Source organism: Cupressus sempervirens, chromosome 3 (genome assembly GCF_028749045.1).
Source record: "Cupressus sempervirens isolate cs-2001-9-10 chromosome 3, ASM2874904v1, whole genome shotgun sequence".
In the NCBI taxonomy this organism is placed as follows: domain Eukaryota; kingdom Viridiplantae; phylum Streptophyta; class Pinopsida; order Cupressales; family Cupressaceae; genus Cupressus; species Cupressus sempervirens.
The window spans coordinates 690,577,620-690,721,798 of record NC_143120.1 but is presented as its reverse complement, the minus strand read 5'-3'; the positions used below and the strand labels follow the sequence as shown (position 1 = coordinate 690,721,798).

At 34.5% G+C, this 144,179-nt stretch overlaps 2 protein-coding genes and 1 pseudogene across 2 annotated transcripts; all 3 read left to right on the top strand.

Annotated features, from left to right (window-relative positions):
- Positions 1–37,929: 37,929 nt before the first annotated feature.
- LOC149568617 (uncharacterized) lies at positions 37,930–43,001 on the top strand. The gene is made up of 7 exons (XM_089821481.1): positions 37,930–38,390; positions 38,539–38,846; positions 38,949–39,124; positions 39,860–40,881; positions 41,011–41,337; positions 41,456–42,226; positions 42,330–43,001. Exons 1-7 carry the CDS (start codon positions 38,127–38,129, stop codon positions 42,915–42,917), a joined length of 3,456 nt encoding a protein of 1,151 aa, XP_089677607.1. The 5' UTR covers positions 37,930–38,126; the 3' UTR covers positions 42,918–43,001.
- Positions 43,002–47,724: 4,723 nt separating this feature from the next.
- LOC149568615 (disease resistance protein RUN1-like) lies at positions 47,725–99,113 on the top strand (annotated as a pseudogene).
- LOC149568616 (amine oxidase [copper-containing] gamma 1-like) lies at positions 58,230–84,822 on the top strand. Its single transcript, XM_089823415.1, has 5 exons — positions 58,230–58,294; positions 58,800–58,929; positions 83,283–83,630; positions 84,281–84,378; positions 84,624–84,822. Exons 1-5 carry the CDS (start codon positions 58,230–58,232, stop codon positions 84,820–84,822), a joined length of 840 nt encoding a protein of 279 aa, XP_089679541.1.
- Positions 99,114–144,179: the final 45,066 nt, after the last annotated feature.

Genomic DNA, 144,179 nt, shown 5'->3' with positions numbered 1-144,179 from the left:
CTAGGGCACTTGCCTATGTGTCTATCTTGCCATCCCTAATGGATCTATAAAGTGTGGGAACAGATGTCTAATCAAAAATGCCTGATATGTAGGCATCATCCCTACATCTACTACTTCTAGCAAGTAGTCCCACTAAACTGTAGCTAGGCTGCAAATATCTATCATGGACTACCTTGGATCCATCTGTGTTGCCCATTCTCACTCAACAACCTTTTTCAACCTGGCATAGGCGTAGTACTCATGAGAAATGTCTTGTGGTTGACCATGCTCCTGCCACACTCATGAAATCAAAAATTTGGCCCACTAGAGGTCGAGAGCTACACATCCATACTATCTCTCTGGGGGCATCATCCCAGTCCTCTGTCTCTTGCCAGGGTGCCATAAAATAGAGACCAAGTCATCAAAATGTGTCCTCCAATGCTCGGTCTTACCCAGGCGGACCTGGGTAATGTGCCCTCGATATCTGCATATATAGGGCTCCATGGGCTCTTGAGCATCCTCATAAATCGGCCTGCATACAGGAATATGCTTCCAGGCTCAGATCTATAATACATACACTCCAGCTTCCATAGTCTTCTTCTCATGGAATATTATCTCGTGCATCTCATGAAAAAGGTGGGCCAACATGCACTGACTCCACCCAAAGATCTCGGATGCCTCCAACATCCTACGGAGCATGACTCCCAACCCACACTCCAAACCAAGTTGTCCTTTGTCAGGACATAAGAAATAGCTCAAAAATATAGCTAGCATAGATGCCAGCCTGTGCGTCAGTCCATAGGTGTGCATCAGCTCATCCCAGCTGATAGCCCTACCTCTCGATAGCTCTCTCCCAAATACAATGGATAGTGCCTCTATCCTTGCTCAGGGCACTATATCGTAAATGACCCAGGCACCGTGAAATGGGATCCTCAGTATCCTCCATATATCCTCAGGGGTGATCATCATCTCACCCACCAGCAAATGAAAAGTGTTCGTCTCTAAATAGAAACGCTCCACCAAAGCAGTAAGAAGGTTGTGATTCACCATCACGGCTAGAATCTGGCACAAAGAAGATAAATCCAACTGCTCAATATGTGCTAGGTCAGCAGCATCAAGACTCCCAAGTAACATGCTATAAGGTGGGTAGTGTGATCTAAATGCGACATCACCAAAGACCTCCTGCACACACAACAAAAATGACAAATAAAACAATCAGTATCAAGTCAAAATGATGCACCAAAATAAATTAAAATGCAATTTCTGAGCACGAAAGTGAAACTTTTAAACATAACTGTCACAGGATTTTGCATGAAGTTCATGAAATCTCGTGCAAAGTTCTCAAAGTATCGCGCGAAGATCTTAGATCTCGCGCGAAGAATCACGTCATGGTGTGAGAAAAGATATTCACATGCAAGAAATGAACTACCTATGCATGAAGAATCTCATTCTTCACGCAAGAGATAGTGCCTCCCATGTGAAGATCCTCCCTATCGCGCGTGAAGAAACATCACACCTTGTTTCTTTGTGTGAAGAAAGAAGATCTTCATGCGAAAAATGATAAGTCTTGCGCGAAGACTAATTGGACCTCCTAAAAACATGCTAATAAATGCAATAAATGACCTAGAAATGTGTGAAAACAAAAGTACAAAGGTAGGGAATCGACGACTCACTGGTGGTCTATAGTCTACTAGCCGGCTGTGATGTCTGGAGTGCTCGAATTGATGATATCTCACATTAACTGCCATGTCTCTCTCAGAGCTCAAAATCACTAGAAGACAAAAGCACAAATGAATTGAAAATGACACCTTCGACCCTTATATAGGGGTTGACCTATTTTTTGAAACTGCTCAGATTTGCGCAAAAATCACCCCTTGGCTAATTGGACTATTCTGGATCCATTTTCAATATCGAATTTGAAATTTGACACACCTAAATGCCTCAAAAATGTGTTTTAAAATTTTGGGAACCGATGTAATCAAACGCTTGTGCAGTTTGAATTTATCTAATATCTTGAGATTCTTGAAATCCTTTCAATTTTAAATTCTTCATATTTTCAATATTCATTTTGAAAATCTTCAACTCAAGTCAACTTGGCTTAATTCTAGTCAACTAATGGTCAAACTTGGTCTTCTAGACCTTAGAAGCATGCTAAACTGACTTTGAATCATCTTCTAATCATTCCAATCTCTTCCACATTCTACTAAATCTTGTATTTCTCCAATATCTCTTTATTCTTTCTACGTAATATTTTTGGTGTGTCATCTTTCGATTTCGCTCCCGAGGGGGCAGGATGATTACATCATTGTACTGAATTTCAACTTAATTTGAATCTCATTGCTTGGGGCATCTCATCACTTGGGGCATCTTGTCCCCCTCTTTCTCACATCATTGTAATTTGTTTCATCTTTTGATCATTTGATCACATCTTATAACATTTTTGGTTTGAGTTCAGTGGACAGGTATCGGGACAGTTTAAACCCTGACTCTTAAGAATCAAGCCTCATTTTGGGGATGATTTTGTGACTAATAATTGGATCTTATCAATCTCAAGTATCTAGGTGTTCTATCTGGATCCTTGAAGGTTAAGCTCCATTCTGGAGATAATCTTCTAAATGCTTTCAATCTCAGGTATCTAGGTGTTCTATCTGGATCCTTGAAGGTTAAGCTCTGTTCTGGAGTTAATCTTCTAAATGCTTTCAATCTCAGGTATCTAGGTGTTCTATCTAGATCCTTGAAGGTTAAGCTCCATTCTGGAGATAATCTTCTAAATGCTTTCAATTCAGGTATCTAGGTGTTTTATCTGGATCCTTGAAGGTTACACTTTGTTCTGAAGATAATCTTCTAAATGCTATTGCTCTTGGGTATCTAGACGTTTTGTTTGGATGCTTAAAGGTTAAACTTTTTTCTGAAGGAAACCTTTAAAATGCTTATCAATTTAGGTATCTAGGTGTTCTTCTTGGATTCCTTAGGATCAAGCTCCATTCTGGAGATGGTTCTTAAAAGCTTATCAATTGGTCTTCGTATTATCAACTTCGGAACCAATCTCATCTTCACATCATGATTTCTAATTCTTCTTTTAATTGAATGTGCTACTTGCACATTCATTCAAAGAGGGGCAAAATGTAATACCCCAAAATTGTCTCATTGCCATAATCACCAATTCTAGTCTATTTTTTATCAACCCTAAGACCTATTCTAATAGGCAATTCTCATTCTGCTTCTCGCTACTTGACTTAATTGTCAAATGCTTGAAACCCTAATCTGTATTAATCAAACTCATTATTTAATCCCTATAGTACGCACTCATATTAGTCACATTAAACCTATTTGATTTCAATTTAATTTAATCTAAAGTGTTTATACTTTAATTAAATTAGATTATCTCCTAAGGCTAATGTACTATAGATTTAAATTTATTTTATTTAATACATAATCCTATTTTAATTAACTAAACAAAATTATTTAATTAAATGGAGAAGCTACTTCTAATTAATTAAGCAAACTTGTTTAATTGAATGGGAAGCCATTCCTAAATTAATTAAATGAAGTTATTTAATTAAATAAGAAAAGTGTCTCTAATTAATTAAATAGAATTATTTAATTAAATGGAAAAGGTAATTATGAGAGCATATCTCATTTTATTAAATTAAATATCTCTCCTAATTCTCTCCTTAGTTCAAGAATGGAAATTCTCGGTTCACTACTGATCAAATTAGAAATGACTCAGATCACTCACTCTGACACTAAAGTTTATCTGAGTTGACTGACTCTTACATTCAGATCTAAGCCAGTTAACTCCCTTTGATTTGGGAATCTTCCTTTATGACTAAACTTCATCTTCAATCCTGACCGTTGATTGAAATCGATCTCAACCGTTGATGGATTCCAGGAAAGTCTATTTAAGAGACCCTCATCTCTTCATTTTTAGAGGATGAATTAGAATTTGCATCGAATTTCTGTCAAATTGCATACTCATTTAAGCTTATTACATTCTCATAGATTTTCATTGTTAGCTTAATTCTCATCTAGATCTAATATGCATACATCTTTAGCATAGTTTCTTTTATATGTTCTTAGACTAGTTTGCATATCTCATTTTTAGATTAATTTGCATATTCACATAGATTAGTTGCATCTCATTTTCAAATCCTTTGTACTTAGAGGGTCTAGTTTCATATAGCTCGGATCTGAGGATATCTAATAAGCAAAATCCCTTTAGATAGAAGGCAATAGGTTGGCTTGTTGGATGATTTTTGGATGGACAATCCAATGTTCATTCTAGGATGAATTCTCATATAAAGACCATGTTGAAATGTGTGTGTGAAGCGTAAGGCCACATTCCGCATATACACTGACTGCCTTAAATAATTCAAAAATCTACAAAATTTATTTATTATTATTATTTCTTTATAGTATAAGAATCATAGAATGTGATGCATTTTTTGGATTTCAAAAATGTTGTACCATTTGAAATCTATAGTTATTTTCCAAGCAGTGTGTCAATCAGCTCTTTATACAAAACTCCATGAGAAAATAAGTAATAATTACTTACTAAACTTGTAATTTGACAAATCTCACATTTATGGAAAGCTAAGAACATTCTTGAGAAACCCTTGTCATTTCATAAAATTTTGGTGAAAAAATTTGTTAGCTACATGTTTGAAGTAAAAAAACACACAAGATCAAGCCAAAAACACATTTTTAGGATTTTTTTTAAGTTGACCATATAGGGTTGGTATCAAAAAATATAGTAGGCCTTATAAAGTTATTAATTATTTTCATTTAGTATCAGGATGGGTGGGGAAAAAGTTGGAATAGATTTTGAAATGCTTTATGAAATTTTACAACTGCATATTTATCAGATCGCAACTTTTTTGCACACCGTTATCCTGCATAGATAAAAATTAAGGATCAAAAGAGATAGAGATGTTTATTAGGGAGCAAAGAGAGGGGGGGGGGGGAACATAAGGTAGGTACATATGGTAATTAACACTGAGAGGGGGAATGATAGAGATGTGATAGATAGAGAAACATAATAAACAATGGTTTGAAAAAAAAAAGATCTCAATGATTGAGGGTGGGGGGATGGGGGAAATGTGAGAAAGAGAAGTTGAAGAGAATGACTGACATGAGGTTTACATAGATGATAAACATGAGATTAAATAGTGAATGGAGTGTAGGAGACAACAAAATATAATAATTAGGGAGAGCTAAAAAGAGAGGGATGGAAAGAGAGATAGTAACTATAGCTTGAAGTGATGGTCACAGGGAAATAAGTAAAAAGGATTAGCTCATGAGAGAGAGTGAATAGATGGTTGGATTTGGGAGGGGAGAAAATGAAGTTTTATTTATGGGAGAGAGATATGAGAAAGTGATAGACAAGGATATGAGTAAAATAGAACAAAGAGAGAAAAGATATAGTACTTGACAAAGAGGATGATTAGGGATTAGAAAAGAAAGATATGGAAATAGAGTTTTAGTTCCAAGGGAGACGTGTTAGAAAGTTAAAAAGGGGGGGATGGTGGGAAACTTGAGTTATAGATATAGGACTAAAAATAAATCCAAATAGTGAGAAAGGTTAATTATAAGGGGTGGGGGAGAGAGAGAGAGAGAGAGAGAGAGAGAGAGAGAGAGAGAGAGAGAGAGAGAGAGAGAGAGAGAGAGAGAGAGAGAGAGAGAGAGAGAGGGGGGGGGGGGAGAGAGAGAGAGAGAGGAGGGGAGGGAATATGAGAAAGATTATTGATGATTATAAGGGAGAAATGGGAAAAGAAAAGTGGAAGAGGATGAGAGACTTGAGGTTAAAATAAAGCATAAACATGAGATGATATGGTGAGTAAAGTGTAGGAGATAGAGAAAGAGAGTAATTAGGGAGAGCTAAAAATATATGGATAGAAAGAGGGCTAGTAATTATAGGGAAGGGATGACTCAATGGAAATAAGTAAAGAGATGAGGTTGAGATGTAAAGAGAAAGGGGATAAGAAAAGATTATAGTTAAAGAAAATAATTAGGGCATGCAATAGCAAGAGAGAGAATATTTATGAGAGGAACATGTGTGTGTATCCACATTAAATGTTACTATTATGAAATTGGCTTAATATCATATCCCTAAGGTAAACATAAGTCTATTCTTATTCATAATTGATTATTATTATCAGCAAAAACCTTAGCCTAACTATAAATTCAAATATAACATAAAACTATCATAGTAACATATTAAGCCATAATTGAATGAATATATTATTATAACATGAATATTAAATTGAATTGAATTCTAACCTTTAGCCAAATTCATTATACAACCAAATCGAACTATAGATCTAACATGCAACCAAAATAAACCCTTATTCATTTTAAATCATGATTAAATCAATACAACTAAAATAATGACATTAATAGCCAAAATATTTGTAACTATAGTACTAAACTAGATCAATTACTATTGAGCACTTACATAGAATTGAATCATTATAATAATAAAAAAGATCAAACCCTATTAATGGGTAACCATGAAGAAACCAATGAGATCCTATTGACGATAATCATATAATTACCTTATGACTAATTAATTAACTAAAAGAAAACTAAATTTTGTTCAAAGCTAAATGCTAATGATAAACGATATTTACCCTTGCATCTAACTAACTCGTGATAACCTTAAATTAAACATAATACTAAACAAGAATGAACCCTAACTCTAGCACTAAACAAATGGAATTCTAGCCTTAACACTAAGCTAATTTTAACCCTAACTATAAAGCTAAATTAACTCAAACTTAACCTAAATGAAATTAAATTATAATCATAAAGTAAATTTATTACGACCTTGAAATAAACTGAAATCATATTTGTACACCTAATTGAAAAATAAGTTGTCCACTAAACCAAATAGAATGATAATAGAAAACCAAATTGAAAGATAACCCTAACCCCAATTGAATAATAATCCATACTGAGCCATAACCCATACATTCAATTATGTTTAAGATTTTAATCTAAAACCTAAGTTTATTTCTATATCTAATCCTATAGAAATCTAATTCTATATATAGTCCTAACCCTAATTGAAAAGAAAAATGAACCATAACTGAAAATTAAATTGAACTATAATCCTAAAGTTAAATTCAACTATAATCCTAAAGTTAAATAAAAAATCTTGAATCATACTCAAAACTATTGACCATTTTTCATATTGAACTAAACAACACCAACCATAACCCTAGAGTAATTAGACCTATTTTACAAGTTAAAAAAGTAGTCCCACATAAAATTAAATATATAATAAAAATATAATTTTATATTATAATATTAATGTAGTAACATGATATTATATAACAAATATTAGAATTTTATTCTTACAATGTCGTCTCCCAATGCTACTAGCTATATATATTATATTTATATAATATTTATTAAAAAATTCAATAGATATCGACGCTTTAATTTACTTTGCAAAATATCACCACATCGAAAAATTAAAGCCTTGATATCTCCTAGCTTTTTCTATAAATATTATATAAATATGTAATATATAGCTAATTAATATTACCATGTTGTGGAAGAAGCACGAAATAGATGGTGATGAAAATGGTGTAGAGTAGTGAAATGTAAGATAGTTGAAAAATCAATATTTTATTTATTTATTATTCAATTCAATTTAGAAATGGGCTCATGTTTTACTTTATTCCTAGGCTTTTTTATTTTTTAAAATCCATTTTAGAGATGATTACTTTTTTTAGTCATTGCTACACTTCATCATAATTTTTTGAATTTTCTTGTAGAGAAAACTTGTTAGGTACTCCATGAATTTTTTTTATTTTGGACCATGTTTCATGTTTAATGGATTCAAACAACATTTTACTCTAATAATATTTTTTTGATAAGATAAATAGGATTTGAAGGGACCCTGAAACCCTTTACAATTCAAGAATTTTCAATGAAGCCCAAACCAAACAAAACTACAATCCTAAGGAAGAACAGGTCACCAAACAGAACATAGTGACTAGAGTGGCATCACAAATAACATAGTGCTCATCAACCCTACAAATAGGTTTTGAAGGGTGCCTAAAACCCTATATGAGTTAACAATGGTGAAACATGTCACCAAAAAAAAGGTGCAACACATAAAACAAGACAACAATAGCCACAAAAAAAGGTTTTTACTAGGCTTCAAAAACCCCATAATGAAATACACTACCAAGAACAAAAGGCCAAGAGAGCCAGGGGACAACTGGCCAAAAGCTAGGAGAGTCAAACTTTCCCTTTTGAACCCTTCTTGTAAGACCTCAGTGCCATATCAAAAGAGGGAGTGGATGGCTTTCCCTTTTTTCCTTTTACTATAGTCCATCCATCCCCCACCGAACCAACAGCCTTCTACCACTAAAAATCAGCACCATCATAGCTAGAACCTAAAACCCCAGAAGCCAAGGAAAAGGTTGTAGAAGAGGATGTGACAGCAGAGACCTAAGATGGAACATTGGCACCCAGCAAAGGTACCATACGAGGAATTGCCTTGGAAACACCAAAAGACAAACTAGATACCACAACAAAAGGAGCCAATAGTGGATCCATCAACAAGAAGTCAGGAGTGGGCAGAATAATAGAGACAAGAGTAGAGTCCAAACCAGAAACCAGGTCCAGAGATGGACCTGTTGTCACCACTGAAGGAGCTAGAGGAGGGGATAGAATAAAAAAGACAATAGCAAAATTCACACTAGAAACAAAGATAGTAGCAGGAAAACCAAGAATAGCTACAAAATCCAAAGATAGAACTGCAATCACCACAAAAGGGGTCGATGGAAGATCCTTCTTCAAGATGCCTGGAGAAGATAGATTCTAAGAAGAGACATTCTTAGTAGCCTTCTCATATGTATAGTGGTCATCTAAGACCCCCTTCCACCAAGAAGGGGACATTTTCAGTTTAGATTTATTGAAAGAGCACCTGGCTACCAGGTGATCTATCAAGTGGAAATTCCTATAGTGGAAGGGGATACCCTCATAGTCTAGAAGAATATTCCAAGAACCAAGAGGAGAATCTACTGAAATCATATTATGGAGTCCCTTAGAAATGTCAATCTCAAAAATCATGCAAGCAAATGTTGTCCAATACAAGCTAGAAGTAGTTGAATCAGCTTTCATGAAGTCTCCAAGAACATTCCCCACCTCCTCTAGGAAAGGTTCCAACCAAAGATGAAGGGGAAGATTCAATAGCCTTACCCACAAAGGGATCTTATTAAAAGTTTCTGTCAATGGGTTGAAATCCTTGTGCCAAATTTTTGCCATCAAGGGAAACTTCCCATTCCATGAAAAATTATTGCTAAGAATGACATTTCTTTCATCTGTAGTATCAAATTTCACAACAATAAAACCCCTTGCCAAAGGGTAAATCTAGGCACTCATCGATATGAATGGCTCCCAAACACGAGAAATCCATGCATGCAAATTTGAAAGAGAAAGCTAGAAACCCTTAAAGTGAAAGATAGTAGTAGAGTCCAAGAGATCATCCATATTAATAGAAATCTCATCAACTATAGAAGAATTTAAATGAAGCCTTTTCAGGTTACATACCACTATCAGCATAGTGTCATGGAACCTCGAATGCACAGTATCATGAAGCCCTAGCTGCATAGTCTGACCACCAATACCTGCCTCAAACACAACCACATCTACATAGGAAATGGCCAAACCACCCACCACACTTGGCAAAACCCTAGCGCAATCAACAAAAGCTAAAGCGACCACCATAAAGCCAAACACAAGAGAAGAAACCGATATGGCCATCGAGAAAAGGGACAAAGCCAAATCTAGATGCATACAAGACATAGGCCCAAAGCTGAAGCTAGGCATAGAATCTGAGACTAAAGATGAAGTCAGGAATAGGGAGTCGAGTGAGAAGTCATGCAAGAATCTGAGTCTAGACATAGGAGACAGAATTGGGCTTAGGTCCAAGCCAAAGCTAGGTGCAAAAGCTGAGTCCAAAGCTAAAGCTAAAGCCAGGTACAGGGAGCTAGGTGGGAAGTCGAAGCCAAGTGCAGGAGCTGGGTGGGAAGAAGTTTAAAAAAAAATTGATACCTACTCTAATAATATGTTAAAGTGCAAAATACCTCCCAATTTTTTTAGCTTAGCTGATCTCCCTCATTGGAAATAAACATAATTTTCCACAGTTGGTAAGGAGAAGTGTTGTAGTCCCACAACACATGCCCCATTCCCTAATAGGAGTGGGGCCTCCTACTTTTTTCAAGTCCCCAAATTCATCATTCGAGATTCGAGAAATTTTAAAGGTCAAAAAGTTGAAAATCAAAAAATATTGAAAATTTGAAAAGTCAAAAAATTAGAAAATGAAAAAAGATATTAAAAAATATAAAATTCAAAAAAAAGACGCACATTCTTCGCATTATTTTTGTCAATAATCAATTAAAGAGTAATTGAATGCTTTTATGTTTTTTAGGTTTTCATTTTTTTCAACTAATAAATGCCTTTTATTGTGTTATGTAGATATAATGACATCCACATTTAGAGAGAAAATGACACCAAAGCCCATTGTGTCCAAATTCCAAGGTGTGCTATCGAAGTCGAGGTTTCAAGATGACTATGTAGAAATTAGAGATACCGACTTGGGACACACAGACATGGGAGAGTTCCTTAGAATTTGCAAGAAACCTGCTGAAAGGTCAGCTCTGGTATCCACCTTGATCTGTTCTAAGTTGGTAAGCATAGCTTCACATCTAGTATCACTGCAATTAGCAGAATTGATTATAACGTTGGGTCAACATTTTGTTTTTGAAGAGAGAGTGGTTAAGACTGTAACTGGAGAAGTGGTCCTTGAAGTCTAACCTAACAACATTGAGAGGGTCTTCCACCTCCCAAGGGTAGATCAATTCATCAGATTCTTCTATGAAGAAAAAGAGAGATGGTATGGGGAGCACCCAAAAGAAGCATCTGGAATCATCCAATCCTCATATCTCATTGAGAAAACTCCTTTGGGCAAGGTCACAGGAAAGGTGGAAATGAATAGGGGATACATGAAAGAGAATATTGGCTATTTCATCATTCTTTTGAGTAGAGTCATGGGTCTACCTACAGCTGGCCACCTAAGCACTTTCATGGTCAACTTTATTGAGATAATGAGGACAGCGAGGATGCCACTGGACTGGGCCACCACACTAAGTGAAAACTTGTGTGAGAAATTAGGGGGAAGTTAAAGATAAGAAGAAATTATATATGACTTCTTAAATGGTATATCTACTTGCAGCAAGGGCAACAAACTACCACAATTTGTACAAGAGAGGTAGTATGTAGGATCCTAATGTGAGATAATGAGGACAACAAGAATGCCACTGGACTGCGTCACCACACTAAGTGAAAACTTGTGTGAGCAATTAGGGGGAAGTTAAAGATAAAAAGAAGTTCTATATGACTTCTTACATGGTATATCTACTTGCAAAAATGGCAATAAACTATCACAATTTGTACAAGAGAGGCAGTATGTAGGATCCTAATGCTTGGCCCTACATTGTCTACCCTCAACTGGTGAGGAAGAAGCTCTTAGCATAGAGTAAGGAGTACAAAATTGTGAATGACTCATTCATTTTTGTGGTCATCTAATTTATAGAAGGAGATCATATAAAGAGGATATCCGATGAAGAAAAAGCACAGATAATAGTTCTTGGGGCCTACTTCATCCAATTTAAGACACTCACATATCTATGGTTAGTTGGTGCATCTATCAACCCTAAGAAGCTCCCTAGATATCCTAGTGATAAATTGGTGTTATTGGAGATTTCCTGGCAAATTGAATCTATGTATGAGAGGGTGAAGAGACAAAGGAGACCTTGTTGGGCATGGCCCTTGGTATTGGACCATACCACGTCAAATGGAAGCAAGATATTTTTTCCTTTGAGTGGGAATGGGAGAATTATCCCCTCAAAGAATACAATTCCCCTAGGCCCTACTTTGATAATATCAAGATAGTGGAGAATTTGGCCAGTAAGGAGTTTCATCATGAAGAGATTTTTGAAGATCATTCAATGAACGCAACAAATGACTACAATCTCCACATAAGGGACTATTGTAGGATGAATTTGTATCTAGTAGAGAAGGTTCTCAAGATAAATATTCTAGAGGATATAATGCAACGAGATTCAAAGGAGCTACTAGACCCCCTATTCAACTTGAACAAAATAGGAAAGAGACCCATCATGAATGTTGAGGTTGATGGGAAGGAGGCCAATGATATTAATCATCGGGTGATGCATGTCATCAGAATGATGAAGGATTGAATCAACAAACCTTTTCAACTTGATCCAATACCTAACATCGCGATCTTACATGCACATGCCCACCCAGAAAGAGGTAGAGGGAAGTGAAAATTCCTACCTTTGTAGCCCAGTCTCCTATCAGGCCAAAGACAGTATACCAACTTGATTGCCCAATTGGATACTGTCATGCTCAAAAGAGGAAAGAAAAGAATAAAAGGAAAAGGAGCTCTCCTCAAAGAGTTGAGATAGGAAAATCTGAAATATAGGTGCCTCCCCAGTAGTAGGAGGAGAATGTACAAGGGTCTGAGGATACTAGAGCTACTCAAGTCCAGGATGACCCCAAATTGCCTCCCTTTGTGCCTAGCTAGCCAGAAGAAGGAGAGGGTCAAGAAGTTTCCATTCCTCCTTTGCATGAAGAGCCAGCTTCCCCTTCTGCCTCTAAGAAACAAAAGAGGATTAAGATCTAGATGAAAAAGAGGAAAAGGATCATGAAAAGAATGGTGCCTTTCCCATCTATTCCTGAAACCATTTTGGAGGGAGACAAGGAGGAAGAAGAAGAAATAGAGGAAGAGGAATAGGTGCCCCTAAAGAGAAGAACTTGGCTAGTTAGAGCCATAGAGCAAGAAAGGAGAAAGAGTGCCATAGATACCTCACCATCCACCCAAGAAAAACCCTTAGAATTCTCTTCTTTGGAAGATTAAGTACAACAGTGGATGGATGAGTAGAGTGAAGAGGGCAATGACATTTTCAAAATGTCTAATTATGATTTTATGCCCATGGGAACAGAGCTAGTTGGGGATAAGATCAAGGATACCCCTATAGGTGAACTTCAACAAGAAGACTAGATGCAGATGTTGCCAGATTCATAAGGTCCTGATCTTACTCCCCCATCTCCAACAAGGGTCACCATGATAGATAAGGGCTCGATTACTCCTCCACCTCAGAGTTCAAAAGAAGAATAGGTTTAGAAGGAACCATCACAAGGGGAGGAACTAGAACAAATGGTGACTGATGAAGTGTCAAAGGAGGGACAAATGGTAGAATATTCTCAACCACCTTCCCAAGACACTAAGGTGCAAGTTGTAGGGTCTAAAGAGACTAAGACTGCAGAAGGAAAACCTACATAATAGGAAACAACTCTAAAGAGGAGCAATAAGGGGAAGGAGGTAGTAGAACAAACCCCTTTGTCCTCAACAGGTAGGTCTTTAGTTGAGCACATCCCAAGATGGCTCTGGAAAGAAATAATGAGGAGTAATAGACCTCAATTCCATGCTTTAGAGGAAGACAATTTTGATATTGCAAAGATTTTGAATAAACTAGAGTCCTTGTCACACGAGGCAGGACCATTGGAATTTGTCACCAGTACATAGGGCTAGGAATTGTTTGCATAACTGGTTGTCCCTCCTGAAGACATAGATGTGGAAAGCCTTGGTCCCCAAGATTATCAATTAAAAGAGGTTATGTTGGGAAGACCCACATGGGATACAACCCGATTGATGGTGACCATGGGAGTCAAAGAAGTCTTCAAGAGCATGGAGCAGGATGAGGTCAAACTCCTAACACTTTGAAAGTAGATCGAGATCCTAAAGGGATATTTAGCCAAAATAGTTGGTCCTTTGGATCCTGAGCACCTCGAGGAGACATTGAATACTATACTCAGAGAAAGGGGAAGTGTACAACTAGACCCATTTTTGAAAGCCTATCAGCAGTGGCAGGAAAGTTTTGAGGAGAAAGGTATTCTGATTATCACATGAAATTTGAAGTTACTACATGCTATGTAGGAGAACATGAGTAAAATCATGGTGATTTTGAAGTAGGACTTCAGAATTGGATGAAGTAAGGGCTTGGGTAAGGATTTACAAACTCTGCAAGCCATAAAGGGGCAAAGGTACTAGATTTTGATTGATGTATATACAAGAGAAGTGTTAGATATAATTGATGATTGAATAAAGAAAATAGTAGATAACAATAAAGTAATGGAAACATTACATGAGGAGATTCATCAGCTCAAGGACCAAGCCCAAGAGCAAATTTTGGAAGTAGAGAGACACTATAAAGATGCATGCTTGGATGTTTTTGAAGATGAGGAATGAGAAAAGTTGTTGCCTTTTGAGGTAGTAGTGGAAAATTTTAAGAAGATTTTTGAGGAAGCTTCTAGTGACGAAGATATCCATTAAGCCTTCAGGATAGAAGAAGCCTTATTGGAATTGGATACCAAACATAGGGATTTTGCTAACACTTGAATTGAGGTAGACAATTATAGACAGAAGGTCAAGGACAAATATGAGGCTTTAAATTTACCAGATGTGGCTAAAATTACTGATATTATAGAGAAATTCAAGGGAAAACATCCAAACATAGCTTTGGGATGAAGAAGAACAAAACCTAGATGCTAGAATTTCAATTTTGACACTCAGTAAAATTTTGAGATTTTGGACCCTGTCAATGTGCGGATGTGCATAGGTCTGCAGGTCTGCATGTCCACTTTTCCAGAGGTGTGTTGATAATTAACTGCTAGTTCCAAAAATAGAGCTTTGCATGCATTGAAAACACATTCTAACTGCAGTTCAACTCCAAAAAATGCCCAGTAAAGAACCAACTTCTAATTTTGGTAGTTTTAGACACTTCTACTTCAATTAAAGGCTTTCTTCTTCTTTCTTCTCTCATAATTTTTTTATTTTTGACATGCAAAGGCTCCTACATCCAATTAATGAATAAAATATGGATGGAGTCCTACTCAACACCAATTTAATTGTTAGTTTGTATATAATTAGTTTGTTTTATTGATTAAAATCATTTTATTGCATGAGAATATCTCTCACTCTCAACACAAATTGAGGAGATGATTTCTTTTAAATACTCCATTGTAATATGTAATTGGGGCTGCCATTATTATGCAATAAAATTATGCTTTTGGTGCTGCATTTGGAGTGTAGTGATTCTTGCCTGAATGTGTCACTATTTTGTGAATTTTGTTCATGAGATTGTGATTGAGCCAAAGGTTTACTACATTGTTTTTGGTTGTGCGATCTTATAATTCTGGTGTTTGCTACTATTTTATGAATTCCATTGATGTATCTAGCTTGAGAAGAAAATATCGAATTGTGCCTGCATAACTTTTTGTCTCGCATGAGCACACTTTCTATGGCCTTGTGATTTGATGACAGTTGAAATATCATACAATCATTGAAGTTTCTCACTGACAATTGCATCAGTGGAATTTAGGAAGCATTGCTCCTATTTTCATTGGTTACCTAGTGATTTCTTTGAAAGCTTAACTCACAGATGTGTTGTTTTCTATAGCTTAAGTCCATTAGGATTTCAATTTTATGTTTACTTTAAAGTTTCATTATTTTCTTTATTAACCCCTTTGTTAGAATAAGAATTCATACTAGTTGCATTGTTAGTGTATCACCTAATTTAGTAGTATAACATGAATACTAACTTATTAAATGGAAGCATTGACCATACTAAACAAGCAAACACTTAAGATAGGACCAATGGTTATCACCACAAAAGGAGGCAAACCAAGAATGGTAGGCTCCTAATGGTATAACACATGATGAAATGGATTTTTCCTTAATGTATAGATATGTATGCTCACAAGTATGCTCAAGCTTTAAATGGATGGATGGTGTAAATGAAATGTGGTTTCAGCAATGAGGATGTAAGAGGTGTGGTTGAGTTTGTTGACTTTGGCTTGGGTTAGCAAGTCTTAACCCTTTCTTAGAGTTGTGCGCATGATTAGAAGCGTGATTAGGATTAGCTTAGAAGGGAGGTTAGGGTAAGTGATTTAGTTTTGATGGGATGGGTTAGTTACGTGACTAAGTGAGGTTAGTATGGGTCAATGGGTTCGATTAGGGGTTAGGATAGGGTTTAGGAATGCTTTTAAGATTTTAGATATTTTATTAAATGATTTATTCAATAAAATGAGAGTATGGAATTAAATTGAATAGATTTGAGAATTTATTCAATTTAATAGAGGAATAGGAATTTAATTGATACTTTGATTTTGGGTGATCATTTGATTTTATCAACTAGACTACAGTTAATTAAATTAATTAATTAACTAGGGGATGATGATTAATTAATTAAATAGTAAATATTTAACCAATAATGTCCTAGGAGAAAACTAAATATGATTGCCTATTTTATGTAATCAGATTTAGGCATCTACAGTTAGATTTCATTCACTTAAAAACAAAACAAAAATACAAAAACATAGTTCTTTTGTGTGTTATTTTGAAGTAGTGTGCAGATTCTTCATTTCATTTGAGATCAAAATGAACTAGCAAAGGCCTCCTCATGAACAATCATATTTATCTTCAATTGAGCAGATTTTAGTGCATCACAAGACAACCCAAAACCTTGGAGGTAATTCACAAGATTAGCTTTTCAAGAGAGGAATTCACAAGAATTCCTGTCGTTTAGCATCGTGCATAATGACAACTCAATAGAAGTGGTGCTAGAAGGAGGGCCCACCTTTTGATTCCTAGAAAAGAAGAAAAAAATTGCCAAAGTTTGAAAATTGTGCACTTTTGCAATAATTTGCACTACTCACAAGTTCAATTTTTTTTTTGAGTTTTTTCAAAAATTTAGATGCACAGGTGTGTAGATCTGCAAGTCCACAAGTACGCAGGTCCAAAAATCCATAGCTATGTAGGTACACAAGTATGCAAAACTCTATAGTGTACCTAATTTGTGAGAAGGTGTACTTCTACAGAGGTGCACTTTTTCTAGAATTGATGCAAACTAGAAGATTTTGATCCAGAATCCCCATTTTAGTGAGCATTGAGATCTTCACCAAGTGCACATGAGTTTCTTGAGCTTACCCACTTTCGTAAGCCATGTAGTGACAGAGGAATACCTTGAATCCAACCACTTCCATTCAACATTTCATCATCTTCTTCTACTCCACCACCACTTCAACCACCGAGTGGACCCCCACATATTCCACCACCATTCCAACCACCTTAGATCAACTAAATCCTCCAATGGCCTTTTTTGCAAACATTTTGGACTCACCCATAAACTTGAGAGGTGCACTTCATGGCCTCCCTAAGAATGTTGAAAAGTTTTTCCCAAGGTTCATTTATGGAGAAACACAAATTGCCAAAGATCATGTCAAAGTATTCAAAGGAATTTGCAACCGAAAGTAGATTGCAAATGAGGATGTAGTTCTTCGTTTATTCTCCTATTCTTTGGGGGAAATTGCCTTTAATTGGTACATTAATTTTCCAATAGATGTATTAGATATTGGGATACTTTCAAAAAATTGTTCTTGGAACAATTAAAAACCTTCATCAACCCAACTGTGATACATCAACAATTGATATCAATTAAAAGGGACCGAGCTAAGACAGTTTCATGCTTCAACCACTGCTTTCACATGGCATATTGCAAGTTGGAAATGCCATACACTATACCAATTGGAGCTACTATTTAGATTTATCTGAATGCCATGGATGCTCTTACTGCAATCTTTCTACGAAGACTTCCTCTAGGCAATATTGATTCATTAGAAAAAGACTTTGCAAAAGTGATCACATTCATGAAACAAGCCAATCCTAATGGAAGAGGAATGATATTTCTAGTGCAAGCTATCACTACAATACCAACATACCCTATTGGAGCACCCCACGGTATCTAGCTAGTTCATACCTGTGAATCCAGTTCCATTACAACAAGCATTCACTCTACAAAGCCCCTTGATAACATATCCAGGGTATGAGCCTCCAAAAATAGCTTTCTTTGAATAGAAGGCAATAGTTCTTGTGGAAACAAACAATAACCTTATTTCTAAATTTGGTCAAATGAAGAAGACTATGTCACAAATGAACAATGAGTTGATGCATCTTAGATAGTCACAAGGACAGAATAACAATTTCCAAAGAAACAATGTTGGTTCCTACAATAATAATTTTGGCCAAATTTATAATAGGAACTTCAATGGGGACAATAACAACAACAATGTAGGAAACCATAGCGGAGGGAACAACTTCAACCCTCTTAACTATAATAATGGCTTCCAAAGGCAAAACTAACAATGAAACACCCATCCGAATAATGGAAGCATTCCTGTCAATCACAACAACAACAACGTTTAGTATACAGATATCAATCAATATGCTAATAGTCAAAATGTACCTAACAAAAATGGTTCATACTATAATGGAAATCAAGAGGTCAATCAAAGCTCATAGGTAAATGACAACACTCCTCCTGTACAATTCAATGCCATGCTATTGGAATCCTATGATTTTGCACAAAATGTACAAGTGAAACAACCAATGAGTGAGGAGTTTTCATTCCCATTTAGCCAAGAGCCAGACCTTTAGCATGATGAGATGTTTGCCTGTTGCAATGATAATCAAAATACATACAATCTTAGAAGTACAAAGGAACCCTTGATGGATGGAATTCCTCCAGCTTTACAACAAATTCCACCTGATCTAAGAGCAAGTGACAATCCACCACCGATAAGACTACCACATGGAGTAAAACAGAATCAAAATCAAGTGAATATACCAACAATACTAAAAAATCCTACTTGGTCTACTAAAAAGTACAATGCAGTAGAGGACTTGAAAAGGACTAAGGACAATAAGTCCATGTTTGACATGTTAAAAAACTATCCACAACAACGATAAGATCTTATGAAAACTCTAGAGCATACAAAGGTTTCCCATAATATGAATATTGTTCCTCAAAAGATAGTATCTCAACAAGTGAATGTTGCAGAAGCGATGCCCACCATGTTCAAAGACAAAGTTGAGGTACCCCCATTTTTGCTTAGCATCAGGCTATATGGTAAGAATTTTCACAATTGCCTTATTGATTTAGGAGCTTCATGTAATGTAATGCCATTATCAATAGCTCAAAGGCTAGGAGTTACTCCTCAACCCTCTAATCAAGTAGTGAATGGTTGGATAAAGTAGAGATAGAAGTCATTGGTCTGTTGAAAGATGTACAGATACAATTAATAGTTGACCCTTAGATTTAGGATGTTGATATACATGTGTTTGATATCCCAGAAATATATGAGTTACTTCTGAGTAGAGAATGGATGAAATGTCTAAGAGGATGGTTTTCTACAAATTTCACTTAGTTGTGGCTGCCATGGAAAGGATTGAACAATCAGATCAAGATAGATGTTCAACCCAAACTAAAAAAAATGATCACAAAATATAATGCCTCAAATGAGATAACATTCTTACAATTGGATTTGGGTTCATACAAAGTGATGGTATTAGAGATGGTTCCAACCAATATATCTCAAGATCAAGATAAAAAACCTAAAGTGCCAATACCCAAAAGTGAAAATGTGACACAGTTCATAGACAACATGGTGACTAATTTACAATGTTTAGGAGAGGAAGCTAATCCCAATATCCTCCTCCTCCTAGGATTTTTCCTATTGCATAACGTTAGTCACTCAAAATTTGAATTCTCATCATGTCAAGAAGCAATAGTGAAGGTATTGGCACACATAATGAGAAACAAGGATAAAAAGATCCTAGCAAATGAACTCATAGAAAGCCAAAGTTCTGTAAACTCATCCAACTTGGTTAAAAAGATTGAAGAGGAAAGAAAATTTCTAAATGTGTCATATAGTGATACCTCTTCAAATGGTGGAGGTTTTTTTTCTCCTCCCCCAAGGATGATTAAAGTTCAAAGAAGAAGATGGTATGTCAAAGATCAAGGATGAACTTCGGTAGTCATTCATCCTAAACCTAAGGTTGAGGAAATCAAAGAATTGATAGGGGAAATTCAAAATAAACAAGAAAAATATATACTTCCCCTCTCTATAAGCTACAAAGAGGAATCGTCAAGTCCCACACAAGGAAAGTTGCAATGGATTCCTAAGAAACAGTCATTCAATGCTCAAGTGAAAGAAAAGTTAAGGACGAATAAGCACAAAGTCAGAAAACCCAAGGGAAATTCAATTTGGACACTCCACTTTGATGGCTCCAGGTGCAGGTTGGGCACTAGTGCAGGTATTGAATTGGTCAACCCAAAAGGTAAGTCATTCTATGCTGCATATCTATTACAGTTTAGATGTACTAACAATGTTGTAGAATACGAAGCATTAATTTGAGGACTTCTCTTTGCACTAGAGAAAGGATTCATGCCTCTTATAACCAAAGGGAATTCTCAAATTCGTCATATGACAAGTAAAATCAATATACTATTGCAACGGTAAAATGTTACTTTCTTATAGAAAAAGGGTATGGGATATATTGGATGACTTTAAAGCTTTGAACATCAAATCCATTCCAAGAAGAAGAAATATGGTAGCAGATGCTCTAGCCATTTCAACAAGTGCTTTACAACTAGTCAAAAGAATCAAGTTGAAAAGATTTTTAGTGGAATTGGTTATTGTTCCGTCCATTCCTAATAATATCACAAACTTTTAAGTCTTTCAAGATGATCCACATATACTTGAGTTTATCATGTGCAGTCGCCATTTTGAGGGACAAGAGATTGATGATACACCAAATGACAAACCTAAAGATGATGAGCTTGAAGATGAAGATGGGATTCTTACTCTTAAAATAAATACTATTCCAAAAGGAATGGTTGAATTAGAACGAATCTTTGATCATGATGAATCAACACTCAATAGGAGGGTGATTCAAGAAAAGGGAATCAAAGAATGTGACTCATACAACTTGGGTATTGATGAAGAACCAAAAATGTTACAAATGGGAAAAGTGTGCAATCTATAGGAAAGAGAAGACATGCTCAAATTACTCACTAAATATAAGCATGTTATTGCTTGGAGCTATGAAGAACTAAAAACATATGATCCTAAGATTATCATGCATAACATCACATTGAAACCAAATGTTAAACCATTTTGGCAAAGACAAAGACCTGCAAATCCTATCATTGAACCACTAATCACGAAAGAAGTAAAGAATTTATTGGATGCCAAGATCATTTTTCCCATCCACCATTCCACATGGGTGGAAAATTTGGTTCTCGTACGGAAGAACACTGGAGAGATTTGCCTTTGTTTTGATTTTCATAACTTAAATTTAGCATCTCAGAAAGAGAACTATCCTTTACCCTCACTAGATGAGCTATTGTAGACTGTAAATGGTTCAAAGATGATGTCATTCTTGGATGGATACTCAAGATACAATCAAATAATGGTCAATGAAGAGGATTGACTAAAGACAGATTTCCAAACAAAGTGGGGAACTTTTTCCTATAGAAGAATTCCTTTTGGACTGATTAATGCAGGAACTACTTTTCAATGGGCAATGGATGAAGCCTTCAAAGGATTGATTAACAAATGTATAGTCATCTACATGGATGACTTGACTGTCTTATCAAAAGATTGAAGTACCCACATTTCTGATCTAAGACAAGTATTCAATAGATGTCATAAATATGACATATCTCTCAATCCGAAGAAATGTTCATTTGGCATTACAAAAGGAAAGCTCCTGGGGCATGTCATTTTTGAAGTTAGAATCTCCATTGATCCTGATAGATTTGAAGCTATTATAAAATTATCACCTCCTCACAATTGGAAAGAACTAAAATCTTTTTTTGAAAAGATAAATTTTGTGCGCAAATTCATAAGTGGATTTGTAGAGATAGTTCGTCCCCTTAATGATTTACTCAAAAAGGGGGCTAAGAGGGAATGGATTCCAGAGATAAAGAAATCATTTGAAGATACCAAGGTGGCCATTTCTATGGCCCTAGTTTTGGTGTGTCTTGATTATGAACTACCTTTTAAGATATATTCCTTTGCTTCAAAACACTCTTGTGTAGGAATCCTGACACAGAAGAAGGAAAAGGAAGATGAAAAACCAATTTTTTTAATGAGTTGAATCCTGAAGAGCACATAGTTGAATTATTCAAACCTTGATAAATAATCCTTTGCATTAATCAAGGTGGTAAAGAAGTTCTGACACTATATACTGAGAAGTAAGGTGTATGCAATTGTACCTAATCCAATAGTGAAGATGCTTTTGATGCACAATGAACTCAGTGAAAGAAGGGGAAAGTGGATGGTCATACTTCAAGAATTCAATCTCAAAATTCAATCTATGAGATTAGTCAGAGATCAAGGGTTATCAAAGATGATAGAATACAACTAGGATGAAAATGAAAAGGAATTCAAGTTTGACAATGAAACAAATGAAGATGATCAAAATTAAATGGTTGTATCTCAAGTTGATATTGGTCAAGGTGTGGTAATAGACATTTGGTATTAGGACATTGTTTATTATCTTCTACAAGACAAATGTCCCAGTTGGATGAATAGTTCACAACATAGGGGACTCAAAATGGAGTGCAAGTCCTACGTGTTATGTAACAAAAATTTATATAAAAGGAACTATGAAGGGATTTATCTGAAATGCTTAGGACATGAAGAAGCAAAGGAATTTTTAGAACATTTTCATGACAAGCATGGTATAGGACATGGTTTAGCAGAAGCAACAACCCACATGATTTTAAGATTGGGTTATTTTTTTCCCTCAATATTTAAAAACACTTTTGAACATGTGTGTTCTTGTCATATCTGTCAAACTAGTGCTAATAAAGAGAGGCACCTGACAATGCAATTACAACCAATATATGAGGTCCGCCCCTTCACAAAGTGGGGGCTGGATTTTATTGGTCTCATCAATCCACCATCATTAACTGGACATGCATTTATTCTCATAGCTATGGATTATTGTACATGATGGACATAAGAATAAACATTCAAAAATTACACTACTAACGTGCTAACCGACTTCTTGGAAGAACACATTGTTACTAGATTTGGGCTGCCATTCACCCTTGTATGTGATAATGGGTTTGCTTTTGCATTTGCATTCTTGACCCAATGGGCATTTGAAAATTAGGTCATTATCAAGTTCTCTTCAAATTATTACCCACAAAGAAATGGGGTAGCAGAATCTACAAAAAGAACTTGATCATTGTAATAAGATAATTGTTGAGGGAGAACCATAAAGATTGGCATACACAACTCAAATATGCCATATGGACAGATTGAGTAAGAGTCAAAAATGCTTTGGGGACTTCTCCATATTTGCTTGTCTATGGACAAGAACTAGCATTCCCACTTAACCTTAGGATTCTTGTTTTGAAATTCATGAGTGGATATGCTGAAGATGCTAACAAAGTACAAATCAGGTTGATGAATCTTTTAGAGACAGATGAGAAATGGATAGCTGCGTTGGAGCATATGGCTAAACATCAAGTTGTTGTGAAAAGATGGTTTGACAAGAGAACCACAATAAAGTCATTCAGGATTTCTGACCTTGTTCTACTCTAGGATAAGGCGAATGAAAAGATGGGAAGCCATACCAAGTTTCAACGCTTGTGGATGAGCCCTTATTAGATTGCAAAAATTCTAAAGGAAAACACTTTTAGGCTCATTTCCCTATAGGGGGAATTTCTTCCCTTGCTTGTAAATGGGAAATTTCTAAAACATTATTTTGAAGCCTAAAAGAAACAAAAAATTAGTTCGATTTTATTTCTACATTTAGTTTAGATTTTTATTTTTGCAAGTGTGTTTATTTTCTTCAAGTGTGTTTTTCTTTCATGTTGTGTGTTTACTTTCAATTGTGTGTTACTTTTCAAAGTTGTGTCAGTCCCAGGGGGTAAAGTGTACTCGAGATTTTATCTTGAGATATTTCATTAACCACTCTTTGGTTCTAATCTCAAGAAGGGGTATTTCTCTGTCAAATATTTGGACAATTGTGTGTCTTATACTAACTAAGCAACAAAAATTGCTTGCGGAAATAGGGGATCTTTACTCTAAAAATTAGGATTCTAGACCAACAAGTTCTCAACACTTTTCAAATTTTAAAATTTGATTGTTTTAGGTGTTGGCAAATTAAAGTCAAAGATGGAAAGGGATGATCCAAACTTCAATTGGTTCAAATAGGAGGGGTGTTCTCAAAAGTTTGTTAAGATCATTGTTTGGCATGAGAGTTTCTAAGAAAAGTTCTAAAAGAGGAATGCAAGGGATGTTCACAAAAGATTGAATCTAAGAAATGACACTAATCTCTTGGCTACATAGTTTAAGCATAGTCAGGATACAGAAGATATAAAAAAATAAAAATAAAAAATAAAAGTACAGTGTTAAGACTAAAGGATTCTAAAGATCTGAAATGGAAAAAGATATGTTTTCAAAATAAAGTATCCTGTATCCAAAACATTGCTTCATCAAAGAGTAACATTATGAACTACATGGAGCGATTATTCAAATTTTCCAAAAATTTCAAAGAATGTGGCAACCTGCCAAGAGCCCTTGAACTAATTCTCTCATCTAGTGAAGCAAATGATCGACAAATAACCTTTGTGAATATTTTTAATGAATGAGATAGGAGAAGTGGAAGATTATTTCTAAGTTGTCATAAAACTTTGATAGACTGCATCCTGAGATGTCAAAGGGAATGAACACATGAATCACACACTAAGCTTGAAGGTTTTGAATTCTAGAATTTTGATTGCATATTTGAAATACGTTCAAAGTGTTCAAAGTTCAATTGGTGTTTGACACACGTTGAAAGGGTGTTTGCTGATGAAGAAATGCCTTGGTCATTTCTTCCTTTCTTTGGGGCTATTTGTTGTGGTCCCACAACACATGCCCCATTCCCTACTAGGAATGAGGGCCCTCTACTTTTTTCAAGTCCTTGAATTCATCTTTCGAGATTTGAGAAATTTGAAAGGTCAAAAAGTTGCAAACCCAAAAAATTAATTTTTTTTTAAAAACTCAAAAAAATTGGAAAATTGAAAAATATATAAAAATATATAAAATTCAAAAAAAAAGATGCACATTCTTCACATTTTTTTCATCAATAATCAATTAAAGAGTAATTGAACGCTTTTACGCTTTTTTAGGTTTTCATTTTTTTCAACTAATAAATGCCTTTTCTTGTGTTATGTAGATATAATGGCATTCACATCTAGAGAGAAAATGGCACCAAAGCTCATTGTATTCAAATTCCAAGGTGTGATGTTGAAGTCGAGGTTTCAAGACAACAATGTAGAATCAGATACCAATACAGACTTGAGAGAGTTCCTCAAAATTTGCAACAAACCCACTAAAAGGTTAGCTCTAGTATCCACCTTGATCAGTTCTAGGTTGGTAAGCATAGCTTCACATCCAGTATCAGTGCAATTAGCAGAATTGATTATGACGCTAGCTCAACATTTTGTTTCTAAAGAGAGAGTGGTTAAGAGTGTAACTAGAGAAGTGGTCCTTGACCTTTGACATGACAACATTGAGAGAGCCTTCCACCTTCTAAGTGTAGATCAATTCATTAGAGTCACCTACAAAGCAGTAGAGAGATGATATAGGGAGCACCTAAAAGAAGCATCTGAAATTATCCAATCCTCATATCTCATTAAGAAAACTCCTTTGGGTAGGGTAATAGGAAAGGTGGACATGACTAGGGGATACATGAAGGAGGATATTGGCTATTCCATCATTCTTTTGAATAGAGTCATGAGTCTACCTGCAGCTAGCCACCTTAATGCTTTCATGGTCAACTTTATTGAGACAATCAGGACAACAAGGATGCCACTAGATTGGGCTACCACACTAAGTGAAAACTTGTGTGAGCAATTGGGAGTAGTTAAAGATAAGAAGAAGTTCTATATGACTTTTTACATCGTATATCTACTTGTAGCAAGGGCAACAAACTACCACAATTTGTACAAGAGAGGCAGTATGCAAGATCCTAATTCTTGGCCCTACATTGCTTACCCTCAACTGGTGAGGAAGAAGCTCTTAGCATAGAGCAAGGAGTACATAATCATAAATGATGCATTCATTTTTTTGGTCATTCGATTCATAGAGGGAGATTATGCAGAGAGGTTATTCGATGAAGCAAAAGCACAGATAATTGTTCTTAGGGCATACTTCATCCAATTTAAGACATTCACATATCTATGGGTAGCTAGTGCATCTATCAACCCTAAGAAGCTCCCCAGATATCCTAGTGATAAACTGGTGTTATTGGAGATTGCCTGGTAGATTGAATCTGTGTATGAGAGGGTGAAGAGAGAAAGGAGACCTTGTTGGGCATGGCCCTTGGTCATTGGACCATACCAGGTCAAACAAATGGAAGATATTCCATCCTTTGAGTGGGAATGGGAGAATTATCCCCTTGAAGAATACAATTCCCCTAGGCCCTACTTTGATAATGTCGAGAGAGTGGAGAGTCTGGCCAGTAAGGAGCTCCATCATGAAGATGCTATTGAAGATCATTGGATGAACACAAAAAATAACTATGATGTCTGCATAAGGGACTATTGTAGGATGCCTTTGTATCTAGCAAAGAAGGCTCTCAAGCTGAATATTCCAGAGGAGATAAGACAACGAGATTCAAAGGAGCTACTAGACCCCCTATTCAACTTGAACAAAATAGGAGATAGATCCATCATGAATGCCAAGGTTGATAGGGAGGAGGCCAATGATATTAATCATCGAGCGAGGCATGTCGTCAAAAAGATGAAGGATTGGATCAAGAAGCCATTTCAACTTGATCCAATACCTCACATTGTGATCTTTCATACACATGCCCACCTAGAAAGAGGTAGAGGGAAGAAAGTAACAATTCCTACCTTTGTAGCCCAATCTCCTATTAGGCCAGAGATAGTATACCAAGTTGATCACCCAATTGGATACTATCACCCTCTAGAGAGGAAAGAAAAGAATAAAAGGAAATGGAGCTTTCCTCAAAGAGTCGAGATAGGAAAAGCTAAAGTACAGGTGCCTCCCTAGCAGCAGGAGGAGAGTGTACAAAGGTCTAAGGATACTAGAGCTACTCAAGTCTAGGATGACCCTCAATTTCCTCCCTTTGTGCCCAGCCAGTCGGAAGAGGGAGAGGGTCAAGAAGTTTCCACTCCTCCTTCGCATGAAGAGCTAGCTTCCCCTTCTGCCTCTAAGAAAAAAAAGAGGATTAGGATCTAGATGAAAAAGAGGCAAAGGATTGCGAACAGAATGGTTCCTTTCCCATCTATTCCTGAAACCATTCTAGAGGGAGACAAGGAGGAAGAAGAAGAAGAAGAAGAAGAAGAGGAACAGGAACAGGTGCCCCTACATAGAAGAACTCAGCTAGCTAGACAGAGCAAGAAAGGAGAAAGAGTGCTATGAATACCTTGCCATCCACCCAAGTAGAATGCTTAGAAGTCTCTTCTTCAGAAGATGAAGTACAATAGTGGGTGGATGAGCAGGGTGAAGAGGGCAATGATATTTTCAAAATATCAGATTTTGATTTTGTGCCCATGGGAACATAGCTAGTTGGGGATAAGATTAGGGATACCCCTATAGGTGAACTTCAACAAGAAGACTAGACGCAGATACCGCCAGATTCATAGGGTCCTGATCTTACTCCACCATCTCCACCACAACTCACAGTGGTAGATAAGGGCTCAATTACTCCTCCACCTTAGAGTTTAGAAGAAGGATAGGTTTAGAAGGAACCATCACAAGGGGAGGAACCAGAAAAAATGGATACCAATGAAATGTCAAAGGAGGGACAAATGGTGGAATATTCTCAGCCACCTTCCCAAGGCACTGAGGTGCAAGCTGTAGGGTCCACTAAGACTGAGACCATAGAAGGAGAATCCTCACAATAGGAAATAACTCTAAGGAGGAGCAATAAGGGGAAGGAGGTAGTAGAACACACCCCTTCATCCTTGAGAGGTAGGTCTTCAGCTAAGCACATCCAAAGATGGCTCTGAAAAGAAATAATGAGGAATACTAGACCTCAATTCCCTACTTTGGAGGAAGACATTTTTGATATTGTGGAGATTTTGAATAAACCTAAGTCCTCGTCACATGAGGCAAGACCATTGGTGTTTGTCACCAGTGTACGGGGCCAGGAATTATTTACACAAGTGGTTGTTCCTCCTGAAGACACAGATGTGGAAAGCCTTGGTCCCTAAGATTATCAATTGAAAGAGGTTATGTTGGGAAGACCCGCATGGGATATAGCCCAATTGATGGTGACCATGGGAGTCAAAGAAGTCTTTAAGAGCATGGAGTAGGATGAGGTTGAACTCCAAACAATTTGAAGGAAAATTTAGATCCTAAAGGGATATTTAGCTAAATTAGTTGGTCCTCTCGATCATGAGCACCCTAAGGAGACTTTGAATACTATACCTAGAGAAGGGGGAAGTGTACAACTAGACCCATTTTTGAAAGCCTGTCAATAGTGGTGAGAAAGTTTTGAGGAGAAAGGTATTCTGATTATCATGGGAAATTTGAAGTTACTGCATGCTACATAGGAGAATGTGAATAAAATCATAGTGATTTTGAATTAGGACTTCAACATTGGATAAGGGCCTAGAGTAAGGATTTGCAAACTCTGCAAGCCATAAAGGGGCAAAGGTACTAGATTTTGATTGATGTATATATAGGAGAAGTGTTAGATATGATTGATGATTGGATAGAGAAAATAGCGAATAGCAATAAAGTAATGGAAATATTACATAAGGAGATTCATCGGCTCAAGGACCAAGCCCAAGAGTGAATTTTGGAAGCAGAGAGACACTATAGAGATGCATGCTTGGATATTTTTGAAGATGAGGAATGAGAAAAGTTGTTGCCTGTTAAGGTAGTAGTGGAGAATTTTAAGAAGATTTTTAAGGAAGCTTCTAGTGATGAAGATATCCGTCAAGCCTTCAGGACATAAGAAGCCTTATTAGAATTGGATACCAAACTTGGGGATTTTGCTAACACTCGAATTGAGGTAGACAATTATAGACAGAAGGTCAAGGACAAATATGAGGCTTTAAATTTACTGAATGTGACTAAAATTATTAAGATTATAGAGAAATTAAAGGGCAAACATCCAAACATAGCTTTGGGATAAAGAAGGACAAAACCTAGATGCCAGAATTACAATTTTGACACTCAGTAAAATTTTGAGATTTTAGACACCGGTGAGCTACAGAGGTCCAAAGGTCCACATGTCTAATTTTTTAGAGGTGCGCCGATAGTTAACTACTAGTTCCAAAAATAGAGCTTTCCATGCATTGGAAATGCATTCTGACAACAGTTTAACTGTGACAAACGCCCAATAAAGGACCAGCTTCTAATTTTGGCACTTCCAGACACTTCTACTTCAACTGAAGGTTTTCTTCTTCTTTGTTCTCTCATAATTTCTTTTTTTTTGACATGTAAAGGCTCATGCATCCAATTAATGAATAAAATATGGATGGAGTCCTACTTAGCACCAATTTAATTGTTAGTTTGTATATAATTAGTTTGTTTTATTGATTAAAAGTTTTTTATTGCATGAAGAATATCTCTCATTCTCAATACAAATTGAGGAGACAATTTCTATTAAACACTCCATTGTAATATGCAATTGGGGTTGTCATTATTATGCAATAAAATTATGCTTTTGGTGCTCACATTTGGAGTGTAGTGATTCTTGCTTGAATGTGTCATTGTTTTGTGAATTTTGTTCATGAGATTGTGATTAAGCCAAAGGTTTATTGCGTTGTTTCTAGTTGTGTGATCTTTTAATTTTGGTGTTTGCTACAATTTTATGAATTTCATTGATGTGTCTAGCTTGAGAAGAAATCATCGAATTGTGCCTGCATAATTTTTGTCTCGCATGAGCGAACTTTCCATGGCCTTGAAATTTGGTGAAAGGTGAAATATCATACAATCATTGAAGTTTCTCACCAATGATTGCATTAGTAGAATTTAGGAAGTGTTGCTCCTATTTTCATTGATTACCTACCAAATCCTTTGAAAGCTTAACTCGCAGACATGTTGTTTTATATAGCTTATGTCTATTAGGATTTCAATTTCATGTTATTTTCTTTAAAGTTTCATTATTTTCTTTATTAAACCCCTTGTTAGAATAGGAATTCATACTAGTTGCATTGTTAGATTGCATTCATTTAAAATTAAAAAACATACAAAAACATAGTTCTCTTGTGTGCTATTTTGAAGCAGTGTGCAGATTTTTCATTTCATCTAAAGATCAAAATGAACCAGCAAAGGTCTCCTTGTGAACAATCACATTTATCTTTAGCTAAGAAAATTTTAGTGCATCCCAAGACAACCTGAAACCTTGGAGTTAATTCACAAGATTAGCTTTTCTAGAGAGGAATTCGTCTGCTGAATTCCTCTCTAGAAAAGGTAATCTTGTGAATTAACTCCAAGGTTTCAGGTTGTCTTGGGATGCACTTAAATCCGCTTAGCTAAAGATAAATGTGATTGTTCACAAGGAGACCTTTTTTGGTTCATTTTGATCTTAGATGAAATGAAAAATCTGCACACTGCTTCAAAATGAAGAATTCTTGCCATTTAGCATCGTGCATTACGACAACTCAATAAGAAGTATATGTTGCAAATAATAATAGGTCCTTGAATAATATTCTAACATCAATGAAAATGCCATCATTGTAAGAGTTGAAGAGTCGTCGATCATATATAATGCTCATCCATTGCAATTTAACTTGTGCATAGGGTAAACTCTAAGCAACCCCCCTCCAGAAAAAGATATAAAAATATTTGTGAATCTTACATTATTTTAAAAAATAAAATAATTTTTGTTATTTAATTGGTGAATCTTATATTATTTAAATATTTTTTGAACTAAATTTTATAAAAATGTGGCAATTTTAAATATTTTTAAGAACAAAATTATTAGCCAAAGTTTTATAAAATTAGCCAATTAGTGAATATTGGCCTCTAAAAACTACCCTTCTCCATAGAAATTTTGTAAAGAAACAACCAAATCTCAAGGGAACATACTATATGTTGTATGGGAACATATGGAGAACAAAAGTATAATTTAGGAAATTGGTTCAAGAATGTTATTTCCAAAGACTGGATGGATTGAATGGTGGGTTGCCACTCTTAATTTAGTGGAATTATGAAATAAGACTTGAGAATTTACAATATTGGATATCAATTACTCATTCAATGGTCAAAATTCTAGTTTTTGGAGGAGGTTGAATGAGAATTTTAGGGCACAATTATATTCTTGTGCAACCAAATGTCAAACCGAAGTATATCAATGTTGATAATATGGAACAGTTAGTTCACCAAGCTATGAATGGTATGTAGGAGAATTGGAACAGTTGCTATGTTGTCATTGATGTCAAACCTATTAGACTGAAGGATATCACTAGCTCAATATGTTGGATACTAATTTATGTAAGTTGTCAAATCCTTTGAAGGATGCAGTGTTGAGAAAAGACATGATTGAGTAAAGATAGAAGCTGAAATTAATGAATCAACCTTTGATAAGGTAATAGTGGTTTAATTACTTTACATGATTTGATAAAGTATTACAGTGATGCACAAACATGTTACATTGGTCAGTAATTAAGGAAGAAAGTTGTGAAGTGAAAAGAGGACTTAGTGTGTTCTACTGAGCTAGAAATGTTGGTCAATAAGAAAATACATTATTTGATGAAAATGTATTGAGCATAAGTTTGAAAAAAAAGTTTGTAAGTGTTACCAAGAAAGATAGTATTAAATAAGTGAACAATGTTAACTGAGTGGATGAGGTTATTTGGTAAAGGAAGAACACACACTACTACATTTTCACCCAGATTACAATGTTAGGTCCATTACAGTTATGGTGTTGCAACTTGTCACTATTGCAATTGTGACAGCTTGCTATCACAATTACGATAGTGACAAGTTGCAACCCCATAACTGTAATGGACCTGTCATCACAAATTGGGTGCAAATATAGTAGTGACAAGTTGGTAAAGGAGAATAGTTTTGATAAAATTAATTGTGAGACAACACAGAGTAAGAATATAGAATAGTCTAGAAGATTCTAAGGAAGAAAAGTAGTTTTTTAGTGAAATCTATTGATAACAATGGTTAGGTAAGATCATATGGAGGATATTTAAGGAAAAGTTCATTATCCAAGAAAAGTTCAAGTACCAAGGTAAGTTATAGTAGGCATGATGCATAAAACAATTTTCCTAGTAAAAGATTTAATAAATGGAATATGAGATGTGATTGAATAGATGAGAGTGATTTAAGGAAACCCCCATGAATGTGATTAAGTGGTAAAACATTGTATATATAGAGGATGAACAAGAAAGCTAATAGTTTTTGATGTATTTCCCCTTAATTACTATTATTGTAGAATTCGCTATTAAATTTCTATCACTCTTTTGTGGACATGTTATCCCTTAACTAATATTTGAAATACAATACTTTGATATATAGGGTAATTGATTATACTAGATAGTAATGGTTACTTACAATGATGATACTTTCATGTGTCTATTCAATGAATATGATTACCTTCATAAATTACTCTTAGTTAGTAAATGCAATTGCTTCCATAATGATGTCATATGATATGCCTTCAAATGATAATGATGATTTTTTTATATTAGAGTATAATGCTACTTATACTCATGATTTATTAATTATTCTTAACCAATACTTGCATGTGTATGTTATGTGTGTTTATTTTATATTTTTGATGTGTGTGATGTGGTTAAGGGAGGGACTTAGAGTCACTAGTTAGTTAGGATCTACAAGATGTACCACTCCTCACCATTCTTTATTTAGCTTAGATATATATGCACATGTACATGCTCATCTTTTATACAAGTTTGCAGGTATCAGATATTGAATTTCCTTAATTTTCAAGTTCAACGTTCCCTATCACAATAACTCAATGGTAAGAATGAAGAGATAATGTTTAGGTCCAATCCCAACCATATCCTAATTACTTGTCCTAAGAAGGAGGAAATGCATTTGACTACCTACCCTTTTTAATCCTGTGATCTTATCTTTGCATTTCTTGTTTAATTTTGGTTTTTTTCAATCGTGCATACATTGTCTTTATGTGAATTTGGCTATGTAATTTAGTTGGTAAATAATTTAATTATGACTTCTGGATTACTCTTATTATTTTTGAATTATTAAAAATTATTTGATTAAAAATGAAATATTAAAATGTAATTTGAAATTAATTAAATATGTGCTCTAATTTTAAAGATTTAATTTAAAAGTGTAGTTTAAGAAATTAAATAAAATAAATTAAAATATTAAAGATTTCATTAATTTCTAATAATATTAAATATTAAATATATAAAGCACTAAAAATAACTTACCTTTCCTTTTTATTTTAGTCACATGTTGGAATCTCAACGAAAGAAGGTTGACTTGCATTTACAGGTGAAACCTACTTATTCTCCATAGCTTCCAAGTGTTTTGATTAAGTAAAAACAAGTTTGAAAGGACCTAAAACCTTTAGAAAAGCAGAGTTCTAGATAGAAGCAGGAGAAAAGAACAATATAGAAAAGAAACCAAGAACAAACATGAAACAAACCTTAGCCAACAAAAAGAGGTTACAGAGGACAGTGCTGGAAAAGACAACAAAAGTCCAGTAGAAGTACAACAATCCACTAGCTAAGGAGTATGAATCAGATTCACAGCTTGGTCCACCAGAGAATGCATGGTTTTAGTAGTAGCTTTCACCTCATCATTCCTACTAGTTTCCTTGATCTTCTTCAAATGGACCCAAGTTCACGTACTAGGTCCCTAAGAATTAGCGCTTAGGGGAGAATCTTGGCCTTTATCTGCCTCATTCTTCTTCAGGAAAATAGTGACATTATCCACCATTTGCTTAAGTTGCTTATCCATGTTGCCCAGCCTAGTTTCAAGTTTAGACACCTTCCCCTAGGCACTACTAATGTCCTTTTCCATAACCCTCTGCTTAGCCTCCATCACAGGAATCTTATGCATAAGATTTTTCACTTCTTTAGCATTTCCTATGACCTCTGAGAGCTTGTCAATATGTTGTCCAAGGGTTCTTTCCCCTTTGGTCATTTTGGATAATTGCTCCATTTTTTTGTTCAGCAAGATCATTTTATGCTTTAAGATGCCAATGTCTTTTTGAATAGAACTAGGGTTGTCAAACAAGCCTTTAGAAGACCTTGGCCCACTACTTGCATAATCATCCCCATCAGATTTAGACCCTTGCTCATCATCATCAGCATAGCCAATCCTCTTTAACCTTTTTAACATTTTTATTATCCTGTCACCGCACAGACTTCCTTTTCCTCTCCAAGCATTGAGCCAGAGGCTCATCATCAAAATGAGGAGAAGCCCTCTCATGATGACAACCCTTGCCCTTACCTTTGCTGCCTCCCCTATTTTTAATGTGCTCTATGACAATTTCTTCAACAAAATCACTTTCCCTCTCTCGGTCAGAACATAGCTTCCAAGTGTTGAATCTCATTGAAATTATGTAATTCTCCATCTTAATTTTTTGGAAATTACAAGTTTCCCAACTAAATTTTAATTATACAATGGATAATTTCAACACCCATTTCAATCCCCATAATCTTTAGATATTGATACTAGGATTTTGGCCATAAGAATTTCACATCTAAATATGGTAACAAATTTTTGGACTTCTCCATTTTAGCAACCCTCCCTAAAGATTTGGTAGTCTTGGGAATAAGATTCCAAAGACAAGATGAGACATTCTTGATTGTAACACATCTAGGATTTGACATAGATAATACTTATTTTTCATTAGAATCTAGTAAGAAAGGAAAGGCCCTACAAGTAGAAGAACTAATATTCAAAAAATGTCTCCTTACCATCTCTTTTTGGCTAAAAGGGATTTTGGAAAAAACAAGAAATAAGCCTCTCTAAATCATTCTACAATAGGTATAATAAAAGATAGATTACTAAACCATACATTCAATATTATTCATGAACGTACGAGATGGCAACCTAGATATGTCTTAAGTCACTTGAAATATTAAAACACTTCTTAACCAATCTTTCTCATTTACAATAGTTTTAGACACTTCTAAATTAGGATTGACAACCAACAAAATGTACAAGGGGCTCTAAACTCTTCTACTTACATGGTTTCCTACAAGTGAAACTTGTAAGAAGCTCCAATCTCAAATCATATACCTTCAAGGAATCCTAAAATGAATTCATTAAAGGTTTTATTTTCCAATTATCCACTAGTACTAGGAATAGAAATTACATCAATATAGAAACCCTTATTATAATTACCCATAAAAGAGGATCTAGAAGGATATGCCACCCATTGTATCATTGAGAGACCTCTTTCACTTGAGAGGCCATATTTTCTCAAGATTTATACCTACTCTTTTACCAAATTTAATTGTAGCTTGTTAATCATCAACACTTTCAAATTCTTGTCTCCCAACATTTTGTGTACTTGTTTATTTGCATCCCTATGTGGTTCCTATAATTATTATCTTATGTCATGTAGTTTCCATATTTTCATCATCATTATCATCATTCTACTAGATTAAATAATTAAGGTGTTTTGACCTTTTTTACTTGTACACTCTTATAGCTATCTCATGGATTTGAGGTACATTTAAATCATGTTTGAAGCGCTTTACTTTCTCATCTAATCTTACAACACATCCTTTCTTGTACCTTTGTCCTCCATACTATAGTTTTTTATTTCATGGAACTACCCTTCACATTTTATATACTTTATTTTTCAAATTTAAAAGAATTTTATAATTATTCACTTTAGGGCCATGTACCTTCTGTATCTAACGAAGTTGTCATAATTCACATAGAAACTTTCTTATTCCTTTTATGCATCATTTCCCTAAGTTCCTCTGTCCTCTCATGCACGAGCTTTAGCTTTTGCTTGAGGCCTTCGGAAAAAAAGCATCCTAATTTTCTAGTTTATAAATGACCATGCTTAACTGATTAGCGTTCCTTTGTATTAGACAAGATGAATTATTATCATAAATATCCATCACCAATTATATATCTTCATTAGAATCCAACAAAAGTGCACAAGTTTAGCCCATCATCATGCATATCACTAACACCAAGCATGAGATAAAATGAATAATTACATGGAGCCCACGTAAAAGTAGAGTGAGAGGATATTATAGAGTATGATGCAGTATTTGCAAACATATCAAGTAAAGGTTACCCATATAATAAAAAAATTAAACATATCAAATAACTAAGATTCGGGTGAATAAGTTATTTGACACAAATAATTAAATTTTTTCTTTGTCGATTAAAGCTAAACTAATAATAATGTAAACTTAATTAAGGATATGTATGAATTACACAAGATTGTTGAAAAAAAAGAACACCATATTTGATGTGGGAAAACCAACTAGAAAAATAATAGAGAATATAATTCTCATACAATATCAAAGCATCAATTAGGGTGATTAAAAATGTGATTTGTACAAAGGCTCACTGCCAAATACACTCATTGTTCAAAAGGGTTTTGCTACCAATATAAGAAGGCTCATTACCAATACACAAATCTCATTGCTAATAAGCAAAAGGCCCACTATCGATACACATATCTCACTTCCAACAGAAGGGGGCTCATTATCGATACACAAAGGCCTAATTTCAAAAGTTATGAATAGACATAAAGTACAACTCTAAGATCTACAAACTTTCATGCACTAGTATGGATCTCCTTTGCATAGATTCAAAGTCACTTCATATAATCCACATAAGCCGCACAAAGAATTACGCGCACACACACACACACACATGTTATGTTTCATGTATCATATATATCTTATTGCGTGACTACATCTTAATATATACAACAAACTTAAATCCATCTAGTTGGCAAACATTTTGAGATAGGTTACACCATGCTATTCTCGTGGTGTAAAAAAATGAATGAAGACCACCTCGACAAATTAAACAGCATGTCATGCTTCAAACCAATGCTAACATCATCTCCATAGCATTCTCAGTTCTAACATATGTGTGAAGTGCGCAACATCACACAATTAGTAACAAAATTCATCCAGATAGGATCAAGGCAAAAACTACCATAAGCAAGCAATATGAACCATTAGTAAAAGCATCAACCAATACAAAAACTAATAGTATGCAATAACTGATAAGTAAGTCTTCCAATTCCACATCAACTGATACATCAAAAGATTTAAATAAAGATCAATGAATAACATCATTGAATATTATCAACCTTGTACTTTAATAAGAATAATATATCTATAGAATATAACTCTCTCTATAAAAAGAAAGACATTAAAATATTCAAATTAAAAAAATCACATCACATCAAACAAAATAAATAAATTAAAATAAAAATATATTTTTTATATATAGATATACAAACACGTATATTATTGTTTATCTATTTTAGATAAAAATATCTTTACATGCTATTTATTGTAAAACAGATAAATGAAAATGTACCTTTCAAGATGTCAACTTTATATTAAAAAAAGAATTAAAATTTTAAAATAAAATAAAAATCTCCCTTTGTAAGATTTAGATTCTGATGGTCAGATAACCAATAGCGAAATAGAGGGGTTAGGATGAAAGAAAGAAAAAGTTCGATCAAAGAAGAGAGGAAAAGAAGAATCGATAAAAGAAAAGAGGAAAAGAAAAGCAGGTTCGCAGCTTTACCGAATGGTGTAATGTTTTGTTCTCTTGAAAGAATAAAAAGAACAACTAAAGATGCCCATCAACATCTAACGCGGTTTAATTATTCTTGGTGTCTTCACATGTCCGTGGCTTTTTAAAAGGGTATTCCATGCCCGGGCCATCCACAAATGCTTTTTATCTTCTTTAACGTCAGCTCTACATCACAGAGTCCCCTCCTTTACAACTTGGACAAGGAAACTGAAAAATTGATTCCCATCTTTTCCTTTACTTTTTGACTCAGTTTTTGACGGTGCCAATTCTCATTATGTATTTCCATCTTCTTCTTCTTCTTGAATCTACCCAGTTTCCAAATCTTTCCCAAGGGGATTGTTAATCTCAAGAAACGAACTCATCTGTAGCCATTCTGAGCAATCTGTTCAGTCTTACCTTGTTCTGTTTCCAGTGTTATCCTTTTCTGTTTTCAATCTTTCATTAAGCTCAGCAAGATAAAAATGGGCAACACTTGCTGCTGCTCTTCATGCTTTGCTAATTCTCAACAAGACTATGCAGATGTCATTGCTAAACTGGCGAGAGTGGAAGAGATGAGCCATATTGATGAGCTCATTTCTTACATTGACCAGATCTTAAATGCAATTAACGAAAGAAGGATTAATTCAACTGGTCAGCTCACCGAGACGAATCGTGTGGCTGCTTCTATCAATTCCAGTGCTGGTCTACTGCAGACTGTATTGCAGCGATCTCGGCATTGCTGCAAGGTATTCAGCTAAACTTTTAATTGCTGCAAATTCATTATCATTAAACCTTTTGATCCATGCTGTTGAGTTATTGGTAGGAAGAAAGTTATATTGAGATTACAACTATTAGATTATATAGAAATGGTGTTTTTTATTGGCGGGTCTGCAGAGGGACATCATACCAAGGCTTGACCGCGAAACGCGGAAGTTGGTGATTGATGTAACAAAGCAAGGAACTCATATTCAATGGCTGGGAATAGCTCTTTCAGTTTTAGCTTTTGTGTTAGAGCGGATTGACCAGATCTCTTCCAACGGAGAGGATTCTATACAGCTTCTCAGTTCCATGTGTAACCTTGCGAAAAATATCAAGCAGTTGGAAGATCATTTGGCTCAAGAAAAGCTGAAAAATGTTCTCCAATTTATTGTACAGGGCTCCCTCTTCTGTATATCACAAATGGAATCTCACGCATTATCCAAGTAAATCAATCTCGTTTACTCTTGATGTTTCAGTTTCATGTGATTTTCCTACTTCCAACTCTTTTTATGATACTAAATATTTACTTTTTCATGAGTGCGTAGATTTTTTGCTGCTCCTGTTGCCGGCCGTGAACTGCAAAAATTAAAAGCAGAACTCACCCACAAGTACTTAGAACTCTCATTGGAGGCGATGATTGCTGTTCTGAATAGGAGTTCAGAAGTTTTGGATAGGCTTCCACTTGTCTTACCTCCCTCCCAAGGAAGATCTCCTCAAGCAGGTACTGCTAAGATGTATTAGGTTTGTTCTATTTATCAGTTTATTGGATTTGTCCTTTTAGGAAAGACAAACAGGTATATAGTAGGCTGCATATAAGATATTTTACATAATTTTTTGGAGTTCAATTAACAGATGTGATCTAGATTGATTATTTAAGTAAAATAATTAATCATAAAAGCATAAAATAATATTTATTTTGTTCAACTACATATATGTATATGTCTGTACACACGTACATCAATTGTATACAATCTATCATAACATTATGTTTTATTTCTAAATTAAAATTATACATATTTCTCTTGTATTAACATTTTAGATCACACTAAATGATCAATTATCTTTTTATTTCTGAACTCCCCAACATCTTAATGATGAATCCTAAATAATATAAAAATATCCCAAAATAACATATATATATTCTAATACCTTAATCTATTAATATGAATATAATTAATGTAGCTTTTCAATTTTTTATTTAAATTTAAATTGAATAATAAAGAAGTCATATTACTGAGAATATTTCACAAAAGTAAAGGATATTACTTGAACATAAATTATCACTCAAATTCAGAGATCGTAAAATTCCAAGATAGTACTTTTGGAGATTTTGAAAAAATAATTTCAATTGCATTTACCTTATATACTTGGGGCAAATTATTAATGCTTAAAACGAACTGTTTGAAGTATTTTGAATTTATAGATTATTGTTTGAGAAATTTATATTGTTTTGCAGTTGGCATCGAGAAAGCCATAGACAACGTAACAAAACTCTTAGATGTAAGAAGTTCATCAGTTAAAGTGGTGGTTATCTACGGACAAGGTGGGATTGGAAAGACAACTCTAGCCACTGCCGTTTTCAGCAAACTGGACCTCAAGAATTATAAATATTGTAGAGTTGACATTCAACAAAATTGTTCAGAGGATGCTCTTAAATCATTGCAACAACAAATATTAAAAGACCTTTATGACTGCAATATTCAGTTAAGGAGCTTGAATGAGGGTCAGGAAGAGTTGGCCAAGTATTTTAAAGAACACTCCTCTCAACCAGTCTTTGTTTTTATTGACAATGCACTGAAGCAAAGTGACCTAGAAAAGCTTCTGCCTGTACCTGACCTGGCGTCCCTTCCACCGCAGAGCAGGATTCTATTAACAACTAGAAACCTGAATGAGACTCAAATAATTGTCCAGGCAAGAATTGAACGCCCTTTATATAAGGTAAGATGTCTTCCGGAAGAAGAGGCGCAGAAACTCTTGTGTATGTCTGCTTTAGGCAGCGAGCAAGCAAGCTTTAGTGATCCCACCATTGATATTGATGGTCTCCTCAGAATATGCCAAGGAATTCCACTTGTTCTGAAATTGGCTGGAGGGAGGCTGTGCGAGCATACTCAGCCTGATCTGGATGTGAGAGCTTGTAGAGAAGCAGTTGAAAGTCTAAAGTCAGAGCTGCTCCGAGGTGAAGAGGATGATTTGAGCGAGCGTATGGTGGATTTTGTATATAACCGTTTGAAAGCCTCGTGTAAAGAGGCATTTATTGACATAGTCTTCCATTTTCGTAATTGGCGGCGAGATCTAGTGGCCTATAGTGTTGGCGAGACAGAGTTTGAAGAGCTTCAAAGGGCGGCACTTGTAAACGTGACTAATGAAGGCCAGGTGAATGTTCACGATATAGTGCAAGCACGTGGTAGAATGTTGTCGCCAGATGGGGAGAGAATCACCAACCTACAATCTCTCACTGATGTTCTTCAAGATGAAGGGGTATAATTTCTACAATTTTATACAATTTTTTATAAATATCTTCATGTAATTCATTTTTGGTGAAAAAAATTCAAAACTCATATAGTGATCCATATTTGAATGTACATTTGATCTGCAAACATTCTGCAGAGGATAAAGAAAACAAAGTGGATATCTCTTTCTGGACCATGTGAACTTGAAGGAAGTCATCTCAGCTTAATGAAGAGATATTTAAGGGTTCTGGACTTGCGGAGAGGATATGAACTAGTACCAGTACCAGTAGATGGAGCAGGATTTACAGTAGACCGTATTGAAAAACACATACAGCTAAATGGAGAATGCAAAGCAGCCTTTGAAAATCTAAGGTTTCTCCGCCTGTTGAACATCAATAATTACACATTGGTGCAGGATGTCAGTAAACATTTCAGATTAGCGGTATTAATCTTGGAGTTAGAGACACTAGACGAAGTTTGTAAGGCAAAATCCAGAAACCCTGTCTAAATGTTTATTTTGTTCTCTTAAAAAAATATTCCTTAATTTGTTTATATTGTTCCCATGACATTGCTAATTCGAAACAATGAAATTGGTTTTGCAGTTCGAGGGTATCATCCCATCTTCAGTGAAATACATGGATATAAAAAATATTACATTTGATAATCTTACCAACACCACTTCCCAACTCCGGTCTTTGCGCTCTTTAACATTGGAAGATTGTAGTGGGTTTGATAGCCTGCCTGAAACCATTGGGAACCTACCCGCTCTGGAAGAGTTGAGTTTAGTGTGTTGCCGTAGTTTGGTGAGGCTTTCAGATAGTTTTGGAAAATTATCTTCTTTAAAAACGTTGATTTTACATGGTTGTGAAAACCTGGTCAGTCTTCCAGACAGTTTTGGTCATTTATCTTCTTTAAATATGTTGAGTTTAAGGGAATCTGAAAACTTGCTGAGCCTTCCGGACAATTTTGTCAATTTATGTTGTTTGACAAAATTATTTTTAGACTATTGCACACGGTTGTCTGTGTTGCCAGAAAGTTTTGGAAACCTCGCCTCTCTGCAGGTGTTGACATTACGAGATTGTGAGAAGATCTCGAATCTGCCTCATAGTTTTTGTCAGCTGAAGTCTTTAGAATATTTGAGCATACATGGATGCAGGGGATTGCAGAGTGTCCCTAGTAATTTTGAATGTTTGAGTTCACTAATTTCGATTGATGCTTCAGAATGTCCTCAACTGGAGGAAAATGCAATGGAAAAATTAGCTATGTTGAAGGGATTGATGGTTGTGAATATAATTAAAAGCCCTAGGCTGATAAAGCGGTGGCAACAAGTGAAGGAGCAACATTCTTTAGCAGTAGTGGAGATCGATATATCGGTAATCGTTGTAACGCACTTTCTTGTGCTTTGCTAAGAATTTTAAAAATTTCAGTACTTATGCTTATCCATGTTCTTATGCGCGGGTCTTCGTTGCACTGTAGGGAATGCCTGATGACGACTACCCATATGCGGATGTGATGGGTAGAGCATTCTTTCACAGTCCGGCAGGTGCAGTAAAGGTGTGGATCGTGTTGAGGGAGTCGACCAGTGTGACATCATCATCATCATGGGAAGCGATAAAGAAGAAGTGGGAGGAGGTGGTGGCTTTGGAAGGGGGCCAAATGATATACGTTGATGTCGGAGGAGCATGTGAATGGGAGGAGAGAGTGACACGTGTCAGGCAAGCTCTCCCACATTTGCCCAGTGGCGCTCGTGCGTGGATTGCTCCCGACGAGAGGGCGAGGATATTGTTTGCCAATTCAGTGCAGTATTATTACTACAGGCATGGAGATGTGCAGTCCGAGTCATATAAGGGGGTTCAGAACTGCATAGTGAGCATATCAACGAGTGTGGATGAAGAGGGAAGGAGAATGCTTGATGAACTCGAATTCATACTCCCCGACCTTCCAACTACAGTTGAGTGCCAAGACATTTCCGAGCAATTTCTCTCCCCCATCAAGGAAGGAATTCTTTTTCTTGTGTGGGAACGACGTATCGATAATGTACATTATTACTACCGGGCTCACTGATTATTATTCAAGAGAAGCTCTCTTTTTCATTTTGTAATTATTCAAGAGAGACTACCTATGTATGATGAAGAAGGTTTACAACAACTTATTTCCTCCTAGAGCAAGCAAACAGATTAATGTTGGAATGGGTTTGAGCATATTTTGATTTGATTTTTTCTTAACAACTATTTGTCAATAAATGATTAAATATTTTTCATGATATTTGTAATTATTTTAACAACTATTTTAAATTTATGATTTTGGTTAGAATATTAATTTATTTGTAATTATTTTAACTCATGGTATCATTAAATTCTAATTTTTTAATTTGATTGAGCTAACTACCCAATCGGAATAAAGTATTAAATCTTACTACAACAAAAATATATAGTTTATAATTAATTATTATTTTTTACAATTAAACAATAAGATTTTTCTTATTTTTATAAGATAAAGTGTAGAAAATAGATTTGATATATTAGCAAATACTAGACAATGAAATGAAATGAACACTTATAATGACATTGAATAGAGAAGCATATTTTATTCACTAATCTGACTACTTACAAATGTATGCAATGGCCTCTATATATAAAGGGTCTATAATATGAGTGCATTACTAAAAGATGTTTCTAGAGGAAGACATGAATGGAAGAATAAAGGGTATGACTACATTCTTTAAATTGATGATTGGCCATCGTTAGAGATGATTTAGGGAATATGTGCAATCCAATTGCAATGGGGTGGAGACATGGAGGATTGACTAATTCTAACACTCTCCCTTAATTTCTACTACTAAAGATTTTTTCAGTGGGAGAAATTACAATAAGAAATTTAAATAGGATAGGTCTCCAGATTAAGCCTTTTGAGGTACCCATTTACAACATAATTTTTTTTGTTTCCCCTATCACTCTCACTATGGAAAATTTATTCCTCTTGTTATCACGCTTTTGGGTTTGTAACTAGTTCACCCTTAACCTTTTGGGATTTCCCCCAACTAGTGCAATTGATCTCTGCTTTAGGGTTTTTCACCCAAAAAAGTGGTTTTGGCTTACCACAAACCCTTTAACAAACTTTTAGGTTTTTCACCTAAGCAAGTGGTTTTGGCTTACGACAAACTCCTCAAGAAATTTTTAGATTTTTCACCTAAACAAATGGTTTTGAATTACCATAAAACCTTCAATAAAATTTTAGGTTTTTCACCTAAACAAATGGTTTTGGATTACCACAAACCCTTCAAGGACTTAACAGACAATATCATTTTAATTATGGCAAAAAAAACTATCTTTAAGCTTTTCTATTTTATGAAGTCTCACTCATGGATGTCTTGGTATATGATGATTCTAATTTTCATGAACCATTTGCAATCCTTCTTGAGAGTTCACACTTTGATAGGTTTTGATTATTCCTCACACTCGAACATTTGTATCTAAACAAACTTTTAATCATACCTATGATAATTTTCCAACTTGATCCATAACTACATCCACTGTCCATTTTGAAGCATTTCTCCATAGAATTCTTCTTACACTCTCTGTTCCAACATGTCCATTAACAATGACTCTCTAATCCACAAAGATTGCATGGATGTAGATCCCAACACTTGTCTTTCCTATGTCCTTTCCTGTTACAATTTCAACATTGCATATATTGTTTACATTGAACAAATTTGATTGAATCCATATAATCATTTCTTTCATTTGCCATATATCCTATTCCTTCATACTTTGGTCTCATTATTAGCTCAAGAGGCTCTATGATTCCTTGTTCATGTTTTCCCAATCGTTTACCTTTGTAACCAATTTTCTTCATTACATTCCATCCAACATTCTTATTATCAAAATTGATAGTATTTGATGCCACACTTTCATATTCTTTATGAAAAACAAGCTCAATAGAATCACACTTTTCTAGTGGTGAATTCAAATCATCTCTACTACATGAAACATCGCATACTAATTTTTTTTTCACACATGCATTTCTTTCAATGACAGACTGATTTTGTTCATCCTTTAACATGTCATTTTATTTTTACTTTCTTTATTTTCTCCTCTAATTCATCCTTTAACAAGTAATTCTCTTCTTTTACTTTATTCATTTTCTCCTTTAATTCATCATTTCTTTTCTTAACATTATCCAACAACTTTAATTTTTTTTTCTAACTCTCCATTTGCATCTATATAGTCATTAATTTGATTTAGAAAGTTGCATCTTTCTATATTCATTTCATTTCTTAACTATGTAAGTTCTTCTTGCAAACAATTCTTCTCACAAATTAAGTCTCCATTTTCTTTCTTCACATCTATTTATTCTTCTTCTAAAATTTCTATCCCAAAAATAAAATTTGCATTTTCCTTTAACACTCTTTTACCTTGCTTCCCCATTGCAATTAATCCACAAATAATACTTTCTTTGAATAACGTAGTATTTTTACCACAGTTCACAATCACAATGATAATTTCATATTTTCTCATCTCTTCCTTTAAGAATTCAAATGTAAGATTATTGGACATGATCACCATCCCAACAACATCACATCAAACTCTATGACCTTTTCTCTACATTGATGAAATACATAATTTTAACTCAAACAATCTCATTCTTCTCTTAACATAGCAATAGACAACATGCTAATAGCCAACTTCCCTTCTCTTGAGTAATCTTCAAAAAATAGAACAATCTATTCCACAACCCATCTTGGCTTTCCAAACACCTAGAGGTTTCTTTGATGCTCCTCAATCAGATTATAACTTACAATGAAAAAAAAAATCACACAAAAAAAATCTGCCACAGCCCAAGAGTCAATAATGCTCTAATACCATGCAGAAAATAGATCTGATATATTAGTAGTAAGACAAATACCAGATAATGAAATAGATATCATAAATAAACACTTTTAATTACACTGAACAAAGAAGCATATTTTATTCACTGATCTGACTTCTTACAAACATATGCAATGGCCTCTATATATAGAGGGCCTATAATATGAGTGCATTACTGAAAGATGTTTCTAGAGGAAGATGTGGATGGAAGAATAAAGGGTATGACTAAATTCTTTATTGAGAAATGGCCAAGTTTTATGCGGTTGGAGATGATTTAGGGAATGTGTGCAATTTAGTTGTAATGAGGTGGAGATGTGGAGGTTTGACTACTTCTAACATAAAGCAATTAGAAAAATCATTTTTTGTTAGATTTTTTTAAAAAAAATTCCTAATATTATAACAAAAAAAAATTCTTAACATTTTTGTAGAAGGTTCAAAAATACATGTTCATTCTATATAATCTGAGAAGCTCCAAGCAACTTATAGATAGTCTTACACTTGTCCATCTATCAGTTTATCCAGGAGATGAGAAAAAGGAGGCAACAACTCTACTTAAACAGTTTGTAGCTATTCCAAGATTTATTGGTGACCAGTGGCACCAGAGGCCCTTGTCATCATCATTATAATTTATTCATTCTGTGGCTTCTCTAGTTATTCTTTTCCCTCAACAGATCAGTTAACATGAAGCACATTTCATAGAGATAGAGCTCTCTATTGGGTAGCATAGGAATAAACCACAAAAACTAATGTATATATTGATCTTCTATAGTTAATTTAAAGTTTGATAATACATATATGACTCAAAACCCACAATTGTGAACTCTCAACCTATGGTGGAGATTATATTCTATGCAGAGAGGCACAATTGCTCTAAGTTGATTTAATAATTCAAACTCCAAACTAGATTAGGATTTTCTTATTGCTCAATGCGCCATGTAAAAGCCTATAAAACAATCTAGGCTTGAAAGAAAACCTGAGTATAAATAGTATGTTACCCCTTCAAATGGAAAAGAAAATTGTGCAAAAATACCATCAATTACACTCTAAGAACATGAACATTCTAACCATTGTCACATTTTTTCAAGACAATTTGTGGCACCAATTTTTTTGGATTGACTTCTTGGCAACACTAAGTTGGAGCACAAATGCAACCTCCTAGCAATTCCATTGCATTCATATATTTATTTAGTAAATCGTCTAATCTTGAGCCACTCACCATGTAAACATGTACATACATGATGTATATATATTGACTGAAGTGCTTAAAATATGTGAACATACAATGATGTAGGGCATTGCAGACTTTCTCTCATGATTTTGAATGTTTGGCTTCACTAATTTCTCTTAACCCCACCCTTGGATGAAGAGGTAAGGCTAGAGCTTGATGAATTTGATTTCATACCCTCCGACCTTCTCAATACAATTATACCACAATTGCTCTCCCCTGTTAAGTAATGAGCTTTCTGATGAAGGTTTTATTTTAATCTTGTCTGAAAACATTTTGTGTAATAGTTGTAGGTTTATTACCAACACATCTAGTTTTGAGACTAGTTATCTTTAGTAGTTGTTGTGCCATGTTTTTTAAGTCTTAGTAGTGGAAGAGTTATGTAGAAGTCAATTCACGATATGATTTCCTATTCATCTCCAATTTACATTGCAATTACTATAGGAGTAAATTTAGGAATTAATTATTTATGTTTTAGGCAGTTGTTTTATGTAGTATTTGTTTGGATTATTTTAGAGACTTAGGATTGGATCAAGAATTTAATTTAGGAGTTCCTTAATAATAAAGAGGGGAGCTAAAATTGTAGAGTTCAACAATCAGAAGATGTAATTTACCATTTTATATAGATGAATTATAGAATAGAGGTTGATAAAATAGAAGTTGTTCTATTTTAGTATTTAAATATTCTATTTCTTGTTTCTATATGATATTATTTAGGTTTTCTTATTATTGAATTTATAGATTTTTGTCGAGAAATTTATATTGTTTTGCAGTTGGCATGGAGAAAACCATAGACATCATAACAAAACTCATAGATGTAAGAAGTTCATTAATTAAAGTGTTGCTTATCTATAGACAAGGTGGGATTGGAAAGACAACTCTAGCCAATGCAATTTTCAGCAAACTGGACCTCAAGAATTATAAATATTGTAGAGTTGACATTCAACAAAATTGTTGAGAGGATGCTCTTAAATCATTGCAACAACAAATATTAAGAGACCTTTATGACTGCAATATTCAGTAAATGAGCTTGAATGAGGGTCAAGAAGAGTTGGTCAAGTATTTTAAAGAACAGTCCTCTCAACCAGTCTTTGTTTTTATTGACAATGCACTAAAGCAAAGTGACCTAGAAAAGCTTCTGCCTGTAGCTGACCTAGCATCCCTTCCACCATAGAGCAGGATTCTTTTAACAACTAGGAACCTGAATGAGATTCAAACAATTGTCCAGGAAAGAATTGAACACCCTTATTATAAGGTGAAATGTCTTCCAGAAAAAGAGTCGCAGAAACTCTTGTGTATGACTACTTTAGGTAGCGAGCAAGCAAGCTTTAGTGATCCCACCATAGATATTGATGGTCTCCTTAGAATATGCCAAGGTATTCCACTTGTTCTAAAATTGGCTTGAGTGAGGCTGTGCGAGTATACTGAGCCTGATCTGGATGTGAGAGCTTGTAGAGAAGTAGTTGAAACTCTCAAGTCAAAGCTGCTATGAGGAGAAGAGGATGATTTGAATGAGCATATGGTGGACTTTGTATATAATCGTTTGAAAGCCTAGTTTGGTGGACATAGTCTCCTTTTTTGTAATTGGGGGCGAGATAGTCTAGTGGCCTATAGTGTTGAAGAGATAGAGTTTGAAGAGCTTCAAAGCGCGACACTTGTAAATGTGACTAGTGAAGGCAAGGTGAATGTTCACGATATAGTGCAAGCACGTGGGCATGGCTTAAACATCACACACTAAGCTTTGACTGCTTAGGTGTGATGTGAGCCCATTCCTTCCTCTCCATTCTATTTCAGTTTGGAAAATTTAGCTTCCGCTAATATTGCCGTGACTATTGTGAGTCCCTCTCCATCTGTCTTCTTCACTGTTACCATTAGTTTCTGTCAGCATAATCCCACTCAAAGTTTTAATTTTCAAAATGTTTTTCCTACTAATAAGTTCTCCAACGGTCAACCGAAATAAATAGGTTTTTGAGTGGAAATAATTTCCATTTTACGCAGCCTTTGCCAAAGTGGGAGCATTCGAAACATCCACCACAACTGTTTGAAACACTGTGAAGCAATTGACAAGGTACGTTAAAGTGTTTAATAGGTTGCTTCAAAGAAACAGGTTGCTCTGGAACAAGGTTTAGATAAATGAGAGGTATAATCAATTAAAATGGTTCTGTATACGCATTAAATGATTTATATATGATATTTTATTGTATATATTTAAGATTTAAAATATATTTCTTTGAAAATATATATATAGTAAATCTTTAAAAAGTGACTATATTTTTTATTTTTAAAAATATTTTTCTTCATTCCAATCAAATAACTATAACAATAGATTAAGTTATGTATAATTATTAGAAATAATAAAGATGACTTTTTTATTCAATTTGAAAGTACTTAAAAATAAAAATTGAACAAGAATTATGAAGTAGAATATATTAAAAAAGAGAAAACCACTGCATTATCATGACTTGGCAAAGACTACTATTAAGATTAAAAATTTATAACTTGTTCTTCGATTATTACAAATATTATAATAGTATTTGAAGTGGACAAAATTACTGTATAATAAATAATACTTAAAATTATTTTGGATTAACAAATTAAAATGTATTTTTAGGCAAGAGCCTATAACACAATGGTAACTTGTGAGCTCTCATGTGGGATGTCTTGAGTTCAAATTCACTTAACACATAAAAATAATTAATCTAGGCTTTGGCCGTTTACTTACCAAAAAAAAACAAATTAAAATGTATTTTTATAAATTTTTAATAAGATAATTAAATTAATATTTTTTATTCATAATTAATATGAATAAATAATATTAGAATTCAAATTCAAATTTTAGATTAGACAATAAATGTTAGTAAAAATTACAAATATAACTCCATTTATCCATATTTTAAATATATATATAAAATCTCAATTATCTAATCCTTCGCCTTTTTACTTAGTTTTCACTTCCTCTTTGTTCCTCCAAACATAAGGCATATATTTTTATTTTATAGAATTTTTTATTTGATTAATTTTGATATTATATTGAAAAATAAATTCATTCCAAAACTGCAAAAATTGTGCTTATGTATAATAATATAAATAAAAGAATTTTAAATAATTTGTTTTAAATTTTTTTAAAAATCACAATTATCTAATCCTTCACCTTTTTACCTAGTTTTCACTTTGTTCCTCCAAACATAAGGCATATACTTTTATTTTATAGAATTTTTTATTTGGTAAATGAAAATACATAAATGTCATCAACCTATTATATATTAAATTATTCTTAATGTCGACAAATACAATATTGTGATGAAATGTAATTTTCAACTTCAACACAACTTATAAGAAAGATGGTTAATATGATAAGATGCTAGAAATAAAATCCAATAATAATAAAATATTATTTATTTTATTTTAAAAATAATATAATATAACTAATAAAATACAAATGATTAGTTATGAGTTGATATATGATGTGTAAGAATATTCTTTTGACTCAAAATGTGAGGACAAATTTAATAATAGTAAATTGTGATAATTACGTCAAGAGGTGTTCCTATATGAATATTCAATGTCAATAAAAAATTTTATAATTTAAATTGACATTTCCCTAACTTTTCCATTTTATTTGTTAGTTTTTTAAATTGTTAACCAATTTTCATTATGGTCTGTGCTCCATATAGATTTCTTCCATTTGTTTGTAAGATTAGGAAGCACTATTAAAGGGAAATGAACTCTTGTTAATAAAAATCCATAGAATAAGTTGGATCTCTTCCATCAATTTGTAAAATCAAAAATTTGGTTCTCTAATCTTGGTAGAGCACTACTGAAGGTAAACAAGTTCTTGCTAATAACAATCCATAGAAGAAGTATTTATAGCATGGAGGTAAGGTTTGTCTTTGTTCATTTCATTTAATAGTAAATAATCAATATATACTATGAAAAAAATACATAAATAAATTTAAGATTTAGGTATCTACTTCTTTCTTTAAAGCTATTGTTCTTCTACATGTTCTTCTATGCCTCTTGCTTGGACTTCAAAACAATATTTAAACTAGATTCAATTTAGTAAAAAATAAAAATTTGGATATATTTTGTTAAATTGTTATCGGTTTCATTGAATAGACCATTGTGTTTGGCTATCAATTTCCTATGATTTTGAATGGTTCTGCCAACCAAAGAAATTGATGCATAGTATCTGGTTGTTATCAATTTTAAAAGACCCTGATTTAGTGGGGTCTTTTCCTTGCAAACAAGGGAATGCATATTCTTGGGTAACGATTTCATACCCATCTAGCTTTTAATGTTCACAAAATCAAAACCACACCTAGCCAAGGCATCTGCCACCCCATTACCTTCCCTGTAAGTGTGTTGTAAATCATAATGCTCTAGTTTCATAAGATAATGCCATATGTCCCCCAGGATGTGCCTCAGTGTCCATCCAGGTTGAGCCCAACCCTGAATCAAATCAATGATGAGTTTAGAGTCCTCTTCAATGGAAAGTCTTCTAACCTTCATTTTAAGGACAATTTTTAGCCCCCATAGTAAACCGGTGGCTTCTGCCACATTGTTGGTTCCTTGACCCAAACTTCTCAAGTAGGCAACCAACACATCACCTTTTTTGTCTCGTAGCACATTGACCACTATGCAAGCCCCTTATGTGCTGTCCCATAGAAATTTATTTTGACAGTGGGGCGAGTGGGGGGGTTCTAACATGTATTTCTTCTGAAAAAAATCTTTGAGTTGTCAAAATTATGGAAATTGGGAAGAATATTCCATCTCTTAGTAATATCCTCCTCTTTCCTAGTTGGGGGTTCTTGTGGCAATCTGACTTTAGCTGCCATAACATTCTCAGTTATGAGCTTGCCCAAAATCTCTCCCACTATCTCCTCACCCCTCTCCTCCTCCCAAAAGACCCTATTGTTTCTCTCCTTCCAAATGCCCCAAAAAACATGTTGGGGGAGTAGAAACCAAAGGATTATGAGGCAAATATGGTAGAATAGGTAGCTCCAGTTCTCCATGAATTTCTCCATTCCTCTATTCATGACCTAATCAATTGGGATTTTTTTCTAGATGTAGGACCAAACCTTAAGGGTATAGGAGCATTCCAGAAAGAGGTGAGTAATGCATTTTTCTACCTTCTTATGTAGGCAACATCTATTGGTGATTGGTAAGCCTCACCTTTGAAGATTATCAATTGTGAGGATTTTGCCATGCATCGCCATCCACCAAAAGAAGTTCACTTTTGGCAGTAATTGACTAATCCAAATCTTTCTCCAGCTTATCACAATCTGATTATTTTCAAAGATGATATGGTAGGTAGACTTGACCAAGAACTAACCATTCTTTCACATGTCCCACACCACCTCATCCTTGTGATTAGGCATATGAAGTACATAGTGGCAGATTAGATTCTCCAACTCTTTGATTAGGGAGTTCTCACTATTTGGTATATCCAAAGTGGATAGTTCTTTCCATTTTCCACTATCATTAATATAGTCCACCACCCTTGTCCCTAACATTCTTTTTAGAGTTTACTGAAGGCCATTGAATTTATTGTAACTGAGATTTCCCCACCTATCTAATTATCCTCCTAGAATCTGATTCTTTTTCCATTCCCAACCAGCCATCTCACACCTTTTCTTAGAAGGGCCCTATTTTTGAGGATGCTATTCCAGATCTTAGACCCACTAGGCAGATCATTATTGAGGAGGCTATATCTAAAGTGAGTGTTGGAAAGGTATGTAGCCTTCATAATTCTCCCCCAACTAGTTTCATTCTCCACCAGTCTCCACCCCACTTTTATAAGTAGAGCCTTATTCATATCAGTCATTCTTCTTATACCTAGCTACTCTTTATCCTTCAATTTGCACATAGTCTCCCAATTCACTAGGCTCCATTTATTCTTCTCCTCCATACTAGACCAAAGGAAGTTCCTTTCCACTCTTTCAAGTTTGTCTACCATGTGTTGGCTAATCTTGAAAATTGAGAGAAAGTAGATGGGAATTCCCTAGAGCACCGCACCTAGGAGTTGTAGTTTTCCTACATTGCTAAGCAACTTGCCCTTCCACTGAGGAAGCTTCTTTTGCATTCTCTCCAAGAAATTGTTCCAATAGTTGGTTGAGACCTCTTTCATGGATAGAGGAAGCCTGAGGTATGCGCCCAAGAGGTTCTCCGATTAACAACCAAGGATATTTTTGATCTTCACTTACAAAACCTTAGTAGTGTTAAAAAATATATCTTTCTTTTAGCTAGATTAATTTGTTGACCTGAGAAATTCTAATAGTTGGAGAGGAAGTTCCTCCATGCTTTAGCTTTCTATATAGAGGACTCATTGAAGATGAAGGTATCATCCACAAATTGTTAGATAACCTCAGGCATCAGTGTGGTAGCTAGTTGAATACCTTTCCAATCACCCGGCACAACCAATCTACAGACTACTCTCCCTAACACTTTAGCCACCATGATGAAGAGGTAGGGGGAAAGAGGGCCCCCCTATCTTAAACCTCTACCTGTCTCAAAGTTTCCCTAGGGGGTCCCATTGAGAAGAACCTCAAACTAAGTGGTTTCCACCATAGTTTTTATTAGGTTCACAATATCCCTTCTGAACACAACTTGTTCCAAAACTTCATAAGGAAGGTCCAATTGACTCTGTTATATGCTTTATATATGTCTAGTTTTAGAGCCATACCTGAAATTTTACTTTTCTCCATGGAGTGGATGATCTTGTGGGTGGAAATCATAGCATCCAAATTTTTTTGACCTGAGATGAACCCCTTCTGGGGGCTGCTAATAACCTTATCCAAGAAGGGTTTAATCTTGTTGATCAACACCTTCAAAAACATTGTCTAAATCCTGTCTAAATGGTGTTGCATAGACTGATCAGTTTAAAATCACTTAAAGTTTTGCGGTATTGAATTTTAGGAACAAGAACTACGAAGGTTTTATTGATCCTTCTTAGCAATATCCCAGTTCTAATAATGTCTCTAGTGGTCCAAATTAGCTCATTTTTTATCACTTCCCAAAAATACTAGAAGGCTTGCAAGAATCCATTCGAGCCTGAGGCCTTGAAGGCTTCCATAGAGAAAACAACATTCTTCACTTCCTCTTTTGATGCTTCTTCTTTAACTAATCATTTTCCTCCATCCCTAACACTTTTGGGATATTATTAAGCATACATCTCCTTATTGCATTGTTGCACCTTCTATCCTCTTTGTTATAGGCATTCATCAAGAAGTCTATAGTATGCCTACCCATTTCCTCTTTCTCTAATAAAGTCCTTCCACCATCCTCCATCAGGGAGATGATAGTGTTGCATTTTTTATGTTTCGAAGCTGATATATGGAAAAAAAAGATGTGTTTTTTGCATTTAGTCAACCAAGCAATACAGGACCTTTCTTTCTAGAAAATCTCCTCCTAGAGATTAGTTTCCTTCCACTTCCTCCTACAGATCTCCTCCTCTAGCATGGTTACTTCAGTATCATCCCATGTCGCCATGGCAGTTTGTAGCCTTTTGAGCTCCTCCTCAACATCCCTCTTTATTTTAAACACATCCCTAAAGGATCTTTTAGCCCATTCCGTGACATTCTTTCTTACATTATCCAATTTCTACATTAGATAGAACATAGTTGTCCCATCCACTCTTATATTCCACCATTCTTCTACTTTATTTTTGAAGTCCAAGTGAGATTGCCACATGATTTCATACCTAAAGGGTTTAGGTCCACTAACCATATTATTCACCCAGTTGAACAAGATCGAGGAGTGGTCTTAAATTGTCCTTGAGAGATTCACCAAGGAGGAGGGGATGATGTGGGGCGAGTCTCCCGAGACAAGTAGCCAATACAACCTAACCTAAATCAAGTCTTGACCCTTCCTATTGTTGGATGAAGTAAAAGGATTTCCCTATAGGTTCATATCCAAGAGATCATTAGTGTTTATGAACTCTAGGAGGTCCTGCATACTTTCAGAGAAGTCGATTATCCCCCCAAGCTTTTTTGAGGGGTATAAGGGGGTGTTAAAATCTCCCATACACATAAAACTCTTCTTCTATGGATTGTTATCAATAAAAGCTCATTTCCCTTCAATAACGCTTCTACCAAGATTAGAGAGCCAAATCTTACAAACTAATGTAAGAAATCCATATGGAGCACATACCATTATGAAAATTGGTTAACAATTTAAAAAAATAACAAATAAAATGGAAAAGTTAGGGAAACATCAATTTAAATTATAAAAGTTTTTATTGACATTGAGTATTCCTGAATATTCTATTTGTATAGGAACACCTCTCCACATAATTATCACAATTTACTATTATTAAATTTGTCCTCGCATTTTGAGTCAAAACAATATTCTTACACATCATATTTCAGCTCATAACTAATCATTTCAATTTTATTTGAATTATATTATATTATTTTTAAAATAGATTAAATAATATTTTATTATTATTGGATTCTATTTCTAGCATCTTATCATATTAACCATCTTTCTTATATTCTACGTTAGATAATTGAATCTACATATTATTTGAAGGTTAAACATTACATAAGTTGTCTTGAAGTTGAAAATTAAATTCCATCATAATATTATATTTGTCGACATTAACAATAGTTTAATATATAATAGGTTTATGACATTTACATGTATTTTCATTTATTAAATGATGAGGGTGTTATTTATTTTAGAGATATATGTGCATTGTATCCAATTTCTTCATGCAAACATTAACAATTACAATTTATATGTAAGCTTAAGAAAATATATCATTTAAACAAATTAAAAATTAATTATATTCAACATATATTTAATTTGTTTTATTTGAAGATTCTTTAATTCTATTTAAAACACTTTTATTTATATTATTATACATAAGCACAATTTTTGTAGTTTTAGAATGAATTTATTTTTCAAAATAATATCAAAATTTATCAAATAAAAAATTCTATAAAACAAAAATATATGCCTTATGTTTCTCACATTGTATTTTGGAGGAACAAAGAAGAACTGAACATGAAGTAAAAAGGTGAAGGATTAGATAATTGAGATTTTTTTAAAAAATTAAAACAAATTATTTAAAAGATGGCTAAATGGAGTTATATTTGTAATTTTTACTAACGCTTATTGTCTAATCTTAAATTTGAACTTGAATTATAATATTAATTTTTCATATTAATTTGATTATCCTATTAAAAATTTATAAAAATACATTTTAATTTTTTAGTCCAAATGATAATCTTAAGTATTATTTATTATAGGGTAAATTTGTTTACTTCAAATAATATTATAATATTTGCAATAATCAAAGAACAAGTTATAAATTTTTAATCTTAATAGTACTCTTTACCTAGTCACCATAGTGTTGGGGTTTTCTCTATTTTTATAGATTCTACGTTGTGATTCTTGTTCAATTTTTTTTTAAAGTACTTCAATTTGAATAAAAAAAGTCATATTTATTATTTCTAATAATTTAAAATAATTATGCATAACTTAATCTATTGTTGTAGTTATTTGATTGGAATGAATTCCTATAAAATATTTTTAAAAATAAAAATTATAATCACTTTTTAAAGATTTATTATATATATTTTTTCAAAGAAATATATTTTAAATTTCAAATATATACACTAAAATATCATATATAAATTATATAAATCATTTAATGAGTATATAGAATCATTTTAATTGATTATAACTCTCATTTATCTAAACCCCGTTCAGAGATCTCACTTTTGGCAAAGCAAGAGTGATGCTAACAAAGACTACAAAGTTTAGAAAAACCAATTTCAACAAATACATTTTCTGCAAATGCTACAACCATTTCGTTCAATAGGACAAGTTCCTTTGAAGCAACCTATTAAGCACTTTAACGTGCCTTGTCCATTGCTTCATAGTGTTTCGAACAGTTGTAGTGGATGTTCGTACCCAGTTCAAATGCTCCCACTTTGGCAAAGGTTGCGTAAAATGGAAATTCTTTTCTCTCAAAAACCTATTTGTTTAGGTTGACCTTGGAGAACTTATTAGCAGGAAAAATATTTTGAAAATTAAAACTTTGAGCGGGATTATGCCGACAGAAACTAATGGTAACAGTGAAGGAGACAGATGGGGAGGGACTCATAACAGTCACTGCAATATTAGCGGAAGCTAAATTTTCCAAACGGAAATAGAATGGAGAGGAAGGAATGGGCCCACATCACACCTAAGTAGTCAAAGCAGTTTAGTGTGTGATGTTTAAGCCATGCCAAGCACGTGGTAGAATGTTGTCGCCTGATGGGGAGAGAATCACCGACCTACAATCTCTCACTGATGTTCTTCAAGATGAAGAGGTACAATTTCTACAATTTTATAGTGAGCACATCAACGCGTGTGGATGAAGAGAGAAGGCAACTGCTTGATGAACTCAATTTCATACTCCCTAACCTTCCAAATATAATTGAGTGCCAAGACATTTCTGAGCAATTGCTCTCCCCCATCAAGGACTCAATTATTTTTCTTGTGCAGGAACAATGTATCAATAATGTACATTATTACTGTAGGAGAGCTGGGTACCAGGCTCACTGATTATTATTCAAGAAAAAATCTCTTCTTGATTTTGTAATTATTTGAGAGAGGCTACCTATGTATGATGAAGATGGTTTACAACAACTGAACTCCTCTAGAGTAAGCAAACAGATTAATGTTGGAATGGGTTTGAGCGTATTTTGATTTGATTTTTTCTTAAGAATATTTGTCAATAAATAATCAAATATTTTTCATGATATTTGTGTTGAAATAAATTGGTAAGTACTATAATTTAATTTAAAACTATTTTAAATTTATAATTTTGGTTAGAATATTAATTTATTTGTAATTATTTTAACTCATGGTATCATTAGATTCTAATTTTTTAATTTGACTGAGTTAACTATTCAATCATAATAATGTATTAAATCTTACTACAACAAAAATATAAAGTTTATAATTAATTATATTTTTTTACAACTAAAAATTAAGATTTTTCTTATTTTTATTTGCTAAAGCAATTAGAAAAATTAGAAAGATTTTTCACTATGCAGTTTAGTGAAGCTTTTAGATAGTTTTGGAAAATTATCTTATTTAAAAACGTTGCTTTTACATGCTTGTGTAAACCTGGTGAGTCTTCCAGACAGTTTTGGCCATTTATCTTCTTTAAATATGTTGAGTTTAAGGAAATGTGAAAACTTGGTGAGCCTTCCAGACAATTTTGGCGAGCCTTCCAGACAATTTTGGCAATTTATGTTGTTTGACAAAATTATTTTTAGACTGTTGCACATGGCTGTCTGTGTTGCCAGAAAGTTTTGGAAACCTCGCCTCTCTGCAGGTGTTGACATTGCGAGGTTGTGAGAAGATCTCAAATCTGCCTAATAGTTTTTGTCAGCTGAAGTCTTTAGAATATTTGAGCATACATGGATGTAGAGGATTGAAGAGTGCCTCTAGTAATTTTAAATGTTTGAGTTCACTAATTTCGACTGATGCTTCGGAATGTCCTTAACTGGAGGAAAATGCAATGGAAAAATTAGCTAAGTTGAAGGGATTGATGGTTGTGAATATAATTAAAAGCCCTAGGCTGATAAAGGTGGCAACAAGTGAATGAGCAACATTCTTTAGCAGTAGTGGAGATCAAAATATCGATAATCATTGTAACACATTTTCTTGTGCTTTGCTAAGAATTTAAAAAATTTGACTGGTTATGGTCATCCATGTTCTTACACGTGGGTCTTCGTTGCACTGTAGGGAAAGCTTTATGACGAGTACTCAGATGTGGATGTGATCCATAGAAAATTTTTTCACAGCAAGTCAAAATTGGTGTCATGTAGTTGGTGGTGTTGCCCAATCTGGCAGGTGGAGTAACGTTGTGGATCGTGTTGAGGGAGTCAAGCAGTGTGACATATTCATCATCATCATGGGAAGCGATGAAGAAGAAGTGGGAGGAGGTGGTGGCTTCGGAAGGGGAGAAAATGTTATAGGAAAGGTGGTTTTATAGTCCACGACACTATGCCATAGTTTTTGGGTTTACATATGGTGACAGTGAATGGGAATACCGTGTACTCTTTTTCGAGAGGCGCTTGGCGCTACAAACGAGGCGTACATACCCTACCCCCCAGTGGGATTTGAACTTGTGACCTCTCTTTCAAGAGTACAAGTTCTCCACCACTAGGCCAACTCAGGGTGGACGTCAGATGGGCATGGGAATGGAGAGAGTGACATGTTAATATTCTTTTTAATAAAAAATTATCAGCATACCTCTTGTATTTCCTTTTGGTGCAAGTGCTAGTATGATATTTGCAAACTAATTGGTTTGATTCATACATGATCAATGAAGATCCCTTGACCTATATTTTTTAATAATCATGATCTATAGAAAATAAATAGTTTATTTTCATTACAAATAAGCACAATTATTTGCAGGATGCCATTAGGAAATATGCTACTTTCTTGTAGATAGGAGGTGATGAATATATGTGACTTTCTTAAAAAAATTTAATCTCTACAAAAGTTTAAACAAAAAACTCATCAATAAGTAAAATATGTAATGAGTACAATTCAAGCTAAAAATAAATAGAAATGAATAAATCAAATAATACTTTACTTTTGGATGAGTAGTAATTTTTTCTACTTTTATGACATTACACTTAGCCCTATGTTCATCAGTGTAAGTCTCTTCTTTAATGTGAACTTTAAATATGAATCTATTGAAGATGACCTTGTATATAATTTCTCCTAGTTTTACATCATCTTGTTCTTCATGCTTCAATATTTTTAATTCCTTTGTTGTAACAACCATAACCTCTTCTCCCACTTTTCCAAAAATAGTAACCCAAGTGAAAGTTGTGTGACCTTGCACTATATATTGAAGCATGTATATGTAATCACATTCACAAAAACTCATAGCATATCTTTGACAATACCAATTATAATTTCCATTATTATTCACCTTCATTTTGCATTGTCTATCTTCAAATTTTAAGGGACAAGCTACATAATAAAAATTATCCACCTTTACAAAATATAGGGTAGCATTCATCATAATCCAACAATGTGCATTAGATCTAAGTCCCCAATTATTAACTCATTTCATAGTTTTAAACATTTTTGATTTTCTAACATATGATATTGTTACTAAAATTCTACACATGCTGGAATTTTACCTTAATAGTAACATTGCAGAAACATCCAAATCATTCAATTTCTATTCATGTACATTTCATAATTTTGCAATCACGTAGAAATCATGAGCAAAAGGAAGTACAATGTTTATTGTTTAAATCATTAATTGATATGTACAATTTTTAGTTTTACAAAATACAGAAAGAATAGAAAGTGTTGGAAATAAAAAAATCTCACACAAGTTGTGAGTCTAACTACTGCTTTTATGCATATTGAGAATGAAAAGAAAAATATAGCATAGGAAGGAAGAGTTAGAGGTAACTAGTCATTGCCTTTTTAGCCTTTGACTAGTCAGATGGTCTTTGATGCCCTCATTTTCCCAATGACGCTCGTGCATGGATTGCTCCTGATGAGAGGGTGAGGATATTGTTTGCCCATTCAGTGTAGGGATGTTACTACATGCATGGAGATGTGCATGCCAAGTCATATAAGGGGGTTCAAAACTGCATAGTGAGCACATCAATGTGTGTGGATGAAGAGGGAAGGTGACTACTTGATGAACTCGAATTCATACTCCTTGACCTTCCAACTATAGTTAAGTGCTGAGACATTTCCAAGCAATTGCTCTCCCCCATCAAGGGAGGAATTCTTTTTCTTGTGGAGGACCAATGTATTAGTAATTTACATATTTTATGTAGGAGAGTTGGGTACTAGGCTCTCTAGTTATTATTCAAGTGAAACTCTCTTTTTCATTTTGTAATTATTCAAGAGAGACTATGTATGATGAAGATGGCCTACAACAACTGATCTCCTCCCAGAGCAAGCAAACAAATTAATGTTGGAATCGGTTTAACTATAGTTTGACTGAGCTAACTACCAAATCAGAATAAAGTACTAAATCTTACTACAACAAAAATATATAGTTTATAATTAAAATTTTTTTTTACCATTAAAAAATAAGATTTTTCTTATTTTTTATTGGCTAAAGCAATTAGAAAAATCAATTTTCATTATGGACTTTTTTATAAAAATCCTAACATTATAACAAAAAAAATGTAAATATTTTTGTAGAAAGTTCACAAATACATGTTCATTCTACATAAGCTGAGAAGCTCCATCTAGGCTTGAAAGAAAACTTGTGAATAAATAGTATGTTGCCCCTTCAAATGGCCAAAAAAAGGTGCAAAAACACCATCAATTATGCTATAAGAACACTGTAACCCTTTTTGCATTTGATCATCACAATTTGTGGCACCAATCTTTTCGGAGGGACTTTTTGGTACCACTAAGTTAGAGCACAAATGCAACCTCCTGGCAATTCCATTGCATTCATATATTTATTTAATAAATCCTCTAAACACAAGCCACATGCCATGTAAACATGTACATATATCGACTAAAGTTCTTAACATATGTGAACACACTATGATGTAGGGCATTGTAGACTTTCTCTAGTTTCTCTTAACCCCAACCTTGGATGAAGAGGGAAGGCGAGAGCTTGATGAGCTCGAATTCATACCCCTTGACCTTCTCAATACGATTAAGCCACAATTTCTCACCCTCATTAAGGAAGCAATGAGCTTGTTGATAAAGGTTTTATTTTAATCTTGTCTAAAAACATTTTGTGGAATAGTTGTAGGTTAACTGCCAGCACATATAGTTTTTAGACTAGTAATCTTTAGTAGTTTTTGTGTCATGTTTTTTAAGTGTTAGAAGTGGGAGAGTTATGTAGGAGTAAATTCATGATATGACTTTCTACTAATCCCTAGTTTATGTTCCAATTACTACAGGAGTAAATTTAGGAATTATTTATTTATGTTTTAGATGGTTGTTTTATGTAGTATTTGTTTGGATTATTCTAGAGGCTTAGGATTGGATCAAGAATTTAATTTAAGAGTTTATTAATAATAAAGAGGGGTGTTCCAATTACTATAGGAGTAAATTTAAGAATTAATTATTTATGTTTTAGATGGTTGTTTTATGTATTATTTGTTTGGATTATTGTAGAGGCTTAGGATTGGATCAAGAACTTAATTTAGGAGTTTCTTAATAATAAAGATGGGTGTTCCAATTACTATAGGAGTAAATTTAGAAATTAATTATTTATGTTTTAAACTATTGTTTTATGTAGTATTTTTTTGGATTATTCTAGAGATTTAAGACTGGATCAAAAATTTAATTTAGAAGTTTCTTAATAATAAAGAGGGGTGCTGAAATCGTAGAGTTCTGCAATTAGAAGGTGTAATTTACTATTTTAGATAGATGAATTAAAGAATGGAGGTTTTTAAAATAGAGGTTGTTCTATTTTAGTCTTTAAATATTCTATTTCTTGTTTCTATGTGACATTATCTAGGTTTTCTTATTGCTATGTTGTTAACAGATGTTATTATGGAGAAATCCTTTTGTTTAATTTATGATTGAAATTTTGAAATATGGATTTGCATTAGTGCATCAATTTGATATTAGAGCAATTTATTCCCCTATCTAAAGATGTTAATGGTCCACTTTGTTTGTTTTTAATACTAATTTCTTATTAAGCAATCCCTTTGTTACCATTTTAACATAACAAGAATGTGAGTAACTATGAGGATTGTGTGGTTTAGTGGAGGAAATGCTGAAATATAGAAAAATAATGAGTGAACATTGTCAAAGCTTTGCCCCTAATTCTCGGAGACTAGTGTTAATAGTGGCTGAAATTTTGCAATTGATTGGCATTTTTCTATGTCATTAAGTTTTTTGAGGTACAAGAGTTATTTTTATACAAATGTTTGATAGTTGTGAGTAGACATTGTTGAGTTGGTAGTCATCATAAGAGAATGCCCATAGAGAAACGAGAATATAGTCATTCCTTGCAATTATTGAAAAATATTCTTAATTATTTTTAATGGTACAACATAAGAAACATTGAATTGTGAAGAGATAGACAATTGCCTTGATTATAAATAATTGGTGGAATGCATCAGATAGTATGAGTGTGTGACTGATTAAACAACATTACTATTAAGAAATTGAATTTTTTTTTTGTATGAAAAATAGTTGGAGGCTTGAGTTCTCTATGGGTCTAACTTTCTACTCTCAATATTTTCCCCTTTCAATTGTACCATGCCAATGAGAAGAGTTTCATATTAGAGTTTTAAATAATTAAGTTAGTCATGCTATAAGGGAATATACAAGAAATTGTAGATGATCTCTTATTGTTACAGCTGATGGGTCTTGGTGTTTCTTAGTCAAATTTTGCAAAGAGTTGATGATATCTAGCACCAGTCCACAAAATATTAATTTTTAGAAAATAAGAGCTATCTTAGAGATAAAGAAAAATATTATCATGTTGTGTCATAATGTAAAATATAGGATAACCGAGTTGGACGAAAGAATAAGACAAAAACAAGGGAAGCAACAAGGGCCATCCATTTCTATGTTTCTATATTTTTCTTCCTCATTGTGGATATTGTCATCCTAGTTTAGCTCATTGACCTCAATGTGGTTAGTTTGGTTCTTAGTAACCCCTTCGAGGTCAACCTCACTAATTTCATCTTGTTCAACCATAACCAAATCCTCATCTTCCCCATCATAGCTAACATCCTCCTCCTCAATATAGTCTACATCCTTTGCGTTCTTATTTTTAGTCTAATCCTCCACTTTGATCTTTGTCTCAAGGAATTTCCAAACCCACAAAGGTGTCTTTCTTCTTCGCCTTTTGTTATTTTTGATCTTTTTTCTTTCAGATCCTTTCTGATCACCTGTCCACAAAAGTCACCTCTTATTGACCACCATTTCTCGTGATATTCTTATCTCTGCTCTCCTCATTCTCAATTTCCCATTTGTTGACATCAATCATGTCTTTTACAGTATTGCTCATTTTAGGGGTGGAGCCTTGGTTGCTTTGCAAATAATTCTTCCTTCTAGAAGGGATTTCAAGTAGCAGGGTTTCTTCAAGGGATTTTTTTGGGCAACTAGTAGGTATAGACAACTCAACTCCTAAAAGCCAAGTGATGGGAAAAAATATGGTGCTATAAGAAAAAATTGACACTTGATGGAGAGATGGGTTGCCACCATTATCAATGCTACCCTTTAAGGAGGAAACCATTAAGAATAGGACATTAATTTTCTCCCAATGACATAGGAAATTCAATAGGGCTTAGTGATAGGCATGGTAAGGGTTAAATCTCCCTTCAGAAGTAAAATACTTTATAACCTAGAGGTAGATAGTAGCAAAAGGAGAAGGGAGAGAAAGTTTGTTCTACCCATTTTTAGCATTTACACTTTTCCCCTTCTCATTTCCACCAAATATTTTTTCATGTAGTTTCTGTACTTTCCTTGGCTCTTTCTTTTCACCTAGTGTCCCTCATACTTCAACCTAGTGGCCTCCGCAATTAGCTTCATCATCAACGTAAACTCGATGTTAGTCACCATGCCCTTATGCTAAGAGTTGGAAAACTTAGAAGAGATTTCCATGTTGAAGCTCCTAATAGCTTCAATGAAATTGGTTAGCCCCACATCTTGAAAATACTTCCATGTTTCTAGGTTTTGTTTTAGTTCTCTATCATCCCTTGGCTTAACTTTCTTGAAAATAGTAAGTTTTTATAAATAGTAACTCTACAATAATATAGCTTTTATTGAAATGATAGAAACATAAATATATTTGGGTGATGCAAGGTTTACTATATTCATAGGATGTTCTTACATCAAGTAAGTTAAGAGCATCACCATATTTGTCAAAGAAGATGAGAATATTGTTATGGTTCATGGTGACAAATCTCATCAAAAGTGTACAAGGGTACTAGTACATTTGAGGTCATTTTTCAACCAAAAATTTTGACCATCAATTAATGAGGTTTTGATTGGTCAGATTGTAGAAAGAAAAATTTCAATTTTTAAAAATCTAAGTCCATGTTGGTCAAAATTTTGACCAACATAGGCTTAACTTTAACATGCAAAATTATTTTCAATTTCATTGATGTTGAGCGTGCGAATGAGCTGGAGCTACAGAACCTTGGGTCGACCCATGCCAGTGTTGCTTGCTTTCTCGCCGTTGGCTCCTCATCTGGAACACTGGACTCCATCTCTCGCATCCGGCTCTGAATCTAGCACTTAAACTGGCATTTACCTCATACATTTTTGTCAATAGGCTTTCACTTGGGCAATAGCCCATCGGCATTTCCTCATGCACCTGCTTCCTTAGGGCTACCGAGATTTCCTTAGCTTCACCGGCAGCACTGGCTTGCCACTCTCCTGCTCTACGCGTGACCGAGCACCTTAGGGGAGCTTCAGATGCTATGGAGTTGCTATGGAGCCAGGCGGAAGGCCACGAGGCAGTTGATAGAATAACCGCTGGAATGCACTGTCTCTCTATAGTTTGACTGTCGAGATATCCTATAAATTTGGCTCCTAAAGGGTTTGTGTAAGGGATCACTCGTATGCTGCTGATTAAATAGGTATTCTTTCTCTACTGGTTTCTTTCCATTCTGTTTACATGCTTACTTCTCCTCGATAACCTTGCTTAGATCATGTTCTTTTGCTTCCTACAGGCACTAGGTAGACAGTAGAAGAGGTGGACAATATCGGCTTGGAGTTCTTCCCATCGATTTTGGTAAAATGGTATTATGTGATTCCATGTTTTTTTATTTTCTTGTCTTTCACATCTACCACTACAAGTTGTTCTATTTATTGAAACTAGTTTCAGAAATTTAGAAAATTCAGATGTTATATTTGACGTAAATAATAACAATTTTTAATACTTTGTTATGTTTATTTAAGAATTAATCATTCTTGACAATTCAAAATAATGAAAATATGAGGGCTATGATTTATTTACCATCGGCTATAGATTGGTTACGCTAGAGCATAGAGGGATGCCCTGTTAGGTACCCTTCGTAATGCCTAGATTCTATCAGCCATAGTGAGTGCATGGGCTTTCTGGAGCTGGGATATACTCGAACTCTTCTGTGCTTTTGTGGTCCTTCAGCAGTCGTAGGGCCAACATGACTTGACATGGTTTTGTCCCCCGAGACCCCCGACTGATGCTTAATGCCGATGAAAGTGACATGATTCCAATCAATTTTTAACAACCAGGAACCCTCGTTTACATGAAAGTGACTGTAAATAAATTATTTGCATAATATAAATATAGATATTGTATCTATTTCATTGAATACGATTGTAAAATATGATACTTTGTAGAAATCCTTTATATTGAGAGGCCTTTACTCTTTTAAATCTGTAAGTATATTGAGAGGCCTTTGCTCTTGTAAATCTGTAAGTGTGTCTCATTTCTACTCCAAAAGTATCTCTGGGATCTTGATAATTAATCTATGAAATATGAACATGGATGAGTAGTAAAATAATAAATTATATTAGTCATAATCCAAAACATGTCCATAGATTCTAAACATAACCGCAAAATATTGTTTATTAGAACTATAAACTATATATGATCGCACTTTAGTTCGTTATGGAGAGTCATGTCTCATGCAAGACACATCTATCCATACATATTTTACCAATTCAGATACGAAGTAAATCTATTTGATTTTTAAACTTTTATTTTTAACAATTGTTATTGAATTCATGTTACTTCCGTGCAAATGAATAATGTAGCAATCGAATCCTAATGGAAGTATCAAGCTATTTCAAAAGATGCCTTAAAGACTAAACAGAATAAACACCCAGACCGATTCCTTACAGTCAGGTGAAGAAATAGAGAAATGACATATTCAACAAATTTTATCAGATCCTCCTGCTGCCTTGTATAGTTGACCCATATTCAAGCTAGGCCAAATGTAAATAGAAATGTTTTCACATGGTTTCAATTTTATTTTGTCACTGTTGTGGAATTTGATTTCCTTGAAGTTTCCCAAAGCATTTTCAGCAAATTCATTATGTGCATAGCCTAAGATTATTATAGTCTGCATGAAAATAAACACATCTTTATCAAGCATTGTATCAGATAGTTCATGTGCCTTGCCTAAGGTTCCACATTTCCTCAAATCATTAGGGTCTACATAAAACACATCTTTTTGAAGCCCTCTATTAGATAGATTATGCGTCTCACCTATGGTTCCATATTTAATTTTTCACATGTTCGTCTTTCCAAAGGAGATTTTTCCCTCTGTAGCATAGCATCATTTAGTGCGTAAGGCATTAGGGAAAAGATGAGGATCCAGAGTAGAATGAGCACCGAACATGTGTCCAATTTTTATTTTAGTTTCATGAAAATAATTGAATTACGTTATTAACAATTAAATACTAAAAGTATTAAGAAACTAGCAAATAGAAGTAGTGTTGCATAATCAGAAAAATTAGGCATGTGCCAATCCCTGATCTTATAATTCATTGGTTATTACTAGTGATTTTGAAAGGTTGCAGAATTTAAAAACAAATTCCCAATTTTAAAAGATTGCTATGTTTCAAGTGAATGTACTCGAGAGAATGAAACATTAATTGCCAATTTTATCTGCAGTCATTCAATATGTTTTTCTTAAACTGGAGAGAAATTTGAAGAGCATTTTCAGCTCCATTTTTTAGTTTCCTTGGTGATTGCAGTATATTCATATGGCATTTTTAGCAAAACTCGATTTGTGCTATATTTATATGGCACTTCATTTTGGTATTGATGTTATTCTTGAGAAGCATAGTATATTTACAAACACAGAGAACTCCAAGCTGATCCTTAAAAAAAAATTTGGGAAGTAGGCCTAATTAGGTCTAGTTCACAAAGTACCTACCTTAGTTTCAAATAACACAACTTGGCCAACTATTTAGACATCCCAAGGAGAACATATCAGCACCAGATCCACCATTTTTTTGGTCACAACCATTCCAAGCTTCATTTTGCAATCAATCTATCAGTCTGCTATCACCCAAGCACATAGAGATGCTAGGATAGGGCTTGGTGTTTCTCTCAACTGCCAAAACCATCGTGTCTACAACCAAATAAATCTTAAAGTAAATCTTCTTGGCTAGAATTCCCCCCAAGGCCATAATTTTTCAATGGTTGGAATAAGAAAAGAACAGGGGATGGAAGGCATCACCTTTCATTATATAGGTATAGTGGACTAGCACATTCTGTAATCAAAGTAATGCTTGGTTTCAAGTGACATCTACGATTTCATTTATTATTATTATTTATAATTTTTTTTTTTTGTTTTAGCTTACTTTAATTTGTTTTGATTTCAACTTACTATTTCTTATTATTGTATTCAAGCACAATTTAATACATACTTTCTTACAAATGTAACCTTGTTTGTTTCTCAATAGTTCTTGGCTCACCAAGGTAATATTTTGTGCCTCCATTCTCAATGCTCAAAACCATGTCTTGTGAATTATCTCAAAAGATGAATTGCAACATATGCTTAAAAGCCTCATTTCAATAGAGTAAACATAGCAGACAGAGATGTGATTCTAATTTCCAAAATAAGAGAATACCATTAGATGCTATACTTTCAAGTTGCTTGAAATGACTCTAGACTAGTCTTGAAAGATGTTCAAGCAATGAAAATTTTATATTGGATCTCTTTTTAATCAAACTCTTGCTTTGTCTTAATACACCTCCAACATTCACAATGTCATTTTGTTACTGTTGAATCTATTATTTTGTTACTGCTGATCTATGTAATGCAGAAATATTACTATAGCATGTGTAGCTCTTCAGGCACCTTTTCAATTTGTATTTTTGAAAATTAATTAGCCTATATCCGATCATACATCTGTTTTGATCTTCACTACAGATTTTAACACCAACGCCTATCGGCTATACTCTTGGACCCTGCCAAGGTACAAGTGCTAGTTTATGTTTTCATACGTTTGGTTGATTATTTCATTTCTTCCAGTGGTTTGAGTTGTCTCACGCTTGGAAACTTACACTAAATATGGCATGCTCTTCTTTCATGAGGTTTATTGAAAACCTAAAGCCTTCCACTGGTAATGCCATTGGTGTAATGTCATTCGACTAAATTACATTGCACATTTTACTGTCATAAAATGCCATTTGCGTCCCCTATTCTTGTCAATCTCGCACCATACTGCCCATTTATAGAGGGTCAGTTAAAGGAGATGCTTCACATTTTTCTTTCAACACACGAACCCCTTGAAGATTTCTCGGCAAATGTCCAATGTTTGCAGAACTGCATTGAACAGAAAACCTTTTTTACAAGGCAAAAATATCCTCCCATTTCCTCACTCACAGACAATTTTCCTTTGGTGTGTATCCTAGTCATAGGTTGTTGAGTGTTCTACCTTGCCTAAATTTGGTCCTGTTTTTGGGCTTCTTCCTCTTAGATCTAAGACACCTTTGGGGCATATCTTTGAATGGGTTTTTGAAAGGTTAGTGATTTTTGTGTCAGAAATGTGCTAATCAGTGCACTGTAAAATAAATTTGTTAATTTTCAGAAACACACAAAATTGGAATTCCGCTCTTCACACCTCTTCCAACTTCTCTTTATTGTATACCGAGTTTGACTCATCTCTTTATCAAAAATTTCTTCACATTGCACTCTTTACCTGATTCCATTGACTCTTATATCGAATCTTAAAGTGGTCTAGCTGAGTTACAAAATTTCTGTATACAGTCAACATATGTGACCCATTTATAATGGTCATTTTGTGAATTAAATATTAAGTCTTTATTGGTTGATCAGTAGTTTAGAACAGTTGAATAAATTAGTTTAGAGAAACTACCAATTCAAATGCTCATTGTGTAATAATTAATCAAGCATAACAAGTCATACTTGGCATATCCAATTCATGCCTTGTTCTATTTACCATGATAACCAGCATTTCTATTGTTTTGCAAGCTGAAATAACATTTGCAGTGCACCATAGAAAATAGATTACTCTACCTCTATCTGATATTTTCTTTTGAATATTCTTGAATGTCTATTGTTATTGAATGAGTGGCATAGGCTTTTTTAAATTCTATTCGTCATATATTTCTGCAGTTGTGATTATTTGAACTTAATTTGGTAAGGATAGGGCCTGTTTTAGTACAGTTGGTACCGGAGTAGATATTTCTTTTGATTTGTTTTCATTTTCTGTTGAATTTTTATTTTTTTTGGAGGGTTTAGACTTGTGAGGCAACCTAGCAAGACACAAAGCCTATGTTCTTTGTTGAATTATAAAGCACTGTCCATCCTTACATTTGATGGTAATGAGTGCAACTATTGGTGCATCAAATTGATATTAGTTTTTTATAGGAAAATATTTGTGAGGGATTGTTGAATCAAGATATGCAAAGGTAGCTAATTATGATGCCTTTACAACCAATGATAAGGTAGCAAGAGGAGGCTAAGAAGGAGAATGTTCAGGCCTTTTTTTACACTCAAATAGCTCTTATCAAGAGCTTATTTTTAAATGTGTAGATGCAAGATTCGTACAATTTTCCTCTAAATCCTTTTGTTCTTTCCACCTATCATATCACATTTGCTGCGGGAATATTTTTAGGTTATTATGGCCTCAGCCTTCTCTGGCCTAGGAGTTGATGTGGGTGTTGGAGCTACTATTGTTGGTGAGAATGGCTCCATTGAACAAATATTTGCACAAATTCATTTCCCAAGATGTTTCACAAGGTAATCCCTCTCTTGATATTGTCCTCAATGCTAAAGATTTTGATAATGTTTGTGCTTGGCTTAAGCAACAAACATTGATACACTAGTACATTTGGGGTCATTTTTTGACCAACACGGGCTTAACTTTAACATGCAAAATTATTTTCAATTTCATTGATGTTGAGTGCGTGAAGTAGCTGGAGCTATAGAACCTTGGGTCGACCCATGCTCCTCATCTGGAACACTAGACTCCATCTCTTGCATTCGGCTCTGAATCTAGCACTTTCTGCACTTAAACTGGTATTTACCTCATACATTTTTTATGTTTTCATATGTTTGGTTGATTATTTTATTTCTTCCAGTGGTTTGAGTTGTCTCACACTTAGGTGCTTACACTAAATATGGCATGCTCTTCTTTCATGAGGTTTATTGAAAACCTAAAGCCTTCCACTGGTAATGCCATTGGTGTAATGTCATTAGACTAAATTACGTTGCACAATTTACTATCACAAAATACTATTTGCATCCCCTACTCTTGTCAATCTTGCACCATACTGCCCATTTATAGAGGGCCAGTTGAAGGAGATGCTTCACATTTTGCTTTCAACACACAAACCCCCTAAAGATTGCTCTGCAGATGTCCAATGCTTGCAGAACTGCATTGAACAGAACACCTTTTTTACAAGGCAAAAATGTCCTCCCATTTCCTCACTCACAGGCAATTTTCGTTTGGTGTGTATCCTAGTCATAGGTTGTTGAGTGTTCTACTTTGCCTAAATTTGGTCTTGTTTTTGGGCTTCTTCCTCTTGGATCTAAGACACCTTTGGGGCATATCTTTGAAAGGGTTTTTGAAAGGTTAGCAATTTTTGTGTCAAAAATGTGTAGAAGGAAGTTCCCTTGGAGCTTATCTTTTGATTCCCTAATTTGGCCTTTCATGATCCTTGCCTTGGTGTTTTAAGTACTTCCCCCCCCTAAGTGCATTGTCCAAAATTGTAGTTGAAAAGACGGTTTCCCTTGAAATCCTCTTTAACATTGGCCCAATAATAGGTCGCACATCAAAAGTACCCTTGTTAGTTTTGGTTTGACACCCTTTATTCAAAACTAGACATTAGATCGTTAGGTTCTAGGATCTCATTCTACCACTAACTCTTTTTCTCACAGTTGGTATTAAAGAAATGATTTTTGCATACCCAAGCCCTTGTTATAATGTTCATCAAGTGATTATCTTTTGGGGGAATATTTTACTCTTTAATCCTACTCCAACATCAATTACCTGAGAACATATTATGGATTTCAATATCAAAGCTTCAAGTTTCCTTAATCCTCTTTAAGTAGCTTGTGAATGAGTAATTAGAAACTTCAAGGCTTGGACACAAGTAATAATTCAATTTGGGTTTTACTAAGATTGTGTTGGCCTTGTATACTAATAAAATATTATCTTGTAGGAAAAGATAGAGTTGAGAGCATAGCTTCCTCATCATCCACACCAGCAGAAACCTGACACAAGTATCATCAAACCCATGGGAAAGAAGAGAAAAGTTGATCAAAGAGTTTGAAAAGGTAGTGCTAACAATGAAATATATGAAGTATGATGTGCTCCAAGTGTTGAAGATAGAGAACTTGGTTTGGTTTCTAATGGACATAGACATCAAAGAATGCAACTTAAGAGGAAATCAAGGAAGATGTACACAAAGGAAATGTTTCTCAATAGGAATACTATACCAACCTTCTTAGTCTAGGATAGTTTAGAAATGATTCTTTCCTACATCCATTCACTATCCAAAAATCAGCAACACCTTAGATAATAATTACTCACCAGCTACATGATTTTGTTCCCTACCAGACAATACTATCATTATTGCCTTTGATTCTATCAACACAATCATAGTCTTTTGGACTCCTAGAAGAAAGTACATGACTTTGAACAATAAGGTCTTTACCCTTAGCGAGTATCAATCCATGGAGCATGAATGCAAGCGATAAGTAAACACATAGTGAATAATCCTCCTCACCTAGTATCTCTAGGAAAAAAGTCATATTACCCATCCAAGGGATCATCATTATTTTATGTCGCATATTTATGGAATTAAATGTGAAAGAATATTCCCCAAGGATGCATTATCTAATCTCAACATTATTGAATCTACTACCTTTTTTGACTAGGCACAAATGATCTTTGAAAATATTGGTTGACAACTAAAAGAGTTGTAGCAGACTCACAATTTTTATATGACATCTTAAGTAGTTTGGATGATAGATTTGTGTTGACAATATGAAGCGTTGGAGACTAAAGACCACATGGGGGCTCCATTTTGAAATATGTTTTGCAATATTTTGTAAGGCTAATGGTACATTCCTATACAACACAATAATATGCCTACAAGGGGACCCCATATTTTAATTGTACAAGAAGGGGAAAACCCTTATCAAGCCATGGGGGATGTGGTTCATAAAGATTTGGTGACACACCTATATCCATGTGTATGGGTTCTAATGACATCCCTATCTACTACCTCAACATTATAGTGATCAAATCATCATGCTCAAGTTCTACAAGTAAATCCTGGATGTACATAATGTATTTTCCATAGAAAAGGTAAAAGTTGTGGGCTTCTCATTATCATGTAGAGGATACAAGTGCACTTTGGAAACTACTAAAGATGCAAGTTCCAAATTGGAAATCCTTAAACTGAGAAAGTTCTACTTGTTGAGGCCCAATTTTGACACCAAGAGGTAAGTTAAACAAGACATTTACCACTAGCTATGGTGGTCACCTCCCTTGCCTTGAGGATTTATAAGTAGATTGTCAAGATGACTTTGATACATTCTTATGGAGGCATTGCCAAATTAGAACAGAAAACATGAAGTTGTTTAGGTTGAGGACTTTCTCAAAGAAATACATTGTCGACACACTGACCTTGGATTCACACTTCAATAAAAAGAAAATGGGAAGTATTTTTCTAGAGCCTTTTGATTGGAACACCCCAAATGTTTATGACATTAAAGTGATCAACAAGCCAATGATTGATAATAGCTTATAATGCTCAACTAGTGGCGCCACCATTCAACATGTCAACAGATTTAAACTTTGGCAACTATTTCTGATTTCTGATTTCTCCTTATTTTAGAAAGTGGTGATCTACACATACAACAAGATATATAATTAGCAGCTTCAACACTGACTTGACACAATTGTTTCCATTAACTGAGCAAATTTTAGATTGCTTGATGGCTGCCTCCTTTTAGCACCATCCTTAATAGAGTATCCACAACTGTAAGAAATTTTAGACAAAGTGACATCCACCAATATCACCAAAACCATCATATCTGATACCATGCTGGAAAACAAGGCACAAAGGAGAAACTCTGTAAAAGAGCTCTGAGATTGCATTACTAATTCATCCAATATATAGAAATACATAATAAATGTGAAGTGTACTGTTGGTCAAAGTTTGATGCAGCATTCATGGTGGATGGTAAAGTGAATGGCTATGTAGTTGACTAAATTGGGTGTTGAGCATCTATTTACCGACCATTTTGTCAGTATCAGATGATTAATTTACACTATCTAACATGGAGGATATGATAGTTGGGATGAACCAAATACTCAAAAGTCTTATTGTGCTTCATAGTATTCAAGGACTAGTATTGTTTTGTTTTACCTTGTTTGCATGTCACCTTCTAGTATTGAAAACTTGGAGCTATAAGGTGGCTAGTTTTACCATGTTGAAAACATTTTCAATAGTGTGGAAGATACACGGTTCAGTATTGTAGGAAAGTTCTATATTGTTTGAATGGTGGATATGATTTAATTTCTTACCAAATCATCAAAGGTCAAAGTGTAAAGTTTATATAGAGGTAGAGGAGTCATGACATTGCCAAAAGAGATGCCGGTCAAAGAAGTAAGAAATTTAGGTAATTACTGTTTATTGGTTATTGAGAACTATTGCCAAGGCTATATTGCCAGAATTATGGTTTTGTTGAGTCTACAAATAATGGAGGAGGCTCATCAAACCATTGGTAGAGGAGGCTCATCAAACCATTGGTATAGAGTATCTAGCACAAATGGTAAGGAGACGAACATAGAAATCATCTTTGAAGATCGATTTAACAATCTAATAGAGTCATCAATTAATCTTCCAAATCAGTGTTGACATTATCATCAGCTACAACATAGTAAAGCATTGTCCATTCAGTAGGAATTTAAGGTAGAATACTATAGAGATATCAATACCATACATTTCATAGGGGCCAAAGAATACAGAATGACAGTCATGGGGCATTTATTTACATTAGATATTAATATTAGAACAGAGAGTTGAGTATTATGAACTCAGAGCATTATTTATAGATAACAAATAGTTACAAGAAGAATCATTATATCATTCTTTAACAAAGAAAACCTATACTTGAAAAAAAAAGGTAATAATATCTACTCACAGTGGAAACACCAATTGTGGATTACCTATGTTTTAGAAAAAGTGATTTAATCAAACAAGGTGATTTAAAGAGGATAAATATAAGGATATTAATTATATCAAGAGAAGCATATAGAGAAGTGAATCCCAAATAGCATATAACTGGGATAGGGAATATTATAGGATTATATATACCATGTACACTTGCAAACAATATGTTGAATATAGAATTATAATGTCAAGTCAAGGAAGTGAACATAAGGAGTTTAAGACCATATTGTATCTTACAATTGAGAAATCTGTCAATGTCATCTTGTATACTCAATATCAAGAATCAAATTTCATAGCAAGAATAGTGAAGTCTTTGAAAAATAACATTGTTGGTTAATAATTAAGGTTAAAGGTTGAGTTATACAAATACTTAAAAGATATTATTTTGTAAGTGAAATCATTGACTAGAAAGGAGTATTTTATAATTAATCTGAAGGAGTATTTTATTGCAATTCCACCTCATTCGCATAGTATAAAGATTAAAATTCAGAGGTGAAAGATTACTCACAATAAAAAGCTATATAGTAGTCCCACCCAAATCTATTGGAGAACACCAATAAAAAAGGTGAGGTCACATGCATATGGTGAAACCTTCATGAGTAGTACATAAAACAAGGTTATGAGTGTAAGTCCAACTCTACCAACCCATGGAAACAAAATCCTATTCAACATGCATCTTGAACGAGTAATCGATGATAAAATTTATATTAAAAAATATGACTCCAAGGAGGCAAGGCCCCATCATGTTAGGTTTAAGATATCCTTATCTATAAAGTTTAAATATTACAATCACCAATATTGGCAACACCCTGCTCCTACCTTATGAGGTTTTGGGTAGTCTTGGGAACAAGATTGATTGCCCTCCAACAATTCAAGCTGATAGACAATAGAAAAAAAACAACAATAGAATCTACCAATGAATTCCCCTTCTTATAGGAATGTTTTACTTTCTCCGTATCAAAATTATAAATAAGGTTAAGGATGTCATTGAGGATAGTATTCACATTTCACCCTACCCTAGAACGACCTTTAACCACATCAATAATGATTTTAGAGTCCTCCTAAATTTCCAATTTTGTGAATGCCAACTCAAGGGAAAATTTCAACCCTCACAAGAGGGCCATACCCTCCACTTTATTGATAGTATGGTCCCTGAAAGGATCGACATACACATCTAGAAGGCAACTCCTGCCATTGTAGATTAATCCTCCCACAACCTCTTTACCACTACTCACCTCACCTTCAAAGTTAAGTTTGTCCCACAAGAGGTTCATGGAATCCATTTAGTTTCCTTTCTAGTGAGGATTTTATTTCTTCAAGCTATGGTGGATGTTATTTCTGGTAATGGTTGGTTCAATCCAGCTCTTGCAGCAATGGAATTGAGCCAAATGGAATTGAAATTAGCTCATTTTTGGTTGTGTGCTTTTGGAATGTTTCAATTTTATGGTCAATCAATCTTTTGGAAACCCTATAAGCTATAGGTGATATAGCCCGTTCCTTCTAGAAAATGGCCAACAAGTCTAATAGAAGCTTATCATTGTCATTTAAGATTAAGGACATAATGATTTGCATACAAACTCTCACCTTGTTTGAAAAATGCTTTTTAATTTTTTTCAAGAAGCATTGAAACATTTTAAGAATACTTTTTTCACTCTTGAGTTTCAACATAATGATAAAGGATCTAGTTCTTGCCACAGTTTCTAAAATCTTAGCCCTCTCACCAAAAGTTAGGGCTTCAGTATCATGTAACCCATAAGGGCATTGCACTTTCACTTGTAGAGCCTTAGTATGTCATCAGTATAGGGGGCTACATGAGCTTTTATTCTTACAATCTCATTGTACCAAGAAGCAACTGCAAGTCTTACTTCACACTAGTGTTCCAAAAACTTGTACAGAACCTAAGAGAGAGCATTGAGGGCCGCGAAGCCTAATTTAGAAGCTTCCAATTTGACTGGCCCACTTTGGAAAAATATGAATCTAATTCCTCTAGCTTGGATAGAACACCATCAGGAAATTTCAAACTCCAATTGTAGTCCCATTACATAGACTTAATTTCCTATTTCTTTTACTTTTTGCAAGTCTCCTAGTTGTTCACCATTGAATGTATCATTAAATGCATTGAGTAAAAAATCACTTTTATGATCTGCCATTGTCTTCATTTTTTTTGCTAAATTGAAAGATTCTACCCCTATTCTCCTAAATTTTAACAAACCCTTTTCACTCCATCAACAACTAGGACATTTTATTGAACAATTGGCAGTACTTTTTCAAAACAAGACTTCACAATCAGCTAATACTTGATTTTAGTAAGAAGTATTGAAACATATGAAAAATCATTTTTTTTCACAATCAACTATGGAACCTTCCTTAGTATGTCATCATTATAGGGGAGCTACAGGAGTTGTTATTCTTATGATCTCGTTGTAACAAGAAGAAATTGCAAGTCTGTCTTCTTCACACGGATGTTCCAAATACCTGTACCAAACCAAAGCACAAATGTTACAAAAAGCTTGTACCAAACCAAAGAAATCAATGAGGGCTACAAGGCTCAATTTAGAAGTTTGCAATCTGGCTGGTCCACTTTGGACAAATATGAATCCAATTCCTCCATGTTGTAGAGAAAACCATTGGGAAATTTCATGGACTCTAGTTGTAGTACCCTTATATAGAGTAAGGTTTTCTATTTCTTTTTGATTTTGCAAGTCCCTTAGCTATTCAGGATTGAATGTACCATTGAATGCTTCGGAGAATAGTTCACTTTTCTAATCTGCCATTGTCCTCATTTTATTTTTTCCAAACTGAAAGATGCTACCCCTTTTTTGTTCAAAATTCTAACAAACTTTTGTCAACACATTAACAACTAGGCCATTTCTGTGAACAATATATTTTTTGTGCTTGCAATCAATTAATTATTGGCAATTAGAAAATAATATTGCTTCTTGCATCCTGATCATATATCATTGGTGGTATCATTACGGTCTCATGACACTTGGGCCTTGGTAAAATCAATGAATCTTTTTGAATTCAATGATTAAATTGGACATTTAGATTGTGGTTGCATAAATCAGATTTAAAGGTGGGTTTTCTATTACAACTTTCGTCTTGTAGGTGTTTTTGTTAATGTATTCAAAATTGTAGGTGATTTAGTGAAGCCATACAGTTAGAGTTGTAGACAGTCTCATAGTTTGTATTTTAATTGATGTTTATTTAAGGCTGTTGTTGTTGATCAGTTTTACATCAGATTTTTAATGATTTTCATTTGCCCTTGTGCCTATCACATTGATGTAATTTCAGTTATGCTTTGCTATCATCATTCAGGTGGTTTGGTTTGAGGAAAAAACTTCATTCTTTTCAAAGTTTTGATGTTTGAAGAATTTTTGAATTGCATTGTATGTGCAAGTGCCTTTGCTGATTTATATTAGTTTACTATATCGAGAGGTCACTTCTATTTGCATCATCAAATGTATAGATTCATTTATTTCTTTAAATGTCATCATATAAACATCTCTAGATGGCTTTGAACTAACATTTTCAATTAGCATGCACTCCAATGCTTTCTAAATAGTTGGTTTGTGTTCATTATTGAGGGAATTTGACTTTTCCATATGGGCTTGCCAAGGCTTTTTCCATTGGACCCCATGAGAGAGTAGTCAATCCCCACAAGATTTGTTGCCCCTAGGTCCCTGATTTGACATTGTAGAAAAACAAAATAATTTATGGAAAAACCGTGTCAACCAATCATATGCAATATGATGGACCCACAATATTTTTAACACTTGACTTTATGGTTATCCCAAGTGAATAATTTGTTTCTCCAAGAAATTTAGTTTTTCTAAAGAAAGAATTCACCATGATAATAAATGCACTTACCTACTATTTTCCAAGATTTGCAAGAATTTTGTACAAATTTGTATTGAAATATGAAAATATTCATCAAAAAATAATTTGTTTTAAAAAATAAAATAAAATATTCACCAAGAAAATTAATGCAATTTGCAAAGATTTGCAAGCTTTTATAAAAGAAAGTTGGGGGCCTCTTTTTGAAGCTGTCACAAATCTCTAGTTAGTTTGATAATTTACATTTGGAGAGTTCGAATCTCCAAAGTTCATACATGAACTTAAAAATTGTCAGCAAAAAGATCATATACATACTTCTTCATGCTCAATATAACCCGTCTGCCTCACATCATAAAGTTTAAAAGCAACTGCATGTGAAATTCTAGAGAAAATTGTCTTATCAATTTTATAAACATAAGTTGCTTTTTCATTTTTGAAATGGTGCAATATATGAAAGTATGGAGTAAGGGATGAATGACATAGAAAAGGAGACATCTTTCTGTACTTACAGTTAATCTTGACCTCTGGGATGCATCTGGATGGAAAATGCCGAGACCATGAACAAATTATCCAAATTCAATGACTCCGTTGTGATTTTTATCAAATAGATTAAAGATCAATTCGGTAATGCCATAAAAATTCCTCAAATGAGCACTAGCCATGAAGCAATTGAAGCAGCAACTAGAATGGTTATAGTATAATTTTGTTAAATAAAACAATATTATCAACTGACTACAACTACATATGCACAGAATAATACATGGGATAAATAATAGCCATATTCTAGTATTTAACACATCATCTATTCTTAGTTAAACTCAAATCTCATAGAGCTAAATTGATAAACAGAACATACCATGAATTTCCTCAAACTATTATGAATGTCAAATCATTTCAGAGGTGCAATGGGCATATGCAATTAGTCATTACTGTCTAATATTAGACTGTAGATATAGACAACCTATGCTTAAATAGAGCTGCACTAAGGAGCACCATAATAACTTAAGAATAGATGTCAAGCCTCAGATGCCACAATTATTGAGAAGGGATTCGTTAACAAAAGAGAAGAGAATTGCCAATGTAAAAATATTGAATGGGGTCATATCTATGCATCACACTTTATTGTTCTAAATCAGTGGACAAAAAATATCCACCTAAATTTTTTAGAACAAGTAGATATTGAAGAGTCCCAACTATATAAATCTAAAATGATCTCTAGTGTTACCCCTTAAGTTCATAAGAAAGTGCTTGATCATGTCCAAGTCAGCAAACAATAAAGGGTACTTGTAATGATCTTTTCTAGAATTGACACAATATTTTAGATTTTCTGCCTAGAGGAATTTCAACAAACAGTTGATGTGCAACCCAAATATCAAATACTATTGCCACTATAACCTTACTATGCTGACTACTAACAAACTTTCAAGAAATATTCAGATCTCAATGTCAAGGAAAATAACTAAACACCACTGTAATATTCTCCACCTGAATAAATCAAATATTGAGTACTTCGATTGGTGGAAATTTTATCAAATAGTTGTCTTGAAAACAAACAACTTAAACAAAGCCACTAAGGTCATGCCATTACAACACTCTCCTTATACTTCATTACAAAAATGGTTTCATTAATCAAGCATTTTAACAAACAAATGATATGTGCCCGACTGCTGTAAGTTAATGGCAATATTGTAGTACAGATTTAATTGGAGTTTCATAGCATAGAGTGGCCGCTCAACAATGGATTTCAGTTATATTGAAACTCACTTTACTGTTGCAAATGAATACAAAAATTGCAATACAAACAAGCTAAGGAATACTATCAAACATTACATATATACTAGCCAAGGAATGACTACACTTTAGGAGATTGAAAATACACATGTGCCTACTGTATGCTTCTTTAAGTGTGTCCATGGACATTTAATTTTGATCACTAAGTTTTCTGTCATGTCTCACTATTTTTCAAAAGTACTTGAATTGCGCCTTCTAAAATCTCCCAAAACATGGAGCGGATGTCATTGTATGTTGGGCACTCCATGATAAATGCCACTCTATCTCTACCGCTCCTATGTTGCAAAATATTGTCTCCTTTCATTCTTCCCCAGGTACCTACCTGTTTCACTCCTAAAATGATGAGAACTTGTCCTAAGCTGCATTATGGGCACTTTAGCTCTCCATTCAGTATTTGCTCCTTAATATATGCTTTCTATTTGTGATCTTTGAGGGTTTGAATTCTTTGATATAATTGTCTTTTTTGTGCCCATTTGTTTTTGACCATACGAGACTTCTGAATTTTCCTTCACGGACTTCTTTATTCTATCATTGTTATTGGGATTTTTTTGCACATCAACTTTCCATTTTTTTCTCTTTTGGCATTTTGCTTCATCCACAATCTCTTCCTCCTTTCATGTCTCTCCTCTATGAAATGTAGGCCAATAATTTTTTTCACAAATTCATTTTTCTTAACATCATAAACCTCTTTTGGGAGGTGATGATGGATAGGGGTACAAGAGGAGGGCTCAATATATATGTAACTCTCCCTTATAGATATACAGCTACAACCTACCCAGATTTTAATACAACTAGATGGATTTGTGGGTTCAATTAGGTAATTAGATGTTGCATAATCTATTTGCCTACCTAGACTTGATTGTTTTGTCAAGGTCATCACCACCAATATGTAGAAGCACTGAATCTTCAGGTTGTTGTATGATTGTTCATGGGGAATACCAATTGATGCTACTATCTACAGTCAATGAATTAAAGTTATAATTTAGACTATCAAAGCATCACTGTCCCATACCCTTTTGACTAGACTATCATACCACTAGAATGACCCCTTTGTTCTATTTATGTTATACCTTATAGCAATGGGTTGTTCTAAATTTTTGATGTTTGTAAGTGTTCAAACTCGTAATGAATTTTAATGATGTAGTTTGCATTATTTGCAATGAGTGAAATTAGTTGTGATTAAATTAGTAATATATTTAAAATCGAGAGATGTTCGACATGTTTTTTGATGTCTATGTGTAACTAATTGTGCAATTTTTGATCTATTTTGTTGTTATTGTTAATGTTGACTTCTAGTGGAAGTGTTTGATTTTAATTCATAAAATTTCATAAAATTATAATTGTAGATGTCTAGCTGATGTAGGAAATGATTCAGGTTTAATGTTTATAACAATTTGGGAAACTCTTTTTTGGATTGTTTTAAAAATTGTATCCTATTGTTCTAATAATATGCAATGCTTTTAGGAATGTCATCCATGGTAGTGATGCAGTAGAAAGTGCAAAGAAAGAAATTGCCCTATGGTTTCCAGAGGGTGTGTCTGATTGGCAGAGCAGTCTGCATCCTTGGGTTTATGAGTGGTGAGATCTGTGATCCATTTTAATGTTTATATTTGAGAAGTTTTTAGGATGTTACTAAGGTACTTATTTCATCTCATATCCCAAGAGTAAAATGCTCTTAGTATTTTTGTTGGAGTCTACTTATTTTGTTATAGTAATTATGAAGTACATGGTTCTAAATTTTTCAGTTAGGGACTTATCTATTGATACTTGAAGTTGTATGTTCACAAGTATATCATCAATTATAATAAATGGTTTTAGCAATAATAGATTAATGAATGGTGGTCTAGCATATGGTGTTGGTGTTTATCTTGCTCCTGAAGATTGCTCCTACCTGAGGTATGAAAGATTATGTTCAAAGATAATGTCTTGGTGGGGATTTTTTTAAATGTTTGAATTCTAGAATATTCTTTCCTTTAATACACATATTCTTTATTTAAGAAGGAATGTTTGACTTACTATTATTGTTTATTTTTTATAGTGTTCCATTTTCAGACCTGGACATTAATGAGGAACAGTATGCTATGTTGTGTCGAGTTATTTTGGGGAATGTTGAAGAAGTTCCTCTTGGTTCTCTTCAATTTCATTCGAGTTGTGAAAAGTTTGATTCTGACATTAATGATATCGCCATTCCAAAGCATTACATTATTTGGAGCACTCACATGAATACACATTCTTCCAGAATATGTTGTCAGTTTTAAGCCTCCTCACCAGTCTCAAGGGGAATAAAAGCTCCATATTCCTCATTTTCAAGAGGTTCCTTCTCATTTTGAAAGTTAAATACAAAAGAGAAATTCCTTTGATTCTTGTTGCTATTTTTGATCTAGTGAAACTGGTTCAATGCCTCAAAATCAATGAAATTTCCTTGTTCTCATCTCCTCACTCTCTTTGTGTTGTTTAATTATTTTTACCTTCACATATGAATGAGTTGATTGCTATTCTAGATATGTATGTTGTGTATAAACTATTTGTAGGAAATTCCTGTGGTTTTCTCTTTGTCTTGGTATTTGTAAATTCTTTACATAATTGGTGTTATCCATGAACATTTCTTAACATTCTACTTGGACATGGATATTGATGGTAGAGACAACTCCTTTGTTCAGGTGAAGATGGCGAAGCATAGGGTGAAGGATGGATCAACTCCAAGGAAAAGTTTTTGGACAAAAGAAATACACATTGCCAAAACAGAGAAGGATGCTCAAATTAAGCTGAACCTCTATCATCCATCCAAGTTTCATATGATCAATCCATTGAGGAAGAAAAAGATAGGAAATCTAGTAGGATACAAAATTGTCCCTGGGGGCACAGCCGCAAGCGTTCTTGATCACAATGATCCTCCTCAACTTCGAGGTTCCTTCACTAACAACCAGGTTTGTACCAGACTTTGAATTTCATTTTCTTTTAAATGTTAGTGAACTTTTTTAGTAATCAGTGATGCTAGCATGGAACCCTTCCCTTACATGAAAGGTTTTTGACCTAAGCTATGAATTAGTGAGGTCACAAACAAGGGACCTCATCCCCAATTATCAATACCAATGCTCAAACCTGTGAGCACATTAGAGCATTGAAGGTGACTAGTGATGTTGGCATGACACTCTTCCAATACATGAAACATGAAATGCTTTTGACCTAGATCTATAAATTAGTGAGGCCACAAACAATGAACCTCATTCCCAGTTATCAATATTGATGCTCAAACCTACTAGCACATTAGATTTTTAAAGGTATAAAACTATGATCACAATGAGCCAATAGGAGTTTGAGCCTTTATGGTCACAAAAATATCACCATCATAAAACCAAAACACTATGGGATGAACCCAATCAGACTTTGAATTTCATCTCTTATATTTATTTTTGAAATTAATGTTGGTATATGTGACCAAAACCAAATTGTGCACTGTAGTTGGCCATGCCTATTTTTGTCCATTGTTTTTGTTGAAGTTTATTTAGAATCAAAATTAAACATTAAGTCTAAATCTACCTTGCTTGATGGCATTGAACACTTTTTCATGTATTAGATATGGATAACTCTATACAACTGTAGTGAGGAGTGGGCTGGTGGGCTGTATTCTTATCAAAGCCAAGGTGATGATACTCTGGCTGCGTGGTCTGACAGGTAAGTTTGAATACCATGGAATTCATACATCTACAGTGAGTTTTTCATGGACACAAACAGATTAATGTATTTCTATAGATTGAATTGCATTGAATTAGTTTGTATAAGTTGAACTTACTCAAATATCAAATGTAAGAATCACTTTTCCCAAATTTCTATTAAGTTTTAATAACCAAACTTATTAGACTCAATTTATAAAAGGGACCCAATCTTTATATGAAGCTCTTTATGATTTTGTGTTTCAGGGATCACCCAATTGAGAAAAAGGACATTGTACTTTGGTACACAATGGGCTTCCATCATCTTCCTTGCCAAGAGGACTACCCAATCATGCCAATAGTCTCTTCTACTTTTGAACTGAAGCCAACAAACTTCTTTGAAAGAAATCCTATTATGAGGGTTGCACCCATGTTTGATAGGTTCCTTCCAACATGTTCAATGTGAGCTCCATGAACATTTTCACCTTTTCATCATGCACTGAAAGAAGTATAGGAGCCAAATTTAAGGTCATGTCTATTAAATCCACAACTTTATCGTATGATAAAAAATGACCATTTTTATATTGTGGATAAAAATGTTACACAAACGGTCGAAGGTACTATTTTAATGACAAAGTCCATGACATAAGCACTTAAATGGACCTTCCAATATGTGTAATGTCAGCCTCATGAACATTTTCACCTTTCCACCTGCTCTGAAAGTTGTAGAGTAGTCAAATTTTAATTCAAGTCTATTAATGTATACTCAATTAAACTCACAAATTCATCTTACAGTGAAAAAAAAAAAAAAAATTCAAATTCTCAATCAAGGTGGTATAGGCATTATAAAGAAATAAGGACATTGCTTTTGATTTTACAAATAAAGTTCTTAGAGACATAGTTTTCAATAAGGACATTGCATCTGATTTGACAAATAAAGGTCTTACAAACTTATTTTTCAGAAAAAATAAATAATTTATGTAATAAATCAATGTTAGATGGTTCAAAAATATTATATAATCTCCAATCTATAATTCAAACTTTTGTAAGAGATAAAGAAATCGTGATCAATTAATAAATGTTTTATTGTTGGTGTGAATTAAAACATACACAAACTCCAAGTTGGACTACCAATGTAAACAAATCATGATCAATTAACAAATGTTTCATTGTTAATGTGAACTAGCTTAGTCAAACTCCATGTTGGAACAAATGATCGATCCAATTCTCCTGGGCAAGCCTGCATTGCTCTACTCAAAGTCCCTCTTTGGCATAGTTGAGTGTGTATCCCTCTCCTTCCTTGTCATGTCCCCATTTTGGAGGCAATTTTATTTATTTAATTAAATTAATTAGGTTGTCCAAAATAATGAATATTTTATGAGGATGACTAATTAATTATTTTAATTAATAAATAAGTAGTATTAAGTTAATTATTTATAAAGTTATCAAATAAATAAATATTAAAAGGTAACTTTATATTTAATTAATTTAATAAAGTGACTTGAATTATAAAATATTTTATAGTAATTCACTTTATAAATGCTAATGTAGGTGGAGGAAATAATCAGAATGGTAACAACTAGAGTAGGGTAACAACTAGAGTAGGGTAACTTTATAAACTTAATATTTAAAATATTTAAAATTAATTACTATAAAGTTGAATGCTAATGTAGGTGGAGGAAATAATCAGAATGGTAACAACTAGAGTGGTAATAATCAAGATGGGACACATAATGGATGCGAACAAGTTGGGAACAATTTTGGTCATGCATCCCAGAAAACTAGGACAGTGAGTTCGAGACCCATTATTCCCACATTTCCTCCTAGAGCTCCAGAGCAGCTCGTACCAGAGCCCCAGATCATTGATATACAGGACCAACTGAGGAGAGATTGGGAAGCCAGAGGTCCAAATTTTATTGCTGCAATCACCTTTAGAGAGTATATAGATGTGCGGATGAAGCATATGCCATGTGGACATGACAGGAACCAGAGCTATGAGCTATGAAAGAAAGTAGAGAAACTTTAGTTACCATATTATGATGGCTCGGGGAAGTCTACAAAAAGAGCTTGAGTTCAAAAGCTTGACACATACTTACAATTGAACCTTATGCTTGAGGAAGAAGCTATTAAGTATGCAACAATTCACCTCGATGGGTTAGCACACAAGTGGTGGCATCATGGTATGGTCACTATGGGTCATGCACACATTACCTCATATGTGGAGTTTATGAAGAGACTGATTGAATGCTTTGATAGGCCTAAGGATCATACTTTCCCTATGACAGGCAAAAACTTGTATGAGGAGTTTAACAGACATGCAGATTCGATACAGGGAGACTTCAGCACATCTTCAGGTAATGGTTTATCTACATCATCTTCACAGGTAGAAGGGGTTTCAAATGTTGTGCAGGTTGATCCAGTTGCATCAGAAGGTGATATCATAGGCACATCGGTTTGCATGATTGACACAGATAATGATTCTAGTACCGTTGGGCTGGATGAAGTTACAACAGTTGAGGATATTGTCATGTTTGAGGATAGTACAATTGATTAGAAAGTGAGCATTCAGGACTTTGCAAAAAATGAGTATCAAGCACAGTTGGATGCTTCTTCACATGAGATAGAGGCTAGTAGCTCTTCACTTGGTTTGGCAAGCCAGCTGAAGACAAGGGACAAGGATATTTTCACGGCTTTATCTCATCATGATAGGATACATGGATTGATTGAGAGTCACATTTGGATGATTCAACTGCAGGAGAGATAGAAAGGAGTCACAACAGGTTCTTCTTGTGACGACTTACAACAGATCAAGGAAGATGCAGTGAAGAAGGAGGAGAAGGAGGTTGACTGGCTTTTTCATGAGCTAGAGGATACTTGAAATTCCTTGGTGTGTACTTGGTTGGCTCTCCAAGATTCTGAGAGACACATGGATGAGCTTTGTCTTGAGGTGAGTTCAGTTCAGAAGTTAGCGCGTATAGCAGGGACTCAATTTTCTTTTACAGTCAGGTCACATGATGATGATATGAGTATGTCTAGCATTCACACTTCGGATTCAAAGATTGTAGATAGGTGCATGAAGTTAGTTAGTATTGTTCACATTACTCAGGTGAGAAGTTTACTTGAATTGCCAGCTGGTTTTCGTTCATGGATTAGATGTTGGGATCCTTATCTTAGTACTTGGGATTGTTTTGACCAGAGATATCTATCATCCTTGGTAGTAGTATCTATTGCATCATCATGGACTTGATTAGTAGTTTGCAAGGTGTAGTTCTCATCCATGCCAGCAACTTGTTTGATGCTGGAATTAGTTTTTACACACCTATGTTGGGCATTGTTCATATATCCAGTCGACCACTCTTGTTGGAATGGGTTGATGATCTCTCAGATATGATAGAGTTTATAGAAGAGTCCCATGATCTGAGTATTATAGATGATAGCTATTCTAAGGTTACTCCTTTGGACAGTGTACCAGGGATAGAGTATAGGAGTGCAACTAGTCGGCACAATCATGTGTCTAGTTAGCTAAGAGTTTGTGAGTGAGACATTTCTATCGCTTGCAAGCATTTTGATGCTACTCGTTAGTTGTTAGCAGTTTATTGATGGGGTTCTCTTGCTAGTGATGAGCAGGGAGGCAGTTATCTTTCCTTGACAGAGATCCACTCTTTATGGGAGGCTATCCGGATTCTAAGACAAAATTATATGTAGTTGGTAGCCGATAGAGATTATCTTATGGAGTGGGGCAGTACAACATATGACACATTATTGGTCAAGGAAGATGAGGTGAGTAAGCTTACTCAACAGCTTGAGGTGACTTCTGATTTTCTTGAGAGTACATAGTTGGCTTTCGAGGAGTCACAGTTTCATTTGGCTAAGGTGACCATGGAGTTAGAGCGACTGTAGTCTTTACCAAATTCTGTACAGTCACAAGCTGTGGTGTGTGGTGATCTGAGGATGTCCATGGTCGAGATTGTCAAAGACAGTGGAGATGGGGATGCATCCATCCTTGATACTAACATTGGCATATTGGGTTCATTCTCACTAGAGTCAAGTTTAGTTGAGTTGGGTGTTGCAACAGATTGTTGTGGTATGCCTGACATGGTGGTGGCCTCTAGTACTAATGGCACGGAGACTAGAGATTTTGTATCAAAGATTATGTGTGATGTTGGTGAGCCGGTAGTTGGCATGGTTCCTGCTAGTGATACTACTCCCTTGGCGATGTCTTCGGAGATAGTAGTCAGTTCCATCTTGGTTAGTGATCAATTGTAGTTAGTTTCATCTGGGTTGCAGTCTAAGCCACTAACTAAGATTGGCGCATTCTATCAGCATTACACTGTGAGGTATGCTCATCAATTTACCTTTGATGACCATGTTGATGAGATGATGATACAAAGATATACTTTGATTCCTAGTGCTTGTCATCAGTTATGGGATGCTTTGATGCCACAGTATGAGAGTTGTGATGGGCATGACATGGTGATATGTTCTGTTGTTGACAGCTTGATAATACATGACTTAGAGCAGGAGTTTGGGAGTGATGCTTCAGCGGTTGTTGTTATTGATTCTACTCCTTTGGCTATGACATCTCCTAACTTAGCTGGTGATCAGTCATAGTGGGTTGTATAACTTGTTCATGGTGAGCTCTTGACTAAGTTTGGTTCTTTTTATCAGCATTATACTGCAGGGTATGTACATTAGTTAGCATTTGATCCTTGTGTTGAGGAGTTGATGGCAGGCAAATTTGGTTTGGGTTCCATTTCTTGCTATTTATCTTGTGATGTCTTTTCACCATTAGCGGTGCATGGGAGTTATGGTTATGAGACAGTGGTCAGTGATCTGCAGAGTTGTGTTGACTGCAGGAGTTGTACAGTGTGTGAATTCTCCATACTTGGTACAATTTCATTCAGGAGCATTCACCATTGTTGCAGATTTGGATTATACATTCCGTATAGGCCAGTGGGATGCATTGATGGTATTTACTGTGTTGGTAGCTTGATTTTCCCACTTTACTTGGGTTCTGATGTTCTAAGAGTTTGTGTCTCATGGGTTTCTGACTGTGGCAGTTGTGATTTAGGAGTTTGGTTGAGCTGTAATTATCAGTTTGATTATGGATTCCTCTTGGTTATATTGCAGAGGATATTGTAGGGGCCTATGTTAATTAATAGTGGTATAGTTCATGACTACATTTGGGATCCAGGTGGATTGATTGGTTTATTGTTCATCCATTGCTTGGGGACAAGCAATTTCAGGAAGGGCGGACTATCATGTACCCATTTTGGAGGAAATTTGATTTAATTAATTTAATTAATTAGGTTGTCCAAAATAATGAATATTTTATGAAGATGACTAATTAATTATTTTAATTAAATGAATAAGTGGTATTAAGTTAATTATTTATAAAGTTATCAAATAAATAAATATTAAAAGGTAACTTTATATTTAATTAATTTATAAAGTGACTTGAATTATAAAATATTTTATAAAGTCACTTTATAAAAAAATCAAGAGTTCCCCTTTTGAGTACATACATGGACTTTGTAAAAGGAAAAAAAAGAAGTAATATTAAAACTCATGTTTTATCCCACATTGGCAAGACAGAAGTGTGGAGCAAGTGAGGAAGGGATTAAAAGAAAGAGGATAGCTCTCATTTATTCAGGCTTGGAAATATCAAAGAAATTGAATTTTCTTTTGGAGATTATGTCTCAATAGTTTGGAGCACGAAATCCCTTCAAGCTGAAAATCTTGACGCAATTGAAAGATATGGTCTTGAGATTCAACATAGTAGCAGTCCGAAAAAGCAAAACAAAAAAAGCAGGCTGAAAAAGTGGGTACGAAAAAGCAGTCTGAAAAAAGCAGAACCGAAAAAGCAAGCAAAAAAAGTGGATACGAAAAAACAATTCGAAAAAGCATAACCAAAAAAAGCAGGCTGAAAAAGCTGTTCGAAAAAAGAAAAGTAGAAGGGGCAGCATAGAAGGAAATTATTACAGCCATCTACAACCAGGTTCTTTTGTTAGTATTGTTTTTTAGGGTGTTCTAAGCTTTCAGCTGTAAGTGTGCATTATACCAACACTATCATTTTGTAATCCATGTAAATGCCAAAGTCTTGGCCATATTTCATGAGCATTGTAAATTTCATTGCAATTAAGAAGATAATAGTTGCTAGTGTCATTTAAGCAATTTAATATCATTATTTATCAGCTAGTTAGTTTGCATACCAACTGTTTGTAAAAATGCCAGTTGGCTATAGGTGTTCATTTCTCATGCTTAGATCATATATATGCACTGAATATTGTCAAATTTAGTAACACACTCATGTTAGGTCAATTGTGTAGTCCATTGTAGTCTTCTCGCACAAGACTTTCATTGATGCAAATTGTAAAAAGGTCATTTGAAGCTAGCTGAAATACTATATCAGTCATGCATCCCTTGCATGTGAATTGTTTGATGAAATTTCTTGAGCTTTCATCAGCATTTTTAAGGGCAGATTTGAGGAGGGTTATTACAGTTGTATCAGAGCTTGCTTGCAAAGTATTTGACAAAATGTCAAACAATTGAAGTATAAAGATTTTTTGGTGTTTGAAGAAGTTATAACCTATTGGGGTTATTACATTCCTTGGCCTAGTGATCTCTCGAGGAGTTATTTCATTACTTCAATTTTGTTAGCCCTTGACTGTAGTTTTTTCCTATTTACTAAATCTATTTGTTCTTATTGCTAATATAAATGTTTTGTGTTTTGTTTGCCTGGATCTCTACTTTAGTAGTGATTTTCTTTAGCAGGAGCAGTTTTGGGTGGAGCTTTGTATGCTCTTGGTGGCTTTGATGGCCAACAATACTTGAAGTAAGTTCACATTTCCAATTTTTAAGTTGCGTGTATGTGCATCCAAATAAGGTGATTTTGTAATCAATTTATGTATCTTTGATGTGTCAGTATTATTATATTCAGTCTAGATTTTTAGTTCAGCTATTAAATTGGAGGGAAACAATAGTAAATTGTACATAATAAATGAAAGACTATTGGGCTTCACATATACACCCCACAGGAAGTACGTCTGTGTTTCATAGCAGACTGGTAGTGCAGGGAAAATGTGGGGTACTTGTCGAGGTGCAAATCTCCAATTATTTAGCCAATTAAAGTCATTTATCTCAACATATGGCTACTAAAGCTATTCATCTAGACAACATGATGCAGATGAGTGGTTAGTATGTTCATCAAGTTCCTTTCTAAATTTTTTACTATGAATTTGTTCCAATTGCAATAGAGTAGTTTTACAAACATATTTCCATGGATACTACATGGATCCTCAAACTTGAGTTTGTAGAAGTCTTATAAAGTGCATCGTTTAAGTTAAATTTCTCTCATGGATCATATGTTACAACTATCAAATTATATATCAGATTTGTGTGATCTCCATTAGGCAATTTATGGCAGGTCTTGCCTGGATTAATCACAACTGCACGCATTTGTTGGAACTATTGGAAAAAAGATAATGGGAAAGGACTAACACCATGCTGTAGAAAAACTACATATGATGGGTTTTTTATTATTTGTTTCTTTTTGTTCATAAGTAAAAATGGATCTGTCATGTAACTATGCACCTCTAGCATAGTTATTTTATTATTGCTTTTTATGGCATAGTATTTCGCGGAGTTTGATATATTTATAAATATTGTATGTTGTCAACATATTTATTCAATGGTTGTAAATAGTAACACTACCTATGATTATGAGATTCAGGCTTGCCTTATAGGTTTTATGAGATTGGTGTTGCAACTGCTCTATATGCAAATGTTGGATATTCTCGATCTAATATATTTATTGCTTTGGCTCACCCAGGATGCAGTTTAGCAGGCCTTTTTAATCATTGTATATTTTGGTGAAAATGATTCTTTGGATCCTCACCCCTTAGGATTAGGTCCTAATGTACCACTTCTTGAATACATTGAGAACATTAAGAGAATGGCAACCTATCTCCAGGTACAATTTTCATTAGTATTCTGTGTTTAGATTTCTTCAATTTCGTTTGAAAGATATAGATATTTCAATTTTTATGATGACAATTATCTAATTTGAGTTTGGGGTAAACAAATTAGGACCTCTTAGAGTTGACATGCTTGATTTTTTAAGTTGCCCACCTGTTAATGAAGATTTGATTAGTAGTGCTTCAAGGTACTATTCTTCTTGTGTGTGTGTAATGGTTCACAATTTCATGATTCTATAATCTACCTGTTTGGCCTAACTTTTTTGGATTCTACAGTAGTATTTTTGCTCCAATAGTATGGACAAATGAATTGTGTCATTAGTATTCTGAAGCCTATGTGCAAGTCTGCAAAGAGATGGGTGTCAAGGTTATAAATTCATTACTACACTTAGGAATGAGCTCATCTTAAATCTTCAGAAGATTGAATATGAGCCCATTCCAGACTATAGTAATGAACCTCAAATCTCCTTCAGAGTGAGAATATCATGTCCTTCGGATGATCTTTCTAAAGGTGCTCTAACATTGTATCCTTCAGACTTTAGTTTATATCTGCCAACAACAAGACTACTTTGCATCATTAGAATCATTAATAAGGAATGGAGAGGTAAGCTTTTTTGGGTTTTTGCTGAGAAAATGTTGATATTAAAGCAATGGGGTTGCTTGGCATTTTATGCAAATTTTTTATGCACAAATAGGAATAAATTGAGTTTGAAATGATATATATCAGTTGTTATCTCATTTCAAAATGTGGTTAGCTTTAGGAATTCTTTTATTAGATGTTATATGAAATTATTGCTAGCTAACACCTGCCAAGGAAACATAACTTGCTTCTTCCCATAGTGAATTTTGCTCAAGGTTTTGGCATTGTGAAGTGTAGCCCAGTTCTTTATGTGCCAATAGCAATACTGAGAATGCTAAGAGATGGCATGGTTACTCTCATTGATGTTATTTCTTTGTTGCATTATATGAGATTCATTACTACACTCGAGAATGGGCTCATCTTCAGTCTTTAGAAGATTGAAGATGAGCCCATTCCGAGTGTAGTAATGAATCTCAAAGCTCCTTCAGCCTGAGCATATGATGTCTTTCAGATGATCTTTCTAAAGTTGTATTTTACAAAAAAATTCTAATGATTTAAGTTTTTTAGCATCAATTTGTAATTTCAGTCAGAAATCTCTATATATCTTTTCTTGCGAGATAGGGTTGCTTAGTTTTTATGTAAATGTCTTTGCTTTTGTAGCTTGGACTTGAATTCACTACCAATGTTCTTTATACTCAGCCAACAATATATTTGTACCAAGTATAGTGCATTTTAATGGTATTGTTCATACAATGTTGATGCTTACTCAAGAAGACTATTTTTATTTAGTTTTATTTGCCAAGTTTCCTTTTCAGTTTGATTTTGAGCTGGTGACACTTGAGACTCAAATGCCTACAAATGCTTCATGCAGTGTCCAGTCTCAAGCCTTGATCACTAAGCAAGCTCCTAGCTCTTATTACAATTTTCTTACTGCAATGTCACATCCAGTTTGCATGTGATTCTACTGACCTAAAGGATCCTTAACCACAAACAATAGTAGTCTCCTCTACTCAAGATAATAAAACTTTGTTTGGATTTAAATAAGAAAATCACAGCAGCATTATGAGTGAGGATTTTTGTCTCCTCAGAAACTTCTTAGCTAAGAAAGCCTTCCTGAGGGTTGTGAGCTTGTGTACTTCTCCTTTATATCAAAGGTTCAATGCGAGCATGTTGCTAAGACCCTGCCCAAGGTTACAAATGCAAAGTGAACTAGTTTTTAATGCTTCTCACTAGCAATAAAGCATGTTTTATTAGCCCATTATCTAGTTGGTTCACCTTTATTTCAAATCTAATGTAGGGACAAGGAGTTTCTTGGTCAGGGTCTTGCATTGAATGATGAATTAGATTGTGTGCTAGGGAAACACAACTCCATTACTATAGGGTCTCCTGTTATGTGAAAAAGAACAAAAGAGAGTAAACTAGAATAAATTTGGTAACTTTCCACATTTCAAATGTGGATTATACCTTTGAACTATTGCATAGAGAGAGAGAGAGAGGGTGGCAGGGTATTGCAAAACTATTGCATAGCTAAGGAGACAACAAAGGAGCCTCCTTGTCTCCCCTGCCCCCACATGTGAGAGAGAACACTATTGCATAGAAATGTACGCAGGCAACAAAGCAAGAACATGCACTAGAGTTTTCCCTAAACTGGGTGTTCCCAAAGGTAAATAACTGAGGCTATTCCACTTGTTTATTTTCATATTTTCCATTTGAATGTATGCATTAGAATCTATTATCAATAACTCAGCATAATATCCGTGTTGGTGACTTTGTCCATTGGAATTGGAATGTGGAAGACAGGTATGTGCCAACATTTTATTCTATTTGAGAGCACATGCTTTTCCCTCTTGTTTTATGGTCTATGGAAATCCAAATTACTGTTAGAAAAACCAATCTCAAAGTTCAGAATGGTAGAATGATAATATCTTCATGAGTTTATTTATAATCTTGTGTCGTTTACATTGATGTGCTTAAACATACTTACATGGCACACACATGCATGCTCACGTGTGCGTGCGCACACACAGAGATTGATATCTTGTTTTTCTTTTCCCTTTTAGATTTGCAGTTGATACTATGCAGTTGATATGCCTTGATGAAGTTGGTGGCGAGGAAGCCATTCATCCACTAGCACATGTGACTATGTTCATTCAACAAACATTTGGCGGTTATCTTCAGTCAAAGGTGGTGCTAGTTTTAACTTTAAAATGCAAAAATGTCAATGAGAAAATACACATGATTTGTAGATTTTGATTATAAAATTTATTTCTATATAAGGAGTTCAGATTAGGGGAGTTAGCCTAGCGAGCTGACATGGCGAGTTGACTTAAAGTGGCAAGTTGGTGGGGCAAGTGGGGGTGACTTGGTGAGCTGACCTGGAGAGTTGGCTTAGGGGGGAGACTTGGTGAGTGAACTTAGAGAGTCGACTTGGTGAACATACTTCAATTGTCAGCTTGGCGAGCTGACTTGGGGAGTTGGCATGGCAATCTAACATGGTGAGTGGGCTTAAAGTGGCAACTTGGTGGGGCAAGTTGGCGAACCGACCTAGCGAGGCCACTTAGAGACGCACCATGGCGAGCTGACTTGGTAAGCAAGCTCGATGAGTGGAACTAACAACTAACTTTGATGAGGCACTTTGGTGGGGTGACTTGATGACCGAACTCAAAGAGTCAACTTGGCGAGCATACTTTCACTAGTACATTTGGGTTCATTTTTGGACCTTTATTGGTCGAATTTCTAACCCAATTTTCTACCAAATTTGACCAACCCATTGGTCAAAATTTTTTTGGTCAAAATTTCAACCAACTCACTGGTACATGATTTGTCTCAATCATATAACTAATTATATATTCTTCATATTAGTTAGTGTCAATGTTTTTTAGGCATTCTATAAAACAGTTCACATGCCTTGCATATGATATGACATTTTGCATGCATCCCACACTCTCTCTCATCTAGCTAATGATGGATTACGCAGAGTCCTCTAAAACCATGATGCTAAAAGACACACAATGAAATCCAAAATGAACTTGCACTACAAATGGATTGTGGAAATTTGATATTGGTAAAATTGCATGCATGTCTACTAGGACAATCACAACTTAAACATACATTTGTCCTAGTAGACATGCATGCAAAATTAATAATATCAGATTTCCACAATCCATTTGTAGTGCAAGTTCATTTTGGATTTGATTGTGTGTTTTTTAGAATCATAGTTTCAGATCACTCTGCGTAATCCATCATCAGCTGGATGAGAGAGTGTAGGATGCATGTAAAATGTCATATCATAAGCAAGACATGTGAACTGTTTTATAGAATGCCTGAAAAAAATTTACACCTAACTGTTGGTGGAAATTTTCACCTTCATTGGTCGAAATTTCCACCTTCATTGGTCGAAATTTCCACCAATGCCTAAATTTTTTTCTACCTTTGTTGGTCAAAATTTCCACCTTCATTGGTTGAAATTTCCACCAAGGCTTAATTTTTTTTCCACCTTTGTTGGTCGAAATATCCACCTTCATTGGTTGAAATTTCCACCAATGCCTAAATTTTTTTCCACCTTTGTTGGTCAAAATTTCCACCAACGCGCAATTTTTTTTCTACCTTTGTTGGTCAAATTTTCGACCTTCATTGGTCAAAATTTCGACCAATTCTTGTTTGAATCCACACAATGGCTTTGGCAGGTTTTCGACCAATAGATTGGTCAAAATTTTGACCAACTAGTGAGTTGGTCGAAATTTCCACCAGAAAAATATCAACCAATGGGTTGGTCAAAGTTGGTCGAAAGTTGGTCGAAAATTGGGTCAAAAATTCGACCAATAAAGGTCGAAAAATGAACCCAAATGTACTAGTGGGTTATCAGATTAATCAAGGATGGATGTTGCCCTTTTCTATTGCCACATATGATTCTACTAGAGGCATTGATGTTTTAGATGTTGAAGTTATGATTAGTTATACTTTTCCTCTAACAATAGAGGACTAAATTTATTGTATAGGTTAGAGTGGACAAACTAGAAAAAAAGGGAGCCTCACATACTTTCTTTACTCAAGTAGGAAAATCTCATATAGGAGAGCTTGGAAATGATTTGCAGAGAAATGGGGAATTCAATAGTATATGAGATCCAAAAGTTTAGAAGTCATGTAAAATAGAAGGAATATAAGTTATATTCGAAACCATTTTACCATGTGGAAAGAAAACATTTTGACCTAAATGGACTAACAGGGGCATGGATTAAAGGCTTGTTTGTGGCATATATACATGTAGTAAATGTGTGGAGGAGTTCAAAGTTTTTTTTGAAGTTGTTTTCAAATTTGAACAATATTTTTTAACTTTAGTAGTCTGCAAGTACAAACCAACAATAACATAAAAAATGGTGAGAAAATGACATTCTTTGCGAGCAAAATTATTATATTATGAATGCAGATTTTCAAATGGGGGTCTCATCTTCTTTTCCACATAGATCAAATCACGAGGGAATCAACATCTATAGCCTCTGAAGGACTATGGAAGCATCTTGGTACGGAAGTTGATGACATTATTTGCATGGTCGAAAAACATTTTGGAGGAGGGATTTTAGGCGGTTTAGGGATTTTAGGTGGTTTTTCCCACATTATATGTGGGAAAAGATTTAGAATAAGTTTTATATTAGACAGAATGGTTGGGGAACGTCGAAGGCAAAGACTGACGGGCTTAACCGGCACACTCAAAGCTGACAACTTAGGCGCCCGGCCCACATCTTCGAATAAAACTCCGGAACACATCCCTCTTCCATTTGCTTCAGGTGGGATCCAGTTTGAAGACCTTCAAAGGGCGGCACTTGTAAATGTGACTAGTGAAGGCAAGGTGAATGTTCACAATATAGTCCAAACACGTGGTAGAATGTTGTCGCCAGATGGGGAGAGGATCACCGACCTATAATCTCTCACTGATGTTCTTCAAGATGAAGAGGCACAATTTCTACAATTTTATACAATTTTTTTATATATATCTTCATGTAATTCATTTTTGGTGAAAAAAATTCAAAACTCATATAGTGATCCATATTTGAATGTACATTTGATCTACAAACATTCTGCAGAGGATAAAGAAAACAAAGTGGATTTGTCTTTCTGAACCATGTGAACTGGAAGCAAGTCATCTCAACTTAATGAAGAGATGTTTAAGGGTTCTGGACTTGGGGAGGCAACCATATGGACCAGTACCAGTGATAGTAGAATATATTGAAAGAGGATTTACAGTAGAATATATTGAACCACAAATACAGCTAAATGGAGAATGCAAAGTAGCCTTTGAAAATCTAAGGTTGCTCCGCCTGGTGAACATCAATAATTACACATTGGTGCAGGATGTCCATAAACATTTCAGATTAGCGGTATTAATCTTGAGGTTAGAGACACTCGACGAAGTTTGTAAGGCAAAATCCGCAAACCCTGTCTAAATGTTTATTTTGTTCTCTTAAAAAAAAATTCCTTAATTCATTTATATTGTTCCCATGACATTGCTAATTCGAAACAATGAAATCGGTTTTGCAGTTCAAGGGTATCATCCCATCTTCAGTGAAATACATGAATATAAAAAATGTTACATTTGATAATTTTACCACCACTCCGGTCTTTGCGCTCTTTAACATTGGAGGATTGTAGTGGGTTTGATAGGCTGCCTGAAACCATTGGGAACCTACCTGCTCTGGAAGAGTTGAATTTATTGTGTTCTCGTAGTTTAGTAAGGCTTTCAGATAGTTTTGGAAAATTGTCTTATTTGAAAACGTTGATTTTACATGGTTGTGAAAACTTGGTGAGCCTTCCGGACAATTTTGGCCATTTATCTTCTTTAAATATGTTGAGTTTAAAGGAATGTGAAAACTTGGAGAGCCTTCTGGACAATTTTGGCAATTTATGTTGTTTGACAAAATTAGTTTTAGGCTATTGCACACAGCTGTTTGTGTTGCCAGAAAGTTTTTGAAACCTCGCCTCTCTGCAGGAGTTGACATTGCGAGGTTGTGAGCAGATCTCAAATCTGCCTCATAGTTTTGGTCAACTGAAGTGTTGCCAAAAAGTTTTGGAAACCTCGCCTCTCTGCAGGAGTTGACATTGCGAGGTTGTGAGCAGATCTCAAATCTGCCTCATTGTTTTGGTCAACTGAAGTCTTTAGAATATTTGGGCATACATGGATGCAGGGCATTGCAGATGATGGAATGAGGTAGAGGATTGATAATTTAAGTCACAGAGAAAAAATGTTGAAACATCAAACAACTTCATTTCAGTAATTAAAAAAACACATTTTTATCATTTAAACTAAAATCTGGAGCTGCACATTACAATACGGTGTTTTTTTACTGTTGCTACAGCTGAAATTACACAGTTTAAAGAAAAACTTCAGCACTCTGTCTTCTTGCTCTGTTTTTACACAATGACTTCTACATTTCACACTACAAAAACTCCAGCACACTAATTAAAAGAAACAGCTGAAGAATGTCCTAGAAGAGAAGAAATTAAACATAGCAAAATAAAATTTGGAGTCCACCACATGCTGAAATAATTGAAGTATTTGGTGGAGTAAAAGAAACATAAAAAAAAACTGCAGCTGCTAGCAAAATAATATGAAACAATACGGACAAGTAAATGAGGCAGTTGGAGATTAAATTTCAACACTCCCGCTTAATCACAACTACTGTCCATGATTCCCAAATTGTCTCTTTGATGCTCAAAACTTTTCTTTCCTAGTGGTTTGGTGAAGATGTCAGCATATTGATCATTTGATTTGCAATGCTCCAAATAAATTTCTCCATTGCTTATTAGTTCTCTGATAAAATGATACCTTGTGTCGATATGTTTACTTCTTTTATGAAAAATTAGAATCTTTGACAAAGCTATGGCCGAATTATTATCATAGTAGATTTTAGTTGCCTCTTCTTGTTCATAGTTTGATTTTTAAGCATCCTTCTCATCCAAATTGCTTGGCACACTGCCCCTGTAGTTGCTACATACTCTGCTTCAGCAGATGAAAGAGTAACAATTGTTTGTTTCTTTGAAGCCCATGATACTACGCCTAATCCAAAATGAAAAACATAACTAAAAGTGCTCTTCCTTTCATCTATACAACCTACACTATCAGTGTCAGTGTATCCTATCAATCTGAAATCATTTGAACTTGAGTAGAAAATTCCATAGTTCTTTGTTCCACTAACATATCTCAAAATTCTTTTCCCTGCTTTCCAATGTGAAACTTTTGGAGTTTGCATAAACCTTGAGATGAGACTTACTGCATACATTATGTCTAGTCTTGTGGTTATTAAATACATGAGACTACCAACAAGTTTCTTATACAAGGTTGGATTTACATCTGCTCCTTTATCTTTCTTGCTCAATTTTAATCCTGTCATAATTGGTGTTGGAGCTGATTTGCAATTTATCATATTAAACCTTTTCAAGATGTCATTTGCATATTTAGATTGTGAAATAAAAATACTTTTATCATTTTGATTCACTTCAATGCCAAGAAATTACCTCATTAAACCCAAATCAGTAATCTCAAATTATTTCTTCATGTCTGCCTTAAAATTGTCAATTGATAAATCACCAGTGAAGATCAAGTCATCAAGATATAAACAAACAATTAAGATCTCACCTTGTTCATTCATCTTGGTGTATAAAGTAGGCTCACTACTGCACCTATTAAAGCTATTTTCCAAGAGATAAGAGTCAATTCTACTATACCATGCTCTTGGGGCTTGTTTGAGTCCATAAAGTGCCTTCTTGAGCTTGTAAACCTTGTTTTCATACCCAAAATCTCATACCTAGGTGGCTGCTCCTCATAAACTTCTTCTAAAATACCATTGAGAAATGTCGATTTCACATCCATTTGATACATTGCCCACTTGTTTTGAGCTACTATGGCAAGTATAGTTCTCACGATGTCAAGACGAGGCATCAGTGCAAATGTCTCATTATTGTCAACCCTGGGCTATTGTGAATAACCTTTTGCTACAAGCCTAGCTTTATGCTTTTGCACATCACCATTTGCATTCAATTTAGTTTTATAAACCCACTTCACTCCAATCACTTCTTTTCCTTGTGGAAGACTCATCAACTCCCATGTGTCATTCTTTTCTATTGCATCAATTTCTTCATCCATTGCATTTATCCATTTTTCTTCTTTAATTGCTTCTTCAAAATGAGTTGGATCAGCAACATGTGAATATACTGCAAAAAGAGAATTCTAATCTGCACTACTTCCACTATTATCTTGCTCATAAATGTCTCTCAAACTTCTAAATTTTTTTCTTCTTAAGCTTGCTAGTGTGGGGTTTGACATGTAACTTGAATTTATAGATTGTGGACTTGATGGACCAACACCAAAAGTTCTGATTGAAAATGGTGTTTGTTGCACATTTGAAGGTGTATTTTCTTGTGTATGTGTTGATGTCCTTATGTTTGATGATGACCTCTTTTGACCACTTTCTTGAGTTTGAATGGGTGTGGAAGGAGCCACATTTGAAGGAATACCTGCTGGTATAATTTCTTCATTTTCTTCTTGTGGTATGCTAGCTATTATGTTGATTGTTTTGTCTATACTTCCATGCCATGCTTCATCTTCTACAAATTTCACATCTTTGCTGATTATAACCTTCTTGCTGATTGGATTGTATAACTTGTATGCTTTTGATTCATCACTGCATCCCACAAAAATACATTTTTCTCCTTTGCCGTCCAATTTTCTTCTCAACTCATTTGGCACATGTGCGTAAGCCACACATCCAAAAACTTTCATATGAGAAACACTATATTTTCTTCCACTCCATGCTTCTTCTGGAATCATATTCTTTACACTTTTGGTTGGACATCTATTTATTATATAGGCTGCACATGATATAGCTTCAGCCCAATACTCATTTGGCAAATGTTTAGCATTCAACATACTTCTAGCCATTTTCATTATTGTTCTATTTTTCCTTTAAGCCACACCATTTTGTTGTGGGGTATACCTTGTGGTAAATTGCTTGTGGATTCCATGCTCTTTGCAAAAATTTAGAAACTCATTTGAGATGTACTCACCACCTCTATCTATTCTCAATACTTTGATGTAGTAACCGCTCTATTTTTCAGCAAGTGCTTTGAATTGACAAAAATATTCAAGTGCCTCACTCTTATGCTTTAGAAAGTAAAACCATGTTTTTCTTGACTAGTCATCAATAAATGTAATAAAATAGAAACTTCCACCTATTGAAGGTGTTTGCATTTGACCACACAAATCTGAATGAATTATCTCCAATGGTGCCTTGGCTCTCATTGACATAACGACTGGAAAGGATTTTCTATGTTGCTTTCCTAAGATGCACCCTTCACATACTCTATCCGATTTTTCTATTAAAGACAATCCTTTCACCATGTTTTTCTTATGAAGTAGATTTAATGCTGAAAATTTTAAATAGCTAAATCTTAAATGCCAAAGCCAATGTTCATTTTTAATCTCTGTTTGGAAGATCACTTGAGTGATTGTTGCAACTTTTCTTTCATTCATTTGTGAGTTCATTGAGTTGTCTACTTGAGAGAACTCTACATTCAAATCTTGTCTTATCTTTAAAGGAAACATTCTATTACTTGTCCTTTGAACCTTTGCTATGAGCTGATTGCTTGGTAATTTGTTTAAAATTGTGCACTCTCCATTGTTAAAAAATACTCTATACCCTTTTTGAATAAGCTGACCAATGCTCATTAAATTGTGTTTTAAACCAGGAACAAATAGACATCATTTATGTGTTTCTTCTTCCCCATTTTGGTTAGAATGTTGATGCTCCCTTTTCCTTTGACTTATACTTTGTTGTCATTACCCAAAGTTACATCAGATTTTACACTCTCATCCAAACTAGAAAACATTTCTAAATTTTCAGTCATGTGATTGCTGCAACCTGAGTCTAAAAACCACACATCCTTTTCATTTGCTTGTGCTACATTGCATGCTAAAAACATAGTATTTTGATTAGGTTTTTTATTTTGATTTTCTTTTGTGAAATTTGCATCTTGATGTCTAGAATCAAATTGCTTCTTCCTACATCCATTTATATAATGCCCAAATTTCTTGCAATAATGACATTGGACTGAGGATTTGTCATACCTTTGGCTTTGAGGGTGATTTTGTGATGAGTATTGACTTGGGTTTTGGGTGTTACTTCTTCCACTTGAACTTGATGGACTGTTGCCCTTTCCACTTGTATTTGGTGAGCTACCTCTTCCACATCTATAAGAATTTCTTCCTCTTCCTCTACATTGACCAATTGAAGCTTGTGAGTTGAAAGCATGCTCTAATGATGGATTTTTTGACCTGCTCAGCCTGTGCTCGTGAGAGATAAGTGATGCATGAAGCTCATCAACTGAAAATTGTGAAAAATATTTTGTTTCTTCTATGGCCACCATGATAGATTCAAATTTTGTAGGAAAACTTCTTAAAATCTTTTCAACCACTCTCTTATCTTCAAGGGTTTCACCATGTGATCTTATTTGGTTTACCAGTCCAATAATTTGAGTGAAGAATGAATCTATTGATTCATTTTCCTTCATGTAGATTGTTTCAAAATTTATTCTCAACATTTGCAATTTGGTAGTTTTAACCTTTTCCACACCTTGATAGCTTGTTTGAAGAATGTCCTAAGCTTGTTTGGACCTTGTTGTTGCTGCAATTCTTGGAAAAATGCTCTCATACACACCTTGGAGAATAAAGAAAAGTGCCTTTGAATCCTTCTTCTTATTATCTTTCAACAAATCTTTCTCTGCCTGAGACAAAGCATTGTATGCTGCTGCATCTGCTAGTTCTATGAAACCATTTTCAACAAGATCCCACAAATCTTGTGAAGAAACTAAGGCCTTCATTGTGAGTACCCAGTAATCATAATTTTTTTCTTTAAACTATGGAATTTGTAGACTTGTCAAACTTGTGCTTGCTGCCATTGTTGACAATAAAAAAAACTTCTATCTTTTGAAATCCTTTTAAAGAAAACTCCTTCAAATAACTTTTAGCTTCAGACCCACTAAACAACCTTCAGCTCTGATACCACTGATGGAATGAGGCAAAGGATTGATAATTTAAGTCAGAAAGAAACAGAGCAAAAATGTTGAAACATCAAACAAATTCATTTCAACAATTAAAAAAAAACACATTTTAATCATTTAAACTAAAATCTGGAGCTGCACATTACAATACATTTTTTTTTTACTACTATTGCTACAGCTGAAATTACATAGTTTAAAGAAAAATTCAAGCACTCTGTCTTCTTGCTCTATTTTTACACAATGACTTCTGCATTTCACACTACAAAAACTCCAACACACTAATTAAAAGAAATAGTTGAAGAATGTCCTAGAAGAGAAGAAATTAAACATAGAAAAATAAAATTTGGAGTCCATTACATGCTAAAATAAATGAAGTATTTGGTGGAGTAAAAGAAATGCAAAGACAAACTGCAGCTGCCGGCAAAACAATACGGACAAGTAAATGAGGTAGTTAGAAATCAAATTTCAATAGCAGAGTGTCCCTAGTAATTTTGAATGTTTGAGTTCACTAATTTCGATTGATGTTTCAGAATGTCCTCAACTAGAGGAAAATGCAATGGAAAATTAGCTAAGTTGAAGGGATTGATGGTTGTGAATATAATTAAAAGCCCTAGGCTAATAAAGTGGTGGCAACAAGTGAAGGAGCAACGTTCTCTAGCAGTAGTGGAGATCAAAATATCGGTAATCATTGTAATGCAATTTCTTGTGCTTTGCGAAGAATTTTAAAATTTTTAGTGGTTATGCTCATCCATATTCTTAAGAATAGGTCTTCGTTGCACTGTAGGGAATGCTTGATAATGACTACCCATATGCAGATGTGATGCGTAGAGCATTCTTTCACAGCGAGTCAAAATTGGTGTCATGTAGTGATGAGAATGGGGAGTTGGTGGAGTCGCCCAGTCCAGCAAGTGTAGTAAAGTTGTGGATCATGTTGAGGGAGTTGACCAGTGTGACATCATCATCATCATCATGGGAAGTGATAAAGAAGAAGTGGGAGGAGGTAGTTGTGAAAAAACAACTATTGCAGTCACTGATTATTAATCTCCTATCATAAACGATTATTAAACTGCTGAAAATAAAATTTCAACTAATATCGAAAAATAACACAACTGCAACTTCACTTATAAAATACGGAAAGAAATGCGCAACACAATGAACACAATATTTTCAGACAAATTGTCCCTGGAAAAACCCCTAAGGGAAAACCAGTTCTACAGATGAGGAATTATATTAAACTTTAGCAAATCAAGAGATACAAAATATCTTGCCTCTCACTGGTAGAACTTCGACAACCTCCTAATTTCTCCCGCTGATATTCCTCACTACTATCCCCGCACTAACACTGCGCCCTTGCTAACACTGCCAGACTATTTGCTAACACTGCAAACATTTTTCTAAACTTCTCACTCCAAATGACCCAATGACCCCTTATTATACTACTCCTGTTGGTAAACCAATGATCAAGATTAAATCAAACCAAAGACTGAGATTAAGACAACTCAACAACCAATAATAGAATTGGTTGAAAGGTGTCCAAAAGAGAATCACTAAAATTAGTAAATAATAACCAGTTACTAATTCTTGGCAAGTGGACAAACAGCTGTCCAAACTACCCATAACTAATGCTGCTATACATAGATAAGGACGAACAGCTGTCCAAGCTACCCATAAATACTACTGCTATTTCTGGGTTAGAAATAACAGCTATCCAACTAACAATAATTAACACTCCCTCTTAGCGAGGAAGCTATTCTACATGAAACCCATCTTATCTCTGAAAAGGATAAATTTGGCCTTTCCCAAAGCCTTCATTAGAATGTCTGCTACCTACTCATCTGTAGGTATGTATTGTAGTCAAACAACTCCTCTTTGTACACAATCTCTGATGAAGTGATATCTGATATCTATATGTTTAGACCTATCATGAAACACTGGATTCTCAGACAACTTGATGCAACTCTGATTGTCACAATGTATCACAGTAGTCTCAACCTTCTAACCAAACAAGGCTGCTAACAACTTTCAAAGCCATATAGCTTCACATGTCACCATGCTAGCTGCTATGTATTCTGCTTTTGCTGAACTTAGAGCCACAGACTTCTGCTTCCTACTGAACCAAGATACAACTCCTGATCCCAAGCTGAAACAACACCCTGAAGTGCTCCTTTTGTCTGTTGTACTTCCTACCCAATCTGTGTCAGTATAGCCTATCAAGCTGATACCTTCACCTCGAACATATTTGATCCCATACTCGGCTGTACCATGCAAGTAACGTAGCACATGCTTAGCCGCTATCCAATGCATTCTCTTTGGTTCAACCATGAACTGACTGAGAGAGTTTACTACAAATGCTATATCTGGTCTAATATTGACCAAATACATAACCAAACCAATTGACTGTCTATATAAAGTGGGATCTACATCCTTCTCCTTAGATGTATCTACCTTCCTCCAATTCCTGATCATGGGTGTAGACATGGCTTTGTAATCCTCCATACCGAATTTCTTCAAGATTTCAATGCAATATTTCCCTTGCCCAAGGAAAATCTCCCCATCTGTCTGCCACACTTCCATGCCTAGAAAGTAGTGCATAAGTCCTAAATCCTTCATTTGAACTCTTCTGCAAGGTTCCTCTTGCAATCCACTATGAGCCCTAGTGAACTTGTAAGAAATAGGTCGTCCACATAAAGAACAACAATGAGAATTTCACCCCCAACCATCAAGTAGTAGAGGTTAGCATCTGCTTCACTCTTCACAAAGCCCATTTTCTACAAGTATGTATCAATTCGCTCATACCACACTCTAGGAGCCTGCTTGAGTCCGTACAATGCTTTCTTCAATCTGCACACGTGGGTCTCTTTGTTGTGTGCTACAAAGCCTTTTGGTTGTTCTATGTATACCTCCTCTTTCAACTCACCATTAAGGAATGTTGTCTTGACATCCATTTGATGGATTTGCCATCCCATCTATGCTGCAAGTGAGATTACAGCTTGTATAGAAGTATACCTGGCAATAGGAGCAAATGTCTCCTCATAGTCTATTCCCTCCTTCTGAGAGAACCCCTTTGCCACGAACCTCGCCTTGTATTTCTCGATGCTACCATCTGCACTGTGCTTTATCTTATCCAGCGTGATCCAACTACAACCCTATTTGTTGGTCTAGGTACTACCTCCCACACATCATTCTGCATTATTGAAGAATATTCCTCAACCATAGCATCTCGCCATATGTGATGTTTTACAGCTTCCTGATAGCTAGAAGGCTCACTATCTACCAACTGACTAACTAATGCCACATAGTCATTGAACTTGGCTGGTTGTCTTCTCTATCTAGTACTCTTCCTAGGAGCTCTGACAAACTCCTGAGTATCCCTTTGTGTATCTGGAACTAGATGGTTCCTGCTACCAACTATAAAGGATGAAATGTCAACCTCTAAGTCTTCTAGATGCATTTCTTGTTGCACTTGTTGCTCCATACTCTATTAATCTTCACATACTGAGTTTACACTCGTACTGGTAACTGTACTTGAGCTTTCTTGCCCTTGACTTGGTCTTGGAGCTTCTATTGGCTGCTCACTCTGATCATCTATTGGCAAATCTCCGTATCTTCTGAATGCCTTGTCCTCCATGAACTTGACATCCTGTCTGACAATAATTCTTTTAGTCCTCGGAATGAAAATACTGTATGCATTTGAGGTCTCACTATACCCAACAAAGTACCCCCTCTCTGTAGTCTGATCTAACTTTGTACGTGTATCTCCAGGAATATGGCAATATGCCAAACTTTCAAATATCCTGAAGTGACTAACATCTGGCTTCTTCCTGTGAAAGCCTCCTCTGGTGTCATCTTCCCTAGCACCTTGTGTGGAACTCTATTCTGAATGTAGACTGCTGTATTACATGCCTCTGCCCATAAGTAACAGGGCAAGTCCTGGTCATGTAGCATAGCTCTTGCTGCCTTCGATATAGAACGGTTCTTCCTCTTAGCAACTCCATTCTGTTGTGGATTGTAAGGAATAGTCCATTCTCTCTTGATTCCTTCTCTGGTACAAAACTCCTAGAAGACATTTCCTTTGTACTCGCCTCCATTGTCTAACCGAAGAACCTTTATCTTCTTTCTTGTCGAGTTCTCCACAAGAGCCTTGAACTCTTGGAATCGACTAAAAACCTCATCCTTAGTCTTCAAGAAGTATATCCAGGTCTTTCTGGAGAAATCATCAATAAAAGTAACATAGTACTCATATCCTCTGAGAGATTTTGTCGACATCGGTCCACAAACATCTGAATGTACTAGATCAAGAACACCCTTAGATCTAGTGTCACTCCTTGGAAAAGATGCTTTCACCAACTTCCCCAACACACATCCCTTACATACATTGTCATGCTCTGTGCTCACCTCTGGAACACCTGTCACTGTCTCACGAAGCAATCTAAGTGCTCCATGATGAATATGGCCCATCCTCATATGCCATAGCTCTCCAAGATCTCTAGGATTATTGTTGCTCATAAGTGCCTTAGGAGTATCAAACTGCAATCTGTAAAGGTGACCACTCCTAACTCCAATAGTTATGGGTGATTTCCAATCCTTGTGCTTAATCAACACATTTGTCCCTCTAAAGGGTACATTATACCCCCTATACTAAAGAACAGATACAAAAATCAAATTCATACCTAAGCCTGGCACATATAACACATCATGAAGTGGAATTATCTTTCCATTCTCCCTCTAAAACTGAACAGTCCCTTTCCCAACAGGGTTGAGTTTGGACAAGTTTCCCATAGAAATCTGGATGTTGGTGTCCTCCTTGTAACTGGAGAAGTACTCTCTAACTCCTGTCATATGAAATGATGCCCCATTATCTATATACCAAACACACTGTGAGGTTGAGCGAACCATACAAGCTATGAGTGCAAACTCATCTTCCATTCTACTGGAGAGTTCTTCTGCACTTGCTGAAGCTGCCACCTGCTTCTTACCCTCCTTCCTCTCTGGGCAATCACTGACATAGTGGCCAAGCTCGTGACATCCAAAGCACTTGACCTTAGAAAGGTCCTTCTTCTTCTTCTCACTTTGTGAATTTGATCCTTTGCTAGATCCCTTCTTTACTTTCCCTTTACTCGCTAGGGCAACATTATCTTGTTCCACCTCATTTTTCTGACTCTCGTTGGCCCCATTGACAAGACTTAGTCTAAAGTCCTCCTGAGTGAAATCAGTCCATAGTCGATCCCAACTCAGTAAAGTATCTTGTCCACTGACAACTTGAACAAAGACACTCCATTGTTTAGTAAACCCATTTAGGGCTATTCTCACTAGCTCATCATCACTAGGGCTATCTCCAATAGCTGCTAACTCATCCTTGACAAGTCTGAGCCTGGTGAGGTAACTTGTGACGTCTTCTCCTTGATTCATTCAGGTATTCTTTAGCTTCTCTCTGAGAATCAACTTCCTGTTGGTGGTAGCATTCTGGTACAGATTCAGAATGGCATCCCACATCTTCTTTGCTGTATCTAGCTTCGAGATATGTGGAACAATATGATCCTTGACACCATCAAGGATTATCCTCCTCGCCTTGGCATCGTCCTTCCTATATGCTGCAAGCTGTGTTGCATCCGTTGTTATAGGTACAACACTGGTAGCATAATCCTTGATAACATTCTCTTCCAACAATAAAGAAATTCTGGCCTTCTAGACACCAAAATTTGAGGCACCATCCAATCTATCCTGATCTCTCAAACCAGCTGAAGCCATCTCAAGGGTTTAAAGCAATAATAAATCTAAAGAGATCAAAATTTCTTTCCTAGGGAAAAAAAACTCTTCTACCCTTAACAATGCTTTGATACCATGTGAAAAAACAACTATTGCAGTCACTGATTATTAATCTCCTATCATAAATGATTATTAAACTGCTGAAAATAAATTTTCAACTAATATCGAAAAATAACAAAAGTGCAACTTCACTTATAAAATACGGAAAGGAATGCGCAACACAATGAACACAATATTTTCGGAGAAATTGTCCCTAGAAAAAATCCTAAGGGAAAACCAGTTCTACAGATGAGGAATTATATTAAACTTCAGCAAATCAAGAGATACAAAATTCCTTGCCTCTCACTGGCAGTACTTCGACAACCTCCTAATTTCTCCTGCTGATATTCCTCACTACTATCCCCATGCTAACACTACGCCCTTGCTAACACTACAAGATTGTTTGCTAATACTGCAAACATTTTTCTAAACTTCTCACTCCAAATGACCCAATGACCCCTTTTTATACTACTCTTGTTGGTAAACCAACGATCGAGATTAAATCAAACCAACGGCTGAGATTAAGACAACTCGACAATCAATAATAGAATTGGTTGCAAGGTGTCCAAAAGGGAATCATTAAAATTAGTAAATAATAACCATTTACTAATTCTTGGCAAGTGGACAAACAACTGTCCAAACTACCCATAACTAATGCTGCTATACATAGATAAGGACGAACAACTCTCCAAGCTACCCATAAATACTACTGCTATTTCCAGGTCAAAAATAACAGTTTTCCAACTAACAATAATTAATAGTAGTGGCTTCCAAAGGGGGGAAAATGATATATGTGGATGTCGCAGGGGCATGGGAATGGAAGGAGAGAGTGACATGTGTCAAGCAATCTCTGCCACATTTGCCCAGCGACGCTAGTGCGTGGATTTCTCCCGAGGAGAGGGCGAGGATATTGTTTGCTGATTTAGTGCATGATTACTACAAGCATGGACATGGGCATGCCCAGTCATATAAGGGGGTTCAGAACTACATAGTGAGCACATCAATGCGTGTGGATGAAGAGGGAAGGCGACTGCTTGATGAACTCAAATTCATACTCCCCGACCTTCCAACTACAGTTGAGTGCCAAGACATTTCCTAGCAATTGCTCTCCCCCATCAAGGAAGGAATTCTTTTTCTTCTGCGGGAATGATGTATCGATAATGTACATTATTAGTCCCTCCTATAAGGCAGGAGACTATAGTTTTCTATAGTTTTCTAAGGATTAGTTTGTTCATAAAAAATTACGCCACACACAATTTTTTTTGCAAATTCTATAGTCTTTTGGAAATTTTTGAATTAAATTGATGTTAATTTTTTTGTTTCTCGTTTTCTATTAGGTATTAGCATTTTTTCTTGTAGTTTTTTCTTTTTGCATCCAAATATTAGGAAAAACATTTTCAAACATCCATCTATTCTAGGCTATGCTTTGATAGCTAGGTATCTTTATTGTCTATTTCTCTATTGTGGGACATTGCTAGGCTGCCACATAGTTGTCAACGTGTTGGGTATAGCTTCTCATTTTATGAAGCATAGAATTGAATCCTTCGTTCCATGTTTTGTTTTAAATTTATCCATAGTAATTTGTAAATATTTTACTGAATATCTCACAATTGAAGCACCTGTATCTTGAAAGAATCTTCTTCATTTTGATTTTCTTTGCTACATGGCCATGCTAGGAGAAGGATTACACTAGGCCTACAACAAAAGAATTAATGATTACAATTGGGCATTTATTTTTTCCCTTCAATGTTAGTTGAATGTTGAGGTAAGAAATAGAACTATATAAATCATTTCTTGGATTCTTGTTCATTTCAAGAGTGTAAATCAACATTGCCAAAACCCCCAACCTCAAAAATGCAATATTTTTAGACATAGGGTTCATAAGATTCTCTTGTGCCCAGATTAGAATAGTGTCATTTTCTTAGTTATATATGAAATAGGGAACTTGATCCGTTTAAGGAAATGCCTATTTGTACTAAGGCTATCTGATAGTTAGACTAGAACAAAAGCATATTCACCATTCACTCCTTTTTAGAAGTTGCATCCCCATCAATACACGCACCATAGTCCCCACACAAGGAAGTTTTTTATTTTAGCAAGGAACAACTATATAGTGTGACCGAATTATTAGTCCTTGCTGTTAAGGCAAAGAACTTAAGTTTTCACTTGCAATCATCTATTAATTTGGAAACTGTGCATAAATAATTTAACTTTAGCTTCTTCTAAATAAATCTTTTATTAAAAAGAATTTGAGATTTTAAATTTCTCTTTTTCTATTGGCTAAGATCATTTTTGGTGGTAGTTTTTTCTTTTACTATTGAAAAATAAGGAAAAAATTAGAACATATGACAAATGGTTTGTAAGTTTTGAAACAGGTAGCAATTGCATGTCTATATGCCTTAAGTATTGAGCACCACTTTACGTTCATTTTGATGATTTCTTTATTATAATTGATAGTGTGGTGTATTTTTTAATTCATTCCTTGGCAAGGGCAATGGCAAAAAAGTACACCAGAGACAATGGAAGCTTGTAGAAGAGTCCTCTAATGACTTAGCTTTCTCATTCGACATTCTATTTCTAAGCGCATTGCCTCACCTATTCTCACAAGAGTTCATCAAGTTGTATTTATGGCTTCATTTCTAGAGGTTGGTTTTTTCTTTCACACATTTCTGAGCAGTTTTATTCTGAAACAAGATTCATAGGAAAAATTTTGGCTTCTAAATTGTTTAAACTATCAAAAAATTTCATAAATCAAAACCCTAGTTGTACTTCATAAATTTTCAGAGAAAGTTTGCATATTGAACTTGTGCAAGGGTCAATTAGGGAAATCATTTTTTTGATATATTTGGAGGTGAGCTTCTTTAGTTGTGTATTTCTTCTAGTTGAGTAACGACATGTTTGAAAGCAAGTTATAGGGTGATGGCGCAGACCGTTCAAAAACAGCAAGGAGAGATACTTCCTAAAAAGCTCGTGAGGCATCTAGGTTTCATACCATTGAATGGGGTAACAACATCTTATGCCAATGCTGCTCCTCCTCCCTACAGTTGTAGTTGTACTTGATTTCTACAGTGTCACTCTGCAAAGAGGTCACACCTTTCGTGGTAGGGTTTTCTTTTTCTCAATCTGGGTAAGTAACATGCCATGGTTTTTGCAAATCTTGAGGTGAAATTATTTCTTTTCTATAACAGTTAATTCTTCCTTGCATTGTGCAAACATTGAGGGAAATCCTACCATTTTGAATCAAATTTAGGGTTTGAATTTGAATATCGAAAAATATTTTGCTATTTTTTGCCGCACATGAACAACATTAGCAAGCTACTAGCAGCAACCTGGTAATGGTGTCAATCTTGCAGATATCTAAGAGAAATGCATTTTATTTAATACATTTTGAATATATTCAATCATACCCACCTTCTTCTTCTTAACATTTGAGAAATCTAAATTTGTATCTAAATTCTTGTTCTTTCAAATATCAATTTCTATTGATCTATCTGAATATGGATGTGTTTGGTTTTATGGAAGCTGCAAAAGGCTTTATCGTCAACTCTGCACAAAAAAAATTCAAACCAGAAAATAGCTCTTCCTACAAGCCAGTTATTTACATTATATTCAAGGGGGAAAAGTAGAAATTTAAGTGAAAATCAGGAGGAGACTTGCAAATTATAATGCATTATGATGCTCATCCTATTGTTCTAATTGTTTTAACCAAAATTACAACACAATGTTTATCGTAATGCACAGGTGAGGGATGGAATGTGAATATTGTATGAAACGTAGTTGACAAATGACTCAAAAGCATTCACCATTAATAGCCATCTGGAAACCTAATTCTATGATCTGTATTATTGTTCTGTCTTTCGGTTCAATGGATCATCACTTATTCTTGTACATTTCTCTAGTTAATATTGGCTAGCCTAGATGTGTGAAAAAAACCTATTTTGAATTTTATGTTCTTACCCCAAATTTAGGAAGATATAAAAATTTATATGATTAAATTCAGGGCAATAGGAATGTAGCTGACAATTAATTTGATTACGCCCATCACTTGTCCACCCATGCCTTCCTTACACCCATGCCTTCCTTACCGTCTCATGTCATTTTTGGAGGTTGAACTGTCCATTTTGGATAGATTCTATTTTTGGTTTTCCCTCCCCTTTTAGGGACTAGGACTAAAAATGTGCCTTTTGTTTTTGGAGGGATGGTTCTTTGTATTCCTTTGCAAACAATTTCTAGCACATAACCAGATTGTCAGATCCTGTCTTGCTTCCCATTTTCGTAAATTTGAGCTTCTAATTCATTCATTGTAGTTGAGGCTCATTTCCTGATTAGTTGTGCATGTCTATATAATTGAGCAATTTGATTAGGGCGTTGAGGTACTCTTAGTTGTTCAGAGAGTTTGCAGAGGGAAAATGGGGTGTGTGATAAGAGCATAGAGGAAGGGAGCAGGTTCCGAGTTCGAATCACATACCAAGCACAAAAAGGGCTCTACACGCTTTTGCAGTTTGGATTATAGTGAGGGAAATGGGTACTTAAATTGCATTATCACACAAATCCTTGATGACCATGGGCACGATGCCCACCTCTGTTGCGTGAATTTCAGGCATCCCACGCGTTACAGGTTGCAGCACAAGCTCTTCATCGCTCCTCCTGGACAAAAGGTTGGATTGATTGGTGCAAGGAGGACTGGACGTCATCATTGGTGATCTGTAGTTGCATTCTGCAATGATATAATTTCTATCTCAAGTTCGAGATTACACACTTGCAACAGTACTGATATAAGTGATAGCTATAGTTTCTATTATGATCTCATTTAAAACCTTTGCTCCAAATTATAATATTGATTTGATTACAATATAATTGTTCATTTGTAATGTTTGTAAATATTGATTTGATTACAATGTAATCATTCATCTGTAATGTTTGTAAATATTTATTGTAAAACAACGCTTATAAACTAATGCTGGATATTTCTAATTGAGATTATTTTAATGATAAGTGACTATAGGAGATTGATCCTTGATAGCTGATATCAAATGATTGATACTGATAGCTTTAATTCATAGCTGGTAAATTAGATGATCACAAGTTCACCACTTTTTATATGTTATAAAATATCCACTCTATTTTCATAGGGTCGCTGACATATACTTCTCCATTAAATACCTAATTGCCATTGATATGATAATCCTAAATGTTTCCCTTCTTTTTTGTTTGGTGCTTGAATTGATTTTCCTTCATGATTTTTTTCTAAGCTATTCCATTATTTCCCCAAACTGATATTACTTACTTTCTACTGCGTAATCTTTACAAGTTTCTAAATTATTTGTTTAGTTTTTTCCAGCATATTCTTATAAATTCAAGTCTGCTATGAATTGATTATCCTGAAAATATGACCTTTATCCATCAACATTGACTGTAGTGTTCTACGGGTTTCCTGTGAATAGTAACTAGCTATTGATTCTCTTATCGTGATTCCAATCTGCTCTCATCTGTTCTTAATTGCCACCCCCTCCCCTATATGAGCAGTGCGTAGTCCTACTTCTATCTTTAAAAAGATTACTTGCATCCATCTCAGGTCGAGTAAATTTGTGACCACACTTTTCAATTTTAAATTATTTTTTTTAAGTTCTAAAAATTGGGTCCTCCTGTTGAGTGGATTTAGAACACAATGGACTATAGTGTATGCCTATTGTCATTTTGGTTAGAAAATTCTCATAGCTTTTTTGTTTTCTTTAAATTATAGAAATTATAGAAGAGTCATAAAGGTTATATTTATAGGGAGGAGATTGTATGTGTGCATTTCTTTCTTTAAAATCATAGAATGATCAAAAAGGTTAATTTTAATGGGGAAGATAGATAACATGTCATGAAACCTTTATAAAATTTTCACTTTCAATTTTATATAATTTTGAAAAATCATAGAATGTCTGAGATAAGAATGTTGTAGTTTTGATAATCTAGGGTCTAGTTCAAACCCAACTTTGGTCCACAAATTTGTAAACTGCATCACTATTTGCAAAGTGTAACTTTTCTAGAAATGTTGAATGCCCGTAGTTTGATATCATGAGAAGCATTGAATTTAAAGAGGTCACAGAGAAAATTCCTTGTATAATTATTCATATCTATATTCTTTGATGTCACCAAAAGGATTGAAGTAAAACATGTCAAAGAAAATCATATAATTATTCATGTCTAGATCCTCTATGGACTCTAAATCCTTTGAAGGCTTCAAAACTTTAGTTCGTCCAACCAGTATTCACTAAATGGTGAAAACTTTATTCATCCAACGAGTATTCACTAAAAGATGAAAACATGACACAAACTTGAATTTATGTAGATTATTTTTTGGGTCACATTCTAGCAATGCAAGTTTTGTAGATTATTTTTTAGTCACATTCTAACAATGCAAGATTTGTTCCCAATGTATTTCAAATTCTAAATTAGTTTGTGCAACATTGAGTTTTCCATGTTAGTCCTTATAGGATTGATTTATTTCATTCTACCATGCTCTTTGAACACTCTTATTCATATAATGATTTATTTTAACTAAATGTATATATATTTTAACTAAATGTATATATAGATAAGTGGAAACTTATATAACAATAACAAATAGTTATTACACAAGTATAGATTTTTAGAAGAACACTAGTAGCACTAGCTTGCAAATGTTGTTATAATTCATTCACATTTATTGTAGGTGTGCTGACAGAAATTAGCTTTTAGTTTTGTTCCTGTTAATAGAAGTATTTATATTGTAATGCAATGTTTTTTCTTTAAATAGTTACATATAAATGCATAATAAGCTCCTTAATTGTAAGTGGTAGTGTAAGTGGTTTAGAAACTATGTTGATGTACCTTTACCTTTTTATTTGTTTATATTATTTCATTACAAAATTTAAGATTATATTTATTCTTTGTTCTCTATAATAGATAATTTGTAAGAGATTCTAAGATATTTATAATTATATATTTTCAAATTTTTATAAGTGTTTTCCCACCATAGTTAAGGAAAAGTAATATAATTTAGAATATCTACTTGTTATAAGGGGCTTGAGTTTGAATCAATGATAGTTGGTTCTTCAATATTCATCTTTTTCTACATAAATTTGTAAGAAGTATTTCTACAATTCAATTTAATGTTATATTTTTTTCCAGTATTTTCTATATGCATAGCTCTGAGAAATGTATTTACTGGGATTTTGGTTAAAGATTTGCAATTTCCAATTTCCAAGTTTATATTTAGAATAAATAATACAAATATACTTCACTATGTCAATGTTTGCGTGCTTAACTCTCTTTTTATTCTAAACCATCCATTAAAAAATCACTGAATTTAGAAATGTAAAATGTCAGCCATCTGCCCTTAACTAGCATAATTATAGCTTACACTGTAAAAGATGAAATAAAAATTAAAAAGAAAAGTAAAATCAGTCTTAATTTCTTTACATACCACTACACAAGAGAGCAATAAAAGCAATGAAAGGGGATGAGAAGAGACTCTTAATCCGAGCTATAATATACATCTACATAGTTGGGTTTGTTACTTGACCTCCCTCCATCTTAGTACATGAAAAAATGAAGGAGAGCACAATGCATAATAGTAATGATTATGGTAAATTAAACTTTACCACTTCCTCTAATTGTACGTAGAATAAAAAAAGCAACAAGAAGGACAATTTATAGAAATTGAAGCATATTTTAATAAAATCTCTTCAAATTTCTCCAAGCAAATGTTTTGGAAGTTTATCTAATAGTCGTATCACTTCCTCTACTTTATTTCCTTTTTTTTCATGTTTATGACAATTTTACTAGTCCCTGGCTTCTATGGCGGGTACTAAAGCTTTTGAAAGATCTCAATTTGTATTAGTTTTATGCATTGGAGAGTAAAATAGGTAAAATATTTCACTTATCAGAAGGTTTCTGTAATATTTTATATTAAAATGAATTACTCAAACTAAAAAAAAGTTGCAAACAGTCATTGCATTTTATTGTGACGGGTATGTTTTTGGCTTGGGTCCCAGTAACAATGGGCAAGCTGGTAGGTGTGTCATATGCACCTTGCTTAATATTTCAATATTTTACATATGTGTAGTGACAGGTGCCAAATGACCACTCTTCAAACTGGCTATGGATTTCAACGTAGAATAGGAAAATGTTTGGGCATTTTCATTTGAGGGCTATTGAAAGAAACAATATTTTCCCACTCTCCTCAGCAACTCACTCATCCTATCATGCCTATGCCTACACTATCAGCATAGACACTGAGCTAGGGATTGCAATGAGGTTCGGCTGTACACTTGCACTTTGGAATGTTATTTGGATTTGTTAGAGCACACATATTTTGAAGAAAGTGGATTTTTATACAACAGGTTGGATTTGAAGAAACTTGTGCTATGTTTGTAATCACTAAATAATAAAGTTATGACTAACCTACCACCACAACTACAATATCCATAAGTCTAGCTTGAACCTGCCATCATAGTTGCAATGAATATGATGACAAACTTATTCTATCCATTATGCTTTTAATGGATACAAAATCCAATTTAAGACCATTTTATTTAAATTTAAGTGCTGAAATTGAATTTCTTATGGATATAAACTCCAATTTAAGACCATTTTATTTAAATTTAAGTGCTGAAATTGAATTTCTTATAGTTTGCAACTGTTGAAAGGTATTTTAAAAATTTTTTTGGATGCTACAAATGAGCTCGTTTAAACGATGCTGGTTGATAATGTTTAAATAATTTATAAAGCAACCTTCATTTGCTTAGACCTAAAAGCAGCTACAAAAGGAATTGGTGCAATAGCTTTGAGAGAACCAATCACTCCAAGATGGTCCACATTGAAGATGCAAATTATACATCATCTATATGGTTTCTTATGCAAACTATTTTCTTATTAGTGCAATCATTATATGGTTTCTTATGCAAATTGTTTTCTTATCAGTGCAAATGATTGCACATCACTTATATTAGATGATTTCTTATATATATATATAGTGTATAGTGGATACCATGGGAGTCTTTGTTGCAGTAGAAAAGAGAACAATATAAGAGATAATAATTGTTAGACATGATTAAGCATTTGCAAAATATTTAGTTGTTAAAAAAGAAAAAACTACAAGAAGTTATGCTAAAGCTTGATTGATTCTACAGTGTTGATATGAGTCAACGAATATTCTTTATGTATCTATCTTAAAAAAATTCTTAAAAGTAATTTATAAAAAAGACATCATTTATACAATTTCTTAAAGTTTCGGGTACGGACCAAATGTATACTAAATGTCATATACAAATGAAGCTCTTTACTATATCAACAATCTATTCTTCGAGTTATCTACTAGTTTAGTTTTAATATCTTCTTCTAGTTGAATTTTATTTTCTTGATATATTGAAAACTGTAAAGTTGACATACATTAAAGTATTATATAAAGTATATGTATATGTTTCTTCTTAAGTGATAGAAGTTTCTTCTTAAAGTTAGATAACTCTATTAAATATATGTATATGTATATTTTATGAATAATATAATCAACATATCCTATTTCAGTATTAGGAAGCTTGCAAAAATTGCATTATTTGTATTCCATATTATTCTTATTTTTATCCATATCCTTTTATGTGCAACTTTGATTTTATCTTGTTACTCATTATGAGGGAGAGACAAATCCCATCTCTACAAGGATGCTAGGTCATTCATAAATTTGTAGATGTGTTTGGCAATAATTGTAAGTGGTAGATGTAGAGTGGCATGTTGGCCTTTTACCATAAATAGGCTCATACACTAGTAACTATCCATGATCAAGATTCAATATATGATCCTAGGAAAATTATAATCAGTTTATACAAAAATAAGTAGAGAGATCATTGGTTGAGAATCAAGTAATGTTTTTGTCATGGTCAATATTCTACTAGAGACCATTTTTACATTTACTTCTTAGTTTGTACAATATTATACCAATTTTGTTTTTCCACCATTCTGAATCTTTCTTTTTCTAATTAGTCATATTTTAAGCCTCCTTCAAAAAAATACTCAAGGACATTGGTTAAACTTCCAAGTAAAAGTACATAATCTCATATCTATCAAAATGGATGCACACACAAAAAAAAAAATGTGACTCTCTACATTGTACTGAATCTCCTCCTACAAGATACTCTTCTGCATTGTACTAAGTCTCCTACTACAAGCTACTCTTCTCACTATTGTTCTTCATCCTTAACACTTCCATATCTGACTTGCCAATGAACAGTCCTATAATGAACAGTATAGTATGAGGTCATACCATTACTTTTTAATATCTTTAATTACTTTAGTGGTTACACCATTATTTTTTAATATCTTCAATGAATAGTCCTATGATGAACAATATAGTCTATGGTCACACCATTGCTTTTAAATATATTTGATCACTTTATAGGTTGCACTCTGCTAATAGCAACACTAAAATATCCTTCTTCCTAAATTTCTAAACTACCCCTCTATTAGTTCCCTGTCATACATCACCCCCCCAACCCACCAAAGGCAAGGACTCAAGCTACTCACACAACACTTGTTTCTATAGGAGAGCTGGGTATTGGGCTCACTGATTATTATTCAAGTGAAACTCCCTTTTTCATTTTGTAATTATTCAAGAGAGACTACCTATGTATGATGAAGATGGTTTACAACAACTGATCTCCTCCTAGAGCAAGCAAACTGATTAATGTTGGAATGGGTTTGAGTATATTTTGCTTTGATTTTTTCTTAAAAACTATTTGTCAATAAATGATCAAATTTTTTTTATGATATTTGTGTTGAAATAAATTGGAAAGTACTATAATTTAATTTAAAACTAGTTTAAATTTATGATTTTAGTTAGAATATTAATTTATTTGTAATTATTTTAACTTGTGGTCTCATTAGATTCCAATTTTTAAATTTGATTAAGCTAACTACCCAATAAGAATAAAGTACAATACTACAATATATATATATATATATATATATATATATATATATATATATATATATATATATATATATATTTGTAGATAACTATTATATTTTACAATTTAAAAATAAGATTTTTCTTATTTTTTATTGGCTAAAGCAATTAGAAAAATCAATTTTCATTATGATTTTTAAAAAAAAATTCCTAACATTATACGAAAAAAAATTCTAAATATTTTTGTAGAAAGTTCATAAATACATGTTCATTCTACATAAGTTGAGAAGCTCTATCTAGGCTTGAAGGAAACCCTGTGTATAAAAAGTATGTTGCCCCTTCAAATGGCAAAAAAAAATTGTGCATAAAGACCATCAATTACCCTATAAGAACACTGTAACCCTTTTTGCATTTGATCAACACAATTTGTGGCACCAATCTTTTCAAAATGACTTTTTGGCAGCACTAAGTTAGAGCACAAATGCAACCTCCTAGCAATTCCATTGCATTCATATATTTATTTAGTAAATCCTATAACCCCGAGCCACACACCATGTAAACATGTACATACATAGATGTATATATATATCAACTGAAGTGCTTAAAATATGTGAACATACAATGATGTAGGGCATTGCAAACTTTCTCTAGTTTCTCTTAAACCCCACCTTGGATGAAGAGGGAAGGCAAGAGCTTGATGAGCTTGAATTCATACCCCCAACCTTCTCAATATGATTATACCACAATTGCTTGCCCTCATTAAGGAAGAAATGAGCTTTCTGATAAAGGCTTTATTTTAATCTTGTCTCAAAACATTTTGTGGAATAGTTGTAGGTTAATTGCTAGCACATCTAGTTTTTAGACTAGTTATCTTCAATAGTTGTTGTGTCATGTTTTTTAAGCATTAGTAGTGGGAGAGTTATGTAGGAGTAAATTCATGATATGATTTTATGCTAATCCCTAGTTTATGTTCCAATTACTATAGGAGTAAATTTAGGAATATATTATTTATGTTTTAGACAGTTGCTTTCTGTAGTATTTGTTTGGATTATTCTAGTGGCTTAGGATTGGATCAAGAATTTAATTTAGGAGTTTCTTAATAATAAAGAGGGGTATTCCAATTACTATAGGAGTAAATTTAAGAATTAAATATTTATGTTTTAGACTGTTGTTTTATGTAGTATCTGTTTGGACTATTCTAGAGTCTTAGGATTGGATAAGGAACTTAATTTAGGAGTTTCTTAATAATAAAGAGGGGTGTTCTAGTTAATATAGGAGTAAATTTAAGAATTAATTATTTATTTTTAGACGGTTTTTTTATAGTATTTATTTGGATTATTCTAGAGGCTTAGGATTTTGGGAGTTTCTTAATAAAAATGAGGTGTGCTGAAATTGTAGAGTTTAGCAATTAGAAGATGTAATTTACTATTTTAGATAGATGAATTAAAGAATGGAGGTTGCTAAAATAGAGGTTGTTTTATTTTAGTCTTTAAATATTTTTTTTCTTATTTCTATGTGACATTATCTAGGTTTTCTTATTGCTAGGTTGTTAACTAATGTAATTATGGAGAAATGCTTTTCTTTAATTTATTATTTAAATTTTCAAATATGAATCTACGTGGGTGCATCAATTTGATATTAGAGCAATTTATTCCCCTATCTAAAGACCTTGATGGTCCACTTTGTTTTGTCTTTAATATTAGTTTCTTATTAAGCAAAACCTTTGTTATCATTCTAGCATGACAAGAATGTGATCAACCCTGAGGATTGTGTGGTTTAGTGGAGTAAATGTTGAAATATAGAAATATAATGACTGAACATAATGTCAAAGCTCTACCCCTAATTCTCAAAGACTAGTGTTAACAGTGGCTGAAATTTTGCAATTGATTGACATTATTCTATGTCATCAAGTTGTCTGAGGTACAAGAGTCATTTTTATACAAATGTTTGATAGTTGTGAGTAGACATTGTTGAGTTGGTATTAATCATAAGATAATGCCTATAGAGAATGGAGAATATAATCATTCCTTGCAATTATTAAAAAATGTTCTTAATTATTTTTAATGGTACAACATAAGCAACATTGAATTGTAAAGAGATAGACAATTGCCTTGATTATAAATTATTGGTGGCCTACAATAGATAGTATGAGTGTGTGACTAATTAAACAACATTACTATTAAGATATTGACTTTATTTTTGGATGAAAAATAGTTGGAAGCTTGAGTTCTCTATGAGCCTAACTTTCTACTCTCAATATTTTCCCCTTTCAATTGTACCATGCTAATGAGAAGAGTTTCATATTTGAGTTTTAAATAAGTAAAGTAATCATTTTGTAAGGGAATATGCAAGAAATTGTAGATGACCTCTTATTGTTATAGCTAATAGGTCTTGGTGTTTCTTAGTCAAAGTTTGCAAAGAGTTGATGATATCTAGCACCAATCCACAAAATATTAATTTGTAGAAAATAAGAGCTATCTTAGAGATAGAGAAAAATGGTTATCATAATGTGTCATAATGTAAAATATAAGATAACCAAGTTGGATGAAAGAATAAGATAAAAGCAAAGGAAGTAGCAAGGGTCATCCCTTTCTATGTTTCAGTATTTCTCTTCCTCATTGTGGACATTGTCATCCTAGTTTATCTCATTGACCTCAATGTGGTCAGTTTGGTTCTTAGTAACCCCTTCGAGGTCAACCTCACTAATTTCCTCTTGTTCAACCATATCCACATCCTCATTCTCCCCATCATAGCTAACATCCACCTCCTCAATATAGTCTACATCCTTTGTGTTCTTAATTTTAGTCTCATCGTCCACTTCAGTCTCTATCTCAAGGAATTTCCAAACCTGCAGAGGTTTCTTACTTCTTGGCCTTTTGTTATTTTGACCTTTTTTCTTTCAGATCCTTTCTAATCTTCTCTCCAAAAAAGTCACCTCTTATTGACAACGTTTCCTCATGGTATTCTTATCTTTTCTCTCGTCATCCTCAATTTCTTATTTGTTGACATCAATGATGTCTTTTTTAGTATTGCTCATTTTAGGGGTGGGGACTTGGTTGCTTTGCAAATAATTGTTCCTTCTATAGGGGTTTCAAGTAGTATAGTTTCTTCAAGGGAATTTTTTGGGCAACTAGTAGGTATAGACAATTCAACTCCTAAAAGCTAAGTGATGGGAAAAAATATGGTGGTATAAAAAAAATTGAAACTTGATGGAGAGACAAGTTGTCACCATTATCAATGCTACCCTTTAAGGAGGAAACCATAAAGAATAGGACATTAATTTTCTCCCAATGACATACAAAATTCAATAAGGGGAAGTGATAGGCATGGTAAGGGTTAAATCTGCCTTCAGAAGTAAAATACTTCATAATCCAGAGGTAGATAATAGCGAAAGGAGAAGGTAGAGAAAGTTTGTTCTACCGATTTTTAGCATTCATGCATTTCCCCTTCTCATTGCCACCAAATATTTTTTTATTTAGTTAGCTTACTTTTCCTAGCTCTTTCTTTCAACCTAGCACCCCTCATACTATAATGTCCCCATCTTTTTAGCAACTAAGTTTAGTTCTTAGCATTTAGATTCCTCAAAGGCTAAGTGGAGAAATAAGGGGAAATTGATTAAATTAATTTCTTATAAAGTCATTAAATAAATTAAAATTAAAAGGTGACTTTGTATTTAATTAATCTAATTAATTATTGTATTACAAGGTAGAAGCTTCTAAAGAGTGCATTAATTATTGAGGGAGAAGCCTCTAGTAATTTAATTTTCTAGAAGCACAATTAATTATTGCATTGCAAGGGAGGAGTTTATAGAGAGTGCATTAATTATTGAAAGGGGGAAGCTTCTAGTAAATGCAATTGACTAGTATTTTATTTCCTTTTAGAAGGGTATAGGGAAAGTATAAATAGAGGTGGGAGATTCATTGTTTAGCATCGGATGATGGTGAATTGCATTTGATAGGAACTTGGATGTACAATTCTATTCTTGGCATTAGAATACATTCATCCTCTCTTGTGAAATTGTAGATGTCATTCCCTTGGGGTTTGGCCTTTGGAATTTATTGCTATCAACTCATTAATAGGTAGCTTGGATGCATTACTAACCACAGGCAGATTGGGTGTAATTAGTGAGTTGAACAGTTTGTTCTGTATTTGATGGTGCTAGAGTAATTAGTGAGTTGCTATGTATTTATTTTTATTAGTTTGAAAACTAATATTGTTTAAGTAGTAGATCAATTTTCAGTTTGCATGAATTCCTTTGTTTTTGTTCATGTTATGTGGTTTAAATCTATGCAAAGACATTACAATCTCTTTCAGCAATTGGTTTAGTTCTTGGGCATTTCTAGGGTACCCATTACAGTGGTATAAAAGCTATCCTAGGTTATTACAGTGGTATCAGAGCTATAAGTCCTACCATCATGTGGAGGTCTTATAGAGGGTTTGAAACAACATTTATGTTTGAGCTTGTACAAGGGCTTTATAATTTATACAATACCAAAGCAAGACAAGTAGTAGTTCAGACTTGTAGAGTGAATAGGCTAGTTCATCCATGCAGGGGGGACTTACAATCTAGTCATATAGACATAGAAGAGATATTCTTTGAAAAAGACAACAATATGGGTGACCAAGATGATAGGAATACATGATTAGATGGAGGTAGGAATACCGTTCCAGGTCAAGAAAATGTAATGTATAGGTTACTGGGTACATTAGAGGAGGGACAATGTATGCAATAGGAGCAAAATAGGCAAATGGATATGATGTTGTAACTCATGGCTAGATAGATGGGCATCCATATTAATCCAAGTGATACGAATAATGGAAATAATAAAAATGGGAAAAATGACAACAATAGGTGCAATGATAATGGTGGCCGAGTTAACAACAATGGTCCTGAGAATAACATTAATAATGTGAATGAGGCTGATAAATTTAGACATGTTGCATGGCTAGCTCAAATAGTAATCTTGAGACCTCTTCTACCCACCTTCCCACCCAAAGATCTAGTTCAACTAGCTAACGAACTATAGATTACAAAGTTATAAGATTAGTTTAGGAGGGGTTGGTAGGCTAGTGGACCAGAGTTTTAGGTGGATATTTCCCTCAAAGATTATATAGAATTGAGGATGAGAAACATGACAAGATCAGGAGGAAGAAGTCAAACCTTGAGTTGAGAAAGAAAGTTGATAAACTTTCTTTACCTTATTATGATGCTTTAGGGAATATGACCACAGAAGCTTGGGTACAGAAGATATATAGATACTTGTAGTTGAATCCTATGCCTAAGGAGGAGGCTATAACATATGCAGTTGTTCATTACATACTTGTAGCTAAATCCTATGGCTAAGGAGGAGGGTATAAAGTATGTGACTATTCACTTGGATGGACCAATGCATGAGTGGTGGTACCATGGCATGGTAACCTTGGGACATAATCAAATCACATCTTACAAGGAGTTCACTGAGAAGACCATAGCAAGATTTGATATCAGTTGAGATGTATATCAATGAATTTCAGAGGTTATCTATGTTGGTCACAGATATTCCAGAGAGGATGTTAGTAGTGTTGTGTATGGATTGAATCTCAGATCCCTTGCAAGGTTGGGTCCAGGGGCATGACCAAGCTACGTTACAGGAGGCCACTAAAAAGGCTCATGACTTAGCACCTTCTTTTAGGAATAGATTTCAGCATAGGGATTCTTATATGAAAAAGGACAAGGAGAAGGACAAAAAATCTTTTCACAAGGATGCTCAACTAAAAATAGATAAGTTGGATAATGACACCCTGAATGATTTGAGAAAGAAGAAGCTATGTTTTCATTGCAAAGAGCCTTGGGATTTATCTAATAAGTGTCCTCTCAAGGCTAAGTCAAATCATAAGTGTCATTAGAGGAATCATAGTTAGAGAGGGAGGATCAACACTCTGATTTAAATGAGGATAACACTATAGAGGAGAGCAGGATTCCTGAGGATGAGAAGTCATTAGCACAATTAATGAGGGCTCAGAAGGCAATCACATTTAAGGTTGGGGGTACTATCCAAGGCTAGAAAGTGATCTCACTCATTGACATTGGAGCTACACATAATTTCATAGATGCACAATTGGTAGCCAAGAGAGGTCTACAAACTAAGGAGCATGCTTGGTTTAGAGTCATGGTAGCTGATGGCGACAAAGTATTATGCACTTGAAAGATATCTAATCTTCACATTAGGTTTGGAGATGGCTATGAGTTAGAGGATGAGTTCTATGTGGTAGACATGGGAGACTACGATGCCATCCTTGGTATGACATGGATGGCCTGACTACTAGAGTTCACACTCAACCTAGAAAAATTGGAGATGAGATTTTTGCATGAGGGGAGAATAGTTGTACTTAGAGGACTTTTAGATGGGAGTTACATAGTAGTTTCCCTAAGGAGAATGCAAATACTTTTTCGGCATAATGACATAGAGTGGGCAGCAAAATGTTTGACTATGCCAGCTTCACGGAAGCCATAGGTGAAGAGTCATCCATTAGATATCCAAGAGATACTTGATAGGCACTAAGGTATTTGGTGAGATTCCGCATGGGGTTCCTCCTGACAGAGGGATAGAGCATGTTATTGAGCTCAAGGGGGGAGCCAAACTAGTTATAATTACTCCCTATCATCATCCTAAGAAACACAAGGATGAAATAGAGAAGGCAATTAAGGAGTTTTTGGAGATGGGGCATATCAAGCCTAGTAAGAGCCCCTTTGCTTCAACGGTAGTGTTGGTAAAGAAGAAGGATGAAATGATGCACATGTACATCAATTATAGGGCATTAAATAAGAAAACCATTAAGAATAGATATCCCATCCCACGAATAGATGAGATGATTGATGAGTTACATGGTGCATTCTTTTTTACAAAGATTAATCTAAAGTCAGGGTATCATCAGACCAGGATGCAGGAGGAGCACATTGAGAAGATAGTTTTTCAATGTCACTATGGTGACTTCAAGTTTTTGATTATACCATTTGGGCTAACCAATGCCCCTGCTACATTCTAGAGTTGCATGAATCAAGTATTTAGGGAGTAGCTTAGGAGATTTGTCTTAATTTTCTATGATGACATTTTAGTCTCAGTAAGAGTTGGAAGGAGCATTTACAACATCTTGAGATGGTGTTGTCCACTTTGGAGAAAGAGGACCACTATATGCCAAGGAATCTAAGTGCGAGTTTGGGATGACTGATTTAGTATATCTTGGGAATATCATCAACGTAGATGGAGTTTGGGTAGATCCCAAAAAGATTAGGGCTATTGTTTATTGGCCTACTCCTATGAATCTTACATAGTTTAAGGGGGTCCTTGGTCTTTGCAGGTTTTATAGGAAATTTATTAAGGGATTTTCACAAATCACTGCCCCCTTGACATAACTTACTAGGAAAGGGGCCTTTGCATGGAAAAAGGCATCTAAGAGAAGCTTCAATCATTTCAAGAAGGTGATATCATCATGTCCAGTACTAGCTCTACTAGATTTCACAAAGCCATTTGAGCTTCATTGTGGCATGTCAAGAGATGGGATTGGGGCAATATTGGTGTAGGAGAAGCATCCCATAGTTTTTGAGAGTAGCAAGCTTAGTGGGGTGGAGAGGATCTATTCCATCTATGATTGGGAGATGTTGGCTATTATGCATGCATTAGCTAAGTTTTAGCCCTACCTAGTTGGGGGAAAGTTCTTTTTATCAAAACTGATCACAACAACATCAAATACTTCATGAGCCAGCATGATTTGAATGATAGACAATAGAAGTGGATTACAAAGTTATAGGCTTATGAATTTGACATTGAGTTTGTCAAAAGTAAGAAGAATGTGGTAGCAGATGCTTTATTCGGGAGACCTCATATTTGTGCTCTAGTTGAGATTATAGCATATTGGAGGAATAAGATTATAGTAGAGTGTGCGAGTGATACTTGGGCTTCTAGATTGATTGTGGGCACCATACAAGATAATCATTATGTGGTGATGGATGGATTGATTAATTTCTAGGGTAGGATATATTTGATTCCTTCATCATAGTTTAGGGAGGTAATATTGAAGGCATTTCATGATGCACCTACAACTTGACATCCAAGGGTCATTAAGACCTACAAGGAGATCTGTGAGCAGTTCACATGGAAAGGGCTAAAGGATGATAATCAGAAGCATGCTAGGGAGTGTGCAGTTTGTCAATAGAATAAGGGATAACACACATATCCTATAGGGTTGTTACAACCATTGCCCATTCTGGATAGGAAATGGGAAAGTATTTCTATGGACTTCATCACCAAGTTATCATGAGTACAGGGGAAAGTTTGCATCTATGTGATAGTTGACCGGTTGACAAAGTTTGGTCAGTTCTTTGTTATTCCATCCACTTACACTATAGCACAAGTGGTTGATCTTTTCTTCAGAGAGATATTTAGGTTACATGGGCTACCTAGTTTTATTGTTAGTGATCAGGATTATAAATTTATGAGTACTTTTTGGTAGGAATTGTTCAAGTTGTGTGGTATAGATCTTACACCTAGCACTAGTTATCATCCACAGATAGATGAGTAGATAGAGAATTCAAATAATTGGATCAAAGGATACCTAAGGAAATACGTGAATGCACAATAGAGGGCTTGGGTCAAATGGAAAAATATGGGACAATACTATTATGTAGTGATGAGAATGAGGAGTTGGTGGAGTTTCCCAGTCTAGTAGGTGGAGTAAAGTTGTGGATTGTGTTGTGGGAGTCAAATAGTGTGACATCATCATCATCATCATGGGAAGCGATAAAGAAGAAGTGGGAGGAGGTAGTGGCTTTGGAAAGGGGGCTGATAATATACATGGATGTTAGAGGGGCATGGGAATGAAAGGAGAGAGTGACACATTTTAGGTAAGCTCTCCAACATTTGCCTAGTGGTGCTCGTGCATGGATTGCTCCACATGAGAGGGCAAGGATATTGTTTTCTAATTTAGTGTAGGATTACAATAGGCATGGAAATGTGCACGCCAAGTTATATAAGGGGGTTCAAAACTATGTAGTGAGCACATCAACCTGTGTGGATGAAGAGGGAAGGTGAATGCTCGATGAACCTAAATTCATACTCCCTGACCTTCCAACTATAGTTGATTGCCAATGTATTTCCCTGCAATTTCTCTCCCCCATTAGGAAAGGAATTCTTTTCCTTTTGTGAGAATGATGTATTGATGATGTACATTATTACTATAGGACATCTGGGTATTGGGCTCACTAATTATTATTCAAGAGAAACTCTCTTTTTCATTTTGTAATTATTCAAGAGAGACTACCTATGTATGATGAAGATGGTTTACAACAATTGATCTCCTCCTAGAACAAGAAAATAGATTAATGTAGGAATGTGTTTGAGCATATTTTGATTTGATTTTTTCTTAAGAACTATTTGTCAATAAATGATAAAATATTTTTTATGATATTTGTGTTGAAATAAATTGAAAAGCACTATAATTGAATTTAAAACTATTTTAAATTTATGATTTTGGCTAGAATATTAATTTATTTGTAATTATTTTAACTCATGGTATCATTAGATTCTAATTTTTTAATTTGACTGAGTTAAAAATTAATTATTCTTTTTTACAATTAAAAATTAAGATTTTTCTTATTTTTATAAGATAAATTATAGAAAATAGATCTGATATATTAGCAAATACTAGACAATGATAAATATATCAGAAATAAATGCTTATAATGACACTCGATAGAGAAGCATATTTTATTCATTGATCTAACTACTTACAAATGTATGCAATGGCCTTTATATATAGAAGGAATATAATATGAGTGCATTACTAAAAAAAATTTCTAGAGGAAGATGTGAATGGAAGAATAAAGGGTATGACTACATTCTTTATTGATGATTATTCAAGTGTTATGTTGTTGGAGATGATTTATGGAATATGTGCAATTCAATTGTAATGAGGTGGAGACGTTGAGGTTTGACTACTTCTAACACCCTCCCTTAATTTCTACCACTAAAGATTTTTTCAGTGGGAGAAATTACAATAAGAAATTTAAATAGGATAGGTCTTAGGATTAAGCCTTTTGAGGTACCCATTTACAACATAAAAATTTTGGTTTCCCCTATCAGTATCACTATGGAAAATTTATTCCTCTTGTTATTATGCTTTTGGGTTTTTAACTAGTTCACCCTTAACCTTTTGGAATTTTTGCCAACTAGTGCAACTAATCTTTGTTTTAGGATTTTTCACCCAAAGAAGTGGTTTTGGGTTACCACAAACCCTTTAACAAACATTTAGGTTTTTCACCTAAGCAAGTGGTTTTGGATTATCACAAACTCTTCAAGAAACTTTTAGATTTTTCACCTAAACAAATGTTTTTGGATTACCACAAACCCTTCAAGGAATTAGCAGACAATATCATTTAAATTATGGTAGAAAAAACTATCTTTAAGCTCTTCTCTTTTATGAAGTCTCACTTTTAATAGATGTCTTGGTATGTGATGATTCTAATTTGCATGAACCATTTGCAATTCTTCTTGAGAGTTCACACTTAAATATGTTTTAATTATGATGCAGGAGCATCCAATGGTGTAAGGGAAATCTTATATCACCAAAAAAAAATACTTAGAGATAGTTTATGTTTAATGTGTTTTTATTTCTGGATACCCATTCGGGACAAATAAAGGTTCCAACTCTAACAGTTCTACTACTAGTTTTCTAGGTTAGAGTTTTAAAGCACCTTGGGATACATGTAAATGCAGAAAATGGGTTATTTTTTAATAGAATCAAAATTATGATGAGTTAGAGGGTGTAATTTGGAGGAATGATTATACTTATAATTTAAAATTCTCTAGAAAAAGAATCAAGTCAAAAGACTTAACTATTAGACAATTATTGCAGTTTTAAGTTTCATGGAGACCTCCCAAGAGCACTTCAAAGTTAGATATGGGTCACTAAATGGCCTTGTATGGGGCAAAAAAATGGGAGACAAGAAAAGCTCATCCATAGGGATGTAGATCACTATAAGAGCATTCCGAATATGTAAACGGTTCATCAATCAGAGTCCTTGTTCAAAAGTTATGCCTCCCAGAAGTTGGACTACTGTTTCTAGATTCTTCTAATTTTACACCGACTTCTAACATGACTTCTGGAACCTTCTATTTTGGTAGTGGTTGCCAACTAGCATATTCTACAATTTATTACTAACCCTAAATGAATTTGGGTCTATTGAAGAACATTTATGGCATTGCAAAGGTAATTCTTTGTGGAGTTAGAGAGAAGGTCCTACATGGAGGATTTCTTTCTCCAAGAATCATACTATTGTAAGTCCATAGGGCATTTTTCATTGAAAATAATTTTTCCCTTTTCTTGTGTGTTCATTCTGGTCTTTGGTAGTGTCTCCATCAAGTGGTATCAAAGCAGGTTTTCCTTCACACGAGGACTATGTGATTATGGGTTTGAGGCAAGAAGATGCCTCCACAAAGGGAATAGAGTGGAAGGGCCAAAGTTGTTACTTCTAAGGTTAGAGCCCTCTTGATACAAGTTCAAGCATTGCAGGAGGAGATCTGTAGGGGACTAAATATTGCCACAAGTAATGAAAGTGAGGAAGAAAATGAAGAAGAAGAAAATATTGGACAAGAAGGGGAAGGTGAAGGGGAAGTCCTAAATTAGGAAAAGGAGAGGCCTTTTAGGGCCATTTCTAAGCTTGGAAAAAGACCTAAAATTGATGTGGGTATGTTTTCGGGAACCCTAAACATGGATGAGTTGATTGATTGGATCAATGAACGAGAGGAGTATTTTGAGTATGAAGATATCAAAGACCTAGAGAGAGTTAAGTTTACAAAGGCCAAAATGAAAGGCCATGCCAAAATCTGGTGGCAAGAGGTTCAACTTGAAAGCAATAGAAGAGGAAAGGAGAAAATCACAAGGTGGGATCACATGGTGGACAAACTAAAGAAGTAGTTCATTCCTATTGATTATGAGCTTGATTTGTTCAAGAAAATGCAAGGGTTAAAGCAAGCAGAAAAATTTATCCAGGAATATATAGAGGAATTTTATCGACTTCTTATTAGGGTAGGGCATGGAGAAGCTAATAAGGAGAAGGTTGCCCATTATCTTAGCAGGTTATGACCTAGCAGTCAGGAGGAGTTAAGTTTGGTTAGAATGGCTAGCATTGAAGAGGCATACTAGTTTTCCCTATGAGTTGAAGAGAAGCCAAAAAAATGGTTTGGTGGAAGGAAAAGAGGGCACAATCAAGGAGGAAGGGGTGGTGGTAGGTCATTTGGAGGTGGAAATGAGACCTAGAAGAAAAATGAAGATGTGGGTACTAGCGAGAACCAGACGAATGAGGGTTTCAACCACTTCCATGATCAAAATTTTGGAGATCAGAGAGGAAGAGGTAGAGGAAATGGAAAAGGTTCAAGAAGAGGAGGCTTTCATGGTACCTATTTTCATTACAATGAAGAAGGTCATCATGCATTTGAATGCCCTCAATGACAAGAAAGGAAAAATAGGAGAGCTGATGGTCAAGAAAGGGTTTCTTATGTGGATGAGGATGTACAGTCATCACATTCTGAGGATGCAAAAAGAGGAGAGGTTCTCATAAATGAAAGGGTCTTACTAAGTGGTGAGACCAAACTTGGACAAAGGAGGAGTTTGTCTTGTTCCAAGTGCAAGTGCGAGGATAAGTGTTGTGATGTGATTGTTGATGGTGGTAGCACTAACAACTTGGTGAGTGAGGAGATGGTCTCTAAGCTAAAGCTCAAGAGGGAGAAACACCCCCGACCCTATCAGATTGCTCAAGTGAAGGATGATCATAAGGTCTTAGTTAGTGAACAATATTTGGTGAAGTTCAAGATTGGGAGTTACCATGATAAAGTTCTCGTGACATTTTTCTAATAGATGTCTACCATTTATTGTTGGGAAGACCATGACAATTTGATAGACATGCTATACATGATGGTCATGCACATGCATACTCTCTGAAAAAGAATGGAGTTCGCTAGAAACTGAAGCCCTTGATAAAGGAAGGTGAAAATGTATGTAGTAGTGCTAGGATATCCCTTGTTGATGGAAGAAATTTTTTAGATGGTATGAAACATCAGCATATGTGTTATGCTTTGATTCCTATAAGAGATAAGGAAGGTAATAGTGAAATTCAACCTGAGGTTTCAGGCCTATTAAGTGAGTATGGAAATGTCATCTTTGATAATGTTCTAGAAGGGTTGCCACTAGTAAGGCAAATCAGTCATCAAATAGATTTAATCCCTGGAGCTAGTTTTCCTAACAAGGCTACTCATAGGATGACTCCTACTAAAACTGAGGAGCTAAATAGACAAGTTCAGGAGCTATTGAGGAAGGGTTTGATTTGAGAGATCCTAAGTCCATGTGCAATACTTGCAGTACTAGCACCAAAGAAAGATGGAGAGTGGAGAATGTGCATAGACTCTTAAGCTATAAACAAAATAACCATCAAGTATTAGTTTCCTTTGCCAAGAATAGATGATCTTATGGACTGCTTGAGTATAGCTTAGTACTTCATAAAGATAGATCTCAAGAGTGGCTATCATTAGATATAGATACAAGAAGGAGATGAGTGGAAGACTACATTCAGCACCAAGGAGGGTCTATATGAGTGGTTAATCATGCCCTTTGGACTAAAAAACGTGCCAAGCACCTTCACGTGGCTTATGAATTAGGTACTAAAGAAATTCTTGGGAAAATTTGTTATTGTCTATTTGGATGATATTTTAATTTTTAGTAAGATTTTGGATGGACATTTATTATACATTTGTAGTGTACTTGAAAAGTTGAGGGAAGAAAAAATGTTGATTAATTTGAAGAAATGTATCTTTTAAAAAAAGAGTTAGTCTCCTTGGGGTTTGTCATATCATTTGAAGGTCTCAAAATGGATCCAAAGAAGGTAAAGGCCATTTTGGAATGGCCTAGTCCAAGGTCTGCTACTAAGGTGAGATCAATTCATGGTCTAGTTAGTTTTTATTGGAAGTTCATTAAGAATTTTAGTGGCATTTGTGCACCCCTGACTGAAACAATAAGGGGGGATAGGAAAGAGTTCAAGTGGACTACACTAGCTGCAAGGAGTTTTGAATTGTTGAAGAAGAAGGTGATAGAGCAACCAATGTTGGCACTTCTAAATTTTAGTAAAGTGTTCTAGGTAGATTGTGATGCTAGTGGTAGTGCTATTAGGACTATATTGAGCGAAGAAGGTAAGCCTATTGAATATTTTAGTGAAAACTTGAGTGATGCAAAGAAGTATTTTGTTTATGAGCAAGAGTTCTATGCAAGCATTCAGGCCTTAAAGAAATGGAGATAGTATTTATTGCCAAAAGAATTTGTCTTTTATACTGATCACCAGGCATTGCAGTACCTAAATAGCCAAGGTAAATTGAACTAGAGACATATGAAGTGTGTAGACTTCATGCAAAGCTATACATTTGTGTTGAAACATAGAAGTGGAAGGTCTAATAGGGTTGTAGATGCATTGAATAGGAGATAGTTGTCACTTATAGTAATGCAAGTTGAGGTGGTTGGGCTTGATGAACTCAAGAATTTGTATGCAGAGGATCTTGATTTTGCTAAAACATGGAAGGCTTGTAAAGAACCTATTATTGTAGATAGAACTAGGTGGCTAGATTATTTGATTTAGGATGGTATGTTGTTCAAGAGCAATCAATTATGCATTCCAAGAAGTTCCATGTGGGAAAACTTGATCAAAGAGAAACATAGTAGGGGAATGACATGACACTTTGTGTCGAGATAAGGCCATTGCCATTCTTAGAGAACATTATTTTTGGCCTCAAATGTCACAAGATGTGAAGAAATTTGTGCAAAGTTGTCAAGTATGTCAAGAAACCAAAGGATTTAGTCACAATATTGGACTTTATCAACCATCACCTGTTCCATCAAAGCCTTGGGAGGACATATGTATGGATTTTTTTCTTAAATGTCTAAGGACACAAAGGGGTAATGACTCGGTATTTGTGGTGGTTGATAGGTTCTCCAAAATGGCACATTTCATCCCATGCCACAAGACTCATGATGCTATACATATTGTAGGATTTTTTTTTAGAGAGGTGGTGAGACTACATGGTCTCCCAAAAAGTATTGTTTTCAATAGAGATACTAAATTTGTGGGCTATTTATAGAGGACTTTACGGAATAAGTTGAGGATAGAATTGAGGTTCAATGCTACACATCATCTGTAGTTTGAAGGATAGACTGAAGTGGTAAATAGAAGTTTAGGGAATTTGCTGAGGTGTTTAGTAGGAGATAAGCCCAAGGGATGGGATTTGATTCTACCACAAGAAGAATTTGCTTACAATAATTATATAAATAGGAATGCTGGTAGATCACCATTCCAAATTGTGTATGGAAGTAGTCCAAGGACTGCACTAGAATTGAGAAAGATGGAGCAAGGGGAGAGGACAAGTGCTAAGGCAGAAGAATTTGATAAACATATCAAGAGCCTACATGAGGAGATCCTTGCACACATCACCAAGATGATATGGTTATGATACACTTATGAAAGGAATTGTTTCTAGTGGGTACTTACAACAAGCCGAAGATGAAGAAATTTGGCCCTTGTTAAATTTTGAAAAAACATGACTCGGGGAATGCATATGAGGTAGAGTTGCCAGATGGGATTCACATTTCTCCTATCTTCAACATTTCAGACCTAACAAAATATCATGATGATGGTGTAGATGAGGGGTTGATGTTGAAGCCATGTCCAATTCCTCCTTCTAAGAAAGAGGAGATAGAAGAGATTATTGATAGTTGTGTGGGTATGTATACCAAAAATAGGCAGTATGAAGAGTACCTGGTGAAGTGGAAAGGATGACCAATAGAGGACTCAACTTGGATATCAGTAGTGGAGTTTTCCCATTTGTTTTTTCCTCTACCATAAAGTGACAGAGTCACTTTTCAATCTACCCTAGGTGTCTGATACAAGAGCATCTAGTGGTGTAAGGGCAATCTTGTATCACCAAAAAAAAATGGTTAGAGATAGTTTCTGTTTAATGTGTTTTTATTTTTGGATACCCATTTAGGTCAAATAAAGGTTCCAACTCTCACAATTCCACTACTAGTTTTTTGGGTTAGAGTTTTAAAGCACCTTGGGATATGTGTAAATGTAGAAAATGGGTTATTTTGTAATAGAATCAAAATTATGATGAGTTAGAGGGTGTAATTTGTAGGGATGATTATACTTATAATTTAAAATGCTCTAGAAAAAGAATCAGGTCAAAAGATTTTATAGTTAGATAGTTATTACAGTTTTAATTTTCCTGGAGACCTCCTAAGAGCACTTCAAAGTCAGATATGGGGCACTAAATGGCCTCGTATGGGGTCAAAAAATAGGGGAGGATCAAATCTCATCCATAGAGTTGTAGAGCACTTCGAGAGCTTTTAGGAAATGTAAATAATTCGTCAATCGAAGTCCTGGTTCAAAAGTTATGCCTCCAAAAAGTTGGACTACCATTTCTAGATTCTTCAAATTTTACACTGACTTTTAATGTGACTTTTGGAACCTTTTTTTTGGTAGTGGTTGCAAACTGGTTTATTCTAGAATGTATTCCTAACCCTAAACAAATTGGGGTCTATTTAAGAACATTTATAGCATTGTAAAGGTAGTTCCTAATGGAGTTAGAGAGAAAGTACTGTCTAGAGTATTCTTTCTCCAAGAATCATACTATTTTAAGCCCATAGGGCATTTTTCATTGATAATAAAATTTCCCTTTTCCCATGTTTTCATTCTAGTCTTTGGTAGTGTCTCCATCAGATTATTCCTCACACTTGAATATTTGTATCTAAACAAACCTTAATCATACATATGATTTTTTTTTGACTTGATCCATAACTGCATGCACCATCCATTTTGAAGCATTTCTCCATAGAATTTTTCTTACACTCTCTATTCCAACATTTCCTTTTACAATGACTCTTTAATCCACAAAGACGACATGGATATAGATCTCAACACTTGTCTTTCGTGTGTCCTTTCCTGTTACAATTGTAACATTGCATATATTGTTTACATTGAACAAATTTGATTGAATACATATAATCATTTCTTTCATTTGTCATATATCCTAGTCCTTCATACTTTGGTCTCATTATTGGCTCAATAAGCTCTATGATTCCTTGTTCATGTTTTCCCAATCCTTTACCTTTGTAATCAATTTTCTTCATTATATTCCATCCAACATTTTTATTATCACAATTGATAGTATTTGATGCCACACTTTCATATTCTTTATTACAAACAACCTCAACAAAATCACACTTTTCTAGTGGTGAATTCAAATCATCTCTGCTACATGAAACATCACATACTATTTTTTCTTTCACACATGCATTTCTTTCAATGATAGATTGATTTAGTTCATCCGTTAACATGTCATTTTCTTTTTATTTTCTTTATTTTCTTCTCTAATTCATCCTATAACAAGTAATTCTCTTCTTTTACTTTATTCATTTTCTCCTTTAATTTATCATTTCTTTTCTTAACATTATCCAACAACTTTAATTTTTTTTCTAACTCTCCATTTGCATCTATATAGTCATTAATTTGATTTATAAAGTTTCCTTTTATACTCATTTCATTTCTTAACTATGTAAGTTCTTCTTGCAAACAATTTTCCTCACAAATTAAGTCTCCATTTTCTTTCTTCACATCTATTAGTTCTTCTTCTAAAATGTCTATCTCAAAAATTAAATTTGCATTTTCCTTTAACACCTTTTTACCTTGCTTCCCCATTGCAATTAATCCACAAATAATAATTTCTTTGAATTAACCTAGTAATTTTATCACACTTCACAATCTCAATGATAATTTCATATTTCCTCATCTATTCCTTTAAAAATTCAAATGTAAGATTATTGGAAATGATCACCATCTCAACAATATCACATCAAACTCTATGACCTATTCTCTACATTGATGAAATAGATAATTTTACCTCAAACAATCTCATTCTTCTCTTAACATAGCAATAGACAACATGCCAACAACCAACTTCCCTTCTCTTGAGTAATCTTTTACTAGGCACTTTTTATTCTCCTTTAGGAAGCAACTTGAAAAAACAAAATAATCTATTCCACTGCCCATCTTGGCTTTCCAAACACCTAGAGGTTTCTTTAATGCTCCTCAATTAGATTATAACCTACAATGGAAAAAAATCACACAAAAAAAATTTGCCACAGCCCAAGAGTCAATAATGCTCTAATACCATGCAGAAAATAGATCTGATATATTAGTAGTAAAACAAATACTAGATAATGAAATAGATATAAGAAATAAATACTTTTCATGAAACTAAACAAAGAAGCATATTTTATTCGCTGATCTAACTACTTACAAACATATGCAATGACCTCTATATATAGAGGGCCTATAATATGAGTGCATTACTAAAAGATGTTTCTAGAGGAAGACGTGGATGGACGAATAAAGGGTGTGACTACATTCTTTATTGACAACTGGCCAAGTGTTATGCCATTGGAGATGATCTAGGGAATATGTACAATTCAGTTATAATGATTTGGTGATGTGGAGGTTTGACTACTTCTAACATAAACCAATTAGAAAAATCATATTTTGTTAGGAAAAATTAAAAAAAATTCCTAACATTATAACAAAAAAAAATTCTTAACATTTTTACAGAAAGTTCAAAAATACATGTTCATTCTATATAATGTCAAAAGCTCCAGACCACTTAGAGATAGTCATACACTTGTCCATCTGTTAGTTAGTTTTTCCAGGAGATGAGTAAAAGAAGGCAACAACTCTGCTTAAATAGTTCATAGCTATTCTAGGATTTTTTGGTGACCAGTGCCACTAGAGACCCTTGTCATCATCATTATCATTTGTTCATTCTTTAGCTTCTCCAATTATTCCTTTTCCCTCAATAGATTAGTTAACATCAAACACATTTCATAGAGATGAAGCTCTCTATTGGATAGCATAGGAATAAACCATAAAAACTGATGTATATATTGATCTTTTACAATTAATTTAAAGCTTGACAATACATATATGACTAAAAACCCACAGTTGTGGACACTTAGCCTATGGTGGAGATTATATTCTAGGCAGAGAGGCACAACTACTCCACGTGGATTTAACAATTCAAACCCCAAACTAGATCACGATTTTCTTATTGCTCAATGCATCATATAAAAGCCAATAAAACAATCTAGGATTGAAAGAAGAAAACCTGATTATAAATAGTATGTTGCCCCTTCAAATGGAAAAAAAAATTGTGCAAAAACACCATCAATTACGCTATAAGAATATGAACACTCTAACCCTTGTCACATTTGATCAACACAATTTGTGGCACCAATATTTTTAGACTAACTTCTTGGCAACACTAAGTTGGAGCACAAATGCAACCTCTTAGCAATTACATTGCATTCATATATTTAATTAGTAAATCACCTAATCTAGCTAATCCAGCCACTCACCATGTAAACATGTACGTACATGATGTATATATATCGACTGAAGTGCTTAAAATATGTGAACATACAATGATGTAGGGTATTGCATACTCTCTCTAGTGATTTTGAATGTTTGGCTTCACTAATTTCTCTTAACCCTAACCTTGGATGAAGAGGGAAGGTGAGAGCTTGATGAGCTCGAATTCATACCCCTCGACCTTCTCAATACAATTATGCCGCAATTTCTCTCCCATGTTAAGGAAGTAATGAGCTTGAGCTTGCTAATAAAGATTTTATTTTAATCTTGTCTCAAAACATTTTGTGTAATAGTTGTAGGTTTATTGTTAGCACATCTAGTTTTGAGACCAGTTATCTATAGTAGTAGTTGTGTCATGTTTTTTATGTTTTGGTAGTGGAAGAGTTATGTAGGAGTCAATACACGATATGATTTTTTGCTCATCTTTAGTTTACATTCCAATTACTACAGGAGTAAATTTAGGAATTAATTATTTATGTTTTAGATGGTTGTTTTATGTAGTATTTGTTTAGATTATTCTAGAGGCTTAGGATTGGATCAAAAATTTAATATAGGAGTTTCTTAATAATAAAGAGGGGAGTTGAAATTGTAGAGTTCAACAATCAAAAGATGTAATTTACTATTTTAGATAGATGAATTAAAGAATAGAGGTTGCTAAAATAGAGGTTGTTCTATTTAAGTCTTTAAATATTCTATTTCTTGTTTCTATATAATATTATTTAGGTTTTCTTATTGAATTTATAGATTATTGTTGAGAAATTTATATTGTTTTGTAGTTGGTATGGTGGAAGCCATAGACATCGTAACAAAACTCTTAAATGTACGAAGTTCATCACGTAAAGTGGTAGTTATCTACTAACAATCACCGATGGGGAGAGAATCACCAACCTACAGTCTCTCACTAATGTTCTTCAAAATGAAGAGGTACTAATTCATTTTTGGTGAAAAATAATTCAAAACTCATTTAGTGATCCATATTTGAATGTACATTTGATCTGCAAACATTCTGTAGAGGATAAAGAAAACAAAGTGGATATCTCTTTCTGGATCATGTGAACTTGAAGGAAGTGATCTCAGCTTAATGAAGAGATGTTTAAGGGTTCTTGACTTATGGAGAGAAGAATATGGACTAGTACCAGTAGCAATAGGTGGAATAGGATTTACAGTAGAACATATTTAAACACAACTATACCAAATGGAGAATGCAAAGTAGCCTAGTGAACATCAATAATTACACATGGGTGCATGATGTCCATAAACATTTTAGATTAGTGGTATTAATCTTGAGGTCAGAGACACTCGACGAAGTTTGTAAGGAAAAATCCACAAATCTTGTCTAAATGTTTATTTTGTTTTCTCTTAAAACAAATGTTCCTTAATTCATTTCTATTGTTCCCCTGACATTGCTAATTCGAAACAATGAAATTGGTTTTGCATTTCGAGGGTATCATCCCATCTTTAGTGAAATAAATGTATATAAAAAATGTTACATTTGATAATCTTACCACCACCACTTTCCAACTCTGGTCTTTGATAATGTTACATTTGATAGTTTTATAAAATTATTTTCTTTGAAAACCTGGTGAGTCTTCCAGACAATTTGGTCATTTATCTTCTTTAAATATGTTAGTTTAAGGGAATGTGAAAACTTGTTGAGCCTTCCAGACAATTTTGTCAATTTATGTTGTTTGACAAAATTATTTTTAGACTATTGTACATAGCTGTCTTTGTTGCCAAAATTTTTTGGAAACCTCGCCTCTTTGCAGGTGTTGATAGTGCAAGATTGTGAGAAGATCTCGAATTTGCCTCATAATTTTTGTCAACTGAAGTCTTTAGAATATTTGGGCCTACACAGATGTAGGGCATTGCAGATTGTCCCTAGTAATTTTGAATGTTTGAGTTCACTAATTTTGATTGATGCTTTAGAATGTCCTCAACTAGAGGAAAATGCAATGGAAAAGTCAGCTATGTTGAAGGGATTGATGGTTGTGAATATAATTAAAAACCCTAGGCTAATAAAGCAATGGCAACAAGTGAAGGAGCAACACTCTTTAGCAGTAGTGGAGATTGAAATATCGGTAATCATTGTATCGCAATTTCTTGTGCTAAGAATTTTAAAAATTTGACTGGTTATGCTCATCCATGTTCTTACGCATGCGTGTTCGTTGCACTGTAGGGAATTCCTGATGATGATTACCCTTATGCGGATGTGATGCGTAGAGCATTTTTTTACAGCGAGTCAAAATTGGTGTCATGTAGTGAATGGGGAGTTGGTGGAGTCACCCAGTCCGACAGGTGGGAAAAAGCTGTGGATCGTGTTGAGGGAGTTGACGAGTGCGACATTAGCTATGTGGAATGCATTGTCGATGTCGTGTTTAAGAGGACATCTTTGCAATCAAAGCATGTGGAACAAAACTTTTTATTTGAAAAAACTTACATTTCATTTGTAGCAAATGACATCATAAACATGTGATTCAAAATAATAATTGTGAGAAATATAAATCACAATTTTAAAAATCAACCCTAAACCTAAAAATGTGCTCGGCACTCACTATTGTTGAGTGCCAAATTTTTTCGGTAGCTTAAGGAACTGAGTGGTAGGAGAGTGCTGAGTGAGCTCAAAAAATGAAGGGCAACTTGGCACCAATGGATGTTGAGTGAACTCAGTAGCCATAGGAGGGTGGAGCTCGGTAGAAGAAAACACCGAGTGGGCTCAGTAGCCATTGTAGGTTGAAGCTCGGTAGAAGATGTTACCAAGTGAACTCAGCTTGAATTGCAGATGACTTCTACCAAAAAAATACTGAGTGACAAAACTATAACATGAACTCCTTCACCATTAAAACTAGAGGGCAAAGCTTTAACCTTTCAAACAAGTTTCTCAAAAAAAAAAAATGAATAGAAGAGGAAGAACAATAGATTCAAGTATGCTTGCTTGCTTTTCTATTCAACTGAGATTTAAACTATTACAAAATCTGGGAGCATTCGACTTCAACCAGAAAACCCTAAAATAATCCTAAAACTTTAAAACTTCAAACTTCAAAAACTTTAAACTTGCAGCTCTAATGGCTACATACAATAATGTCTATAGTAATCACTACTTCAACAAGACAAACTCAACAAATAATAAACTTACAGAATGACTAGAGAAGAAACACGTGCATCTACAGGTATGAAATGAACTTCCTTCTATCTTCTACACAACTGAAGACTGGATCTTCTGATCACTTCTCTTCTCTCTACAACTTCTCTCTGATCTTCTAAACTTCTACTTCTTCCTCTGTCTAGTTGAATGAAACTGATCATTCCTTTTTTTCTTCTACCAAAAAAATGTTTTACCCCCTCATTTGCAAATTTGAAAATTCATCTACCAAGCAATAAATTCTTTTGATCGTTCTGCAAGCTATCATGGAAGTAGGTGGGCATTTGGCTCCAGGGAGAAATGACCAACTGCAATTAATATTCCAACACTCCCCCTTTATCTCAAGCCAAACAAGCAAGGATTACTACTGAAATCAACTACACCAAGACACTCTCTTAGGTGTACAAAAGTCCCAATGCCTAATGGCTTGGTAAAAATGTCTGTTAGCTGCTACTCAGACTTACAAAATTCTATCTTGATATCCCAATTCTCCACAAACTCTTTGATGAAGTGATATTTGATCTCTATATGCTTGCTTCTACCAAGGAAGACTAGATTCTTGGACAATGCAATTGATGAGATGTTGTCACAATAAATTTTGGTTCCATCCTTTTGCTTTTCATTTAAATCTATCAAGATCCTCCTTAGCCAAATTGCTTGACATGTTGCTACATTTGCTGCTATGTATTCAGCCTCTGCTATAGATTGAGCAACAATAGGTTGCTTCTTGGATGCCCATGAAATTGCATCTGATCCCATATGAAATACATATCTGAAAGTGCTCTTCCTATCATCTATGCTTCCAGCCCAATCACTATGTGTATGGCCCACCAACTTGAAATCATTTACTACAGT

What these genes read in the sequence shown, in the direction of transcription:
- LOC149568617 (XM_089821481.1), top strand. Translation starts at nt 38,127, where the DNA reads ATGGGCAACACTTGCTGCTGCTCTTCATGCTTTGCTAATTCTCAACAA. An exon ending in AGGAAGATCTCCTCAAGCAG is followed by an intron (nt 39,125 to 39,859) that starts GTACTGCTAAGA and finishes ATTGTTTTGCAG; the next exon opens with TTGGCATCGAGAAAGCCATA. An exon ending in CACTAGACGAAGTTTGTAAG is followed by an intron (nt 41,338 to 41,455) that starts GCAAAATCCAGA and finishes TTGGTTTTGCAG; the next exon opens with TTCGAGGGTATCATCCCATC.
- LOC149568616 (XM_089823415.1), top strand. Translation starts at nt 58,230, where the DNA reads ATGGCTGTCTGTGTTGCCAGAAAGTTTTGGAAACCTCGCCTCTCTGCA. An exon ending in GTTCCTTCACTAACAACCAG is followed by an intron (nt 83,631 to 84,280) that starts GTTTGTACCAGA and finishes TTCATGTATTAG; the next exon opens with ATATGGATAACTCTATACAA. An exon ending in CTGGCTGCGTGGTCTGACAG is followed by an intron (nt 84,379 to 84,623) that starts GTAAGTTTGAAT and finishes TTTGTGTTTCAG; the next exon opens with GGATCACCCAATTGAGAAAA.